This window comes from Oncorhynchus kisutch, linkage group LG1, assembly GCF_002021735.2.
Source record: "Oncorhynchus kisutch isolate 150728-3 linkage group LG1, Okis_V2, whole genome shotgun sequence".
NCBI classification, from domain to species: Eukaryota; Metazoa; Chordata; class Actinopteri; order Salmoniformes; family Salmonidae; genus Oncorhynchus; species Oncorhynchus kisutch.
Genome location: NC_034174.2, coordinates 13,698,158 through 13,816,475, shown reverse-complemented (window position 1 = coordinate 13,816,475; position 118,318 = coordinate 13,698,158). Strand labels below are relative to the sequence as shown.

Sequence of the window (118,318 nt, the reverse complement as noted above, 5' to 3'; positions counted from 1 at the left end):
GCACCGTCATAGGATGCCTCCTTTCCAACAAGTCAGTTGGTCAAATGTCTGCCCTGCTAGAGCTGCACCGGTCAACTGTAAGTGCTGTTAGTGTGAAGTGGAAATGCCTAGGAGCAACAACGGCTCAGCTGTGAAGTGGTATGCCACACAAGTGCACAGAACAGGACCGCGGAGGGCTGAAGCGCAAAAATTAATCTGTCCTCAGTTGCAACACTCATTACCAAGTTCCAAACTACCTCCGGAGCAACGTCAGCATAAGAACTGTTCGTTGGGAGCTTCATGAAATTTATTTCCATGGCCGAGCAGCCGCACACATGCCTAAGATTCCCATGCTCAATGCCAAGCGTCAGCTGGAGTGGTGTAAGCTCGCCACCATTGGACTCTGTAGCAGTGGAAACCCGTTCTCTGGATTGATGAGTCACTTCACCATCTGGCAATCCGACGGTCTAATCTGGGTTTGGCGAATGACAGGAGAACGCTACCTGCCCCAATGCAGTGCCAACTGTAAAGTTTGGTGTCGGAGGAATAATGGTCTGGGGCTGTTTTTCATAGATCGGGCTTGTCCCCTTAGTTCCAGTGAAGGGAAATCTGAATGCTACTGCATACAATTACATTCTAGACGATTCTCTGCTTCCAACTTTGTGGCAACATTTTGGGGAAGGCCCTTTCCTGTTTCAGCATGACAAGACCCCGTGCACAACGCAAGATCCATACAGAAGTGGTTTGTCGAGATCGGTGTGGAAGAACTTGACTGGCCTGCACAGAGCCCTGACCTCAACCCCATTGGGATTAATTGGAACGCCGACTGCAAGCCAGGCCTAATCTCCCAACATCAGTGCCTGACCACATTAATGCTCTTGTTACTGAATGGAAGCAAGTCCCTGCAGCAATGTTCCAACATCTAGTATAAAGCCTTCCCAGAAGAGTGGAGGCTGTTATAGCAGCAAAGGGGGGACCAACTCCATATTAATGCCCCTGATTTTGGAATGAGATGTTCGACGAGCAGTTGTCCACATACTTTTGGTTTTGGTCATGTAGTTTATGTCATAACAGCTGACATAATATGGTCATAACACCTGTTGTGACATATGTGTTATTTTATGGCTGGTTATGACACCTACATAAGTGTCAAAACCCATATTTATTCAAATGTGTTTTTTCCCTGTCAAGAAGTTTCCTTTCGTTTGAAAGTTAGTTTCTTAAGTCCTTTGTTGTGATGAATTATTTACAGTCATGTTTTTTTCATCATATTTGAACTAACTTGTAAAAAAGATACTTAATAACACTCAAGAATCATTATGACCATCATAATCATATAAACCAGATAGGCCTGTCATGTGCATGCCCTTATGTAAGTCATCAGTCAAAAAGAGGGTGTCTTGTCCTGCTCCTGAAATCTGTTCCTGCGTTCATCCCTGTCATCAGAAAGAGAGCATTGGGGTAGGTGCAAGTCTGACAGCAATGTGTGCCCAATTACAACAATATTTTAATATGGTCAATTTCAGAAAATGTTATATAACATAAACATGCTGTTGAAGAGTAGGCTATGGTGTAATGGAATGTTTTGCGTTGTGTGGTAGGTTTTGACACACTTATGTAGGTGTCATAACCAGCCACAAAATAACGCAATATATGGCACAACAGGTTCAAATATATGTGTCATGACAAGTTATGTCAGCTGTTATGACATATTATGACATGGTTATTATGACCGTTTCATAATGTGTTATGATGCTGGGTGTCCGGTAGTGTTACCGGTTTTCATTATTTTTTACCTGGCATTAGTGCGTAAACCTAAGCTTTGGGGTCACCTGTATGTTAAAACTTCATTTGTCAATAAATAAATGTTCAAGCGAAAAATGGGAACTGTACAGTACATTTAGTATATTTGCTGGTTGGGGTCGGGCATCAGATTTGACCATTATCACATATAGTCAGGCGGTTGCGGATGGGTGAACAGTCAACTGACCCCCACATCCCTAATGTTTGTCAAATACAGCTAATAGCTTTCTGCTATTAACTAGGTTAAATAGTCTAATTTCTTTTAGCTTTCTCAAGGGAGATCCATGAACATTTAAATAGGATAAAAACAGATCTGATTTGACCAAATGGACATGCTGATAAAATGAAAGCGTTCAATGTATTTTTTGTTTGACATTATTAGCATACATAACCTGGATCTACAACCGTGTGGGCCAACTGTGTGCAAACAATATTAACACCCACTAGAAAGAATTCATTCAAAATATACACTAACTCACTGGAACAGTTCACACGTGTTCTCTGAGGCCTCGCCCAGGACAATGCAAAAAGGCTTGAACATCCTGACTTCAGGTTGGACATTAAAATAATGACAGTACAGTGCTTCATAAAATGTAGCTGCTTCCTGAATATTAATGACAAAAGTTCTTCAGAATATTGGTCAAGTTGAAATCAGCTCTTTTCCAAAACAAGGTGCAGGGTCTGCTTGTAGCAGAGCAACACTATGCTGATGGGCCAAGCAAAGGAAAACAACATACAGTTAGATAGTAGAATATGCAGCTGTGGTAGGAATAGATTGCTTGGGCTTGTCTATACAAAGATACAGATTTGAGACATTTAGTGAGCAATGATGCATACAGTAGGTGCAAGTCCCAACAACAGTTATGTAAAACTCAATGACTGAAGTTAAGATTACTGACCTAAATACAACTTTACAAGCAGACAACGTACGACTACAGTAGCTCTGTACACAAAATTAACCCTTGAACTGAGGTTACAAGACATTGAATAAATAACGTTAAAAACAGCACACAAAGGAGTTTGTATACAGCAATGCTCCTCAGCCATCATATTCCTGCGTCAAAGAGGAAGACGGTACATGAACATGGCAGTGTTAGAGGATGAGACACATGGGGGATGTCTCAGAGTAGTGCCAGATGCTGAGCCACGTTGTGCTTGGAGAGGAGTGCAGTAAGAGGCCAGTTATTCAGGTCACCGAGATGCCAGAGGAGAGAGAGGGGTTCTGGTGTAACTGCCTCTGTCCAGGGGACGGGGAAATCCCTGTCAACATTTCAGTGTGTGATATCACACCTGCACCACTAAATTGACCCCCGGACTTGAATGTTTGTGTTAAAAAGGGCTCCCCTGTCCTCCATCCCAGATGTGATGTACCCTCCTTGTTCAGGCATTGTGATTATAAAGAGCTGGTGAGTCGGTATTAAGCCTGCAGGGTGGGAGGGGTAAGGCTGGAGCTACTGGGTCTTTCTAGATCACCTCCCTGTTGTTCCGAATTGCACAGCAGAGGACCATACTGAAGATCATACCAATGACCTGAGGAGAGAACAAAAAAATATAATTTGTCAACTATAAGCTTGTAATACAGTTTTCTGCAGATTTCTGGTAATATTTTGTAAATAATTATATAATGAGTTACCATATGTAACATAATGTAATTTGTGCCTGAGTGTCAGTAAGACTCTTACCATTACACCTGCAACACCAATCCCCACATATCCGATAATGTAGAGCTTTTCATTGAAAAAGTCCGTTATTGCATTCAGACAGTTCTGGAAACACACATAACATAATGTCACTTACAATACCTTTATTCACTTTTTCTTAATAAGAGAACATTAGGGTATCTTCATTAGCCTCTATAGAGCACACAATATCTCTGAAACCCATGATCTAAGCACAGCTATAGGTACTACTGTACTATAACTAGCCTATAAAACTAGATATTAATAATCTAATTTGAAATTAGGTCAAATAGATAACAGCCGGCCTAAAGTAATGGCTATCAGACAGTAAAGGAGACAAGAAGTGGAACTACGGTAAACCATGTTGTTTTCAATGGTGTTATACTGCCACCTAGAGGAATATATGATACTGCAGCAGGAGAGCGCAAAGAAGAGTTGTTTGTACCTTTAGGTCTTCATCAGGACACAGAGACGGGTTAGTCACGGAGTCCCCACAGCAATTCAGCTACAAATGGAAATAAAACAGAATATAACAAATAAATATAGCATATCAAAACATAGAAATGGACAACATTGACAATGTGACATGATCAATTAAGTACTTCATGAGAGCATAAAGAAAACAGTAGTTTAACTCACAACAGTGTGGTAAATTGCTGCTATTGCCGTCTGGTTGGCATTTTCAGAACCTTCTGAAATAGATTCACTGTAGAACTTTTGAACATCTTCAATGATCTAAAACATAGATTAAGGATGAATTAAAATTAGTCAGAGATTGCAGTATCAATAAATTGTCTTTCATTTAAGTTTAATATCAGAACATTGATTGGAGTGGATATACCTTGTCTTTGCTCATGAATCCAAACACACCTGCAGCAACTTCTGCACCAACGATTACAAGAAGGCAGGCAAAGAACTGCAAAACAGAGAGGGCAGTGACATATTAAGCCAATAAGGCCTGAGTACCACGACTAAGGGCTGTTCTAATGCACAATGCAATGCGGAGTGCCTGGATACAGCCCTTAGCCGTGGTATATTGGCCATATACCACAAACACCTGAGAAGCCTTATTGCTGCTATAAACTGGTTACCAACATAACTAAAGCAGTAGAAAGAAATGTCATACCCATGGTATACCGTCTGATATACCACGGCTGTCAGCCAATCAGCATTCAGGGCTCGAACCACCCAGTTCATTTTAATGCATAGCCCACCATACAGTATCCTGTACATATTGCCAGGAGTTTTCCCAGATCAGGACATATGGCTAGTAAAAACTCAGGGCCTACTGACAGTATACTCATAAGAGAAGCCCACCAGGCACACACTGGTGGAACCAATGTTGTTTTCACATCAGTTCAATGAAATTATGATGACCCAACATGGAATAGACATTGCATTGACGTCTGTGCCCAGTGGGAGGCTTGTGTTGACTCAAAATGGTTGGGTAGAGCTAAGATAAAATTGCATTCCACTGAACAGGTGCCTAAGGTAAAACTCCCACCAATTACCCACCGACGCAAGGAGACACTGTGACTCCTTCACAGCTCCACAGCAACCAAAGAATCCCACCAGCGTCATTCCCCCACCTGCACCAATCAGTATGTACACGGCTGAGGAGAGATAGACAGAGAGTGAGTGGGGGGGGTTCAGTGAATCAACAGATGGTGACAGCATTAACAAAGATTGTTGCACATGGACCAAACCGTGCAGCAACACAATCTAGATAACTGCAAACTGAAGTGTAGGAATATCCCGTATATAATACAGCTAACATGTTAACATTCTGAAGTGTAGGAATATCCCGTATATAATACAGCTAACATGTTAACATTCTGAAGTGTAGGAATATCCCGTATATAATACAGCTAACATGTTAACATTCTGAAGTGTAGGAATATCCCGTATATAATACAGCTAACATGTTAACATTCTGAAGTGTTCGATGTGGAAAATACAGGAGCTGAAAGGAGATGCAAAATCCTGACAATTGTGAAAAGTGTCATTAAAACAAGGTACTTTTCCACTTCAAAGTGCTAATTGCACATTATTCAAAGTGCCTCTCGGTTGATTGAATATATTTTGCATACCCTGAATATCTTGGTGTTGCTAAGGTAATCCAATGCACATCTTTGCTGAACTTGCAGCAGTACAACACAACACTCATTTTCAGAGGCATGTGGATGTCGTTAGCTGCTCCACCCCCGCTCACTACCAGCCCTGTGATGGCCCCCCTCCCTCACTACCAGCCCTATGATGTCCCCCCTCCCTCACTACCAGCACTGTGATGTCCTCCTCACAACACGCCCTTTGGTGCCCCCCCCCTCCCCACACACACACACCTCAATACCAGCCCTGTGATGCCCCGCCACACAACTCACTACCAGCCCTGTGGTGCGCACCCATACCCTTCACTACCAGCCCTGTGGTGCACCCCACACCCCTCACTACCAGCCCTGTGGTGCCCCCCAACCCTCACTACCAGCCCTGTGGTGCCCCCCCATACCTATTACTACCAGCCCTGTGGTGCGCCCCCCACCCCTCACTACCAGCCCGGGGGTGCCGCCCCCCATAACCCTCACTACCAGCCCTGTGGTGCCCTCCCACACCCCTCACTACCAGCCCTGTAGTGCCCTCCCACACCCCTCACTACCAGCCCTGTGGTTCCCCCCCCACACCCCTCAATACCAGCCCTGTGGTGCCCCCCCACACCCCCCACACCCCTCACTACCAGCCCTGTGGTGCCCTCCCACACCCCTCACTACCAGCCCTGTGGTCCCCCCCCCACACCCCTCACTACCAGCCCTGTGGTGCCCCCCCATACCTATTACTACCAGCCCTGTGGTGCCCCCCCCCCACCCCTCACTACCAGCCCGGTGGTGCCGCCCCCCATAACCCTCACTACCAGCCCTGTGGTGCCCTCCCATACTCCTAACTTCCAGCCCTGTGTTGCCTTCCTACACCTCTCATTACCAGCCCTGTGATAGGGTAGTAATGGTACACCAGGGCAGTCCCCATACTTCGTGTTCAGGGCTTAATCAATGACACAGGCAGGAACTGCTATGGCTGCCTAATTAAACCACATTGGGGCCGTGGTGCGCTAAGGTTGTTTTCATTGCTTAAGAACAATAGACAGGAGGTATGGCGAAACAGTCCGCTGTGGCTGCGCTGTGGTTGGGGGAGGAAACTGGGAACAAGAGGGCTGGCTGAGCTCAAAGCTTATCTCCTGCTTAGCAATGGAAAACACCATGAGACAAGACAGGTGCCTTGCTTTACACAAACAAAGCTAGCGACGTTGATAAGAGAGGCCTTCTCAACACATGTACAGCACTCATCCTTATCGATATCTGCCATATCTAAGCATTTGCACTTCTGTGTTGGCCCAGCATTGGTGGAGGATAGCAATGGGCAATGCAAATCTTTGAGAGTTCAGTGTGCAAATCTACAGTGTGTAGATTCAGTGTGCAAATCTACCATAGGCTTGTCTCAGCTTAGACAGACACAGAAGTGACAGAATGGAAAGTGAATCATCAGTAGAGAATGCTGCATATTGCCCCTCTATGGTATCTCTGTCTGTTCAGTCTGGTCTTGTCTCGTCGGGACAGCTGCAATAAGGCCTTTCTCTCTCCTATGGTTCTTATGCAGCCCAAGATAATATGCGTCTTGTGTTGCCAAGGCAATATGATAAAAGAATGATCAATCGTAGTGATTTTTTTGTTGTCGTTGCAACGTCTCCACATTAAATGTGAAATGAAATGGATAAGAACACATGGTTATGCATGTATTGTTGGCTACAACCAATACACTCTTAGAAGAAAATAAAGTGCTATCTAGAACCTAAAAGGGTTCTTTGGCTGTCTCCCTAAGAGAATGCTTTTTGGTTCCAGGTAGAAGCCAAAAGGGTTCTGTTCTACCTAGAACCAAAAAGGGTGTTCCTATGGGGATAGCCGAAGAACCCTTTTGGAACCCTTTTTTCTAAGAGCGTATTACGAAACTCAGAAGTTACCATGTTGGGTAAGAAGCTCTCTTTGTGCCACATGGTTTGGATGCCCAGGCAAGCGCTGGTATGACATTTGCATTGAAAGCCAAAATGAACTTGATAGTGTTATCATAACCAGCGACATTGCATACATCATCCCAAAGCTTGGGCATCTATCCAGATCTTCTTTTACTGCATTTAACTAGGATTAAATCAAGAAGTTGACACCAGATGTCAATATCACACTGTGCAATGAATGACGCACTGTTTGATGATATCATGACATTCTGGCTGATGGGAGTGGCGGTCACTAGGAGACTGTAGCCTCAGAGCACCCTGAGGACAGCAGCCGACTGGGTGAAGGCATGGTGAAGAGCTGATGAAGTGAAGTCACCATTTTAGGTCATGCTCTAAGTGGGAGTAACAAGAATAGGCTGCATTCTACTCATTTCCATGGTGGAGACCCATTGAGAGAGATGCTATTGTATGGAACACTGAACTGAAGTGTACTTAATACGGAACGTTGAGAGGCATTGTGTGAATGTTATTGTTATCGTTTTCATATAATGGACGCTCAGGAAAATGCCCCTCCAAGCACTTTCTCTTCAAAGAGCTCATGTGGGAAATATGTTTGTTGTTGCAAGAATAAACCTGTGATTATGTCCTAAAAGGGGATGATGACCCACAGGCAATTGAGTGCTGACTCTAATAGAATAAGCCATCAAAAAGTTAAGATTCCTGTCATAGCATATACACTGAGTGACATAGACTGACCAGGTGAATCCAGGTAAAAGCTGATGTCACCTGTTAAATCCACTTCAATCAGTGTAGATGAAGGGGAGGAGACAGGTTAAAGAAGGATTTTTAAACATTGAGACATGGATTGTGTACACTAACGTTCAAAAGTTTGGGGTCACTTAGAAATGGCATTTTTTGTCCATTAAAATAACATCAAATTGATCAGAAATACAGTGTAGACATTGTTAATGTTGTAAATTACTATTGTAGCTGGAAATGGGATGCTGGCCTTCTAGGCAGAGTTCCTCTGTCCAGTGTCTGTGTTCTTTTGCCCATCTTAGTCTGAGATACTACTTTTTCTTTGCAACTCTGCCTAGAAGGCCAGCATCCCAGAGTCGCTTCTTCACTGTTGACGTTGAGACTGGTGTTTTGAGCCTGTAATCGAACCCACAAATGTTGATGCGCCAGATACTCAACTAGTCTAAAGAAGGACAGTTTTATTGCTTCTTTAATCAGCAAAACAGTTTTCAGCTGTGCTAATGTAATTGCAAAAGGGTTTTCTAATGATTAATTATCATTTTCAAATTATATGCCATTGGAAAACAGGAGTGATGGTTGCTCATAATGGGCCTCTGTACGCCTATGTAGATATTCCATACAAAATCTGCCGTTTCCAGCTACAATAGTAATTTACAACATGAACAATGTCTCCACTGTATTTCTGATCAATTTGATGTTATTTTAATGGACAAAAAATATATTTTCTTTAAAAACAAGGACATTTCTAAGTGACCCCAAACTTTTGAACGGTAGTGTACTGTATGTGTGCCATTCAGAGGGTGAATGGGCAAGACAAACGATTTAAGTGCCTTTGTAGGTGCCAGGCGTACTGGTTTGAGTGTGTCAAGAATCACAACGCTGCTGGGTTTTTCACACAACAGTTTCCCATGTGTATCAAGAATGGTCCACCACCCAAAGGACATCCAGCCAACTTGACAACTGTGGGAAGCATTGGAGTCAACATGTGTTGTGAAACGCTTGACACCTTGTTGAGTCCATGCCGACGAACAGAGGCTGTTCTGAGGGCAAAAGGGGGTGCAAACTTTATATCAGGAAGGTGTTCTTAATGTTTTATACACTCAGTGTATGTTCCTGTGAGATTAAAACAGGACCAGGTTGATGGGAAATGCTTCAACAAACACAAAGATAGCCACGCATTAAATACTGTACTTCAAACGTATTCCTACCCTAGTGAACATTGTAGGTAGCTGGGCTGTGTTCTGTACAAGGAAATGTAAGGACATTTTTTGAAAACCTTTTTTGAAACAGAGGAGATGTTAGCATTTTGCTATGGTTATGTTATGCCATACTAAACACGAGACAGGTAACTAATTCCAGTAGAACCGTTGGAAGGGTGTTCAGCTGATCTTGGCACCTGGTCTCACTGTGAACTGGACTCACCCATGAAGAAGGTCTCAGGCGCTTCCTCTCCAGCCAGGAGCTGGACTGTCTCTGGGTCAAACCTCAGCCATAATCCCACTGCCAACACAAATGAGCCACACAGCTGGGGTGCAGAAAAGGAGAGATGAAGCATAAACATACACCAATATTCACTGTATAACATTTAGTGGAAATAAATAAATACATGTATTCATTAATCATCAACATTGTTATACATTCCTTTTTTAAATGTCATCATGAACCATTAAACCTGTATTAGAGCATGATGTTGCATACTATAGATGAGATTCAGACTGACTGGTGTATATTAACAATAACATTGTCTGGAGTTGACCTTGAGAACAGATCAGGACAGCACTGATCCCCATGACAGCCTTACCAGATACACAGTGGTATTCCATCCGTGTGCTGCCTGGCCTTACATAGAGGCTGAGCAGATACTCTTGGGCAGACTCTTCAATAAAACATTGTACTCAGAAAAAAAAAAACTGTCAAAAATGGCTGTTTTCATTAAAAGGAACAGCCATTACGAAAATAATTGACTTCACAACTAACCACAGCCCTTGTGTGTCCTCTGTGTCCCATTAAAAATACATACACCATAACCAGTTGTTTTCAACCGTTACTGCACATAGTGGAAATCTAATGGTATTATGTTGTAATAAAAAAGTAACACATGCTAACTAGTCCGCTTTTAACCTCTGGGGCCTTTGGCCTTCAGAGCACCATGTAGAGAGGCAGCCAAAGCAGACACGGCCCCAAGACGCTGACCTAAGGTCAGTGTTACATTTTAAACCCCTAATGGGGATGCATAAGCAGAGGGATAGGCAGAGGGTAAACTAAGCCTACATCTGTGCCTACAGCTAAAACCTAGACAGGGCAGAGCAGCCCGTGGTGTCTCAGCCTCAAGCTGTGTCCACTACCACCCTGCCCTCTTTGGCTTTCTCCTCACCACTATGACCCTGCCCTCTTTGGCTTTCTCCTCACCACTATGACCCTGCCCTCTTTGGCTTTCTCCTCACCACTATGACCCCGCCCTCTTTGGCTTTCTCCTCACCACTATGACCCCGCTCTCATTGGCTCAGCTCACAACGCTGCTGCTTTTGTCTCATAACTGGGCACAAAGGGCTGCTGTCTGACGAAGTGACACCACTCTGGGGACGACCAATTGTCTTACCGTGGGCAGAGAGCTCTAGATCGTAAAGTCGGGAATAGAGATACTCTAATATCCCTAATATTACGTATATCATCAAGAACAATGTATTTGTATTTCAGTTTCAGAAATGTGACACATTGGTCAAAAATTTTACTTTTAGAAAGCAATATGAAAACAGGTTAAAAACTTCATATATGAACACATATCTTAGCAATGTGACAACAATTGATATATGTTATCTGATAGCATTGTTCCCCTATTCTTCGGGTAAAGGCCTAAAAGTCCATTAGCAAATTGGCATGGAAACCCGACGTTTCGGGCAGAAATTAGCGTTTCCTCTCATAACCTCTACAAGCCAGAATGTTGAATAAAATAATATTTTAACCTACTGTACAGGTTGTCCATACAGTTGGTCCTTTTGGCCGGTAAGAATGTGAGACAATATATCCTACGTTTTTTAAAGCGCTGGCAATGCGTTCAGATTTCTGTCACCTGCAGCATGCACAGAACCATGTAAACACGTGCATGTGCTCGGCAAGTATGCATGCGTCTTGTTCATGCATTTGATCTTTCTTTGCTTTATCTTGGCCAGGTCGCAGTTGTAAATGAGAACATGTTCTCAGCTGGCCTACCTGGTTAAATAAAGGTGAAATAAAAAAATACAAATAATGCATTTTAAGAATTTATCTGCATTGTATGTTTGATAGCTAGCTAGCCAGCTTTAGAGGAATGATTCCATAAATGTTTCAAATTCGCTGCTAATAGTCTTAGTCGATTTTCACCCACGGCCACAAATTGAGGGAAACAAAAAAATGTTTTCCCATTGACCCCCAACTTCATAGCTAATTCTATGTTATACAGAAATAACAAATGTGCCGAAAAGCTGCTGTTCAACCAGGTCGAAAATCCCGACCTGCGGTTCACAATGCTCCTACATAGGGAAATAGGGCCTGCGGTTCACAATGCTCCTACATAGGGAAATAGGGCCTGCGGTTCACAATGCTCCTACATAGGGAAATAGGGCCTGCGGTTCACAATGCTCCTACATAGGGAAATAGGGCCTGCGGTTCACAATGCTCCTACATAGGGAAATAGGGCCTGCGGTTCACAATGCTCCTACATAGGGAAATAGGGCCTGCGGTTCACAATGCTCCTACATAGGGAAATAGGGCCTGCGGTTCACAATGCTCCTACATAGGGAAATAGGGCCTGCGGTTCACAATGCTCCTACATAGGGAAATAGGGCCTGCGGTTCACAATGCTCCTACATAGGGAAATAGGGCCTGCGGTTCACAATGCTCCTACATAGGGAAATAGGGCCTGCGGTTCACAATGCTCCTACATAGGGAAATAGGGCCTGCGGTTCACAATGCTCCTACATAGGGAAATAGGGCCTGCGAGAAGAGCCGTGGAGCTTCAGGCTATTCAGAGTGGGATAGTGGGAAATGTGGTGACTCGGTGTCCAAGTAGGACACACGTAGCTATGAGTGTGGAAAACATTTCACCACAGGTAAGACATTTCACTTGTTTAGTATTGTCCATTTGTAAATCCACTCACTACTTGTAGCTGTATAGTCCGTTTGCTTGTGTTGATGGTCTTGACTAGCTTAATGTTCCGGTCGGTAGCTAGCTAACACTCACTCACGTGACTGCTAGCACCATCATGAAAAGGGGCATTAGGGAAGCCCTATCGTATTACGTTTAAGTAGTGAGAACGCCTGAGAGCAGGCACTGTTGATAGTTATCTTTAGAAATGTTGGACTTTTCTTGAATGTAGTTTTGTAATTGACTAAAACAAGCAGACAAGAAAGCAGACAACAAGAAAATTGTGTTTGAAAAAGGTCATGTGGTTGTTTCCCCACTGGCGGGTAGGGCCGCAACTTTCTATCTAATACCGACTGGGACTACAGTGGTTCTTCCTTTAAAAGTTGTGTCGTACTGCAGCACAGCTTGCGGGCAGCCGCAGAATTCTATGGCATGTGTATGTGTGTGTATGTGACAAATAACATTTTATTTTATTTGTTATTTTAGTGCCAGCCATTGTTGCCATTAATGCTAGTTAGTGCAAGTTTGACCACCCGAGGGCATCTTTGAGAAGCATTGACTGTTTTTAATATTGCTGAACTAGAGAATTTAAAACCTTTGTTTTGTAAGATCATAGTATATGGGATTCCATTCAAAAAATGCAGTCCATCCACAGCCATACACTGGCTGAAATCAGTTGATGATAGGACTTAGACAAGTTGTAAATGCAACAAGTACTGATATTGTATTATATAATAGCACTCACAGCTTTCCAATGAAACAAAACATGGAGAAATGTATGGTCTGTTTACATATTTTAGGCTATCTATCGGAAAATTGGTATAAAACCCGTGGAAACTATTTTAATATTGTAAGTTGACAATAATTATATTACACAATTTCTGATATATCACATGCCTTACTTTTATTTTGCTACATAAGAAAAATCAAGATTATGTCTCTACTGCCATTCATTCCAATTAGACAGGTTTGGATGTCTCCCTGACCAATATGGCTGCCTTTTCCACACCATTCTGGAACTGAGGTTTTATGACATATCCCATCTAGTTATTTAATAGGATCTCTATTATCATAGATAGCTATGTTGGAAATATAGAAACAAACTGCAGTTCTGCAACAAATTCATAGGCCTATGCTATGTTTGACTCACATCAGGGAATAACAGTTTCTACAGCAACATAGTGAGACTGTATAAAGCCTCATTATTGTTATGTAATTTTCTTGTAACTTTTTTGATACACACACACACATATATATATTTTTTACTTTAGTTTATTTAGTAAATATTTTCTCAACTCTATTTCTTGAATGTCATTGTTGGTTAAGGGCTTGTTAAGTATGCATTTCACGGTAAAGTTTACACCTGTTTTATTCGGTGACAAATACGATTTGATTTGAAAATGTAATTTGAACATACTTTTTGCAGACATATAATAGTTGTTAACATAGTTAATTCACACATTTTGTTGACATTATACATGAAATTCAGATGGTTCAATGTGCCACATCATGGTTAAATAAGGATGAGAATAGAAAGAGAGTGTGTGTACAGTACTTGTGTGTATGTGTGAGGAAGTCCTATCTCATCCGTCAGAATACGACTACTATTGGTAACAACATACGTGGAAAAAAGAAACGAGTTATATTGATAAAAATCAGATAACATTGCAGAGACAGATCTAAAACGAAATGAAGTTTCCCCCCAGACCTAGATAAGAATATAAATGAATCGGTTTCAACCAGCGTGAGAGATTCACTTGCTGCAAAATGCATCCACAATCACGATCAATTATGCACACATGCAACCTTGTTTATGATTGAATAACTGTATATTAATTTATCAATAGTAGGACCAACACTTACCCATAATATGAAGTTGAAAACGAAAAGGAGATATTTCACGCATTTCATCCCACCTTGCACTTTACTCATGATTCTAGAGGCTTTTTTAGTCCTAGATCCTAATACAAGATCAAGAAGAGAGTGAGACTTTGTTAAAAAATGTGGGTTGGAAATAACTGGACATCAACCATACAACCCGCGCTGCAGTCTCAAAATGATTGCAGGAGCCAAAGATTTTTAAGGAAACCAAGATAGACCAGAACTTGTAATTTCCAATAACAACAAATGAGTCAGAGTGGGCAGAACAAGCAAGGCGGTGGGCAGAGCCAAGACGCGCTAGAAATATCCTATTGGCGCGTTCTAGTTAACATCTGTATATTTCCTTTACGGAACGCCTAAACAACTCGATTTTTACAAACTTTTGCAAATGGTGAAGTCTACAAAACTTAGTCCGTTCCGTTCATAACAGATTCTAGTTTTGGGAACAGAAATTGTATTGAGATTAAATGTTTAATTGATGAAAAGATTTGCAAAATGTCGGCCAAAATCCATATCGTTCCAACTTCTCCCACAGCCCGCCAGTGTGCTTCCCCACACTACCATATTTGGTAGTGAGTGGAACCGCACACCGGATGCTTCACATTTATACATCCAGTGAAATATCTGTCTCATTGTTATATCTGTAGAGGAATTTTACGCTAGTTGTCGGACTGCCCATTTTCTGTCATTGACTCGTGAGTGTAGAGATTAATTAGATAGCTGGGTTAGCTGACAACGTCACGAAAAGGATATGGACACTTTAATGGGGTAATAATCTCTTGTTGTGATTATGGATGACCAGGGGCCTGTTGCACAAAACTAGGATAAGGGATTAAGCCAGGATATCTTGGTGATCCTGGCTCAATTGATCCGTAATCCGGTTGCACTAAAGATGGATAGGGGGCAGGAGGATATGTTATGGTATAAATTACCATGGAGATTTATTCTGTGGAGCTATCCTGCTCCAGACCAGGCTAAATTCCAGGATCTATTTAATCTCATCCCTAATGTCAGTCAGCAGTCACCACAAATGGAAACCAATAGTTATTTCACTGCTCACTATACATTGTTATCACATATAACTAGACCCACTGTTATTATTTAAACGTTTGTGATCATTAATTTCAATGATTTTGGATAAAAAATGATTTTTAGATGATGTTGCTATCATTAGATAATTTACAGTTTCCCATAGACTATAAGGCTATATATAAAATGATAGAATATTAGGGCCACAGAGGGGAAAAAAACACAAGTCATAATATTGTAACCAGTTGTTTTAAAGGACAGTTGTTAAAATGACAGATGTGGGGCATTTCGTGAAATCGTACTTCAGTATGGTTTCATAAACAAAGACATGCTGATGTGCCAGAATATTAAGTATCACATTGTCATAAGTATCAAAACTGTAAAAACAATATGTAGCTTTTCTACAGAAAGAACCAGCCTCATAAATGTATGACTTTATCCTTTTTCTTCAGTGTGGCCCTAGTACTCTGTCATATAAACAAATACACATTCCATATGAATATAAAAACACAATGTGTAACATTATGTTCCTTTATTGAATAAGGACAAAACAAAGCAGGTAAACCATCAGCTCCTTTCGAAACTGAAGTCAGTGACTCTACAAGATGGAAAGCACAGAATCCAAGCATATTATGCAAAATGATACATACACATTCAAAGGTCTGTATATAACACACCCTGCATGTCTGCACACTAAAATAAATGCAGGACAAATCCATACACATCAACTGAACAGACAAATGAATGGATGCAGTAGCCTCCCTGCAGCCTTGTATTACACACAGTATACCGCACAAACATCATAAGAGGCCAAATTCGTCAAAAAACGAACCCCCCAAAAAAAACAAATTCCTCTGCCACCGCAGGACATATTTAACCAAAATTGAAAGCACACATACTAACTAAAATAATTCAACACATATTGGTCCCTCAGCAGCCGACCACTGTCGTCATCAGGGAAGATTGCCGGATTGTCCCAGTCCATGGCTGGTGGCACTCTGGGGGCCCTCTCCTTCCTCAGGCAGGCCACATTGTGGAGGACAGCACAAGCCACAGTAATATCACATGCCCTAACAGGGCTGACCCTTAATTTGTGAAGGCAGTGAAAGCGTGCCTTCAGGAGGCCAAAGGTCATTTCAACTCTGGCCCTGGTCCTGGCATGGGCATGGTTGTAGGCCTGCTGTGCTTCCTGGGAGTCTGTGAAAGGTGTCAGGAGAAAAGGCTGGCAGCCATACCCCCTGTCTCCCAGCAACACACCAGAGAATTCACCTGTCAACACAAAATCTCATCATTACTACCTCATAAACACAGTGATATTCTTGACACAGCCATGATGGTTATAAATAGGGGTTGTGTGGCTTACCTTGTGATAGGCACTGATAGATTTCAGAGGCCCGAAAGATTCTGTAGTCATGGACTGAGCCAGGCCATTTTGCCACAACATTGCTGATCACACAGTCAGCATTGCAGACCATCTGAAATCATAAGATGAGGAATATTACACCAATCAATGCACATCACTGGCAATGCAGAGTGTTCGTCAATGGACAATATCAAAAAATTTATCATAGCTTTATACAGTGTGATGGAGTTACTTTACACAATTTCACTCATATCTGCAGTGCATTTCAATAAAAAACGAACCGTTTCATAATTACAGTACAACTGCATTTTTGGAGATGTGAATTAAATATTTGAATTGTAATTGTGATGTTTCAGCGGAGCGGTGAGTGTGTAATTGTGCACTACTTACGCATTCAGGCGGTCTGCAATACTTTGCCACGCTTTTTCTCTTTGCTTTATCACTGTGGCGGTGTTGCCTTTCTTCTTAATTATATCTTTTACCTCCTCGTATGCCTCCATGAGGATTTGTGCTTCCGACGGGGAAAAGTACGCGGCTCTAGTTGCCATGGTAAATCAGTTAATCTGTGGCGGGGTCTATTTGAGTGAGCCGTGAGCGCGCACCTATCCAGGATTGGTTTCACCTGGTTTAATGAATCCGTGTCTGCTCATCCTGGCTTGGTCTTTGTGCAACCAATTAAGCCTGGACGCACATGTTTTGGCTTCATTGAGCTCAGCTGAGTCATTTATCCCGGATGTCTTAATTCTACTTTTGTGCAACAGGCCCCAGGTAGCTAGCTATCAACAATGACATAAGCCTGGACGCACATGTTTTGGCTTCATTGAGCTCAGCTGAGTCATTTATCCCGGATGTCTTAATTCTACTTTTGTGCAACAGGCCCCAGGTAGCTAGCTATCAACAATGACATGAAACTGCCATGTGGGGAATCGTAATTGACTCGTCTCAGCTAGTTTAATCTTGCTATTTATACAATGTCTTGTTTTGAGGTGTTTTGACAGATTTGTATGGCAAAAAAATCTGCAGCTAGCTACCAACAACTGCAAGCTGTATTTGAGCGACAACAAGTGCTCATTGTGTAAATGTATATATGTTTCCAATAAACATTGGAGAAAAAATATAGTTTATATTTTGTCAACAATCTAAACCGGTTTTATTGCTAAACAACCAATCCCACTACTACACCACAGTGGACGTGTATAATACCCATAAAACCTAGCGACAAACACAGAAATGGTTCCAATCGTTTTTTTTTTCTTCACCATTCATTTTTCCATTAGGGATTTTAGAGCCACTTCAAACAAGGCTTGTGTTTCATGTAGGCTTTCCCCAGCGTGACGTTTTGATAACTGTAAATCTCTCCTGGACAAGGTGACTTTTATCAATATATTCGGCTCTATTTACTCTAATTCGAAAATGCTAATTAGCATAAATGTAGACATGCAAGATCCCTGCATGTCATCTCTAGCTGACACCTTTGTTTTACCAGATTCTCTGCTCCTTCAGCCGGTGGAGGTCTATATTTAATCCCTTAGAATTACTGCCAACTATATGAACAAGGTGATATTTCAATTCTTGGTGTCAGAATGCACTGCTTTATTTAAAAAAATTCAGAACTAACTTGTTGACATGTTCTGTTGCAGATTCAAAGCCAGATGAACTCTTTGCAGAATGTATCCATAATCATGCATTAATAAGCATATTTATTTGACAAGAATGCACCTAATCACCCATCAATCACGTCAAACACTTGAACTCCAACAATTACATTGTTTTAAAGAAATCACAACAGTAACCAATGCATACATACTGTATGTATTTTATACATCAAATATAAACATCTAATTTGAAGTAAACAATACATTATTTATTCATCAATGCCACAAACATGGGACATTGAAGAGCACCATATTAACTATTATTACTATCTGAGAGCGCAGAGATTTGTCTACTTTTCCTTTTCAGGAATTAGACCAGCAGAAATAATACAATGTAAAACAGCATATAGTGATTTTTGGTGGGTGAGTTACAAAAGGAGAAACTACTGGATGTGTGAAGTAGATTTAATATAAAATGCTAGGTCAACTCCTGCAGAATGAGAAACAACAGACTCAAAACAAGGAAGCCATGCCTAAACACAGCTATATCAACAGTCTTCTGGTCAATGTAACAGGTCCATGTTGCTGATGTCAATTGTGAGCAGCACCTTTAACACTGCATTCAGTCTGAACCCCAGAATAAGAGGAGTACAGCATTACACAGGTGAAAAAAGGTAGCAAAAACAGTCCACCACAACACTTTTAAACGTGTTGCTAGATGTTATATCAGGAGAAGAACAAGTGAAGGTAGCTGGATTTGGAAAATGGGTGAAGGTGTCAAGTTGAGGGTTCATGGAGCATAAAAGGCAAAGTGTGGAATGAGGGGTAACTAGAGGGATGGTTGGCCACGGAATGAACATTAAAAGGTGTGCTGGTGTGCTTCTGCATCCATTAGGTCATTTAGGTCATCACAAATACCCTAGCCCATGTCCAGTCAAACTCGGGGTCTCAGCGTGTGTCCCTCGATGTCATTCCATCTCGGTTGCAGCGTTCAAATTGTGGTCATCATGTGTCTGTGAATCACAACATTAAAGATGAGTGATCACAGTATTTCCACAAATTGAGCCATAGACAATACAACTTAAGCAATGAGGACAGCATTTGGTTGATAACGTGGTGGTTTAATTAAACTGTGTCTACTGTGTGTGAATGATGGAAGAATCTTACCCCAGCTGTAGGTCCAGTTGAGTGTGTGTGGTCACTTAGGCCTGCAGTACACCAGTACACCACAGTACTGGGACAATTGGAGACTTGGTTTGTCTTCGGGTCTGCATCTGTAAAGGTCAAGTTCAAAATGGAGGTAGTTAACAGTCTATGCCTTAGATTGAATTCAAAGTTGACACAAATGATGAACTAAGCAATACGATGCAACAAACTACAACACATATGAACCACACAGGCCAGAACAATTGCATACAGTACCAGTCAAAAGTTTGTACACACCTACTCATTCAAGGATTTTTCTTTAAAAAAACAAAAACAATTATACATTGTAGAATAGTATTGAAGACATCAAAACTATTAAATATCATTCATGGAATCATTTTATAACTCAAAAAAGTGTTAACTCCAAATATATTTTATATTTGAGATTCTTCAAAGTAGCCACCCTTTGCCTTGATGACAGATTTGCACACTCATGGAATTCTCTCAACCAGCTTCCTGGAATGCATTTAATTTAACAGTTAATTGTTCATTGTTAATTGATGGAATTTCTTTCCTTAAGGCGTTTGAGCCTATCAGTTGTGTTGTCACAAGGTAGGGTTTGGTATACAGAAGTTAGCCCTATTTGGTACAATTTTATGTCCATATTATGGCAAGAACAGCTCAAATAAGCAAAGAGAAATGACAGTCCATCATTACCTTAAGACATGAAGGTCAGGTAATCCAGAAAATTGCAAGAATAAACAAAAAAGTTTATTCAAATGCAGTTGCAAAAACCATCAAGCGCTATGATGAAACTGGCTCTCATGAGGATCGCCACAGGAAAGGAAGACCCAGAGTTACACGAGTAAAGGTGTGTTTACAAGTTTATCAACATTCAAAGCAGAATTACTTTCCCATTGTTCCTCAAATACAGTGTATGGTTTTGTCTCAACTTTTATCCAAAAAACTGAAATTCAAATTTAGCTTCATAAGACCAAATGCAGGTGGTGAGTCATATTTACCATCTCTTGGCTTCCACACATTGCCTACAAGCATTTTTTTTAAGTATAATAAATCCATGTAATCTAGGCATCACCTTCACAATAAATACATTATTTATTTTTGACGGGTCTAAAGAATAGTATAATCTGAGTTGTCCTGATGTGGCTACACTAGTTTATTTAGCAGACAAGACTTGCTTATAATTCCGTGGCATTTTTTTATAGTATGAAGAATGCAACTGAACAAAGCTGAATAAAATATACATATTTTTGCAAAATTATTTGAGGGAGTGCGCACATGCAGCTATTGTGTGTGTTGGGCAGTTTACAAAGAAATAGGTACTCCTTCATTTAGTTATTAATGTAACTTTAGTTGTTCTACAAACGTTGGGCTATATGTTTTTATTTTGAATACATTATAAGGCTGCATGATGAGTCTCTAATTTGAAAGTCTCTGCTTTGAAAAATGTCACTTGAAAGACATGAGCTCTGATTAGTTTTTTTGCACAGGCTGTACACACTCCAATAGTCTCTCATTCACAATTTGACAAGCACTTGATAATGCCTCGAATTTCACGGCGGCATCCCCTTTGTGGCCATAATGCACCCTAAAGAAATCCATGCCTTTTGCTGCCCAGGGTGCTGCGTTGTGCCCTTCTCCCTGAGTGTGCTGGGCAATCCGAAGCGCCTCACTCACATGGCTCTCGGTCACGTGATCGGGTCTTTCACAGGCTACAAGTGAAGACAGACACATCGGGGACGCAACTGCGAGCGTCCGTATCCAATTCCGAGGTGCATATTGAAGATATTGGAAGAACTGTCCATATTTACTTTTTGTCAGCCAACAAGTTGAGTAGGCCTAACTAACAGTAAAAGCACTAGCCTATGTCAATCTACTATCCCCCATAGTACAAAAGTCAACCTATTACGTGCAATAAATGAATATTCCAAACATGGTCTGGGACAGTTGTGGGATGCAATAAATCCTAAATTAATACAACCACTAGCATCAAAAAAATATTTTTACGCAATGTGGCTGATGCAACAGATCAGAACGTTTAGCTTAAAATGTTGATAAACTAGTATTAAACTAGCTATTTCTTCACATTTATGAGCGCAGCAGTGCACACATGTGTGCCAAAAGTAGGCTATAAGGGTGAATGTTCCATTAGCGGGAAAACACCATTATCAAAAGTGACCACAAATGCGATTATGCATGTAATGCTTTTTTTTATAAAGGTGCATTTTTATTGTGAAAATTGTCCCCCAAAAATTGTCATCCCCAGACACAGACACTGGACAGAGGAACTCCATAATACTTTTTTTCCAATCTTCCTTTGTCCTGTGTCTGTGTTCTTTTGCCCATCTTAATCTTTTATTTTTATTGGCCAGTCTGAGACATGGCTTTTTCTTTGCAACTCTGCCTAGAAGGCCAGCATCCCGGAGTCACCTCTTCACTGTTGACGTTGAGACAGGTGTTTTGCAGGTTTTTGCCTGTAATCGAACCCACAAATGTTGACGCTCCAGATACTCAACTAGTCTAAAGGCCAGTTTTATTGCTTCTTTATTATTCAGAACAACAGTTTTCAGCTGTGCTAACATAATTGCAAAAGGGTTTTCTAATGATCAATTAGCCTTTTAAAATGATAAACTTGGATTAGCAAACACAACGTGCCATTGGAAAACAGGAGTGATGGTTGCTGATAATGGGTCTCTGTACGCCTATGTAGATATTCCATACAAAATCTGCCGTTTCCAGCTACAATAGTCATTTACAACATTAACAATGTTTACACAGCATTTCTGATAAATTTGATATTATTTTAATGGACAAAAAATGTGCTTTTCTTTCAAAAACAAGGACATTTCTAAGTGACCCCAAACTTTTGAACGGTAGTGTAAGCTGAGCACTTGTTGGCTAAATATCAAAGTCTGTTTATTATGGAAATAGCCCTGTGGGATCTTTGTTATGCCCAGAACACCATCATGACCACGCCTTGTAAGTCACTCAGGATTCCACTATGACGTTGCTCATCAATCATTTCATGAGAAAAATATTTGTACACAAGTCTGTTGAAAAAGTTCAGATACATCATATAACATTATATTGGTGGTATTGAATTTCCAGCAAATATATGTTTGTAAAATACACTATGCTAGCACATGATTCAGAGACGATAGTTGAAAAGCAAATATCATTGTTTCATTGAGCCAAATGAAAGGAATATTAGTTTGATTCATTTTTACAGTTTTCTTTTCATTGTTAGAGTAGCAGAGCACCATTTTTTAAAACTTGTATTTACTCTTGTCTATTGGCAGGGAAGGAGGTAGGGCATTAGTTGTGGCAGTGAAGGTCACAGCGATCTCTGCTCATTTTGTTTTGACTCAATTGGCTGTTTATTGGCTGAGGAGAGAAACAGCGACCTCTGCTGGCTCTCGGTCTGAATGGCTTCTCTATCCAAATACATCCTGTGGATCAAACAACGTAAACATTTTATTTCTCTCTGGTTAAGGATATGACAATAACTGAAGCATTTATATTGGGTCATCAGCCTACATCAGGGTAAAATCACTGTTTTACTAAATGTTTTTGAATTCGTTTTTGTTATGTTTCCCAGCTAGGAATAGTAAATCACTGGCAAGGAAATCATGGTTTACCATTACTGCTCTTAGAGGAGTTTGTCGTTGTATTTTACATGTCCTTTCTCCATGACCAGAATGGTACTGCTGTCTAAGTATAGGCACTGTACCCCAAACGGACTGTTTTCTCCTGTCCTCTACCACCCGCCCTCTTTGGCTTGTCTCACAACGCCACTGCTTTGGTCTCTTAACTAGGCACAAAGGGCTGCTGTCTGACAGAGTGACACCACTCTGGGGATGACCAATTATCTTAGAGGGCAGAGGGAGAGTTCTAGAGTTCTACACTCGGGAACAGAGCTAAAGTACTGTAACATCCATCACATTTATATATATTGGTTTATGTTTTATTGTATAATCAAGAACTATGTGTTTCAGAAATGTGGCACATTTGTAAACAATTATTAGAAAACAATATGAAAACAGGTAAAAAACATATGATATGAACACTTCTTAGCAATGTGACAACAATTGTTAGTAGACTGCTGACAGCCTTGTGCCCTAATTCTGTGGGTAAAAGGCCTAAATGTGTGCTGAGTCTGACAACATGGCTATAAGCAAATGTAACCTTGATATTACCGAGAATGAGCAGAGCCTATTGCCATCCATTCTAAAATAACAATAAACAGCTTTAAGATGTGGCCAAAACAGACAAAACTCAAGACACATTTCCAGAAAAAAAAAGTCACATTGCATCACAATTCCAAATAGTTTGAGGGAGGGGGATTGGAAATGTAGTGGGACATCATAGCTACAGTACATGACCAAAAGCATGTGGACTGCTAGTCAAACATCTCATTCCAAAATCATGGGCATTTAATATTGAGTTGGTCCCCCCCTTTATGCTATAACAGCCTCCACTCTTCTGGGAAGGCTTTCCACTAGATGTTGGAACGTTGCTTGGGCACTTGCTTCCATTTAGCCACAAGCATTAGTAAGGTCGGGCACTGATGTTTGGCGATTAGGTCTGGCTTGCAGTTGGCTTTCCAATTCATCCCAATAGGGGATCGATGGGGTTGAGGTCAGGGCTCTGTGCAGGCCAGTCCAAGTTCTTCCACACCAATCTTGCAAACCATTTCTGTATGGACCTGTATGCACAGGGGAATTGTCATACTGAAACAGGAAAGGGCCCTTCCCAAACTTTTGCCACAAAGTTGGAAGCACAGAATTGTCTAGAATGTCATTGTATGCTGTAGCGTTAAGATTTCCCTTCACTGAAACTAAGGGGCCTAGCTCGAACCATGAAAAACAGCCCCAGACCATTATTCCTCCTTCACCAAACTTTAGAGTTGGCACTATGCATTGGGGTAGGTAGCATTGTCCTGGCATCCACCAAACCCAGATTAGTCCGTCAGACTGCCAGATGGTGAAGCATGATTCATCACTCCAGAGAACGCATTTCCACTGCTCCAGAATCCAATGATGGTGAGCTTTACACCACTCCAGCTGACGCTTAGCATTGCGCATGTTGATCTTAGGCTTGTGTTGGGCTACTCGCCCATGGAATAATCTGTTTATTATGGAAATAGTCCCGTGGGATCTTTGTTATGCCCAGAACACCATCATGACCACGCCTTGTAAGTCACTCAGGATTCCACTATGTTGTACACAAGTTTGTTGACCAAGTTCTGATACATCGGACAGCGTTATATTGGTGGTATTGAATTTCCACTAAATATATGATTTTAAAACACAGTAGCCTATGCTAGCACTTGATTAGAGAAAATAGGTTAAAATGACATATAGTTTCACTCATCCAAATGAAGGTATTAACTTATTTTATTTATTTTTTACCTCTGATTTTCGTTTCATTGTTAGAATAGCAGAGGACCTTTTTAATCTCGTATTACTCTTGTCCATTGGCAGGGAAAGAGGTAGGGCATTAGTTGTGGCAGCGACGGTCACAGCGATCGACTCATTTTGTATTTTATTGGCTGAGGAAAGGTAAACATCGACCTCTGCTGGCTCTCTTTCAGAATGGCTTTTCTATCAAAATACAGCCTGTGGATCAAACAACTTCAACATTTTATTTCTCTCTGGTTAAGGACATGACCAAGAACTGAAGCATTTATATTGGGTCATCAGTCTACATCAGGGTAAAATCACTGTTTCACATATGGTTTTGTTTTCCAGCTAGGAATAGTAAATGGTTATCAAGTGTAACTAGCTGGCAAATAAATCATGGCATAGAGATTGTTGGTTTAACATTACTAGTCTGAGAGGAGCTTGTCTTTACCTGTCCTTTCTTCATGACCAGAATGGTACCCTGTCTATGGCAGTATGAATGTGATTGGCGATGGTCAATGTTGTGATGTCTTTGAGCTGTAGAGAGATTGTTGATCATCATGAAGAACACTAGAGGGCAGTATTGATCTGTGGCTTACGCTCCACTATTGAATGTTGGCAAACCTTGTTTCAGGGGTTTACTCTTCTTCAGCTTTAAAACATCCCTTAAAAGATCAGCCTTCTAAAAATCAGAGTGAAATGGAAATGCATTTGAGTGTGTCACTTAGGTTTGGTCAACAAAAACGCCACCTCTATTTCCTCTGGAATTAACAGAACAAGCCCTCACTGAAAATGACAGAGAAACAGTTGTGTAACAGTAATGGGAGGAAAATGGTGGCCTGCTCTTACATTTCTGCCTTTAGGACTGAAAGTATTCTGTTTAATGTTACTGTGACTTCTGTAAACTCTCAGACTGTAGATCAGTGTTATTCTGTCCTGGTCCCAGAGACCCACATGGTATGCATGTGTTTGTTTCAGCCAAGAATTACACTTGATTCAACTAATCAATGGCTTCATTATGAGTTGCATACATTGAACCAGTTGTTCTAGCACATGGGCTGGAACAAAAGTGCAATTTCAAGTTGAATTTTCCAACAGAAAGATTAGAAAATACGTACAGATGTAGGATCTTAATCTATTCAGTCTTTTGTTGCTGAGAATTTTCCTACACAGCAGGAAATGCAAACATGTAGTTCATTTTTGAGGGTTAAAAAGGCTTCTAACGTTTGGAATTTCCACTTGAATTGCCCTAATGAAAAATGTATCAACACCTGCAAAAATGTTCATTGTTTATAATCCACATAACAATTTACATGTATTTTCCGTGTGTAGGAAACTTGCTCAAATGAAGATCCTACATCTGTATACACGCTGAAGTATCTTTTTTAAACTTTAATTTACAATACATACATTACAACAAGTCACACCATGTGGGTCTTTTTAGGTTTAGGGTTGAAGACAAGCGCTGTAGCTCCACAGATGTGACCTCATTACCCTGTGGTTACCCTGACCTGCTCATCCCTTGGGTCACAGCCAGGAGGTGGATGCATTGCTGGCTGTCCAGCTCAGTGTTTGGGCTGTGGAGATGCTCCATTCAGCCAGGAGGATATTCCAATCCCTTGATTTATCCCAGATGTAGCCAGGACTGCTGGACCACGTTAAAGGTGTCTGAGGGACAGTAGAGTTGTTTGGGTTGAGTTTCCCAAACGCATCGGTCTGTTTCAGTTATGGGTGAAATAAGATAAATAGATTGTCATGGCCATGGGAGAAATAAAAGTGCTACAGAGCTTTCGGGAAACTTTTCAATGATCATGAACATGGCACATCTTCTAAAATAAAAATTGAAATAGACCAAAAAGTGGAAAAACTGTGTTCTGGAGTAAATTTCCCGAAAGCCTCGTAGCCAACATGGCACTTTAGGTATTCTCTTCAAGTTATTTCTCTCCATGACGCAAACGGACTGAGGCTTTCAGGAAAGTCAGCCCATGGAGAGAAATAAAGCATCACGTTAGCTACGAAGCTTTCGGGAAACCTACTCTAGGACACATTTTTTCCACAGGGACTTTTTATTTTAGATATGCCTGGTTCATCCAAGTTGAAATGGAGATTCTTGGGAAAAAATTGAATTTTTTTTTCTTCCTGAAATAACAAAGTGAAATCTCAGCAGGCATGAGCCAAAGGCTGACCAAAGCACATCAAAATAATGCCATATGTTTCTATTCATCCACGTTCTCATGGAGCAGGATTTTGTGTCGTTTAGAAAACCTCTAAGTATAGTGACTTGTATTGACATTACAGTACTGTCTCCTAGCCTACCTGTTATTTGTCCTTCTGTCGGTCTGACTGTTGCTCATTAGTCCCTGTGACGGACACCACACCCACCACCCAGACAATAACGCCACACAGATGCAGTGCATGTACTGAGGTGTTTAATAAATAACAACAACAACAACTAATAAACAAATGGTTGGTTTATATACATGCAGTCCTCAATCAATAATTAACTGTGAGCTGAGGGCTGGGGTGGGGCAGAGAGTGTCAGAGTCCTCCAGTTGGGTGGGGCAGAGAGTGTCAGAGTCCTCCAGTTGGGTGGGGGTGGGGGGGTTTGAACTGCAGTACTCCAGTGGGGTGGGGGGGTTGGAACTGCAGTACTCCAGTGGGATGGGGGTGGGGGGGTTTGAACTGCAGTACTCCAGTGGGGTGGGGGGGTTTGAACTGCAGTACTCCAGTGGGGTGGGGGGGTTGGAACTGCAGTACTCCAGTGGGGTGGGGGGGTTGGAACTGCAGTACTCCAGTGGGGTGGGGGGGGTTGGAACTGCAGTACTCCAGTGGGGTGGGGGGGTTGGAACTGCAGTACTCCAGTGGGGTGGGGGGGTTGGAACTGCAGTACTCCAGTGGGGTGGGGGGGTTGGAACTGCAGTACTCCAGTGGGGTGGGGGGGTTGGAACTGCAGTACTCCAGTGGGGTGGGGGGATTGGAGCTGCAGTACTCCAGTGGGGTGGGGGGGGTTGGAACTGCAGTACTCCAGTGGGGTGGGGGGATTGGAGCTGCAGTACTCCAGTGGGGTGGGGGGGGGTTGGAACTGCAGTACTCCAGTGGGGTGGTGTGGGGTAACAGTAACCATGTGGTCCTGTCGGTCAGTACTGCAGTGACAACAGGACCAGTGATTACAGTACGGTCACTGTCGCCAGGACTTTCGGCTGAGCACACACACACAGGCCACGTCGATGCGGATCAGTCTCCAGGCCACCAGGTCCTTAAAGGAAGTCAGCGCCCGCACGAAGGTGTGCGAGTTGGTGCAGTAGGAGTTCCAGTGTCGCCCGTCGATGCCCAGGCAGCCAGAGCTGCCCGCCCGGGCGCCACGGCACGTGGTCTCAAAGAAGTACTGCTTTTTCTTGACGTTGTTAATGTTGACGTCAGGGAGCACCTCCACTTCATTGCCAGATATATCTGTGGCCTTGGTCTTGTTGCCCACCCAGTTGCTGACACTCTCACACACAGAGTACACCCCCCGGTGCTGTGGCTGACCTACCATGCGCCTTGCCCTGCTGGCCCCGGACCCCTGGCGTCCTGTGGGCTCTTTGTCGGGCGGCTGTGCACTGAAGAGAACGCGGGGCGAGCGGTAGCGTCGCTTGGTGAAGAGTTTGGGGTCCACGGTGGGGGCAGAGTTAGGGGTCCTGTTAGGGGTAGGGCCCTGCTGCTGAACGGAGGCCATGGGGCAGAAGTCCCCTCCCATGGTGCACACGGCCTGGGCACTGACCACGAGGATCAAGACCAGCATGGACGACCTCATGGACACACACACCTGGCGGGATCAAACACACAGAGACGTCAACATTAGGGATCAAACACACCGAGACGTCAACATTAGGGATCAAACACACACAATCACCAACATTAGGGATCAAACACACAGAGACGTCAACATTAGGCATCAAACACAGATGTCAACATTAGGGATCAAATTCACACACACACACACACGTCAACATCAGGGAACAAATACACACACACACACACACACACACACAGACGTCAACATTATGGATCAAATACACACACACACACATCAACAATAATGATCAAATACACACACACACACACACACAGACGTCAACATTAATTATCAAATATACACACACACGTAAATATCAGGGATCAAATACCCACACAGACGTCAACATTAGGGATCAAATACACACACACACACAGACGTCAACATTAGGGATCAAATACACACACACACAGACAAACACACACGTCAACAATAATGATCAAATACACACACACACACAGACGTCAACATTAATTATCAAATACACACACACACGTAAATATCAGGGATCAAATACACACAGACATCAACATTAGGGAAAAAAGACACACACACACAGACGTCAACATTAGGGATCAAATACACACACAAACAGACAAACACACACGTCAACAATAATGATCAAATACACACACACACACAGACGTCAACATTAATTATCAAATACACACACACACGTAAATATCAGGGATCAAATACACACAGACATCAACATTAGGGAAAAAAGACACACACACACAGACGTCAACATTAGGGATCAAATACACACACACACACACACACACACACACACAGACGTCAACATTAGGGATCAAATACACACACACACACACAGACACAGACACCAACATCAGGGATCAAATACACACACACACACACACACACACACACACACACACGTCAACATTAGGGAACAAATACACACACAAACAGACACACACACACACCGACGTCAACAATAATGATCAAATACACACACACACACACACACAGACGTCAACATTAATTATCAAATACACACACACGTAAATATCAGGGATCAAATACACACACACACAGACGTCAACATTAGGGATCAAATACACACACACACAGACGTCAACATTAGGGATCAAATACACACACACACACAGACACCAACATCAGGGATCAAATACACACACACACGTCAACATTAGGGAACAAATACACACACAAACAGACACACACACACACAGACGTCAACATTAATTATCAAATACACACACACACACACACACACACACACGTAAATATCAGGGATCAAATACACACACACACACACACAGACGTCAACATTAGGGAAAAAAGACACACACACACACAGACGTCAACATTAGGGATCAAATACACACACACACACACAGACGTCAACATCAGGGATCAAATACACACACACACACAGACACCAACATCAGGGATCAAATACACACACACACACACACACACACACACACACACGTCAACATTAGGGAACAAATACACACACAAACAGACACACACACACAGACGTCAACAATAATGATCAAATACACACACACACACACACACACACACGTAAACATCAGGGATCAAATACACACACAGACGTCAACATTAGGGAACAAACACACACACACACACAAACAGACGTCAATATGAATGATCAAATACACACACACTCACACATATCAACATTTTGGATCAAATACTAACACACACTCACACACACAGAGAGACGTCAACATTTTGTATCAAATACACACACACACACACACAAACAAACAGACGTGAACATTAATGATCAAATAAACACACACACACACACACACACACACACACACACACACACAAACATCAGGGTTCAAATAAACACACACACTCTCACAGATGTCAACATTAGGGATCAAATTCACACACACACGTAAACATCAGGGATCAAAAACACACACACATAGACGTCAACATTAGGGAACAAATACACACACACACACACACACACAAATGCATACACACACACACGTCAACATTAGGGAACAAACACACACACACCAACATTAGGGATCAAATACACACACACACCAACTTACGGAACAAATACACAACACAGACGTCAACATTAGACATCAAAAATACACATACACACACAGACGTCAACATTTGTGCTCAAATGCACACGCAGACGTCAAAATTAGGGATCAAATATACACACACACACACACACACACGTAAACATCAGGGATCAAATACACACACACACACACACACACACACACACACACACACACACACGTAAACATCAGGGATCAAATACACACACACATACACGCAGACGTCAAAATTAGGGATCAAATACACACACACATGTAAACATCAGGGATCAAATACACACACAGACGTCAACATCAGGGATCAAATACACACACAGACGTCAACCTTAGGGATCAAATACACACACACACGTCAACATTAGGGATTAAATACACACACACACACGTCAACATTTTGGATCAAATACACACACACACACACACACATTCACAGAGACGTCAACATTTTGTATCAAATACACACACACGTAAACATCAGGGTTCAAATACACACATATACACATCCAAAAACACACACACACACTCACCTCGACGTCAACATTAGGGATCACACACACACACACGTAAACATCAGGGATCAAATACACACACACACATACAGACGCCAACATTAGGGATGAAATAAATACACACGTCAATATTAATGATCAAATCCACACACACACACACACACACTCACACGTCAACATTAGGGACCAAATACACACACACACACACATACACACAAACAGATGTCAACATTAATGATCAAATTCACACAAACATCAACATTAGGGAACAAATACACACAGACGTCAACATTAGGGATCAAATACACACACACACACACACACACACACAGACGTCAACATTAGGGATCAAATACACACACTCACTCACACACATACACACACAGACGTCAACATTAGGGCTCAAATGCACACACTCACTCACACACACACAGACGTCAACATTAGGGATCAAATACACAGACACACACGTAAACATCAGGGATCAAATACACACACACACACACAGACGTCAACATTAGGGATCAAATACACACACACACACACACACAGACATCAACATTAGGGATCAAATACACACACACACACACACACACACACGTAAACATCAGGGATCAAATACACACACGTCAACATTAGGGAACAAATACACACACACACACACACACACACACACACACACACACACACACACACACACACGTAAACATCAGGGATCAAATACACACACACACACGTCAACATTAGGGATTAAATACACACACACACACACACAAACAGACGTCAATATGAATGATCAAATGCACACACACACTCACACGTCAAAATTTTGGATCAAATACTAACACACTCACACAGAGACATCAACATCAGGGGTCAAATACACACACACACACACACAGAGACGTCAACATTTTGTATCAAATACACACACACACAAACAGACGTCAACATTAATGATCAAATAAACACACACACAAGTAAACATCAGGGTTCAAAGACACACATACACACACGTCAACATTTGGGATCAAATACACACATCCACAAACACACACACTCACCCCGATGTCAACATTAGGGATCACACACACAGACACACACATACAGATGCCAACATTAGGGATGAAATAAATACACAAGTCAATATTAATGATCAAATCCACACACACACACACACACACGTAAACATCAGGGATCAAATACACACACACACACACACACACACACACACACACACACAGACGTGAAAATTAGGGTTCAAATACACACACACACACACACACACACACACACACACACAAACAGACATGAGGGATCAAATACACACAAACACCAACATTAGGGATCAAATACACACATGTCAACATTAGGGGTCAAATAAACACACACACACACGTCAACATTAGGGAAAAAATACACACACACAAATACAGACACATCAACAGTAGGGATATGCGTTTTTGAGCAGTGATGTTTTGAGGCTGTTGCTGGGCAACACGGACTTTCAACTCCCTCCAAAGATTTTCTATGGGGTTGAGATCTGGAGACTGGCTAGGCAACTCCAGGACCTTGAAATGCTTCTTACGAAGCCACTCCTTCGTTGCCCGGGCGGTGTGTTTGGGATCATTGTCATGCTGAAAGACCCAGTCAAGTTTCATCTTCAATGCCCTTGCTGATGGAAGGAGGTTTTCACTCAAAATCTCACAATACATGGCCCCATTCATTCTTTCCTTTACACGGATCAGTCGTCCTGGTCCCTTTGCAGAAAAACAGCCCCAAAGGATGATGTTTCCACCCCCATGCTTCACAGTAGGTATGGTGTTCTTTGGATGCAACTCAGCATTCTTTGTCCTCGACGAGTTGAGTTTTTACCAAAAAGTTATATTTTGGTTTCATCTGACCATATGACATTCTCCCAATCTTCTTCTAGATCATCCAAATGCTCTCTAGCAAACTTCAGACGGGCCTGGAAATGTACTGGCTTAAGCAGGGGGACACGTCTGGCACTGCAGGATTTGAGTCCCTGGCGGCGTAGTGTGTTACTGATGGTAGGCTTTGTTACTTTGGTCCCATTCACTAGGTCCCCCCATGTGGTTCTGGAATTTTGCTCACCGTTCTTGTGATCATTTTGACCCCACGGGGTGAGATCTTGCGTGGAGCCCCAGATCGAGGGAGATTATCAGTGGTCTTGTATGTTTTCCATTTCCTAATAATTGCTCCCACAGTTGATTTCTTCAAACCAAGCTGCTTACCTATTACAGATTCAGTCTTCCCAGCCTGGTGCAGGTCTACAATTTTGTTTCTGGTGTCCTTTGACAGCTCTTTGGTCTTGGCCATAGTGGAGTTTGGAGTGTGACTGTTTGAGGTTGTGGACAGGTGTCTTTTATACTGATAACAAGTTCAAACAGGTGCTATTAATACAGGTAACGAGTGGAGGACAGAGGAGCCTCTTAAAGAAGAAGTTACAGGTCTGTGAGAGCCAGAAATCTTGCTTGTTTGTAGGTGACCGAATACTTATTTTCCACCATAATTTGCAAATAAATTCATAAAAAATCCTACTATGTGATTTTCAGGATTTTTTTTCTTCTCATTTTGTCTGTCATAGAATGTACCTATGATGAAAATTACAGGCCTCTCTCATCTTTTTCAGTGGGAGAACATGCACAATTGGTGGCTGACTAAATACTTTTTTGCCCCACTGTATACACACACACACATAAGCTCACACACACACACATAAGTCAACATTAGGGATCAAATACACACACACACACACACACACACACACACAAGTCAACATTTGGGATCAAATACACACACACACACACAGACATCAACATTAGTGATCAAATACACACACACGCAGACGTCAACATTAGGTATCAAGTGTACACACACACTTCAGCATCAAATACACACACACACACACACACACACGCTCACACACAGACATCAACATTAGTGATCAAATATACACACACGTGTACACACAAACACACACAATGACGAACACACACGCACACAGACGTCAACATTAGAGATCAAATACACACACACACACAAACACACATGCACACAGATGTCAACATTAGGGATCAAATTCACACACACACACGCACACAGATGTCAACATTAGGGATCTAATACACACACACACACAGACTTCAACATTTGGGATCAAATCCGGTTCAAGTCCTCTCGACACTTACTGACATCTGAGAACCTAAAGGCTGGAAACTTGGATTTTACTTCTTTGGAGATTAGAATATAGCAGACTGGTTTCAAAATAGGAGAGAAACTCTGTCCTATTCATCCATGGAGAAAGGTAGCTTGAGGAATATGATGTGGGCTCAGTGTGATGGCTCAGGCCGAGTGTGATGGCTGTATCATACATTGATTCAGAGATACAACAGCTGTGTGGTTGTCTGCTTACTGGTAATCACAGCTCACTCCCTGTGTTTTCCCCGTACTGTGCAGATAGAAAACATGTTTACTCTTGCGGCGGCATTGAACGTGTCATTAGTGTGTGGTACTTTATCTCTAACTCTACACCAGGAGGTTTTATAGTGACCACCTGACCAGGGAAAATACTCTGACCTGGGAAAAAATACTCTGACCTGGGAAAAATACTCTGACCAGGTGAACCTTTTTTTGAGATTGTCACTCGCACAGAGATCTTAATTGAGTTTTGCATGTCACTTCTCTCATGAGAAGTTTTTTGAAAATAAAGTTATTCAAATTTGAATTGGTTTGAAGATATGAGAACACCCATCTTGCTTTGCTCACCTGTGCCGTGTTTCTTCCCCAGGAATTGTGGCCCCAGGTCGGGGCGGGCTCCTAGAGCACGTGTTCAGAGCGGACTGCCATCCAGGCTCCTGCCATCAGGCCTGTCTTTCTAGCTCTCTGTGGCCCCCAGCTCGGCCCTGGCCCCTGCCGAGGGAGAGAGAGATGAAGGCATGTGACCAAAGCACATCATTTGACAAGCTCACTTCGATAGTCCTACCAAAACTAGGTGAATATTAGTTTTAATCCTCAGCTTCATCTTTCACTTCATGCACCTTGGTTGGAAAGCGAGGTAGAGATTTAGTATTATTTTCCTTCTGCGCTGTAGTGTCATACACAGGGTTGGTAAAGCAGTCCAGCAAGCCACTCTAAACACAGGAAAGGCCAGAGTGTTATAATGACACCGTTACATACATACACCTGTGGGTTTTATGGTACGGTGTTGGACCGGTGGGTTTTATGGTACGGTGTTGGACCGGTGGGTTTTATGGTACGGTGTTGGACCGGTGGGTTTTATGGTACGGTGTTGGACCGGTGGGTTTTATGGTACGGTGTTGGGACCGGTGGGTTTTATGGTACGGTGTTGGACCTGTGGGTTTTATGGTACGGTGTTGGACCTGTGGGTTTTATGGTACGGTGTTGGACCTGTGGGTTTTATTGTACGGTGTTGGACCGGTGGGTTTTATGGTACGGTGTTGGACCTGTGGGTTTTATGATACGGTGTTGGACCTGTGGGTTTTATGGTACGGTGTTGGACCTGTGGGTTTTATTGTACGGTGTTGGACCTGTGGGTTTTATGGTACGGTGTTGGACCTGTGGGTTTTATGGTACGGTGTTGGACCGGTGGGTTTTATGGTACGGTGTTGGACCGGTGGGTTTTATGGTACGGTGTTGGACCTGTGGGTTTTATGGTACGGTGTTGGACCTGTGGGTTTTATGGTACGGTGTTGGACCTGTGGGTTTTATGGTACGGTGTTGGACCTGTGGGTTTTATTGTACGGTGTTGGACCTGTGGGTTTTATGGTACGGTGTTGGACCTGTGGGTTTTATGGTACGGTGTTGGACCTGTGGGTTTTATGGTACGGTGTTGGACCTGTGGGTTTTATGGTACGGTGTTGGACCTGTGGGATTTATGGTACGGTGTTGGACCTGTGGGTTTTATGGTACGGGGTTGGACCTGTGGGTTTGATTGTACAGTGTGGAATCCACAGGTTTATAGAAAACAGTAAATAGGTTTCCTTGGAACCACAGTGAGACATAACAGCACATATTCCCCACGTGCTGAGGTGGTATACTGTCTGTATTAGTGTTTCCCATCTGAAAACTGGGAACTAGATTTGGGTCTTGGAGTCTTAGAGTATTAAACTCAATGACTATGCCACAGCCATTTTCTCAGATCTGTGAGCATAACACTCAACCCTCCCTCGGTGTTGCTCCCGTAGGAATCTCCAATACATTCCAGGGCTCATCTAAATGAGACCTTTGTCTCGGTATGACTGGTAAAATAAATACATTGCAGTGTAATCCCTCTACCCCCCCTTTCCTAGAGGCAGTATTGTAAGGATGGTGCAGAGCCATGTGGGCAGAGAGAGAGAGAGCTAGTTACACACCACACAGCTCCTCTCCAACAACACCTTGTTACTGTCACACAGTCTAACTGCCACTAGAAATAAACCATACAGAACACACACTCATCCCTATAGAACACACATGCTCATCCCTATAGAACACACATGCTCATCCCTATAGAACACACATGCTCATCCCTATAGAACACACATGCTCATCCCTATAGAACACACATGCTCATCCCTATAGAACACACATGCTCATCCCTATAGAACACACATGCTCATCCCTATAGAACACACATACTCATCCCTATAGAACACACATACTCATCCCTATAGAACACACACACTCATCCCTATAGAACACAGAACACAGAACACACATACTCATCCCTATAGAACACACAGGCACACAACAGTTACAGTAGACACACCACACCAGACAGTAGTTCTCCTGAGGTTAGACACATGTACGGTATGTATGGATGAAGAGGCAAAGCATTTAGCAGAGATGGTTGTAATATCTTCCCAGAGAATATCTACAGAATACAGCTTTGTGCTGCGAGTTCATCAGCATAGTCACGGTCAGAAAGGAGACACAAGTAATGCAGATTGTCAGTGCAGCATCAGCTCAATAGCCTTGAACCTTGAAAGATTTCTATCCTACTTTACTGTATACACTGAGTGGACAAAACATTAAAAACAACTTCCTGATACACCCCCTTTTGCCCTCAGAACAGCCTCTGTTCGTCGGGCATGGACTCTACAAGGTGTCGGAAGCATTCCATAGGGATGCTGGCCTTTGTTGACTCCAATGCTTCCCACAGTTGTGTCAAGTTGGCTGGATGTCCTTTGGGTGGTGGACCATTCTTGATACACACGGGAAACTTTTGAGCCTGAAAAACCCAGCAGCGGTGCGATTCTTGCCACTAACTGGTGCACATGGCAGCTACTACCATACCCCGTTCAAAGGCACTTAAATCTTTTGTCTTGCCCAGTTGAATGACACACATACACAATCCATGTCTCAACTGTCTTGAGGCTTAAAAATCCTTCTTTATCCTGTGTTCTCCCCTTCATCTACATTGATTTGAAGTGAATTTAACAAGTGACATCAATAAGGAATCTGGATTCACCTGGTCAGTCTATGTCATGGAAAGAGCAGGTGTTCTTAATGTTTTGTACACTCAGTGTATAATAGCCATGTTTGTCTTTCTCACAGGGGAAGACACATTTTGCCAAACTAATATGGAAATCTTAATGAAAGATTCTGCTACACCCTTCTTGTTTTCAGTTGCATAACATTCCCTGAATCTTTGAGACCATGTAGTAAAGTTACACCATGACCAGAATACTGTTGAAGACTCTGTGGAAGGCACCATGGTTCTTAATCTGTATGCTGAATATGCATGCATGCAACGATAAAAATGCATTTTTTGCTGTGTCACTGTAGAGGAATTACACCCAGTCATTGATGTGGTTTGTTAGTTCAGAATAGCGCAGCCCACCCACAACCACTGACCTACAACTCATTAGCTCTAATGGAGTCAGTCCATTTAATGAATTCTGTCTGGCATGACTGACAACCAGACCCTGGTGACAAAGACAATCCACCATCTGCAGCTCGGGAAACAACCCCCCCCCTCCCCCTTCCCTGAAAACGTTTGCTTCATTCATATGGTAAAAGTCACACAGTGCCTCTGGTAACCTGAGCCTGTCTGCCCAGCTCCCATTCAGAGCCGACGGGAGTAGAGTGAGCTGTGGCCCCGATGTCTTTATCTGAGGGCCACCTCTGGGCTTTGAATGACGTGGTGCACAGTGCGTTGCTGTGCTCATTCTTGCGGAACTGCTCACAGCAGAGCCTGACATACGTACACTCTTAGAAAAAAAGATCATATCTAGAACCTAAAAGGGTTCTTCGGCTGTCCCCATAGGAGAATCCTTTGAAGAACCCTTTTTGGTTCCAGGTAGAACCCCTTAAAAAGAGTTTTACCTCCTATGGGGATAGCCGACTAACCCTTTTTTCTAAGATTGTAGCAGGGCTGTTTGGGGACGAGCACGAAGAACCATATGGATACTGGGAATAGTCTTTACCCTGATGACCCAGAGTAAGTTTAACGTTTTAAAGTAAGTGAGCATAATATATTGAGGGTCAGTCAGTTCTAGTACCATATTTACAATGTGCAGGGATACTGGCTCGATAGATGTAGGCACTGTATTTATAGGGGTAAGGTGACTAGTATCAGGATATATGATAAAACTAGTAGCAGCAGCGTATATGATGATTGTATGTGAGTGGGTGTGTGTAGTGTCAGTATAAATGTGTGTGAGTGTCGGTGTGCGAGTGCGAGTGCGTGTGTAGGGCCCTGTAAGTGAGTGAGTGTGTAGGGCCCTGTGAGTGAGTGAGTGTGTAGGGCCCTGTGAGTGAGTGCGTGTGTAGGGCCCTGTGAGTGAGTGCGTGTGTAGGGCCCTGTGAGTGAGTGCGTGTGTAGGGCCCTGTGAGTGAGTGCGTGTGTAGGGCCCTGTGAGTGAGTGCGTGTGTAGGGCCCTGTGAGTGAGTGCGTGTGTAGGGCCCTGTGAGTGAGTGCGTGTGTAGGGCCCTGTGAGTGAGTGCGTGTGTAGGGCCCTGTGAGTGAGTGCGTGTGTAAGGCCCTGTGAGTGAGTGCGTGTGTAGGGCCCTGTGAGTGAGTGAGTGTGTAGAGCCCTGTGAGTGAGTGCGTGTGTAGGGCCCTGTGAGTGAGTGCGTGTGTAGGGCCCTGTGAGTGAGTGCGTGTGTAGGGCCCTGTGAGTGAGTGCGTGTGTAGGGCCCTGTGAGTGAGTGCGTGTGTAGGGCCCTGTGAGTGCGTGTGTAGGGCCCTGTGAGTGAGTGCGTGTGTAGGGCCCTGTGAGTGAGTGCGTGTGTAGGGCCCTGTGAGTGCGTGTGTAGGGCCCTGTGAGTGTGCACAGAGTGTAAAAATAAAATACAAGTGTAGCTAAGATAGTCCGTGTAGCCATTCTGTTAGCTATTTACTGTAGTTATCATAGTTAGGGGCTCCAGAGTGGCACCGCGGTCTAAGGCACTGTATCTCAGTGCTAGAGGCGTCATTACAGACCCTGATTCGATTCCAGGCTGTATCACAACCGGCCGTGATTGGGAGTCCCATAGGGTGGCGCACAATTGGCCCAGCATCATTCGGGTTTGGGTTTGGCTGGGGTAGGCCATCATTGTGAGGGGTAGGCCATCATTGTGAGGGGTAGGCCATCATTGTGAGGGGTAGGCCATCATTGTGAGGGGTAGGCCATCATTGTGAGGGGTAGGCCATCATTGTGAGGGGTAGGCCATCATTGTGAGGGGTAGGCCATCATTGTGAGGGGTAGGCCATCATTGTAAATAAGAATTTGTTCCTAACTGACTTGCCTAGTTAAATAAAGGTGAAATAGTTTCATGCTGTTTGAGACTGATGACTGTTCTCTTCTTTTATTCGATTTTTTCCCAAAGTGACTGACCAAGAGATACTGTATATTGCAATGCTTCATAAAGGTTTGGCAGATGCTAGACAAAATATGTTTTATCCTAATCAGTTAATCTGTCTGTGATAATGGTTTCAACACAACATTCCAGGGGTGTGATCATTCATTTCTGATTTCTCCCCTCCTGATACTCCTATTGGGGAAACTAGACTTTCCTGGAGAACTGAACCTACTGTAAAGTATGTTACACCCTGCTTGAAAGATGTCTGTCTCAGTGACAACAAAGCCAGTGTCAGACAAAATACACACACACACACACACACACACAGGGCCGGCACTTGTCTTTTGGGGGCCCTAGGTGAGAATTGCACCCATTTTGCCGTGGGGTGAAGGGTTTTTAAAGTACATTTCCTGCAATTCTACACATTTTACCATGACCTATGCCATGTGAAGGATTGAGTGAGATTGACTAACTAAATCAATGCCCTGCGTGCCCGGTCGGTAATCGGCCATGATTACTACATGTTTAGATAGCTGGCAAGACTAATTTACCAATCCCAAAAATTGTTAGGTGACATGGCTAATTGAGAGACTGACATAACAAGAGAAACTGCTGATTCACAACCAAATGTCAAACATGCATCTTGTGTATTCTATTATAACTCTCAACTAGCAGCCTGGGGCCCTAAGCGACAGCTTATGCCTGGAGCTGGCACTACACACACACACACACGCACACATGTCACACACACACACACACACACACACACACACACGCACACACACACACACACGTCACACACACGTCACACACACACACACACACGTCACACACGTCACACACAAAACACCAGGTGACACTGTAGGAGGGGAGATTATGAATTGGTGTGAGAGAATGATCGCTGTAACCTCATCAGTCTTCACTGGTGGGTCAAATATTCCATTGGCCAATGCCACTTAATGCAATAACTGTGTCAGGTGTTTTCTCACCACACTACCTGACCAGGAATGAAGCTGGGTCGTAGTGATACACTACAACTAGGATTCTAACAAAACTAAGCAAGTCAGTTAAGAACAAATTCTTATTTTCAATGCCGGCTTAGGAACAGTGGGTTAACTGCCTTGTTCAGGGGCAGAACGACAGATTTGTACCTTGTCAGCTCGGGGATTCGAACTTGCAACCTTTCGGTTACAACGTTCTAACCACTAGGCTACCCTGCCGCCCCAGTAAATCTCAATTAGGTGTCCGCTCTGAAGATGGTTTGGTGGGATGACACTGGTCTATTAGAACCTGAGATACATTTGCATGTCTTTAAGGCCCAGTGCAGTCAAAAACATGAGTTTCAGTGTTTTATATATACTATAAGTATGTGGACACCACTTCAAGTTAGTGGATTCGGCTATTTCAGTCACACCTGTTACTGACAGGTGTATACAATTCAGCACACAACCATCCAATCTAAAATAGACAAACATTGGCAGTAGAATGGCCTTACCGAAGAGCTCAGTGACTTTAAACGTGGCACCGTCATAGGATGCCACCTTTCCAACACATTGGTCAAATATCTGCCATTCTAGAGCTGCCCAGTCAACTGTAAGTGCTGTTATTGTGAAGTGGAAACGTCTACGAGCAACAACAGCTAGGCGCGAAGTGTTAGGCCACACAAGCTCAACGGATGGGACCGCAGAGTGCTGAAGTGCGTAAAAAATCATCTGTCCTCGATTGGCTGGAGTGGTGTAAAGCTCACCGCCATTGGACTCTGGAGCAGTTGAAATGCATTCTCTGGAGTGATGAATCATGCCTCACAATCTGGCAGTCCAAGGGACAAATCTGTATACATACTTTTGGTCATGTAGTGTATATATTTCCACACTGAGGTTGGAATAATACTGTGAAAATTATGACAATGCCTGTTGGAAAAGAGCTGTTTGAAAAGACCACGTGAAATTTCAGCCTGTTTTGATAGGATGGAGTTTTGGCCTGCCTGGTGACCTCAAACAGGCGGTAAATTAGTTAATAAACCAACAAGAGAGTTCCAAACCTCTGCCAATAACAGCTATTTTTCAACCATCACAGTAAGGTATTTAATTGTTACCCAGAAATGATTTTATATTGAGAAAGAAATGGCTACATTGAACGTTAAGGCCTGCCAGGCTTGGCTTTAGACGCAGACAGGGACATAGTCATCTGAGTTACTGTCATTACATCATTACAATACGTTTTGGCACATTACTTTAACTTGACCCTGATTATACAAGGAGAAGTAAACAAATACTTTCACTGAATCGGAGAAAGGAATAATGAGGAATTACCATTGGCACAACCCAAACCAAAACTAAAGCCGTTTTGAAATTGTAGGATGACGAATCGAGACCCCTGCCTGTGTATTTCTCAATGTGTGTAAAAGTCATAATTATTTCAGCCTTACAGATTTAGGAGATTAATTGAAGACAGTTTGCTACAGCAGGAAATGTATCCTACAGCAACAGGAAATGTATCCTACAGCAACAGGAAATGTGAATGATTTTTTTTGTAGGGGTTGATTTAAATTTATTTAATCTTTATTTAACCAGGCAGGCTAGTTGAGAACAAGTTCTCATTTGCAACTGTGACCTGGCCAAGATAAAGCATAGCAATTCGACGCATACAACAACAGAGTTAGACATGAAATAAACAAAAACATACAGCCAATAATACAGTAGAAAAAAAGAAAACAAAAAGTCTATATACAGTGAGTGCAAATGAGGTAAGATAAGGGAGTTAGGGCAATAAACAGGCCATGGTGGCGAAGTTAATACAATACAGCAATCAAAAACTGGAATGGTAGATGTGCAGAAGATGAATGTGCAAGTAGAGATACTGGGGTGCAAAGGAGCAAGATAAATAAGTAAATACAGTATGGGGATGAGGTAGATACAGTGCCTTGCGAAAGTATTCGGCCCCCTTGAACTTTGACCTTTTGCCACATTTCAGGCTTCAAACATAAAGATATAAAACTGTATTTTTTTGTGAAGAATCAACAACAAGTGGGACAGAATCATGAAGTGGAACGACATTTATTGGATATTTCAAACTTTTTTAACAAATCAAAAACTGAAAAATTGGGCGTGCAAAATGATTCAGCCCCCTTAAGTTAATACTTTGTAGCGCCACCTTTTGCTGCGATTACAGCTGTAAGTCGCTTGGGGTATGTCTCTATCAGTTTTGCACATCGAGAGACTGAAATTTTTTCCCATTCCTCCTTGCAAAACAGCTCGAGCTCAGTGAGGTTGGATGGAGAGCATTTGTTCAAAGGGGCCGAATACTTTCGCAAGGCAATGTAGATGGGCTGTTTACAGGTGCAGTGATCTGTGAGCTGCTCTCACAGCTGGTGCTTAAAGCTAGTGAGGAGGTAAGAGTCTACAGCTTCAGTGATTTTTGCAGTTTGTTCCAGTCATTGGCAGCAGAGAACTGGAAGGAAAGGCGACCAAAGGAGGAATTGGCTTTGGGGGTGACCAGTGAGATATACCTGCTGGAGCGTGTGCTACGAGTGGGTGCTGCTATGGTGACCAGTGAGCTGAGATAAGGCGGGGCTTTACCTAGCAGAGACAACCTGTAGCCAGTGGGTTTGGCGACAAGTATGAAGCGAGGCCCAACCAACGAGAGCGTACAGGTCGCAGTGGTGGGTAGTGTATGGGGATTTGGTGACAAAATTGATGGCACTGTGATAGACTGCATCCAGTTTGTTGAGTAGAGTGTTGGAGGCTATTTTATAGATGACATCGCCGAAGTCGAGGATCAGTAGGGTGGTCAGTTTTACGAGGGTATGTTTGGCAGCATGAGTGAAGGATGCTTTGTTGCGATATATTCAATTCTAGATTTCATTTTGGATTGGAGATGCTTAATGTATGTCTGGAAGGAGAGTTTACAGTCTAACCAGACACCTAGGTATTTGTGGATGTCCACGTATTCTAAGTCAGAGCCGTCCAGAGTGGTGATGCTGGACTGGCGGGCAGGTGCGGGCAGTGATCGATTGAATAGCATGCATTTAGTTTTACTTGCATTTAAGAGCAGTTGGAGGCCACTGAAGGAGAGTTGTATGGCATTGAAGCTCGTCTGGAGGTTAGTTAACACAGTGTCCAAAGAGGGGCCAGAAGTATACAGAATGGTGTCATCTGTGTAGAGGTGGATCAGAGAATCACCAGCAGCAAGAGCGACATCATTGATGTATACAGAGAAGAGAGTCGGCCCGAGAATTGAACCCTGTGGCACCCCCATAGAGACCGCCAGAGGTCCGGACAACAGGCCCTGATATGTTTTAAAGTGAGAATTCCAAACTTTAGAATACTTTTTTAAACCTTGAATACATTCCAAGTCAGAATTTCCTGCTGTGCAGGAAAATTCTCAGCAAAAAAAAGAGTGCTCAAATTAAGATCGTACATCTGTATGACTAAACGGGATTCTGTTTTCTCCATTGTGAAGCCAAACCCTGGACAAGAACGCAGAAGAACTGACTGCGTCAGGCAGGAGAACAAAATGAAAGTCCTGGGGAGAATCTCAATTCGATTTTCTTGATTCCTGGCGTCCTCCCCTCTGTCCTCTCCTTGCTCTTTTCAAAAAGATCAAAGGTAATTGAGGAGAGGAAACGTGGGAACAAATGCTCTTGTATGAAATGACTCTCCTTCTCTAGTGCGTCATATGACAACCGCAAATTACGTTTACAGGAGGTGGAATCCCAAAATACACGTGCTTAGTGGTAAAAAATAAATGTAGCTAGTTGTGCAAGACATTTTACAGAGAAAATAAGTATATGGTTTTTAATAAATGTTTGCATGCTTTTCTCATCCAAGAAAACAGCAGCCGTTTCAAAGGGAGTGTGGGAGATTTTAAAACTCTTCCAAGATCGGATACACCTGAGCAATCGGGGATAGGAGCAAACTCCTCCGTTCACCTATTTAACGAATTGACACTCCAGTTGGTGACCAGTTATTGGTTTCCGAGTCATGAAGGAGAGGGGGATGGAGGAGAAGACAGGACAGACGTTTGCCCTATTGAGAATTTACCAGATTTCACCAACAAGTAGAACATGCTCCTTGATCATTATTCTTTTGTTGTCTGTGGCTCAAAAATCAATCAACCATTCAGACAATAGTTTATCATGTGACATCAACATCCTGGACTTCCTGACAGGCTGCCTCCAGGTGGTGAGGGTAGGCAACAACACATCTGCCACATTGGGGCGGCAGGTAGCCTAGTGGTCAGAGCGTTGGACTAGTAACCGAAAGGGATCGAATCCCTGAGCTGACAAGGTAAAAAAAATCTGTCGTTCTGCCCCTGAACAAGGCAGTTAACCCACTGTTCCTAGGACATCATTGAAAATAAGAATTTGTTCTTAACTGACTTGCCTAGTTAAATAAAGGTATAAAATAAAATTGACCTTCAACACAGGGGCGCCTCAGGGGACCGTGCTTAGTCCCCCCTGTTCTCCCTGTATACCCACAACAGTGTGGCCATGCAGGACTCCAACACCATCATTCAGTTTGCTGACGACACGACTGTAGTAGGCCTGATCACCAACTATCAGAGACCTGTCAGTGCCAGGACGACAACCTCTCCCTCAATGTCAGCAAGACAATGGAGCTGATTGTGGACTGCAGGAAACGGAGGGGCGAGCACGGCTCCATCCACATTGACGGGGCTGGGGTGGAGCAGGTTGAGAGCTTCAAGTTCCTCAGTGTCCACATCACTAAGGATCTATCATGGTCCACACACCCCAACACAGTTTTGAAGAGGGCACAGCAATGCCTCTTTCTTCTGAAAAGGCTGAAAAGATTTGGCGTGGGCCCTCAGATCCTCAAAGTTCTATAGCTGCACCATTGAGAGCATCTTGACTGGCTGCATCACTGCTTGGTATAGCAACTGCTTAGCATCCGGGTGCAAAGTGCTACAGATGGTAGTGCAGTACAACAGTGCAACACTGGGTCCAAGCTCCCTGCTATCCAGGACCTCTATACCAGCAGATGTCAGAGGAAGACCATAAACATTTTCAAAGACTCCAGCCACCCTAGTCACAGACTGTTCTCTCTGCTACCGCACAGCAAGCGGTACTGATGCACCAAGTCTGGAACCAACAGGACCCTGAACAGCTTCTTCCCCCCCAAACCATAAGACTGCTAAATAGTTAGTACAGGTAACTATATATGGTTAACTTTTTAACTATCTGCATTGACCCTTTTTGCACTCACTTTTTTGACTCACTGCTGCTACTGTTTATTACCTCGTACCCCTGCACATGGACTCGGTTCTGGTACCCTGTGTATATAGCCAAGCCATCGTTACTCATTGTGTATTTATTATTACATGTTTCACTTTTCTCTATTTTCTTTCTCTCTGCATTGTTGGGAAGGGCCCTTAAGTGAGCATTTCACTGTTGGTCTACACCTGTTGTTTACGAAGCATGTGACGAATACAATGATATTTTATTTGACATGTGGAAGAGAATTCTAAATTCCTATTGTTGTGGGTGTGCTGCTGCTCCTACTGTGCTGCTTTTAAAACAAGGTAATATATTTTGTTTACATTTTTATTTATCCTACCATAACTCACACAAGTAATAAGACAGAAACATAAGTATGACGTACAATTTAAATACAATGATGTTTGCTTGCCGTTTATTCTAGACAAATGCATTTCCACGAGCAATGATATGGATGAATTTCAACCATGAATGGTATGTTATCATAAACGGCTTCACCTTTTAACAAGGACTGAAGCAAAACGGCTCATCTCAACTGAAGCCCTGATTTGGAAAACTGTTTTTCTACCTGCTCCAGCTTGTCCAGGAGTTGGGAAATTGAGTTGACTTTCCTTTGCCCTCTGGTGATTTATTGAGTCTGAACATTCTAAGAACGATAATAGCATGCAATTGAAGCATACCCTTCACCATTTTCTTGACAACCGTCTTGTTTTATCTAGTTGGGGCGAAAGGCACGATAACTCTGTGGGAAATCATCTTAAATATGACAATTCCAGAGAGGGAAATTGACAGGATGTTTTGATTCAGTGCAGATGTGTGAGAGTGGAGGAAGGAGAATAGCGTCTGGGCCTGCTGCAGGCCAAAGAGGACCTGTAGTAATCAGCTGCAGGACAGCTCTGTGTTCCAGCACACTGGCTCTGGCTGTTGTCTTGTGGAAGTGGGCTGTAGTCCAATGCATCTGCTGATCTCACAGATTGAGCCATTATTTACTATTCCATTCAGAATACCAAGAAACCAAAATCAACAAATGGGATTGTGAAGACCTGAAGATCATGTGCAGAGTGTCTGTTTAGAAATGTCTCTAGAAAGAGCAGGTTTAGAACTGTCTCAGACAGTAAAACAGGCCTGCATTTTGCTGTCTACTGCAAGACAGTTGTGATGTCTGCAATAAAATAAAAGTTTGATGAAATCTATCATTTGGTAGACCTAAGAAAACAGGCATCAGAATAAACACCTGTATCTTTCCTTCTGCCATTTGTCCTTAGATGTTTTCGTGTTGAAAACACAATTCAGCAATAAAGAAACATGAATGTTCAAGCAGGAGTGTACCAGAAACTTGTATGGAACTGGTGTTTGACTAGGACAGTTTCATTAGTCACTGATGGCTGTGTTTGGTCTCTGTGCCGGGATGGAACACAGCTGACCCCTGTCTCCGTACACACTGTCACTTTATACACATTAGCCTCCCTGGAACACAGCTGTCAACAAGAGGACAACCAATAACTACAACCATAATAATACTGAGCAAAACACATGCAAGGCTTTGTTTTTCTGCTTTAAGTTATATGTTTACATCAGTAACTAGATGGTTAAGATTAGTACAGATCTTTCCATCTCCCATCCCCCTGGCATCATCATGCCTTCCTCTCCTGTCCCTATGCCTAGGTAGGAAAGGCAACTCTCTAGCACATTGCTCTGCTCAACTAAAACAAATAGTAACACATTTTGTCAACATGAATTTAGTTGGTAGATGTACTTCAGTTTAACCAAATGGAAAGAGTCTTCGCATAAATAAAATGTCTCTCATATCATTCCACTGAATGATGTCAATGAAGTAAATAAGGCAGAGAGCATCCTGTATCTCACAGCCAATACTGTAGTGTATTTTAAAGTGTATATCTTGGACCAATGGCAGCCATGAGGCCACTTTAGACCCATTCAAGTCCAGCTAGGTCACAATGTTTTGCTTTGAAATTATGACTGTTCCATCTGTTTACACCTTTGTTTCCTCTGTGGCTTGAATTGGCAGTCAGTCGGCGGCTTCAAAGAGTCTGTCCCAGATTGCATGTTGCTTTACGACTGCGAGCCGTGTCAGGAGGAAAGCATTGTTTGTTATGGTCTCCCTCTCGCTCCCAGAGTTGCAGAATGTGTTAAAAGGTATTGCTCTAGTTTAAAGGTTAGTCATGAGTGGCTGAACAAACCAGTGTGACCTTCAGTACCTACACGCTGCCTCCAAGTGGCCTTCACACGTTTCCGGTTCTCGGGAAAAGATCACTTTAGTGAGGTGCAATGGACCGAGCAAACCTGGCCCTGTTGTTTCTTTCAGATTATCTGAGCAGATGTTCAGATTTACATTATGACCCACTGTATACAAATGTCTGCGGTTCCTCTAAATATTGAAATTAGATCCAACGTTTAGATACATAAGTCTAGTTGTGCGGAACATCAGAGATGATTGCCCCTCTGCAAGTAAAATAAACGTAAAGCTTGTGATGTAAAACATTTGGACTGGCAGGTGCTATTTTACATGCACTGATGCTCTTGTTCTAAAACCTGGGCTCATGGTTCCACGTGAAGGTGTTACCTGCAGTTGCTGTTTTTACTAAAGTGTAAAGCGTATCCATGAGTCTGACTAGTATGGGAAAAGCTGCTAACAGACTAAGAAACTTCTTCCCCTCCAACTGCCATGATATTGGCCGTGTCAGAAATCTGTCTTGCCTACTTACTAAAACTGAATACTGTGTACTAATCGTACTACATACTATTTAGAACTTACTGTGTAGTAAAAATGTATGGACTAAGCAACACATAACACACCAGGCTCACTGATACTGAGAATGCATGATCTCATGTGCCATTGCCTTGTTCCTGCCATTCATTCATTCATTTGGCAAGGCGCTTCCCCTTATCTGATTATCAGTTGACAAACATACAAGGACCTGAAAAGACGATGCTCTTCCTCATTAGCATGCAGCAAATTCGTAATATTATGAAATTGCACATACAATAAATCACTATTTTTGCATACTCAAACGTCCTACTACTTAAGACCCACGGGTATTTGGACACGGACAATAATCTTGACATGTTCAACCAAAAATGCACAAATTTGTCATAAGAAATGTTTGCCTTGGGACAGAGCAACAAAATACTGACTACCTGAGACAGTAAATATACATTTAGAGTGTAAGTAGAGAACCATGTAATTGTGGTATAATCAGCTTTGAATTCATGTGCAGCAGTGGGAGTTCAACAAATCATTGCTTTCCCATCTACCCTTTGTTGATCGTTATTAAATGAGCTAGTCCATCAAGTGTGTCTTATCGCCTATAAAAACACTCAATTTTCAATTTTACAGGTCATAGCCAGTCCAGGAGAGAGTGTAGAGGTTAGGTACATAGTCTAAGACTCAAATCACTCTGCACTACCTCAAGAGGCATAACCGTTTAGAGTGATATTATCCAATGAGTTATATCATCTGTCCACTTCCATTTGAAGTGGAAAGTTGGACTGTGTTTATCCCCTGGCTGACCTCCATTTTGCCTATTAACTTGTCCAATGTTATTGTACTGTTACAATCCAATGTTATTTCTTCCATGAGGATTTCAAAAATGTGGTCTACACAAATTGCACAGTAGACCTATTGGTAACTGCCAAAATAAAGGAAAACCCAGCATAAAATGTATTTTAATAGGGCGTTGTGCCACCACGGGTCACCAAAACAGCTTCAATGCGCCTTGGCATAGATTCTACAATTGTCTGGAACTATATTGGATGGATGCGATAAATTCCATATTTTTTTGGTTTCGTTGACAGTGGTGGAAAACGCTGTCTCAGGCGCTGCTCCAGAATCTCCCAATTGGATTGAGATCTGATGACTGAGGCACACATACACACACCCTTTAAACCCCTTACATGCTGACCAGACCGGACATGCCGCGTGTTATTCAATAAGTGCACCCACACTGCTCTCGCGCGCGTCTACGACGCCAAGGGCTAAAATAGAAGTCGTTCCTATTTCTGACGCAGATCGCGCTGAAAGTCATCCCCTCATTGGTTATACCCATGTGGGTGATTGAAAGACGAACTTTGTTGCCGGGTGTCATGGTAATACAATGAAAGTTTAGATGCGATCACCATATAAGTAAAAAAATGCAAAACCCTGGAAGGAGGAGAGATGACTAGAAACGATTCGGTTGGCCGTTTTATGTGTGGATTAATTGTCGGAGTAGAGGTCCTTGTGCATTTCAGGTAAAATAACAACTCAATGTTTATATCCCAGGACAAATTAGCTAGCAACAGCAAGCTAGCTAAATAGCACCCGGTTTGGGTTCTGTGTTATGCTCATTTGAGACCCCTCTTTCAAAGTCACTGAGATCTCTACTTCTAGACATGGTAGCCAAAATAACTGGCCACTGGGCATTTTTATACATGACGCTAAGCATGATGGTGTTAATTACTTAACTCGGTAACCACACCTGTGTGGAAGTAACTGCTTTCGATATACCTTGTATCGCTCATTTACTCGTGTTTCCTTTATTTTGGTTGTTACCTGTATATGTATGACTATATCCATTTATGTCTAAGTATATTCATTTGTAGATCTATCTTACCTGTTCATGAGGGATTGAGGCCTATAGCAGTAAGCAGGACATGGCTTGACTTTTGAGGTATGAAAATGTCTGAAAAGCATTTTTTTTGTGAACTAACAGGTTATTTCTAGTGTATCCTGCCTTGTTTGAACTATCTGTTAAATTGGAATGGGCTAAACTGCTCTGGCACATAATATGTGAAAGCAAACTAATACAGACCGTATGTGTTTATGGCTCTCATCAACCCAAATGCAACACATATTGGGTCCTGCTTACAAACCTCTTTCCTGTCATGTTCTTGACTTAGACTGTCTTTCTCTTTTTTATTTCCATAATTGCAAATGTTGGTGCTTCTATAACTGCACGTAGTGGCTCTATGCAGGGTCATAACACAAGTTATTCCAGTGATTTACTCTGCTAGAAGATCTGTGTAAAAAAGGCTATAGTGTGGCCAGGCATTCCAGTGCTATAGATATTTTTATTTGAAGGTGGTCTTTGAGGGGTGAAATTAAATGTGTTTTTCATAATATGGTTTAATCAGTTCATTCTTGTTCGGCAGCAATGACTTCAATTCAACCTAAACTAAAGTTAAACAAATGTGACATTTGCCATCTGTGAACTATTCTACGGGTGTTATTAAACATCCAATTGAATCACCTCTCCATAAGGAGTGAATTTGCTATATAAATACGATCTTATATTCACTTTTGATTGAAAACGCCTCATGTTCTGAAACCTATGAGTGGGGAGATGTTGTGTCTGGGAGTCCAGGCCACCAGCTACCTGTGGGACAGATTGTTTGGCAGATGAACCAGGGCCGTGAGGTCAAACAGCTGGGTGTGAGAAGAACCCTCCCTGGACCATAGCTCTGTATAGATATGTATAGATGTGTAGCTCTGTATAGATGTGTAGCTCTGTATAGATGTGTAGCTCTGTATAGATGTGTAGCTCTGTCTAGATGTGTAGCTCTGTCTAGATGTGTAGCTCTGTATAGATTAGAGGTTGACTGATTATGATTTTTCAACACAGATACTGATAATTGGAGGACCAAAAAAGCCGATACCGATTAATCGGACGATTAAAATAAATAAATAAATGTGTAAATAAATTTGTAATAATGACAATTACAACAATACTGAATTAACACTTATTTTAACTAAATATAATACATCAATAAAATCAATTTATCCTCAAGTAGATAATGAAACATGTTCAATTTGGTTTAAATAATGCAAAAACAAAGTGTCGGAGAAGAAAGTAAAAGTGCAATATGTGCTATGTAAGAAAGCTAACGTTTCAGTTCCTTGCTCAGAACATGAGAACATATGAAAGCTGGTGGTTCCTTTTAACACGAGTCTTCAATATTCCCAAGTAAGAAGTTTTTGGTTGTAGTTATTATAGGACTATTTCCCTCTATACCATTTGTATTTCATTAACCTTTGACTATTGGATGTTCTTATAGGCACTTTAGTATTGCCAGCGTAACAGTATAGCTTTCTTCCCTCTCCTCGCTCCTCCCTGGGCTTGAACCAGCAACACAACAGCCACCACATCGAAGCAGCGTTACCCACGCAGAGCAAGGGAAACAACCACCCCAAGGTTCAGAGCGAGTGAAGTTTGAAACGCTATTAGCGTGCGCTAACTAGCCAGCCATTTCACTTCGGTCACACCAGCCTCATCTCGGGAGTTGATAGATTTGAAGTCATAAACAGCGCAATAATTGACACAAGGAAGAGCTGCTGGCAAAACGCACTAAAGTGCTGTTTGAATTCATGTTTACGCGCCTTCTTCTGCCTACCAAAGTCAGATACTTAGATACTTGTATGCTCAGTGCAACAATATGCTAGATAATTGTTAGATAATATATCTAGTAATATCTAGTAATATCATCAACCATGTGTAGTTAATCAATCATAATCACTAGTTGTTTTTTATAAGATAAGTTTAATGCTAGCTAGCAACTTACCTTGGCTTACTGCATTTGCCCCTGCCCCTGAACAATTTTTTTATTTTACCTTTATTTAACTAGGCAAGTCAGTTAAGAACAAATTCTTATTTTCAATGACGCCCTAAGAACAGTGGGTTAACTGCCTGTTCAGGGGCAGAATGACACCTTGTCAACTCGGGGATTTGAACTTGCAACCTTCCGGTTACTAGTCCAACGCTCTAACCACTAGGCTACCCTGCCGCCCAAGGCAGTTAACCCACCGTTCCTAGGCCGTCATTGAAAATAAGAATGTGTTCTTTATTGACTTTCCTAGTTAAATAAAGGTGTAAAAAAAAAAAATGGGCAAGTGAAAACCTTGTGAAGACTTACAGAAAACGTTTGACCTCTGTCATTGCCAACAAAGGGTATATAACAAAGTATTGAGGTAAACTTTTGTTATTGACCAAATACTTATTTTCCACCATAATTTGCAAATAAATTCATAAAAAATCCTACAATGTGATTTTCTGGATTTCTTTTTCTCATTTTGTCTGTCATAGTTGAAGTGTACCTATGATGAAAATTACAGGCCTCTCATCTTTTTAAGTGGGAGAACTTGCACAACTGGTGGCTGACTAAATACTTTTTTGCCCCACTTTAGCTCTGTGTAACGTGGAATAGATGTGTAGCTCTGAATAGATGCGTAGCTCTGTATAGATGTGTAGCTCCGTATAGATGTGTAGCTCCGTATAGATGTGTAGCTCCGTATAGATGTGTAGCTCCGTATAGATGTGTAGCTCCGTATAGATGTGTAGCTCCGTATAGATGTGTAGCTCCGTATAGATGTGTAGCTCCGTATAGATGTGTAGCTCCGTATAGATGTGTAGCTCCGTATGGATGTGTAGCTCCGTATAGATGTGTAGCTCTCTATAGATGTGTAGCTCTCTATAGATGTGTAGCTCTGTATAGATGTGTAGCTCTCTATAGATGTGTAGCTCTCTATAGATGTGTAGCTCTGTATAGATGTGTAGCTCTGTATAGATGTGTAGTGCTGTGTAGATGTGTAGCGCTGTGTAGATGTGTAGCGCTGTGTAGATGTGTAGCGCTGTGTAGAAATGTAGCTCTCTGTCGATCTTTAGCTCTGTATCAATGTATAGATATGTAGCTCTGTGTAGAAATGCAGCTCTACGTAGCTCTGTATAAATATGTTGCTCTGTATAGATGCGTAGCTCTGTATAGATGTGTAGTGCTGTGTAGATATGTAGCTCTGTGTCGATGTGTAGCTCTTTAGTTCTGCATACCAGATAAGGAATGACAGAAGAGGAGTAAAGATGTCAGGCTACCATTAAGGCCATCTTCAGCACAATAAATTGCTTATGTTTCAACTTGTAGATAACATCTCAGGCAAATCATAACAGGATAGACGTACAATATCACCAAACTGAAATAGAACACACGTCACTTCATCGCAGATATGTATCTGGATGTAAATATTGTGATAAGAATGTTACAGGTATAATATAACATAATACAGTTTTCACTATAAAACATTGTGTTTTCTAGGATTTTCACTTCCTGGTTCCATTGTGCTTTCTAGGATTTTTACTTCCTGGTTTCATTCTGTTTTCTAGGAATACGGATCACAGAGCATTTAGACACCACTGTACCTGTTTGTATGCATTAGGTTAAGGTGTTTCCTTAAAAGAGTTACAACTCAAGGAAACCATTAGGATGTCATAAATCCAGTCGTTAATTTATATTTATTATTGGTTAGAAAAATCAATGCTCAGTCCCAGGAATGCAAATTTCATTTTTGTTGGGCTGCTCTAAGGCCACATACGTCTCCCCTGTGCACTCTCCTGTCTGTTCTTCTACTAGTAATCCTGGGGATCAACCAGAGAAAAGCCCGGGGGCTTTGGTCTGAACCATGAAACCCCTCCGGCAGGCAGGGAAGGATTATCTTTCCCTAGGGACCTGTTTTCATCCCTTCAAACTGCCAACTCTGAGAGACATGTCAGGTGGAGTTAAGCACTGTAAAACACCTTCTCTAAGAACAAACCACACACAATATCTCAGGATCAGAGACTCAGAAAGGAGTGGATGAATGGCAGTTGGTCTGGAAAACGGTTGTGCTTAAGCCACATAAGAACTTGTTTGTGCAGGTCAGATTTGGGAGTATGATTTGTGCAGACCCCAAGAGCGGAATTTTAGGGAGTATTTTTCCATTATTAGCACAAGTTCTGTGTTTGCAGAGATGATGATGCTTTACTTCGAATAATACTCTCTGGTGTGATGCACTGCACACAGTTCTTCTAGTTCTGGTAAAATGAAGTGTGTTGCCTGCTGCATAGTTGAAGCCCACCCATTACAAATATCCAGAAATGTATCTCTGTTTATTTGGAATGCAGTAAACACCAGGTGGAAAGAGGTCAAAATCATTAGCAAAACATTTATACTGCTTGGTATCCTAAAGCCATTAGCAAAAGCCCCAAGTGTTTCCCAGGAAGTTTGAGTACTGTGGAGATGAACATTTTAGTGCAGCTGCTCTCCTGCTTCCTGCAGCCTCACAGTCTTCACCAATAAGGAAGCACAATTCCCCTTTCAAAACACAGGAGAAAGCCCCTCAGATTTATCTCAAATTGCATTTTTAATTGACAATGAAATGAAACACAGGCTGCCTCTTGCTAGTCAAGAGACTCTGAGGTATGTTGTGGTGAACTGTCATTACCTGTTCTAATTAAGTATGTAGTGTAGCTATCCACTGGATGGCTCTGAATGCACTGTCATGCAGTCAAAGCTAATAACCACTTTTGGATCTTTTTATTTTTACCTAACCTTTATTTTATCAGGCAGTCATAAGTGTATATTTTATCAGGAAACTAACAGGTTGTTGGCTGTTCAGTATTTCATGTTTCACCCCTGGTGTTATGTTAAATTATTTTGCTTATTTGAACAATTTATTTTTGGATAGAAACTCTGAAACATGACCTTGTCTGAGGTCTCGGACTCGACAATAGTTGCTATCCATCGGAGGTTGGCCAAAATTCTGGGGTGGGGCTTAGCGAAGGGTAAATTCCATTTGTAGTTTGGCTCCCTCTCACTCATAGACGACTAACTTGACAGCTCTTTGAAGGGGAGCGAACATGGGCCTTGGGGACATACCTCAGTGTATCCGGAGAGGAAGAGGCAAAGCAAGAGTGCTTACTCTGCCCAAAATCTGTCCACCAAAATAAGACATTGGAGTTAAACGAGAGTCAAAAAATGTAATTTCTAATTTGCTACGTGAGGCTTATTTGATCAAATACACGTTTCGTAATGGTTAGGTTGTTATGAATGCGATTGTATGTGGATGCACGTGGCATTTCAGCAATTTTTTATTTATTTTTTAAACTTAATATCGGAGTTGTGACTGTTGTTCAAGCAGGTTGATGTTTATTGTCATGGAGGCAGAACTGAGCGGTTTCTGCTAGATGGGCCAGCTGCAAAGTCAAAATTGGCTATATCGTAAAAATTATGGAAACAAAATTGTAATTTTTGCTCTTAAATTAAGGTTAGGGTTAGGCATTAGGGTTAGCAGTGTCGTGTCTTTACTATCATTAACTGAAGACTTTTTATCAAAGATTCTCTGTAATTAAGTATTACGTGATTAGACTGATTAATCATGTAACCGTAATTACTAGGAAGTCGGGGCACCAAGGAAAAATATTCAGATTACAAAGTTATAATTTACTAAAATAACTTTTCAGATATTTTATCTGATCAATTAGTCTTCTAATTAATTAATTATTTACTTTACCTCACGTTAGTCTCATTCCAAACGGCACAAACCCAGTCTTCACTATGAGTCATCCATACATCAATTGTCTTAAATCATTTATTTATTACTAACTAAGTAATTCACAGAAATGCAAAAACAAACAAGGTAAATGTGGTTACATGAAATGATAGGAGAATGTGCCCTAGTGGGCTAAACCGGCATGGCGGCTTGTTTGACAAAAGGGGAAGTGGGGGTCTACTAAGGGGCGGCAGCGTAGCCTAGTGGTTAGAGCGTCGGACTAGTAACCGGAAGGTTGCGAGTTCAATCCCCCGAGCTGACAAGGTACAAATCTGTCGTTCTGCCCCTGAACAGGCAGTTAACCCACTGTTCCCAGGCCGTCATTGAAAATAAGAATTTGTTCTTAACTGACTTGCCTGGTTAAATAAAGGTTAAATAAATAAAAAAAATAATAATAAAAAAAGAAGTCACTACAGAGTACAGAGTACACTACAGTAGTTTATGTGTCGGGGGGCTGGGGTCAGTTTGTTATATCTGGAGTACTTCTCCTGTCCTATTCGGTGTCCTGTGTGAATCTAAGTGTGCATTCTCTCCTTCTCTCTTTCTTTCTCTCTCTCGGAGGACCTGAGCCCTAGGACCATGCCCCAGGACTACCTGACATGATGACTCCTTGCTGTCCCCAGTCCACCTGGCCATGCTGCTGTTCCAGTTTCAACTGACCTGAGCCCTAGGACCATGCCCCAGGACTACCTGACATGATGACTCCTTGCTGTCCCCAGTCTACCTGGCCATGCTGCTGCTCCAGTTTCAACTTCCACCTGACTGTGCTGCTGCTCTAGTTTCAACTGTTCTGCCTTATTATTATTCGACCATGCTGGTCATTTATGAACATTGAACATCTTGACCATGTTCTGTTATAATCTCCACCCGGCACAGCCAGAAGAGGACTGGCCACCCCACATAGCCTGGTTCCTCTCTAGGTTTCTTCCTAGGTATTGGCCTTTCTAGGGAGTTTTTCCTAGCCACCGTGCTTCTCCACCTGCATTGCTTGCTGTTTGGGGTTTTAGGCTGGGTTTCTGTACAGCACTTTGAGATATCAGCTGATGTACGAAGGGCTATATAAATAAATTTGAATTGAATTTGAATTGATAATGATAACAATTGAAATGCTAATCCTTTGCACATGAACGCTTACTCATTCGGGAACAATTGCAATCATTATATATATTTACGCTCAGTGTACTGTCTTAATCGCTGTTGAAAAGTAAAAAAAAATTGTAGAATTGTCCGTCTCTCTCCCTCTCGCTCTCGGTTGTGGTTAGAGGGGATTGTTCAGTGACATTCGTTATACGATGGATGTTTCGGCGGTTGTCGTTCTTCGCGTTCAATGATACCGAATTCCTAGCTGCAGACCAGTAATTAATATCAAAGACTTGTTCTTATTCTGTCGGTATCGATAGTCTAAGAGTTTAACCACGTGGTATGGTTAAAAGATTCAGCAATGGTCTACAACCTTTGTCCTCCTAATGGAGAAAAACATGGGCTGCAACCTTTAGCCATCTCGTAATTGAGGTAAGCTCGGTCTGCTGATAATTTCTCAAAGTTGGGTTTTATTCGGAATGGCAGAAAAGGGGCAGTCCCAGGAGGCCTGACCCTAACTGGGCTCAGGGGCGGTCCTCTGATTTAGTTCAAATCAAAAGGGAATTGTATTTTTCTTCATTAAACAGTCCAAAGTCATATTACACAATTATACAAACAGTATCATACTCACTCATTCATCTTATACAACAATTAGATGTAAACCTCATACCTGAGGCTATTATATAAACAGCGTTATGGTAATGTGGCCACACCATCTCCCATGAGCTTCCCCAGTTGTGACAAACGGACTAGTTCGTAGCTGGATTCTTCACCGATCTTTTATACTTTCTCCGGAACATGAAATTTGTTCGTACCTCAAGTTCTGTGAGGTGGAAGAAATTCCTTTGTTCTCCATGAAAAACTACTCTCTCTATACTGTGTGTCCATGAGGAGATTCTCGGGAATTTACGACATCTCTCTGACCACAGCAACCTAGTTGAAGAAGGAAAGGGGGAGGCAGGGAGAGGGGGGTGAGCTTGCTATACCCAAAGAGGCCAACGTCATGACAGCAGCGTGGTTAGGGTTAGGCATGATGGTTAGCAGCATGGTTAAGGTTAGGTTTGAATCAGATTTTATGACTTTGCGGCTGTGCCAGCTAGTGACCATTCTGCAGAGCTGTCTCCAGGGCAATAGATGCCAACTTAGATTGTTCACTTAAGTGCCCTCTCATTAAATGGTCACACCTGATTTCTCCTCCCGCTTGCCTTCCATCTTTGAGGACATGTATTTGCATTGTTAGAGCGGTTACTCGACTATTGTGTGTGTATATACAGTGCATTCGGAAAGTATTCAGACCCTTTGACTTTTTCCACATTTTGTTATGTTACAGCCTTGGATTACATTTTTTTCCCCTCAATCATCACACAATACCCCATAATGACAAAGCATTTTTGCAAATGTATACAATATTTTTGGGGGAATTATCACATTTACATAAGTACTCTTTACTCAGTACTTTGTTGAAGCACCTTTGTCAGCGATTACTGCCTTGAGTCTTCATGGGTATGATGCTACAAACTTGGCACACCTGTATTTGGGGAGTTTCTCCCATTCTTCTCTGCAGATCCTGAGCGCTATGGAGCAGGTTTCATCAAGGATCTCTCTGTACTTTGCTCCGTTAATCTTTCCCTCGATCCTGACTAGTCTCCCAGTCCCTGCCGCTGAAAAACATCCCCACAGCATGATGCTGCCACCACCATGCTTCATCATAAGGATGGTGCCAGGTTTCCTCCAGACATGAAGCTTGGCATTCAGGCCAAAGACTTCAATCTTGGTTTCATCAGACCAGATCAGATCTTGTTTCTCATGGTCAAAGTCCTTTAGGGGCCTTTTGGCAAACTCCAAGCGGGCTGTCATGTGCCTTTTACTGAGGAGTGGCTTCCGTCTGGCCACTCTACAATAAAGACTTGATTTGTGAAGCGCTGCAGAGATGGTTGTCTTTCTGGAATGTTCTCCCAAATTACAGACAATTCCTTCAACCTCATGGCTTGTTTTTTTGCTTTGACATTTACTGTCAACTGTGGGACCTTAGAGGCAGATGTGGGCCTTTCCAAATCATGTCCAATCAATTGAATTTATAACAGGTGGACTCGAAGTTGTAGAAACATCTCAAGGATGATCAATGGAAACAGGATGCACCTGAGCTCTATTTCGCGTCTCATAGTAAAGGGTCTGTATACTTACATAAATAAGATGTTTTTTTCTTTTAATTTGCTATATGTAAATGTGAAAAAAATTGATATTATGGAATTTTGTGTGGAGAGAGAGAGAGAGAGAGAGAGAGAAGGAGAGAGAGAGAGGTAACCTGAGGCTAGGCTATGAGCTAATACTCTCCCTGAGGAAACAGATCAGATGGAAGCTGCCCATTCAACCACGGGCTTCCATCTCTACCTCCTGTCTACTGAGCCCTCAACCAGGCACCCTGCTTAAAGCCAGTTTGGGATTGAAATGCCGGAGTGGCTAGGTGGAAAACATGTATTTAAACATAACATTTTTTTAATGGTATCCTCAACCAGTCACTTCAGAGAGACCAGACCACTGAGATGGAATGTTAAAGCTTGCAAGCAAGTACCATAATAAAATGTCATAAGTTGATATGGAATGAATTTAGAGCCTTTAGTACACAGTTGGCGAAGAAGGTATTTGACTAATTACAAGAACTATAACAATATTTTAAAGAGTTCAACAGTATACTCTTCTGTTCAGCAATGTTGTTTTTCTATACAGTATATAAAGCTTAGTCATATAATTTCCTACCCTTTCTTTTGACACAAGGGATGAGTAAGTATGCTTCCCAATGTGGCTTCACAAAACAACAGCAGAGTGGGTGAACTTAAGAGTGTAAAGTCTCCTACCTCTGCAACGGCTCCTCTCCCCTCTTCACAAATGGATGTCGCAACCAATACTAAGCTATATTCCAGTGTATGAGTTATTCCACAGGTTTATCTTCATAAGTCAGGTCTCCTTCTCATTGAGGGAAGACAATCCACTCAGGCTCTTGCACTTGTTTGAAAATCGATTGTTCTGAAAAGTCAGTGGAGTCCTAGAGCTCCTTTCAGCTGGGGAGAATGCTACAGGTCCTAGTGCCTGGAGCTCCTTTCAGCTGGGCAGAATGCTACAGGTCCTAGTGCCTGGAGCTCCTTTCAGCTGAGAATGCTACAGGTCCTAGTGCCTGGAGCTCCTTTCAGCTGGGCAGAATGCTACAGGTCCTAGTGCCTGGAGCTCCTTTCAGCTGGGGTGAATGCTACAGGTCCTAGTGCCTGGAGCTCCTTTCAGCTGGGCAGAATGCTACAGGTCCTAGTGCCTGGAGCTCCTTTCAGCTGGGCAGAATGCTACAGATCCTAGTGCCTGGAGCTCCTTTCAGCTGGGCAGAATGCTACAGGTCCTAGTGCCTGGAGCTCCTTTCAGCTGGGGTGAATGCTACAGGTCCTAGTGCCTGGAGCTCCTTTCAGCTGGGCTGAATGCTACAGGTCCTAGTGCCTGGAGCTCCTTTCAGCTGGGCAGAATGCTACAGGTCCTAGTGCCTGGAGCTCCTTTCAGCTGGGCAGAATGCTACAGGTCCTAGTGCTTGGAGCTCCCTTTCAGCTGGGGTGAATGCTACAGGTCCTAGTGCCTGGAGCTCCTTTCAGCTGGGGTGAATGCTACAGGTCCTAGTGCTTGGAGCTCCTTTCAGCTGGGGAGAATGCTACAGGTCCTAGTGCTTGGAGCTCCTTTCAGCTGGGGAGAATGCTACAGGTCCTAGTGCCTGGAGCTCCTTTCAGCTGGGGAGAATGCTGCAGGTCCTAGTGCCTGGAGCTCCTTTCAGCTGGGGAGAATGCTACAGGTCCTAGTGCCTGCTCCTGTCCCGCCACTGTATCTCTTTTATGATCAATGCTGTGTAGGCAATCACCTGTAAACCTTCTTACAACACAGCATTCACTGAACAGAACGATCCAATGTTTTGCAAGGAATAGTAATATTAGTGTGTACATGCTAATCTACAGTACCTTGCTTAGCTCCCTGTACCTTCCTAGAGGTTAAAGAGGCTGGAATTGAAAGGGGACCATTTGACAAGTCAAGTAATTGGGTTAAGATTTGATGAATTGCTATTACGCCCGGTCACCTTAAGCAACCAGCAGCCTCTCTGGCTCTTTGTCTGTTTTTATTTTCATCCAATGGGTTTTGAGAAAGCGGTGAGGACGCGAAGATTCCAAGGAATTGATTGCATTTGAGATTCTTCAATTTTGAAAGGAATTGAAATAACCATGGAAGTTGATTGAGCAAAGACGGGGACAACAGCAATTACTGGCATTCCACACGTGCCTCCACTAGCCAGCCACAAAGCCTATGCAGCAGAAGGCTCATCACTCTGTCCCATTCCAGTATGGTAGTCATATTAATAATGAATATCATGGGTTGGCAAGTTGCGGAATTAGGTATTTTCTTCCTAATTGTGTAATTTGGTTTTGGAATGTTTCCTCTTTTCATGGTTATCAGTGGTAAGCAATTAGCAGCAAGCCAGAAAATGTGTCAAACTATTTACATTGGATGGCCTCTAGATGTGACTGTAATTCAGTGGAGGCTGCTGAGGGGAGGACGGCTCATAATAATGGCTTGAACGGAGCGAATGGAATGGCATCAAACCCATGGAAATCATGTGTTTGATGTATTTGATACCATTCCACTTATTCTGCGTCAGCCATTACCATGAGCCTGTCCTTCCCATTGAAGGTGCCACCAACCTCCTGGAAAAGGTATACATATGATTGTTTTCAGTCAATGTTGAAGAAAGCATCAAAGATCATGTTTTGACCTGCACTCACGCACAATAACCAGCCAAGTTCAGACTTTGTACATTTCTATGTCAAACTTCATAAACTGTTATTTGGGTTTCTGTGCCATTTCATGGTCATCACAGCATTCTATTTCCACAACAGATTATTAATTAGATCATCTTTACAGAGTTCTTTGTATAATCCAGCTTGTTTCCAAGGGTTTATGGGTAACTTGAACACTTTCCTGTAGAACAACTAATACCTACAGGGCAAACGGAATGCTGTAACTGTCAGACATTCAGTGTCTCTGCCTTATCCAGTTACCACAATACTTCCTATCGTTCCATGGCTTTGGATTGGTGGTCGAGGAGGAGCAACCTGTCTTTAATCACTGTCAAACAACCTGTAGAGAATTTATTATGTACATTTGCAACAGGTTTCCTCAAAATTATGCAGGTGTTTGTATTTTCACCCTAAAGTAGTAACTAGTTCCCAAGGCCTGAAATTGCTTTGCGGTGACATAGTTGTCAGCAGTCCTACTTATCGAGGGATATTGTTACCGTGGTGAAGTAGTGGGATAAGCACTTCAATATGAGGTGGGCAAGTCAACGTGGTGTTAATGGCAATTTAATAGATTACAAATGTAGTGTGGAGGAGAAGAGTGAATACTTAAAACAATCCAGGTGGTAGAAAAATATTTCTCTCTCTCTGTCTCTCTGTCTCTCTCTCTCTCTCTGTCTCTGTCTCTGTCTCTGTCTCTTTCTCTGTCTCTTTCTCTGTCTCTGTCCCTGTCTCTGTCTCTGTCTCGGTCTCTCTCTCTCTCTCTCTCTCTCTCTCTCTCTCTCTCTGTCTCTCTCTGTCTCTCTCTCTCTCTCTGTCTCTCTCTGTCTCTCTCTCTCTCTCTCTCTCTCTCTCTCTCTCTCTCTCTCTCTGTCTCTCTCTCTCTCTCTCTGTCTCTGTCTCTGTCTCTGTCTCTGTCTCTGTCTCTGTCTCTGTCTCTGTCTCTGTCTCTGTCTCTGTCTCTGTCTCTGTCTCTCTCTCTCTCTCTCTCTCTCTCTCTCTCTCTCTCTCTCTCTCTCTCTCTCTCTCTGTCTCTCTCTCTCTCTCTCAATTCAATGTACGTTGAATTCTGTATGCAGAGTCTCAATTTGGTGTTTGTCCCATTTTGTGAAGTCTTGTTTGGTGAGCGGACCCCAGACCTCACAACCGTAAAGGGCAATGGGCTCTATGACTGATTCAAGTATTTTTAGCCAGATCCTAATTGGTATGTTGAAATTTATGTTCCTTTTGATGGCATAGAATGCCATTCTTGCCGTGTCTCTCAGATCGTTCACAGCTTTGTGGAAGTTCCCTGTGGCGCTGATGTTTAGGCCAAGGTATGTATAGTTTTTTGTGTGCTCTTTGTGGGCAACAGTGTCTAGATGGAATTTGTATTTGTGGTCCTGGAGACTGTACCTTTTTTGGAACACCATTATTTTGGTCTTACTGAGATTTACTGTCAGGGCCCAGGTCTGACAGAATCGGTGCAGAAGATCTAGGTGCTGCTGTAGGCCCTCCTTGGTTGGTGACAGAAGCACCAGATCATCAGCAAACAGTAGACATTTGACTTCGGAATCTAGTAGGGTGAGGCCGGGTGCTGCAGACTTTTCTAGTGCCCGCGCCAATTCGTTGATATATATGTTGAAGAGGGTGGGGGCTTAAGCTACATCCGTGTCTCACCCCACGACCCTGTGTGAAGAAATGTGTGTGTTTTTTGCCAATTTTAACCGCACACTTGTTGTTTGTGTAGATGGATTTTATAATGTCGTATGTTTTACCCCCAACACCACTCCCCATCAATTTGTATAGCAGACCATTATGCCAAATTGAGTCGAAGTCTTTTTTGAAATCAACAAAGCATGAGAAGACTTTGCCTTCATTTTGGTTTGTTTGGTTGTCAATTAGGGTGTGCAGGGTGAATACATGGTCTGTTGTACGGTAATTTGGTAAAAAGCCAATTTGACATTTGCTCAGTACATTGTTTTCATTGAGGAAATTTATGAGTCTGCTGTTAATGATAATGCAGAGGATTTTCCCAAGGTTACTGTTGACGCATATTCCACGGTGGTTATTGGGGTCAAATTTGTCTCCACTTTTGTGGATTGGGTGATCAGTCCTTGGTTCCAAATATTGGGGAAGATGCCAGAGCTAAGGATGATGTTAAAGATTTTTAGGATAGCCAATTGGAATTTGTTGTCTGTATATTTGATCATTTCATTAAGGATACCATCAACACCACAAAAAATCAATAATAGTCTACTGGTCTTCCAGCAATGCAAGCTCTCCGAATTTGGCCACAATCCTTTTTGGATTGGAGGGTTTTTATTTTGTCCTGTAACTCCTTCAAGGTAATTGGAGAATCCAGTGGGTTCTGGTTGTCTTTAATAGTTGATTCTAAGATTTGTATTTGATCATGTATATGTTTTTGCTCTTTATTCTTTGTTATAGAGCCAAAAAGATTGGAGAAGTGGTTTACCCATACATCTCCATTTTTGGATAGATAATTCTTCGTGTTGTTGTTTGTTTTCCAATTTTCCCAGAAGTGGTTAGAGTCTATGGATTCTTCAATTACATTGAGCTGATTTCTGATGTGCTGTTCCTTCTTTTTCCGTAGTGTATTTCTGTATTGTTTTAGTGATTCACCATAGTGAAGGCGTAGACTCAGGTTTTCCGGGTCTCTATGTTTTTGGTTGGACAGGTTTCTCAATTTCTTTCTTAGATTTTTGTATTCTTCATCAAACCATTTGTCAGTGTTGTTCATTTTCTTCGGTTTTCTATTTGAGATTTTTAGATTTGATAGGGAAGCTGAGAGGTCAAATATACTGTTAAGATGTTCTACTGCCAAGTTTACACCTTCACTATTACAGTGGAACGTTTTACCCAGGAAATTGTCTAAAAGGGATTGAATTTGTTGTTGCCTAATTGTTTTTTGGTAGGTTTCCAAAACTGCATTCCTTCCATCTATAACATTTCTTAATGTTGCTCAGTTCCTTTAGCTTTGATGCCTCATGATTGAGTATTGCTCTGTTCAAGTAGACTGTGATTTTGCTGTGGTCTGATAGGGGTGCCAATGTGCTGACTGTGAATGCTCTGAGAGACTCTGGGTTGAGGTCAGTGATAAAGTAGTCTACAGTACTACTGCCAAGAGATGAGCTATAGGTGTACCTACCATAGGAGTCCCCTTGAAGCCTACCATTGACTATGTACATACCCAGCGTGCGACAGAGCTGCAGGAGTTGTGACCCGTTTTTGTTGGTTATGTTGTCATAGTTGTTCCTAGGTGGGCATATGTGGGAGGGAATGCTGTCACCTGCAGGCAGGTGTTTGTCCCCCTGTGTGCTGAGGGTGTCAGGTTCTTGTCCGGTTCTGGCATTTAGGTCACCACAGACTAGTACATGTCCCTGGGCCTGGAAATGATAGATTTCCCCCTCCAGGATGGAGAAGCTGTCTTCATTAAAGTATAGGGATTCTATTGGGGGGATATAAGTAGCACACAGGAGGACATTTTTCTCTGTTAAGATAATTCCCTTTTGAATTTCTAGCCAAATGTTCCTGTTTTGATTCATTTAATGGAGTGAGTTAGGTCTGCTCTATACCATATTAGCATACCCCCTGAGTCCCTTCCCTGTTTCACACCTGGTAGTTTGGTGGATGGGACTACCAGCTCTCTGTAACCTAGAGGGCAACCAGTGGGTCCGTCTCCTCTATACCAGGTTTCTTGCAGGATAACAATGTCTGTATTACCGATTTCTTTGGTGATGTCCGGGTTCCTGCTATTTAGGCCAAAGGCAGATGACCTCAGGCCTTGGATATTCCAGGATGATATAGTGAAGGCTTTTTGTTCCATAAAGTGTCCAATGTTGTTGGTCGTGGTTTGGCCTCAGGCCAGTAAGTGTGAGCAGAGCCTGCTGAGCATCTGGTACATGCCATTGGCTTGGGCGAGTGTAAGAGTGGGGGTTGGGCCTGTTTGCCCGCTCACTACCTGGACGTATGTGTGACTTCCATGTTGAGGCCCTCTTTGCGGGGGTGGGGTGCATGGGGTGGGCAGGAGTGGCATAGGTCTGATCTGAGGGGGCCTAAATGGGGTGTGGGCATGGTTGATGTGGGTGGGCATTGATTGGTTGGGGTGGGGGTGTGGATGTGTCTAGGGGTGCTGTGGTCTGGATGTAAGTCCTCTTGACGTGGGTCCTCTATGTGTAGGTCCAGGGGGGGGGTCCTGCAGGTCTTGGAGGGTGTCTCGCTGGTCTGGGTGGGGTGTCTATTGATCTGTTGCTCCTGTGTGAAGTGTTGGGGATACGTTTGAGAGCGATGTCCTTTAAAGTCCGGGCAAAGGTGGGCACTGCTGCCTTGTAGAGGTGGCCCTGGTCATAGAGGCTGTTCAAGTCCAGGGTGGAGTGGTGGGCCAGGAAAACATTTGGTTTTGAGGCACAGTCACAGGAAATACTTGCGTTTACCCGCTGTATTGTGGCAGGGTGGAAGTCTTTTCGTGGCAAGGTCTAGGGCGCGCTGGGTGTTTGGACACCAGAGTTTAGACACACTGTGTTTGGGGAAAATATTTTTTTCTTCTATATATTTCCCATTTGAGTCCATAAGGAGTACAATCTGTGTCTTGTGTTTGTCCTCAGTGGGTGTGTGTGTGGGGGGGGTGCTCAGAGGGAGTGAGAGCCGCTGGGCTTGGGGTTCTTCATTTGTCTGTTCTGCTGTGATGTCGACTCTATGATCAGGGTCTGGTGTGGACTGTTCTGCTGTGGTGTCGAGACTTTTGTCGGGTGCTGAGGTGGGCTGTTCTGCTGGCTTCTCTGTGGGGGTGGCCACCTCTCTAGTGTGTTGTTCTCTGTCACACGCCATCCCCCTCAACCTCTACTCCGTCCCCCTCACGCTCTCCTCCATCCCCCTCAACCTCTCCTCCAGCAGTCTGACCCTCTCCTCTAGTGCTCTGTCCTGCTCCTGCTCTTTCTCCTGTTGTAGTTGTCTCACCACTGTCCAGAGTGCAGATATGTCTCTCTCCACCTCCAGCACTCCGTGTCTGGTTAAGGGGGTGTTGTTGTGCTGGACTGTTGTCTGGGTCTGTGCTGACTGGAGTGTAATCACCTGCTGTTCCAGCTCCACCTGCCTTACATCCAGCCGGGTGAATTTATCCTTCATTTCAATGAGGGAGTAGTAATCTGTGCTGGGAGGTTGACTGTGCGCTGGGGTTTGCTCGTCTGTGGGGTTATATAGTGAAGAGGTCTGGTCTGACCCGCTTGGGGTGGGGGTATCTTTATCAAGGGAGAGCTTCTCCTGCTGGGCTAATTCTTTAATTTGGTGAAAGTCCAGCTGAAACTGTTTGGGCTTACCCTGTATCATTACTGTTCCGGACTTATAGAGGTTAATATTAGCTGAATCAGAGTCCTCGTTGTCAATTATCCTGAGTTTCCACCCCTCGTTAACCCCCCTCTCTTAACAAAGGGGTAGTGTGCTAATATAGCTCTGTGCCATGCCAGCTGATGGTTTGTGTGGAAGATAAGGTTGCTGATGTTCCCATTTTTGTAATAGTCAGCAAAAAGTGTCTCTTGATTTTCCATAAGGAGATTAAGTTTGTAATCTTTTCTTGCCTTATCATTCTTTACATACACAGGGTACTGTATTTTAATTACCTCTGAACAGCGGGAGGGAGCTTCTAAGGCCTCTCCATTTGGTTGGATTGGACTGTTTGACTCTCCTGCCAATGTTGGGCTTTGACACCTCTCACTTGACATGTCAGTGCTAGTTGAAGCTATATCAAGCTTGGCAGAATTATGTTAGCATTCAGTCCTTATAAAGTAATGTTGTGTATTTTTCTTCTTGGCTTTTGGAAATAGTTTCAGACTAAACATTACTCACTCAGTTCCAGGTTGGGTGGTGTTTTCAGGTTTCTGTTGTTTTCCAGAGAATTTGCTGTATAGAATAATAATCCTTGGTAGTTGTGAACCTTCCAGGTGATTCCGACATTCCGTCCAAAATCAGGTTGTAGGTTTTGAGTTTTGAGTTTTGATTTGAAGTGAGGGTTATATTGTAAAGGGTAGCATCCTGTACGTGTTCCTGACCAAAAAGTTTATCTAACTCTGAAATCTATCTTTTTTTTATGCTGAAAAATGCAGGAGCTCATCTGATCGTGACCTCTGCTCTGCTCTCTCTCTCTCTCTCTCTCTCTCTGTCTCTGTCTCTCTGTCTCTGTCTCTGTCTCTCTCTCTGTCTGTCTCTGTCTCTCTCTCTGTCTGTCTCTGTCTCTCTCTCTCTCTCTCTCTCTCTCTCTCTTTCTCTCTGTGTGTTTCTACATGTTTTGCACATTGTCTTTCTCCTGACCCTTGATAATGTAATAATCACAGAGGGTTCCCCCGTAACTCTAACATTTGCAATTTAATTAGCTCAAAAATGCCCAGAATCAAACGATGCGGTTACTGGAGTCTCTAAAAACCCTTTCATCCTTTTGTGGTTACCATTCTGAACTTTTCCTTCTGACATTGCCAGCTGTTTCTTCTCTTGCCATCTCTGCCCAGCTTAAAAGAGCTGAATCTACATCAACTACAGTAGTAATAATCAGAATCACATGACAGGAAGAAAAGTTACAGCATGTTTACATGTTACCATCCAAATACTGCATTGTGGCTTGGATTGAACGGAGCCCCTCTGTAAGCCAGTGTAAACTGCAGTCCTGAGGCTGAGGCCAGTCTCCATGGCACCAGTGGTGTCTGCCACTCCAGAACTCTATGTGAGGGATCTGACCCCCCTTTCTCTACAGACAGCAGACACTACTTCCTGCTTTAACAATGGGGGGCTTTGGACCTCCTGCTGTTCTCCTGTAAAACACATTTAGAGGAACTCAGCCATGCAGCTTACATTCTCATGCTGTTCATCACATGGCCCTTGAACATCTTTAGACACGGTAAGGGGATGACAGTAACCGGAAAGGAAACATAACTCACACTACAGCGGATTCTGAGGACAGCCTGGTTTTCATCAATGTCAGATCAGTCCAAGTGGGACCAATGTATCCTGCCTACTACAGTACAGCTAAGGGTACTTTCCTGACAGTTTTCATGTATTATGTAAAGTTATACTAGACGCAATAAGTTTGAAGTTACTATTGGAGTTGGCATTAATTAAGAGTCACTGTTTGCCATGTGGGGTGTCTCTCTGTATACTACTGTACATGTAATAAGATACCACTCCGCTTACACCGTGGTGACTGCCTTGATTTGCTTGTCTGGCAAGAATAAGTACAACCAGACCAAGGATACGATGGAAAAGATCTGTTTACATTCTGTTAAGGAGTCTAACGGACTATCATACCTAACAAAATGATGTGCTCATTTCAGGGACTAGAGGATAACAACATATTTATATATATGTTTATTATATGACATAACATATTATTTATATAATGTGAGAGTTGGATGATCTGCTCTTGGAAGAAAATGTGTCATATATATTTAATTACTTTTATATTTTTTGGGGGGTGGATCAGCTTAATATTGCGGAAAGAATGTTGTTTCCAATGTAATTGTCTGAATCATTTCCAATCCCCCAAATTTCTTGAGTAAATATGTATATATATCCATACACGCATGCATACATACAGTGGGGCAAAAAAGTATTTAGTCAGCCACCAATTGTGCAAATTCTCCCACTTAAAAAGATGAGAGAGGCCTGTCATTTTCATCATTTTGTCAACTATGACAGACAAAATGAGAAAACAAATCCAGAAAATCACATTGTAGGATTTTTTATGAATTTATTTGTAAATTATGGTGGAAAGTTGAAGTGTACCTATGATGAAAATTGCAGGCCTCTCTCATCTTTTTAAGTGGGAGAACTTGCACAATTGGTGGCTGACTAAATACTTTTTTGCCCCACTGTATACACATATATACATACACATACCTATGTAGACATACATACTTTTTTTTAAAGAATATACCTTTATTATTATTCCCAGCAAACCCTACCACCGATCCCCCAATTGGAGTAAACTAATAAACACTTCTGCTTTTACCTTCAATCCATACATCTTATACACATTTTACAGACACAGTCTACTTTACAATAGTTCTCTCTCGTTTGTTCTTAGTCCTTCCTCTATTTCTGATGTCCATCCAGTTTGATTTCTATTTGTAACTGTGCTATTTCACAAAAGTTCTGAACCTAAATACATTTTACAGATCCTGTATGTTTTACATTGTTTATCATGTTATTAGTCCCACCCTTCAGCTCCATTCAACCTCTCCCATCTATCTCTCAACATCATCCATTTTGGATTTCTATTTGCCATATATTTTTCAACTGTGCTGTGACGCTTCACAAAATAATTGAACTTTACTATTCTCATAGCTTCTACAGATCATAAATTAAAAATAAACATTTTTGCTCAAATAATTATTATATTATTGATTGATTGACTATGGCTTTTCAAATCACCCAGTATTGCTATCTGTAGCGTTAGTTCTGGGCAAATGTTGCAATTCTTCAGCCAACTACTTCTATACTTGATATACAGTAAGTTGTACAACAATAACCCAAGTGTGATAGTGAAATGTGAACTAAAGGAAGAGTGAAATATATCACAGCCTCTGTGGTATTTATTATACAGTAGCTTCCAGTGGGAATGTGTGTAGGGGAGTTAGGGAAGGCTGTGTGTAGGGGAGTTAGGGACGGCTGTGTGTAGGGGAGTTAGGGACGGCTGTGTGTAGGGGAGTTAGGGACGGCTGTGTGTAGGGGAGTTAGGGAAGGCTGTGTGTAGGGGAGTTAGGGAAGGCTGTGTGTAGGGGAGTTAGGGAAGGCTGTGTGTAGGGGAGTTAGGGAAGGCTGTGTGTAGGGGAGTTAGGGAAGGCTGTGTGTAGGGGAGTTAGGGAAGGCTGTGTGTAGGGGAGTTAGGGAAGGCTGTGTGTAGGGGAGTTAGGGACGGCTGTGTGTAGGGGAGTTAGGGAAGGCTGTGTGTAGGGGAGTTAGGGAAGGCTGTGTGTAGGGGAGTTAGGGAAGGCTGTGTGTAGGGGAGTTAGGGAAGGCTGTGAGTAGGGGAGTTAGGGAAGGTTGTGTGTAGGGGAGTTAGGGAAGGCTGTGTGTAGGGGAGTTAGGGAAGGCTGTGTGTAGGGGAGTTAGGGAAGGCTGTGAGTAGGGGAGTTAGGGAAGGTTGTGTGTAGGGGAGTTAGGGAAGGCTGTGTGTAGGAGAGTTAGGGAAGGCTGTGTGTAGGAGAGTTAGGGAAGGCTGTGTGTAGGAGAGTTAGGGAAGGCTGTGTGTAGGAGAGTTAGGGAAGGCTGTGTGTAGGAGAGTTAGGGAAGGCTGTGTGTAGGAGAGTTAGGGAAGGCTGTGTGTAGGAGAGTTAGGGAAGGCTGTGTGTAGGAGCGTTAGGGAAGGCTGTGTGTAGGAGAGTTAGGGACGGCTGTGTGTAGGGGAGTTAGGGACGGCTGTGTGTAGGGGAGTTAGGGACGGCTGTGTGTAGGGGAGTTAGGGAAGGCTGTGTGTAGGGGAGTTAGGGAAGGCTGTGTGTAGGGGAGTTAGGGAAGGCTGTGTGTAGGGGAGTTAGGGAAGGCTGTGTGTAGGAGAGTTAGGGAAGGCTGTGTGTAGGAGAGTTAGGGAAGGCTGTGTGTAGGAGCGTTAGGGAAGGCTGTGTGTAGGGGAGTTAGGGAAGGCTGTGTGTAGGGGAGTTAGGGAAGGCTGTGTGTAGGGGAGTTAGGGAAGGCTGTGTGTAGGGGAGTTAGGGAAGGCTGTGTGTAGGGGAGTTAGGGAAGGCTGTGTGTAGGGGAGTTAGGGAAGGCTGTGTGTAGGGGAGTTAGGGAAGGCTGTGAGTAGGGGAGTTAGGGAAGGTTGTGTGTAGGGGAGTTAGGGAAGGCTGTGTGTAGGGGAGTTAGGGAAGGCTGTGTGTAGGGGAGTTAGGGAAGGCTGTGAGTAGGGGAGTTAGGGAGGTTGTGTGTAGGGGAGTTAGGGAAGGCTGTGTGTAGGAGAGTTAGGGAAGGCTGTGTGTAGGAGAGTTAGGGAAGGCTGTGTGTAGGAGAGTTAGGGAAGGCTGTGTGTAGGAGAGTTAGGGAAGGCTGTGTGTAGGAGAGTTAGGGAAGGCTGTGTGTAGGAGAGTTAGGGAAGGCTGTGTGTAGGAGAGTTAGGGAAGGCTGTGTGTAGGAGCGTTAGGGAAGGCTGTGTGTAGGAGAGTTAGGGACGGCTGTGTGTAGGGGAGTTAGGGACGGCTGTGTGTAGGGGAGTTAGGGACGGCTGTGTGTAGGGGAGTTAGGGAAGGCTGTGTGTAGGGGAGTTAGGGAAGGCTGTGTGTAGGGGAGTTAGGGAAGGCTGTGTGTAGGGGAGTTAGGGAAGGCTGTGTGTAGGAGAGTTAGGGAAGGCTGTGTGTAGGAGAGTTAGGGAAGGCTGTGTGTAGGAGCGTTAGGGAAGGCTGTGTGTAGGAGAGTTAGGGACGGCTGTGTGTAGGGGAGTTAGGGACGGCTGTGTGTAGGGGAGTTAGGGACGGCTGTGTGTAGGGGAGTTAGGGAAGGCTGTGTGTAGGGGAGTTAGGGAAGGCTGTGTGTAGGGGAGTTAGGGAAGGCTGTGTGTAGGGGAGTTAGGGAAGGCTGTGTGTAGGGGAGTTAGGGAAGGCTGTGTGTAGGGGAGTTAGGGAAGGCTGTGTGTAGGGGAGTTAGGGAAGGCTGTGTGTAGGGGAGTTAGGGACGGCTGTGTGTAGGGGAGTTAGGGACGGCTGTGTGTAGGGGAGTTAGGGAAGGCTGTGTGTAGGGGAGTTAGGGAAGGCTGTGTGTAGGGGAGTTAGGGAAGGCTGTGTGTAGGGGAGTTAGGGAAGGCTGTGTGTAGGGGAGTTAGGGAAGGCTGTGTGTAGGGGAGTTAGGGAAGGCTGTGTGTAGGGGAGTTAGGGAAGGCTGTGTGTAGGGGAGTTAGGGAAGGCTGTGTGTAGGGGAGTTAGGGAAGGCTGTGTGTAGGGGAGTTAGGGACGGCTGTGTGTAGGGGAGTTAGGGAAGGCTGTGTGTAGGGGAGTTAGGGAAGGCTGTGTGTAGGGGAGTTAGGGAAGGCTGTGTGTAGGGGAGTTAGGGAAGGCTGTGAGTAGGGGAGTTAGGGAAGGTTGTGTGTAGGGGAGTTAGGGAAGGCTGTGTGTAGGGGAGTTAGGGAAGGCTGTGTGTAGGGGAGTTAGGGAAGGCTGTGTGTAGGGGAGTTAGGGACGGCTGTGTGTAGGGGAGTTAGGGAAGGCTGTGTGTAGGGGAGTTAGGGAAGGCTGTGTGTAGGGGAGTTAGGGAAGGCTGTGTGTAGGGGAGTTAGGGAAGGCTGTGAGTAGGGGAGTTAGGGAAGGTTGTGTGTAGGGGAGTTAGGGAAGGCTGTGTGTAGGAGAGTTAGGGAAGGCTGTGTGTAGGAGAGTTAGGGAAGGCTGTGTGTAGGAGAGTTAGGGAAGGCTGTGTGTAGGAGAGTTAGGGAAGGCTGTGTGTAGGAGAGTTAGGGAAGGCTGTGTGTAGGAGAGTTAGGGAAGGCTGTGTGTAGGAGAGTTAGGGAAGGCTGTGTGTAGGAGCGTTAGGGAAGGCTGTGTGTAGGAGAGTTAGGGAAGGCTGTGTGTAGGAGAGTTAGGGAAGGCTGTGTGTAGGAGAGTTAGGGAAGGCTGTGTGTAGGGGAGTTAGGGAAGGCTGTGTGTAGGGGAGATAGGGAAGGCTGTGTGTAGGGGAGTTAGGGAAGGCTGTGTGGGGGAGTTAGGGGAAGCTGTGTGACGTAGTTAGGGAAGGCTGTGTGGGGTAGTTAGGGAAGGCTGTGTGGGGTAGTTAGGGAAGGCTGTGTGGTGAAGTTAGGGGAAGCTGTGTAGGGGAGTTAGGGAAGGCTGAGTTAGGGAAGGCTGTGTAGGGGAGTTAGGGAAAGCTGTGTAGAGGAGTTAGGGAAGGCTGTGTGGTGGAGTTAGGGGAAGCTGTGTGGGCTAGTTAGGGAAGGCTGAGTTAGGGAAGGCTGTGTGGCGGAGTTAGGGAAGGCTGTGTGGTGGAGTTAGGGAAGGCTGTGTGGGGGAGTTAGGGAAGGCTGTGTGGTGGAGTTAGGGAAGGCTGTGTAGGGGTACTTAGGGAAGGCTGTTTAGGGGAGTTAGGGAAGGCTGTGTAGGGGAGTTAGGGAAGGCTATGTGGGGTAGTTAGGGAAGGCTGTGTGGTGGAGTTAGGGAAGGCTGTGTAGGGAAGTTAGCGGAAGCTGTGTTGGGTAGTTAGGGGAATCTGGGTGGGGTAGTTAGGGAAGGTTGTGTGCGGTAGTTAGGGAAGGCTGTGTGGGGTAGTTAGGGAAGGCTGTGTGGGGTAGTTAGGGAAGGCTGTTTAGGGGAGTTAGGGAAGGCTGTGTAGGGGAGTTAGGGAAGGCTGTGTAGGGGAGTTAGGGAAGGCTGTGTAGGGGAGTTAGGGAAGGCTGTGTAGGGGAGTTAGGGAAGGCTGTGTAGGGGAGTTAGGGAAGGCTGTGTAGGATAGTTAGGGAAGGCTGTGTAGGCGAGTTAGGGAAGGCTGTGTAGGGGAGTTAGGGAAGGCTGTGTAGGGGAGTTAGGGAAGGCTGTGTGGGGGACTTAGGGAAGGCTGTGTAGGGGAGTTAGGGAAGGCTGTGTAGGGGAGTTAGGGAAGACTGTGTAGGGGAGTTAAGTAAGGCTGTGTGGGGGATTTAGGAAATGCTGTGTAGTGGAGTTAGGGAAGGCTGTGTAGGGTAGTTAGGGGAAGCTGTGTAGGGTAGTTAAGGGAATCTGCGTGGGGTAGTTAAGGAAGGCTGTGTAGGGTAGTTAGGGGAAGCTGTGTGAGGTAGTTAGGGAAGGCTGTGTGAGGGAGTTAGGGAAGGCTGTGTAGGGGAGTTAGGGAAGGCTGTGTAGGGGAGTTAGGGGAAGCTGTGTAGGGTAGTTAAGGGAAGCTGTGTAGTGGAGTTAAGGGAAGGCTGTGTAGGGTAGTTAGGGGAAGCTGTGTGAGGTAGTTAGGGAAGGCTGTGTGGGGTAGTTAAGGAAGGCTGTGTGAGGGAGTTAGGGAAGGCTGTGTAGGGGAGTTAGGGAAGACTGTGTAGGGGAGTTAGGGAAGGCTGTGTAGGGCAGTTAGGGAAGGCTGTGTGGTGAGGTTAGGGGAAGCTGTGTAGGGGAGTTAGGCAAGGCTGTGTGGTGAAGTTAGGGGAAGCTGTGTAGGGGAGTTAGGGAAGGCTGAGTTAGGGAAGGCTGTGTAGGGGAGTTAGGGAAGGCTGTGTAGGGAAGTTAGCGGAAGCTGTGTTGGGTAGTTAGGGGAATCTGGGTGGGGTAGTTAGGGAAGGTTGTGTGCGGTAGTTAGGGAAGGCTGTGTGGGGTAGTTAGGGAAGGCTGTGTGGGGTAGTTAGGGAAGGCTGTTTAGGGGAGTTAGGGAAGGCTGTGTAGGGGAGTTAGGGAAGGCTGTGTAGGGGAGTTAGGGAAGGCTGTGTAGGGGAGTTAGGGAAGGCTGTGTAGGCGAGTTAGGGAAGGCTGTGTAGGGGAGTTAGGGAAGGCTGTGTGGGGGACTTAGGGAAGGCTGTGTAGGGGAGTTAGGGAAGGCTGTGTAGGGGAGTTAGGGAAGACTGTGTAGGGGAGTTAAGTAAGGCTGTGTGGGGGATTTAGGAAATGCTGTGTAGCGGAGTTAGGGAAGGCTGTGTAGGGTAGTTAGGGGAAGCTGTGTAGGGTAGTTAAGGGAAGCTGTGTAGTGGAGTTAAGGGAAGGCTGTGTAGGGTAGTTAGGGGAAGCTGTGTGAGGTAGTTAGGGAAGGCTGTGTGGGGTAGTTAAGGAAGGCTGTGTAGGGTAGTTAGGGGAAGCTGTGTGAGGTAGTTAGGGAAGGCTGTGTGAGGGAGTTAGGGAAGGCTGTGTAGGGGAGTTAGGGAAGGCTGTGTAGGGGAGTTAGGGGAAGCTGTGTAGGGTAGTTAAGGGAAGCTGTGTAGTGGAGTTAAGGGAAGGCTGTGTAGGGTAGTTAGGGGAAGCTGTGTGAGGTAGTTAGGGAAGGCTGTGTGGGGTAGTTAAGGAAGGCTGTGTAGGGGAGTTAGGGAAGGCTGTGTAGGGGAGTTAGGGAAGACTGTGTAGGGGAGTTAAGTAAGGCTGTGTGGGGGATTTAGGAAATGCTGTGTAGCGGAGTTAGGGAAGGCTGTGTAGGGTAGTTAGGGGAAGCTGTGTAGGGTAGTTAAGGGAAGCTGTGTAGTGGAGTTAAGGGAAGGCTGTGTAGGGTAGTTAGGGGAAGCTGTGTGAGGTAGTTAGGGAAGGCTGTGTGGGGTAGTTAAGGAAGGCTGTGTAGGGTAGTTAGGGGAAGCTGTGTGAGGTAGTTAGGGAAGGCTGTGTGAGGGAGTTAGGGAAGGCTGTGTAGGGGAGTTAGGGAAGGCTGTGTAGGGGAGTTAGGGAAGGCTGTGTAGGGCAGTTAGGGAAGGCTGTGTGGTGAGGTTAGGGGAAGCTGTGTAGGGGAGTTAGGCAAGGCTGTGTGGTGAAGTTAGGGGAAGCTGTGTAGGGGAGTTAGGGAAGGCTGAGTTAGGGAAGGCTGTGTAGGGGAGTTAGGGAAAGCTGTGTAGAGGAGTTAGGGAAGGCTGTGTGGTGGAGTTAGGGGAAGCTGTGTAGGGGAGTTAGGGAAGGCTGTGTAGGGTAGTTAATGAAGGCTGTGTAGGGGAGTTAGGGAAGGCTGTGTAGGGGAGTTAGGGAAGGCTGTGTAGGGGAGTTAGGGAAGGCTGTGTAGGGGAGTTAGGGAAGGCTGTGTAGGGGAGTTAGGGAAGGCTGTGTAGGGTAGTTAGGGAAGGCTGTGTAGGGGAGTTAGGGAAGGCTGTGTAGGGGAGTTAGGGAAGGCTGTGTAGGGGAGTTAGGGAAGGCTGTGTAGGGGAGTTAGCGGAAGCTGTGTGGGGTAGTTAGGGGAATCTGTGTGGGGTAGGTAGGGAAGGCTGTGTGGTAGTTAGGGAAGGCTGTGTAGGCGAGTTAGGGAAGGCTGTGTAGGGGAGTTAGGGAAGGCTGTGTAGGGGAGTTAGGGAAGGCTGTGTGGGGGACTTAGGGAAGGCTGTGTAGGGGAGTTAGGGAAGGCTGTGTAGGGGAGTTAGGGAAGACTGTGTAGGGGAGTTAAATAAGGCTGTGTGGGGGATTTAGGAAATGCTGTGTAGTGGAGTTAGGGAAGGCTGTGTAGGGTAGTTAGGGGAAGCTGTGTAGGGTAGTTAAGGGAAGCTGTGTAGTGGAGTTAAGGGAAGGCTGTGTAGGGTAGTTAGGGGAAGCTGTGTGAGGTAGTTAGGGAAGGCTGTGTGGGGTAGTTAAGGAAGGCTGTGTAGGGTAGTTAGGGGAAGCTGTGTGAGGTAGTTAGGGAAGGCTGTGTGAGGGAGTTAGGGAAGGCTGTGTAGGGGAGTTAGGGAAGGCTGTGTAGGGGAGTTAGGGAAGGCTGTGTAGGGGCAGTTAGGGAAGGCTGTGTGGTGAGGTTAGGGGAAGCTGTGTAGGGGAGTTAGGCAAGGCTGTGTGGTGAAGTTAGGGGAAGCTGTGTAGGGGAGTTAGGGAAGGCTGAGTTAGGGAAGGCTGTGTAGGGGAGTTAGGGAAGGCTGTGTAGGGAAGTTAGCGGAAGCTGTGTCGGGTAGTTAGGGGAATCTGGGTGGGGTAGTTAGGGAAGGTTGTGTGCGGGTAGTTAGGGAAGGCTGTGTGGGGTAGTTAGGGAAGGCTGTGTGGGGTAGTTAGGGAAGGCTGTTTAGGGGAGTTAGGGAAGGCTGTGTAGGGGAGTTAGGGAAGGCTGTGTAGGGGAGTTAGGGAAGGCTGTGTAGGGGAGTTAGGGAAGGCTGTGTAGGGGAGTTAGGGAAGGCTGTGTAGGGGAGTTAGGGAAGGCTGTGTAGGATAGTTAGGGAAGGCTGTGTAGGCGAGTTAGGGAAGGCTGTGTAGGGGAGTTAGGGAAGGCTGTGTAGGGGAGTTAGGGAAGGCTGTGTGGGGGGACTTAGGGAAGGCTGTGTAGGGGAGTTAGGGAAGGCTGTGTAGGGGAGTTAGGGAAGACTGTGTAGGGGAGTTAAGTAAGGCTGTGTGGGGGATTTAGGAAATGCTGTGTAGTGGAGTTAGGGAAGGCTGTGTAGGGTAGTTAGGGGAAGCTGTGTAGGGTAGTTAAGGGAAGCTGTGTAGTGGAGTTAAGGGAAGGCTGTGTAGGGTAGTTAGGGGAAGCTGTGTGAGGTAGTTAGGGAAGGCTGTGTGGGGTAGTTAAGGAAGGCTGTGTAGGGTAGTTAGGGGAAGCTGTGTGAGGTAGTTAGGGAAGGCTGTGTGAGGGAGTTAGGGAAGGCTGTGTAGGGAGTTAGGGAAGGCTGTGTAGGGGAGTTAGGGAAGGCTGTGTAGGGCAGTTAGGGAAGGCTGTGTGGTGAGGTTAGGGGAAGCTGTGTAGGGGAGTTAGGCAAGGCTGTGTGGTGAAGTTAGGGGAAGCTGTGTAGGGGAGTTAGGGAAGGCTGAGTTAGGGAAGGCTGTGTAGGGGAGTTAGGGAAAGCTGTGTAGAGGAGTTAGGGAAGGCTGTGTGGTGGAGTTAGGGGAAGCTGTGTAGGGGAGTTAGGGAAGGCTGTGTAGGGTAGTTAATGAAGGCTGTGTAGGGAGTTAGGGAAGGCTGTGTAGGGGAGTTAGGGAAGGCTGTGTAGGGTAGTTAATGAAGGCTGTGTAGGGGAGTTAGGGAAGGCTGTGTAGGGGAGTTAGGGAAGGCTGTGTAGGGGAGTTAGGGAAGGCTGTGTAGGGGAGTTAGGGAAGGCTGTGTAGGGGAGTTAGGGAAGGCTGTGTAGGGTAGTTAGGGAAGGCTGTGTAGGGGAGTTAGGGAAGGCTGTGTTAGGGGAGTTAGGGAAGCTGTGTAGGGGAGTTAGGGAAGGCTGTGTAGGGGAGTTAGCGGAAGCTGTGTGGGGTAGTTAGGGGAATCTGTGTGGGGTAGGTAGGGAAGGCTGTGTGGTAGTTAGGGAAGGCTGTGTGGGGTACTTAGGGAAGGCTGTGTGGGGTACTTAGGGAAGGCTGTTTAGGGGAGTTAAGGAAGCTGTGTGGGGGAGTTAGGGAAGGCTGTGTAGGGGAGTTAGGGAAGGCTGTGTAGGGGAGTTAGGGAAGACTGTGTAGGGGAGTTAGGGAAGGCTGTGTAGGGGAGTTAGGGAAAGCTGTGTAGAGGAGTTAGGGAAGGCTGTGTGGTGGAGTTAGGGGAAGCTGTGTGGGCTAGTTAGGGGAAGCTGTGTGGGCTAGTTAGGGAAGGCTGTGTGTAGGGGAGTTAGGGAAGGCTGTGTGTAGGGGAGTTAGGGAAGACTGTGTGTAGGGGAGTTAGGGAAGGCTGTGTGGGGGAGTTAGGGAAGGCTGTGTGGGGGAGTTAGGGAAGGCTGTGTGGGGGAGTTAGGGAAGGCTGTGTGGGGGAGTCAGGGGGAGCTGTGTGACGTAGTTAGGGGAAGCTGTGTGACGTAGTTAGGGGAAGCTGTGTGGGGGAGTTAGGGAAGGCTGTGTGGTGGAGTTAGGGAAGGCTGTGTGGGGTAGTTAGGGAAGGCTGTGTGGGGTAGTTAGGGAAGGCTGTGTGGGGTAGTTAGGCTGAAGGGAAGGCTGTGTGGGGTAGTTAGGGAAGGCTGTGTGGGGTAGTTAGGGAAGGCTGTGTGGGGTAGTTAGGAAAGGCTGTGTGGTGGAGTTGGGGAAGGCTGTGTGGGGTAGTTAGGGAAGGCTCTGTAGAGGAGGTAGGAAAGGCTGTGTGGTGGAGTTAGGGGAAGCTGTGTAGGGGAGTTAGGGGAAGCTGTGTGGGGTAGTTAGGGAAGGCTGTGTAGTAGAGTTAGGGAAGGCTGTGTAGGGGAGTTAGGGAAGGCTGTGTAGGGGAGTTAGGGAAGGCTGTGTGGGATAGTTAGGCTGAAGGGAAGGCTGTGTGGGGTAGTTAGGGAAGGCTGTGTGGGGTAGTTAGGGAAGGCTCTGTAGAGGAGTTAGGGAAGGCTGTGTGGGGTAGTTGGGGAGGGCTCTGTAGAGGAGTTAGGAAAGGCTGTGTAGTGGAGTTAGGGGAAGCTGTGTAGGGGAGTTAGGGAAGGCTGAGTTAGGGAAGGCTGTGTAGGGGAGTTAGGGAAGGCTGTGTAGGGGAGTTAGGGAAGGCTCTGTAGAGGAGTTAGGAAAGGCTGTGTGGTGGAGTTAGGGGAAGCTGTGTAGGGGAGTTAGGGAAGGCTGTGTGGGGTAGTTAGGGAAGGCTCTGTAGAGGAGTTAGGAAAGGCTGTGTGGTGGAGTTAGGGGAAGCTGTGTAGGGGAGTTAGGGAAGGCTGAGTTAGGGAAGGCTGTGTAGGGGATTTAGGGAAGGCTGTGTAGGGGAGTTAGGGAAGGCTGTGTAGGGGAGTTAGGGAAAGCTGTGTAGAGGAGTTAGGGAAGGCTGTGTGGTGGAGTTAGGGGAAGCTGTGTGGGCTAGTTAGGGAAGGCTGTGTGGTGGAGTTAGGGAAGGCTGTGTGGTGGAGTTAGGGGAAGCTGTGTAGGGGAGTTAGGGAAGGCTGAGTTAGGGAAGGCTGTGTAGGGGATTTAGGGAAGGCTGTGTAGGGGAGTTAGGGAAGGCTGTGTAGGGGAGTTAGGGAAAGCTGTGTAGAGGAGTTAGGGAAGGCTGTGTGGTGGAGTTAGGGGAAGCTGTGTGGGCTAGTTAGGGAAGGCTGTGTGGTGGAGTTAGGGAAGGCTGTGTGGTGGAGTTAGGGAAGGCTGTGTAGGGGAGTTAGCAGAAGCTGTGTTGGGTAGTTAGGGGAAGCTGTGTGGGGTAGTTAGGGAAGGCTGTGTAGGGGAGTTAGGGGAGGCTGTGTGGGGGAGTTAGGGGCGGCTGTGTGGGGGAGTTAGGGGAGGCTTTGTGAGGGAATTGGGGGAAGCTGTGTGAGGGAGTTAGGGGAGGCTGTGTGGGGGAGTCAGGGGAAGCTGTGTGACGTAGTTAGGGGAAGCTGTGTGACGTAGTTAGGGGAGGCTTTGTGGGGGAGTTAGGGGCGGCTGTGTGGGGGAGTTAGGGGAGGCTTTGTGAGGGAATTGGGGGAAGCTGTGTGAGGGAGTTAGGGGAGGCTGTGTGGGGGAGTCAGGGGAAGCTGTGTGACGTAGTTAGGGGAAGCTGTGTGACGTAGTTAGGGGAAGCTGTGTGGGGGAGTTAGGGAAGGCTGTGTGGTGGAGTTAGGGAAGGCTGTGTGGGGTAGTTAGGGAAGGCTGTGTGGGGTAGTTAGGGAAGGCTGTGTGGGGTAGTTAGGGAAGGCTGTGTGGGGTAGTTAGGAAAGGTTGTGTGGTGGAGTTGGGGAAGGCTGTGTGGGGTAGTTAGGGAAGGCTCTGTAGAGGAGTTAGGAAAGGCTGTGTGGTGGAGTTAGGGGAAGCTGTGTAGGGGAGTTAGGGAAGGCTGAGTTAGGGAAGGCTGTGTAGGGGAGTTAGGGAAGGCTGTGTAGGGGAGTTAGGGAAGGCTGTGTGGGGTAGTTAGGGAAGGCTGTGTGGGGTAGTTAGGGAAGGCTCTGTAGAGGCGTTAGGAAAGGCTGTGTGGTGGAGTTAGGGGAAGCTGTGTAGGGGAGTTAGGGAAGGCTGAGTTAGGGAAGGCTGTGTAGGGGATTTAGGGAAGGCTGTGTAGGGGAGTTAGGGAAGGCTGTGTAGGGGAGTTAGTGAAAGCTGTGTAGAGGAGTTAGGGAAGGCTGTGTGGTGGAGTTAGGGGAAGCTGTGTGGGCTAGTTAGGGAAGGCTGTGTGGTGGAGTTAGGGAAGGCTGTGTGGTGGAGTTAGGGGAAGCTGTGTAGGGGAGTTAGGGAAGGCTGAGTTAGGGAAGGCTGTGTAGGGGATTTAGGGAAGGCTGTGTAGGGGAGTTAGGGAAGGCTGTGTAGGGGAGTTAGGGAAAGCTGTGTAGAGGAGTTAGGGAAGGCTGTGTGGTGGAGTTAGGGGAAGCTGTGTGGGCTAGTTAGGGAAGGCTGTGTGGTGGAGTTAGGGAAGGCTGTGTGGTGGAGTTAGGGAAGGCTGTGTAGGGGAGTTAGCAGAAGCTGTGTTGGGTAGTTAGGGGAAGCTGTGTGGGGTAGTTAGGAAAGGCTGTGTAGGGGAGTTAGGGGAGGCTGTGTGGGGGAGTTAGGGGCGGCTGTGTGGGGGAGTTAGGGGAGGCTTTGTGAGGGAATTGGGGAAGGCTGTGTAGGGGAGTTAGGGAAGACTGTGTAGGGGAGTTAAGTAAGGCTGTGTGGGGGATTTAGGAAATGCTGTGTAGTGGAGTTAGGGAAGGCTGTGTAGGGTAGTTAGGGGAAGCTGTGTAGGGTAGTTAAGGGAATCTGCGTGGGGTAGTTAAGGAAGGCTGTGTAGGGTAGTTAGGGGAAGCTGTGTGAGGTAGTTAGGGAAGGCTGTGTGAGGGAGTTAGGGAAGGCTGTGTAGGGGAGTTAGGGAAGGCTGTGTAGGGGAGTTAGGGAAGGCTGTGTAGGGCAGTTAGGGAAGGCTGTGTGGTGAGGTTAGGGGAAGCTGTGTAGGGGAGTTAGGCAAGGCTGTGTGGTGAAGTTAGGGGAAGCTGTGTAGGGGAGTTAGGGAAGGCTGAGTTAGGGAAGGCTGTGTAGGGGAGTTAGGGAAGGCTGTGTAGGGAAGTTAGCGGAAGCTGTGTTGGGTAGTTAGGGGAATCTGGGTGGGGTAGTTAGGGAAGGTTGTGTGCGGTAGTTAGGGAAGGCTGTGTGGGGTAGTTAGGGAAGGCTGTGTGGGGTAGTTAGGGAAGGCTGTTTAGGGGAGTTAGGGAAGGCTGTGTAGGGGAGTTAGGGAAGGCTGTGTAGGGGAGTTAGGGAAGGCTGTGTAGGGGAGTTAGGGAAGGCTGTGTAGGCGAGTTAGGGAAGGCTGTGTAGGGGAGTTAGGGAAGGCTGTGTGGGGGACTTAGGGAAGGCTGTGTAGGGGAGTTAGGGAAGGCTGTGTAGGGGAGTTAGGGAAGACTGTGTAGGGGAGTTAAGTAAGGCTGTGTGGGGGATTTAGGAAATGCTGTGTAGCGGAGTTAGGGAAGGCTGTGTAGGGTAGTTAGGGGAAGCTGTGTAGGGTAGTTAAGGGAAGCTGTGTAGTGGAGTTAAGGGAAGGCTGTGTAGGGTAGTTAGGGGAAGCTGTGTGAGGTAGTTAGGGAAGGCTGTGTGGGGTAGTTAAGGAAGGCTGTGTAGGGTAGTTAGGGGAAGCTGTGTGAGGTAGTTAGGGAAGGCTGTGTGAGGGAGTTAGGGAAGGCTGTGTAGGGGAGTTAGGGAAGGCTGTGTAGGGGAGTTAGGGGAAGCTGTGTAGGGTAGTTAAGGGAAGCTGTGTAGTGGAGTTAAGGGAAGGCTGTGTAGGGTAGTTAGGGGAAGCTGTGTGAGGTAGTTAGGGAAGGCTGTGTGGGGTAGTTAAGGAAGGCTGTGTAGGGGAGTTAGGGAAGGCTGTGTAGGGGAGTTAGGGAAGACTGTGTAGGGGAGTTAAGTAAGGCTGTGTGGGGGATTTAGGAAATGCTGTGTAGCGGAGTTAGGGAAGGCTGTGTAGGGTAGTTAGGGGAAGCTGTGTAGGGTAGTTAAGGGAAGCTGTGTAGTGGAGTTAAGGGAAGGCTGTGTAGGGTAGTTAGGGGAAGCTGTGTGAGGTAGTTAGGGAAGGCTGTGTGGGGTAGTTAAGGAAGGCTGTGTAGGGTAGTTAGGGGAAGCTGTGTGAGGTAGTTAGGGAAGGCTGTGTGAGGGAGTTAGGGAAGGCTGTGTAGGGGAGTTAGGGAAGGCTGTGTAGGGGAGTTAGGGAAGGCTGTGTAGGGCAGTTAGGGAAGGCTGTGTGGTGAGGTTAGGGGAAGCTGTGTAGGGGAGTTAGGCAAGGCTGTGTGGTGAAGTTAGGGGAAGCTGTGTAGGGGAGTTAGGGAAGGCTGAGTTAGGGAAGGCTGTGTAGGGGAGTTAGGGAAAGCTGTGTAGAGGAGTTAGGGAAGGCTGTGTGGTGGAGTTAGGGGAAGCTGTGTAGGGGAGTTAGGGAAGGCTGTGTAGGGTAGTTAATGAAGGCTGTGTAGGGGAGTTAGGGAAGGCTGTGTAGGGGAGTTAGGGAAGGCTGTGTAGGGGAGTTAGGGAAGGCTGTGTAGGGGAGTTAGGGAAGGCTGTGTAGGGGAGTTAGGGAAGGCTGTGTAGGGTAGTTAGGGAAGGCTGTGTAGGGGAGTTAGGGAAGGCTGTGTAGGGGAGTTAGGGAAGGCTGTGTAGGGGAGTTAGGGAAGGCTGTGTAGGGGAGTTAGCGGAAGCTGTGTGGGGTAGTTAGGGGAATCTGTGTGGGGTAGGTAGGGAAGGCTGTGTGGTAGTTAGGGAAGGCTGTGTAGGCGAGTTAGGGAAGGCTGTGTAGGGGAGTTAGGGAAGGCTGTGTAGGGGAGTTAGGGAAGGCTGTGTGGGGGACTTAGGGAAGGCTGTGTAGGGGAGTTAGGGAAGGCTGTGTAGGGGAGTTAGGGAAGACTGTGTAGGGGAGTTAAATAAGGCTGTGTGGGGGATTTAGGAAATGCTGTGTAGTGGAGTTAGGGAAGGCTGTGTAGGGTAGTTAGGGGAAGCTGTGTAGGGTAGTTAAGGGAAGCTGTGTAGTGGAGTTAAGGGAAGGCTGTGTAGGGTAGTTAGGGGAAGCTGTGTGAGGTAGTTAGGGAAGGCTGTGTGGGGTAGTTAAGGAAGGCTGTGTAGGGTAGTTAGGGGAAGCTGTGTGAGGTAGTTAGGGAAGGCTGTGTGAGGGAGTTAGGGAAGGCTGTGTAGGGGAGTTAGGGAAGGCTGTGTAGGGGAGTTAGGGAAGGCTGTGTAGGGCAGTTAGGGAAGGCTGTGTGGTGAGGTTAGGGGAAGCTGTGTAGGGGAGTTAGGCAAGGCTGTGTGGTGAAGTTAGGGGAAGCTGTGTAGGGGAGTTAGGGAAGGCTGAGTTAGGGAAGGCTGTGTAGGGGAGTTAGGGAAGGCTGTGTAGGGAAGTTAGCGGAAGCTGTGTCGGGTAGTTAGGGGAATCTGGGTGGGGTAGTTAGGGAAGGTTGTGTGCGGTAGTTAGGGAAGGCTGTGTGGGGGTAGTTAGGGAAGGCTGTGTGGGGTAGTTAGGGAAGGCTGTTTAGGGGAGTTAGGGAAGGCTGTGTAGGGGAGTTAGGGAAGGCTGTGTAGGGGAGTTAGGGAAGGCTGTGTAGGGGAGTTAGGGAAGGCTGTGTAGGGGAGTTAGGGAAGGCTGTGTAGGGGAGTTAGGGAAGGCTGTGTAGGATAGTTAGGGAAGGCTGTGTAGGCGAGTTAGGGAAGGCTGTGTAGGGGAGTTAGGGAAGGCTGTGTAGGGGAGTTAGGGAAGGCTGTGTGGGGGACTTAGGGAAGGCTGTGTAGGGGAGTTAGGGAAGGCTGTGTAGGGGAGTTAGGGAAGACTGTGTAGGGGAGTTAAGTAAGGCTGTGTGGGGGATTTAGGAAATGCTGTGTAGTGGAGTTAGGGAAGGCTGTGTAGGGTAGTTAGGGGAAGCTGTGTAGGGTAGTTAAGGGAAGCTGTGTAGTGGAGTTAAGGGAAGGCTGTGTAGGGTAGTTAGGGGAAGCTGTGTGAGGTAGTTAGGGAAGGCTGTGTGGGGTAGTTAAGGAAGGCTGTGTAGGGTAGTTAGGGGAAGCTGTGTGAGGTAGTTAGGGAAGGCTGTGTGAGGGAGTTAGGGAAGGCTGTGTAGGGGAGTTAGGGAAGGCTGTGTAGGGGAGTTAGGGAAGGCTGTGTAGGGCAGTTAGGGAAGGCTGTGTGGTGAGGTTAGGGGAAGCTGTGTAGGGGAGTTAGGCAAGGCTGTGTGGTGAAGTTAGGGGAAGCTGTGTAGGGGAGTTAGGGAAGGCTGAGTTAGGGAAGGCTGTGTAGGGGAGTTAGGGAAAGCTGTGTAGAGGAGTTAGGGAAGGCTGTGTGGTGGAGTTAGGGGAAGCTGTGTAGGGGAGTTAGGGAAGGCTGTGTAGGGTAGTTAATGAAGGCTGTGTAGGGGAGTTAGGGAAGGCTGTGTAGGGGAGTTAGGGAAGGCTGTGTAGGGTAGTTAATGAAGGCTGTGTAGGGGAGTTAGGGAAGGCTGTGTAGGGGAGTTAGGGAAGGCTGTGTAGGGGAGTTAGGGAAGGCTGTGTAGGGGAGTTAGGGAAGGCTGTGTAGGGGAGTTAGGGAAGGCTGTGTAGGGTAGTTAGGGAAGGCTGTGTAGGGGAGTTAGGGAAGGCTGTGTAGGGGAGTTAGGGAAGGCTGTGTAGGGGAGTTAGGGAAGGCTGTGTAGGGGAGTTAGCGGAAGCTGTGTGGGGGTAGTTAGGGGAATCTGTGTGGGGTAGGTAGGGAAGGCTGTGTGGTAGTTAGGGAATCCTGTGTGGGGTACTTAGGGAAGGCTGTGTGGGGGTACTTAGGGAAGGCTGTTTAGGGGAGTTAAGGAAGGCTGTGTGGGGGAGTTAGGGAAGGCTGTGTAGGGGAGTTAGGGAAGGCTGTGTAGGGGAGTTAGGGAAGACTGTGTAGGGGAGTTAGGGAAGGCTGTGTAGGGGAGTTAGGGAAAGCTGTGTAGAGGAGTTAGGGAAGGCTGTGTGGTGGAGTTAGGGGAAGCTGTGTGGGCTAGTTAGGGGAAGCTGTGTGGGGCTAGTTAGGGAAGGCTGTGTGTAGGGGAGTTAGGGAAGGCTGTGTGTAGGGGAGTTAGGGAAGACTGTGTGTAGGGGAGTTAGGGAAGGCTGTGTGGGGGAGTTAGGGAAGGCTGTGTGGGGGAGTTAGGGAAGGCTGTGTGGGGGAGTTAGGGAAGGCTGTGTGGGGGAGTCAGGGGGAGCTGTGTGACGTAGTTAGGGGAAGCTGTGTGACGTAGTTAGGGGAAGCTGTGTGGGGGAGTTAGGGAAGGCTGTGTGGTGGAGTTAGGGAAGGCTGTGTGGGGTAGTTAGGGAAGGCTGTGTGGGGTAGTTAGGGAAGGCTGTGTGGGGTAGTTAGTGAAGGCTGTGTGGGGTAGTTAGGGAAGGCTGTGTGGGGTAGTTAGGAAAGGCTGTGTGGTGGAGTTGGGGAAGGCTGTGTGGGGTAGTTAGGGAAGGCTCTGTAGAGGAGGTAGGAAAGGCTGTGTGGTGGAGTTAGGGGAAGCTGTGTAGGGGAGTTAGGGAAGGCTGAGTTAGGGGAAGCTGTGTGGGGTAGTTAGGGAAGGCTGTGTAGTAGAGTTAGGGAAGGCTGTGTAGGGGAGTTAGGGAAGGCTGTGTAGGGGAGTTAGGGAAGGCTGTGTGGGATAGTTAGGCTGAAGGGAAGGCTGTGTGGGGTAGTTAGGGAAGGCTGTGTGGGGTAGTTAGGGAAGGCTCTGTAGAGGAGTTAGGGAAGGCTGTGTGGGGTAGTTGGGGAGGGCTCTGTAGAGGAGTTAGGAAAGGCTGTGTAGTGGAGTTAGGGGAAGCTGTGTAGGGGAGTTAGGGAAGGCTGAGTTAGGGAAGGCTGTGTAGGGGAGTTAGGGAAGGCTGTGTAGGGGAGTTAGGGAAGGCTCTGTAGAGGAGTTAGGAAAGGCTGTGTGGTGGAGTTAGGGGAAGCTGTGTAGGGGAGTTAGGGAAGGCTGTGTGGGGTAGTTAGGGAAGGCTCTGTAGAGGAGTTAGGAAAGGCTGTGTGGTGGAGTTAGGGGAAGCTGTGTAGGGGAGTTAGGGAAGGCTGAGTTAGGGAAGGCTGTGTAGGGGATTTAGGGAAGGCTGTGTAGGGGAGTTAGGGAAGGCTGTGTAGGGGAGTTAGGGAAAGCTGTGTAGAGGAGTTAGGGAAGGCTGTGTGGTGGAGTTAGGGGAAGCTGTGTGGGCTAGTTAGGGAAGGCTGTGTGGTGGAGTTAGGGAAGGCTGTGTGGTGGAGTTAGGGGAAGCTGTGTAGGGGAGTTAGGGAAGGCTGAGTTAGGGAAGGCTGTGTAGGGGATTTAGGGAAGGCTGTGTAGGGGAGTTAGGGAAGGCTGTGTAGGGGAGTTAGGGAAAGCTGTGTAGAGGAGTTAGGGAAGGCTGTGTGGTGGAGTTAGGGGAAGCTGTGTGGGCTAGTTAGGGAAGGCTGTGTGGTGGAGTTAGGGAAGGCTGTGTGGTGGAGTTAGGGAAGGCTGTGTAGGGGAGTTAGCAGAAGCTGTGTTGGGTAGTTAGGGGAAGCTGTGTGGGGTAGTTAGGGAAGGCTGTGTAGGGGAGTTAGGGGAGGCTGTGTGGGGGAGTTAGGGGCGGCTGTGTGGGGGAGTTAGGGGAGGCTTTGTGAGGGAATTGGGGGAAGCTGTGTGAGGGAGTTAGGGGAGGCTGTGTGGGGGAGTCAGGGGAAGCTGTGTGACGTAGTTAGGGGAAGCTGTGTGACGTAGTTAGGGGAGGCTTTGTGGGGGAGTTAGGGGCGGCTGTGTGGGGGAGTTAGGGGAGGCTTTGTGAGGGAATTGGGGGAAGCTGTGTGAGGGAGTTAGGGGAGGCTGTGTGGGGGAGTCAGGGGAAGCTGTGTGACGTAGTTAGGGGAAGCTGTGTGACGTAGTTAGGGGAAGCTGTGTGGGGGAGTTAGGGAAGGCTGTGTGGTGGAGTTAGGGAAGGCTGTGTGGGGTAGTTAGGGAAGGCTGTGTGGGGTAGTTAGGGAAGGCTGTGTGGGGTAGTTAGGGAGGCTGTGTGGGGTAGTTAGGAAAGGTTGTGTGGTGGAGTTGGGGAAGGCTGTGTGGGGTAGTTAGGGAAGGCTCTGTAGAGGAGTTAGGAAAGGCTGTGTGGTGGAGTTAGGGGAAGCTGTGTAGGGGAGTTAGGGAAGGCTGAGTTAGGGAAGGCTGTGTAGGGGAGTTAGGGAAGGCTGTGTAGGGGAGTTAGGGAAGGCTGTGTGGGGTAGTTAGGGAAGGCTGTGTGGGGTAGTTAGGGAAGGCTCTGTAGAGGCGTTAGGAAAGGCTGTGTGGTGGAGTTAGGGGAAGCTGTGTAGGGGAGTTAGGGAAGGCTGAGTTAGGGAAGGCTGTGTAGGGGATTTAGGGAAGGCTGTGTAGGGGAGTTAGGGAAGGCTGTGTAGGGGAGTTAGGGAAAGCTGTGTAGAGGAGTTAGGGAAGGCTGTGTGGTGGAGTTAGGGGAAGCTGTGTGGGCTAGTTAGGGAAGGCTGTGTGGTGGAGTTAGGGAAGGCTGTGTGGTGGAGTTAGGGGAAGCTGTGTAGGGGAGTTAGGGAAGGCTGAGTTAGGGAAGGCTGTGTAGGGGATTTAGGGAAGGCTGTGTAGGGGAGTTAGGGAAGGCTGTGTAGGGGAGTTAGGGAAAGCTGTGTAGAGGAGTTAGGGAAGGCTGTGTGGTGGAGTTAGGGGAAGCTGTGTGGGCTAGTTAGGGAAGGCTGTGTGGTGGAGTTAGGGAAGGCTGTGTGGTGGAGTTAGGGAAGGCTGTGTAGGGGAGTTAGCAGAAGCTGTGTTGGGTAGTTAGGGGAAGCTGTGTGGGGTAGTTAGGAAAGGCTGTGTAGGGGAGTTAGGGGAGGCTGTGTGGGGGAGTTAGGGGCGGCTGTGTGGGGGAGTTAGGGGAGGCTTTGTGAGGGAATTGGGGGAAGCTGTGTGAGGGAGTTAGGGGAGGCTGTGTGGGGGAGTCAGGGGAAGCTGTGTGACGTAGTTAGGGGAAGCTGTGTGACGTAGTTAGGGGAGGCTTTGTGGGGGAGTTAGGGGCGGCTGTGTGGGGGAGTTAGGGGAGGCTTTGTGAGGGAATTGGGGGAAGCTGTGTGAGGGAGTTAGGGGAGGCTGTGTGGGGGAGTCAGGGGAAGCTGTGTGACGTAGTTAGGGGAAGCTGTGTGACGTAGTTAGGGGAAGCTGTGTGGGGGAGTTAGGGAAGGCTGTGTGGTGGAGTTAGGGAAGGCTGTGTGGGGTAGTTAGGGAAGGCTGTGTGGGGTAGTTAGGGAAGGCTGTGTGGGGTAGTTAGGGAAGGCTGTGTGGGGTAGTTAGGGAAGGCTGTGTGGGGTAGTTAGGAAAGGTTGTGTGGTGGAGTTGGGGAAGGCTGTGTGGGGTAGTTAGGGAAGGCTCTGTAGAGGAGTTAGGAAAGGCTGTGTGGTGGAGTTAGGGGAAGCTGTGTAGGGGAGTTAGGGAAGGCTGAGTTAGGGAAGGCTGTGTAGGGGAGTTAGGGAAGGCTGTGTAGGGGAGTTAGGGAAGGCTGTGTGGGGTAGTTAGGGAAGGCTGTGTGGGGTAGTTAGGGAAGGCTCTGTAGAGGCGTTAGGAAAGGCTGTGTGGGTGGAGTTAGGGGAAGCTGTGTAGGGGAGTTAGGGAAGGCTGAGTTAGGGAAGGCTGTGTAGGGGATTTAGGGAAGGCTGTGTAGGGGAGTTAGGGAAGGCTGTGTAGGGGAGTTAGGGAAAGCTGTGTAGAGGAGTTAGGGAAGGCTGTGTGGTGGAGTTAGGGGAAGCTGTGTGGGCTAGTTAGGGAAGGCTGTGTGGTGGAGTTAGGGAAGGCTGTGTGTTGGAGTTAGGGAAGGCTGTGTAGGGGAGTTAGCAGAAGCTGTGTTGGGTAGTTAGGGGAAGCTGTGTGGGGTAGTTAGGGAAGGCTGTGTAGGGGAGTTAGGGGAGGCTGTGTGGGGGAGTTAGGGGCGGCTGTGTGGGGGAGTTAGGGGAGGCTTTGTGAGGGAATTGGGGGAAGCTGTGTGAGGGAGTTAGGGGAGGCTGTGTGGGGGAGTCAGGGGAAGCTGTGTGACGTAGTTAGGGGAAGCTGTGTGACGTAGTTAGGGGAGGCTGTGTGGGGGAGTTAGGGGGCGGCTGTGTGGGGAGTTAGGGGAGGCTTTGTGAGGGAATTGGGGGAAGCTGTGTGAGGGAGTTAGGGGAGGCTGTGTGGGGGAGTCAGGGGAAGCTGTGTGACGTAGTTAGGGGAAGCTGTGTGACGTAGTTAGGGGAAGCTGTGTGGGGGAGTTAGGGAAGGCTGTGTGGTGGAGTTAGGGAAGGCTGTGTGGGGTAGTTAGGGAAGGCTGTGTGGGGTAGTTAGGGAAGGCTGTGTGGGGTAGTTAGGGAAGGCTGTGTGGGGTAGTTAGGAAAGGCTGTGTGGTGGAGTTGGAGAAGGCTGTGTGGGGTAGTTAGGGAAGGCTCTGTAGAGGAGTTAGGAAAGGCTGTGTGGTGGAGTTAGGGGAAGCTGTGTAGGGGAGTTAGGGAAGGCTGAGTTAGGGGAAGCTGTGTGGGGTAGTTAGGGAAGGCTGTGTAGTAGAGTTAGGGAAGGCTTTGTAGGGGAGTTAGGGAAGGCTGTGTGGGATAGTTAGGCTGAAGGGAAGGCTGTGTGGGGTAGTTAGGGAAGGCTGTGTGGGGTAGTTAGGGAAGGCTCTGTAGAGGAGTTAGGGAAGGCTGTGTGGGGTAGTTAGGGAGGGCTCTGTAGAGGAGTTAGGAAAGTCTGTGTAGTGGAGTTAGGGGAAGCTGTGTAGGGGAGTTAGGGAAGGCTGAGTTAGGGAAGGCTGTGTAGGGGAGTTAGGGAAGGCTGTGTAGGGGAGTTAGGGAAGGCTGTGTGGGGTAGTTAGGGAAGGCTGTGTGGGGTAGTTAGGGAAGGCTCTGTAGAGGAGTTAGGAAAGGCTGTGTGGTGGAGTTAGGGAAGCTGTGTAGGGGAGTTAGGGAAGGCTGAGTTAGGGAAGGCTGTGTAGGGGATTTAGGGAAGGCTGTGTAGGGGAGTTAGGGAAGGCTGTGTAGGGGAGTTAGGGAAAGCTGTGTAGAGGAGTTAGGGAAGGCTGTGTGGTGGAGTTAGGGGAAGCTGTGTGGGCTAGTTAGGGAAGGCTGAGTTAGGGAAGGCTGTGTGGTGGAGTTAGGGAAGGCTGTGTGGTGGAGTTAGGGAAGGCTGTGTAGGGGAGTTAGCAGAAGCTGTGTTGGGTAGTTAGGGGAAGCTGTGTGGGGTAGTTAGGGAAGGCTGTGTAGGGGAGTTGGGGGAGGCTGTGTGGGGGAGTTAGGGGCGGCTGTGTGGGGGAGTTAGGGGAGGCTTTGTGAGGGAATTGGGGGAAGCTGTGTGAGGGAGTTAGGGGAGGCTGTGGGGGGGGATAGGGGAGGCTGTGTGGGGAGATGGGGGAGGCTGTGTGGGGGAGTCTGGAAGAAGAGGAAACGGTCTTTCTCCATTTGCAGCCACCAGTCAGAGTGTAAGAAGGGGGAGTCTTTGGGAGCAGAAAGCAGAGTCATCTAGGATGTTTAAAACATTAGAATTCCTCTGTGGGGAGTTAGGGTAAGGGTTGGACCCTCCAGGCCTCCTCTTCTCTGGCTGTGGGGTTTCAGGCTTAGACCCTCAAAACCTCAGAATTGAGAGAGTCAGAATTGCACCAGGTCTTTTCTCCTCTGGCTATGGGAAGTCAGGGTTAGGGATGGGCCCTCCAGGCTTCCTCTCCTCTGGCTGTGGGGAGTCAGGCTTGCACACTCCAGGCCTCCTCTCCACTGGCTGTAGGGTGTCAGGCTTGGACCCTCCAGGCCTCCTCTCGTCTGGCTTTGGGGAGTTAGAATTGGACCCTCCAGGCCTCCATATCACTGAATGTGGGGAGTCAGGCTTGGACCCTCCAGGTGTCCTCTCCTCTGGTTTTGGCAAGTTAGGAGTAGGCTTGTACCCCCCAGGCCGCCTCTCCTCTGACAGTGGGGAGTTAGGCCTGCACCCTCCAGGTGTCCTCTCCTCTGGTTTTGGGGAGTTAGGCCTGAACCCTCCAGGCGTCTTCTCTGACTGTGGTGAGTCAGGCATGGACCCTCCAATCCTCCTCTCCTCTGGCTGTAGGGAGTCATGCTTGAACCCTCCAGGCGTCTTCTCTGACTGTGGGGAGTTAGGCTGTGGTGAGTCATGCTTGCACCCTCCAGGCATCTTCTCTGACTGTGGGGAGTTAGGCTGTGGTGAGTCAGGCTTGGACCCTCCAGGCATCTTCTCTGACTGTGGGGAGTTAGGCTGTGGTGAGTCAGGCTTGGACCCTCCAGGCGTCTTCTCTGACTGTGGGGAGTTAGGCTGTGGTGAGTCAGGCTTGGACCCTCCAGGTGTCTTCTCTGACTGTGGGGAGTTAGGCTGTGGTGAGTCAGGCTTGAACCCTCCAGGCGTCTTCTCTGACTGTGGGGAGTTAGGCTGTGGTGAATCAGGTTTGGACCCTCCAGGCGTCTTCTCTGACTGTGGGGAGTTTGGCTGTGGTGAGTCAGGCTTGGACCCTCCAGGCGTCTTCTCTGACTGTGGGGAGTTAGGCTGTGGTGAGTCAGGCTTGGACCCTCCAGGCGTCTTCTCTGACTGTGGGGAGTTAGGCTGTGGTGAGTCAGGCTTGGACCCTCCAGGCGTCTTCTCTGACTGTGGGGAGTTAGGCTGTGGTGAGTCAGGCTTGGACCCTCCAGGCGTCTTCTCTGACTGTGGGGAGTTAGGCTGTGGTGAGTCAGGCTTAGACCCTCCAGGCGTCTTCTCTGACTGTGGGGAGTTAGGCTGTGGTGAGTCAGGCTTGGACCCTCCAGGCGTCTTTCTGACTGTTGGGAGTTAGGCTGTGGTGAGTCAGGCTTGGACCCTCCAGGCGTCTCCTCTGACTGTGGGGAGTTAGGCTGTGGTGAGTCAGGCTTGGACCCTCCAGGCGTCTTCTCTGACTGTGGGGAGTTAGGCTGTGGTGAGTCAGGCTTGAACCCTCCAGGCGTCTTCTCTGACTGTGGGGAGTTAGGCTGTGGTGAGTCAGGCTTGGACCCTCCAGGCGTCTTCTCTGACTGTGGGGAGTTAGGCTGTGGTGAGTCAGGCTTAGACCCTCCAGGCGTCTTCTCTGACTGTGGGGAGTTAGGCTGTGGTGAGTCAGGCTTGGACCCTCCAGGCGTCTTCTCTGACTGTGGGGAGTTAGGCTGTGGTGAGTCAGGCTTGGACCCTCCAGGCGTCTTCTCTTACTGTGGGGAGTTAGGCTGTGGTGAATCAGGCTTGGACCCTCCAGGCGTCTTCTCTGACTGTGGGGAGTTAGGCTGTGGTGAGTCAGGCTTGGACCCTCCAGGCGTCTTCTCTGACTGTGGGGAGTTAGGCTGTGGTGAGTCAGGCTTGCACCCTCCAGGCGTCTTCTCTGACTGTGGGGAGTTAGGCTGTGGTGAGTCAGGCTTGGACCCTCCAGGCGTCTGCTCTGACTGTGGGGAGTTAGGCTGTGGTGAATCAGGCTTGGACCCTCCAGGCGTCTTCTCTGACTGTGGGGAGTTAGGCTGTGGTGAGTCAGGCTTAGACCCTCCAGGCGTCTTCTCTGACTGTGGGGAGTTAGGCTGTGGTGAGTCAGGCTTAGACCCTCCAGGCGTCTTCTCTGACTGTGGGGAGTTAGGCTGTGGTGAGTCAGGCTTGGACCCTCCAGGCGTCTTCTCTGACTGTGGGGAGTTAGGCTGTGGTGAGTCAGGCTTGGACCCTCCAGGCGTCTTTCTGACTGTTGGGAGTTAGGCTGTGGTGAGTCAGGCTTGGACCCTCCAGGCGTCTCCTCTGACTGTGGGGAGTTAGGCTGTGGTTAGTCAGGCTTGGACCCTCCAGGCGTCTTCTCTGACTGTGGGGAGTTAGGCTGTGGTGAGTCAGGCTTGCACCCTCCAGGCGTCTTCTCTGACTGTGGGGAGTTAGGCTGTGGTGAGTCAGGCTTGAACCCTCCAGGCGTCTTCTCTGACTGTGGGGAGTTAGGCTGTGGTGAGTCAGGCTTGGACCCTCCAGGCGTCTTCTCTGACTGTGGGGAGTTAGGCTGTGGTGAGTCAGGCTTAGACCCTCCAGGCGTCTTCTCTGACTGTGGGGAGTTAGGCTGTGGTGAGTCAGGCTTGGACCCTCCAGGCGTCTTCTCTGACTGTGGGGAGTTAGGCTGTGGTGAGTCAGGCTTGGACCCTCCAGGCGTCTTCTCTTCCTGTGGGGAGTTAGGCTGTGGTGAATCAGGCTTGGACCCTCCAGGCGTCTTCTCTGACTGTGGGGAGTTAGGCTGTGGTGAGTCAGGCTTGGACCCTCCAGGCGTCTTCTCTGACTGTGGGGAGTTAGGCTGTGGTGAGTCAGGCTTGGACCCTCCAGGCGTCTGCTCTGACTGTGGGGAGTTAGGCTGTGGTGAATCAGGCTTGGACCCTCCAGGCGTCTTCTCTGACTGTAGGGAGTTAGGCTGTGGTGAGTCAGGACTTTAGACCCTCCAGGCGTCTTCTCTGACTGTGGGGAGTTAGGCTGTGGTGAATCAGGCTTGGACCCTCCAGGCGTCTTCTCTGACTGTGGGGAGTTAGGCTGTGGTGAGTCAGGACTTTAGACCCTCCAGGCCTCCTCTCCTCTGGCTTTGGGAAGTTAGGGGTAGAGTTTTACCCTCCAGGCCTCCTCTCCTCTGGCTTTGGGAAGTTAGGGGTAGAGTTTTACCCTCCAGGCCTCCTCTCCTCTGGCTTTGGGAAGTTAGGGGTAGAGTTTTACCCTCCAGGCCTCCTCTCCTTTAGCTGTGGGGAAGTTTGGCTAGGCATGCCCACATCTGGGCCCCATTAGCCACATCAGATCAGAACTGGTGCTGGAAAAGACACCTGACTGGACCTGAACAGGACATTTGAGTTTACATTAATTCTATAAAACATTACACTTTAATTACCCGAGAAATAAAGAAGAAAAATAAATGAATGCAGTGAGATGAAGACTCCCCACAGCCAGAGGAGAGGAGGCCCAGAGGTTCTTGATTTTCCTGATCAACAACCGGCACCATGACAACCCTTCCTTGGTGTTGGATATGGGGGTTCTGGAATTGATCCCCTGTGAGTTGAACCCTGACCCCACACTTACGTCAACTCACTCAGCAGCCAGTCCTATAAAACCAGGGATGGAGATGAAGGCAATGGTGGATGCTGATTGGAACACGTTCAGGCCTAGTCTATAGAGCATTGCACAGACGCAAGCACCCCCCCCCCCCCCCCCCCCCCACACACACACACTAATACACACCACCTATACCCAGGGACGAGCCTTGGGTTTTGTTGGATAGATAGCCTTTCAGTGTGGATGCTGGGGCCCAGAGTGCTGGGTGCTACAATGCTGGTATTGTCTGACAAAAGGAAGGAACAGTGGGTTAACTGCCTTGTTCAGGGGCAGAATGACAGACTTTTACCTCAGCTCGGTGACTCAATCTTGTAACCATTCGGTTACTAGTCCAACGCTCTAACCTCCTGCCACCCCCTTAAAGATTTGAATTTCCAAAATCTCACCACTCTACGCACATTTTTATCACACAACCGCCTGGTTTAAATTTTGGACTTCAAGCAAGGTTTCACAGATCCCGATGAGCTTCAATTCGATTAGTGTCAGCACCAGATAAATGGCCAAAGATTCTGGTCTATTGACCCCACTGGTCGTCGTCCAGAGATTGCTTCAACTGATTATTACCGCTCACTAGTAAGTATTTTGTCCAAACCTATTATGTTTCGATGAGTATTCAGTGCAGTGTGGTGAAAGAGTAATGTATGTTCAGTCAACATCATTCAAAACAGCATCCTGTTCAACGTCCAGCTTCACTGTACATCTAATATATCTAAGTACATACTGCAGCTAAGTGTATCTGACGATTGAAAGATCCATTGTGTCTTCTTCTAGAGGGTTGTTTGTAGAAGATCTTGTTCCTGTTTGGTCTATGGAAGGTTATGCTCCGTTCTCTTTGGAGCCTGCAGTGTGTTGACAGATGAGGTCACATGAGGCACGGTTGTCAAAAGACTAGACTGTGCTAATTATGATGACAACTGTTATCCAGACAAATGTATCCGCTTTGTAAATATTTATCATCATTTTTCCTTTAAGTAAGCAGTGGTTGATAACATAGGATCTTATCTTGTTGGAAACCGTATACCTTATATTGATATCACAATATATGATGTTGATGGAATTTATTTACAGTAATAAAAGCCAATGGGGCAGCAGGGTAGCCTAGTGATTAGAGCGTTGGATTTGTAACCGGAAGGTTGCAAGTTCAAATCCCAGAGCTGACAAGGTACAAATCTGTCGTTCTGCCCCTGAACAGGCAGTTAACCCACTGTTCCTAGGCCGTCTTTGAAAATAAGAATTTGTTCTTAATTAACTGACTTGCCTAGTTAAATAAAGGTTAAAAAAAGTTAACAAAAAAATGCATTAAGTATGATCCCATAGTCAAATGACGCAAATGTTCAACCATTCTTTGAAACACTTAGTGATATGCCCACCAAGGATTCACTGCTACAATACGGCATTGTAAGACAGAGTGACACACACTATGTCACTGGGGGTTTGGCTGGACTCCCACTAACTCTTCCCTGAGTGGCTTAGTCTTTGCCAAGGTACTTCTCCAAGTGCTAGTGTATATTAATACATCCACTGTTCTATACTACTGAAATACCACACAGTATAGGCCTGATACATTAATTACTGTATATAACTTAAAATAGCATACATTATACTAATACATGCATTACTGTATGCTACTGAAATACTACACAGTATACTATTACATTCACTACTGTATATAGCTGAAATACCATACATTATATTAATACATTAATTTACATTTTAGCAGACACCCTTATCAATTAGTGCAGTCATCTTAATATAACTTGGTGGGCAACCACATATCACAGTCATAGGAAGTACATTGGGCTAATTAAGAACTGTCCTCCCGAAGGAGTGGGAAGGCCAAATGACCAGAGGTGGCAGAATGGCGTGTTGGGGTCAGGGTGTAGGGTTTGAGCATAGTCTGAAGGTAGGGAGGGGCAGTTCCTCTTGCTCCGTAAGCAAGCACCAGGGTCTTATAGTGGAAGCGAGCTTCAACTGGAAGACAGTGGGGCGCGCAGAGGAGCGGGGATGCTTGAAGAGCAGGTGGCCTGCAAAAATCTGGATGAATTGCATAAATTATTCTGGATACGTCTTTACTGTATACTACTAACGTACCATACATTATACTAATACATTCATTACTGTATACTACTGAAATACTATACAGTATACTAATAATTTCATTACTGTATACTACTGAAATACCATACATTATACTAATACATTCATTACTTTATACTACTGAAGTACCATACATTATACTAATACATGCATTACTTTATACTACTGAAATACCATACAGTATACTAATACATTCATTACTGTATACTACTGAAATACTATACATTAAACTAATAGATTCATTACTGTATACTACTGAAATACTATATATTATAGTAATACATGCATTACTGTATACTACTGAAATACCATAAAGTATACTAATACATTAATTTCTGTATACTACTGAAATACCATACATTATACTAATGCATTCATTATTCTATACTACTTAAATAATATACATTCTACTAATACATTCATTACTGTATACTACTGAAATACCATACAGTATTCTAATACATTCACTACTTTCTATTACTGAAATACACACCCCTCAAAGCTCACTTATGCCTAAACTAGCTTACCTCAGTTGTCTTATCTAATCACAACCAAGCTGGAAACCATTTGTAAACTAGCTTACCTCAGTTGTCTTATCTAATCACAACCAAGCTGGAAACCATTCTTTACATGGAGGAGAGAGTTTGGGCGTAAGAGAAAGGAAAAGAGGCAGTCTAAAGAACAAAGGCCAAAGTCTTCTCTTTTCAAAGGACTAAACTCCCTATCCTGCACCCATCAATCGATAAATTGGGCCTTGAAATTAGATCTGTGTGAAAGGCGAGACGGGCCACCCTGTCTAGGGGCCTGAGAGGGCTGGCCCCTGGGGTGGGTACCTATTGTACCCCCGGCATAGGGCATTGAGGCTCACGCAGCCCCCCCCATCCTCCCCTACCAAGAGGATCAGGTGACCCTCCAGCACCTTTGAAATCGGGTACGTGATCAAACACCCCGCCATCACAAACTCCACCACAGCCCCCTCCAGTGAAATCCAGGCCAGTTTACTGACATTGATGGGTTGGTTGCTTGGATCATTGGAGGGAATTTCCGTTCTTATCCAAATTTACTGGCTTTAGGAAAAGCATACTAAGTTTGAGTCCATTTGAAAAATGTAAAAAGGTTTTACTTGTAAATGAATGAAAGTATTCAGGTAACTGTGTTTTCCTGAAGTGGTTTAACTCCCATTACATAAAGAACAAAGTGTCATGGGGCAGTGGGAAGGAGATGAGTGTTTTCTCCTAACCATATGGATGGTATAGGTTCCTGATGTTATCTCTAGAGTACCGTCCTTTCTCTCTTTCTATCTGTCTTCTTACACCCCCACCAGTTTTCTGCTCCTCTTCTTGTTCATTGTTCTGTCGTGCCTGTTGGGAGATTGGAAGGGAAAATTCTTCATTCCTCTGTAATTAGTCCTTTTCTTCCAACACTGCCAGGGGTCAGCAAGCTCCAAGCACAGGGACATAACGTTGTTTAGATATCTGAGCCAAAATATGGTCTCTCTCTCTGGCTGTCTCTCTCTCTCGCTGTCTCTCGCTGTCTCTCTCTCTCTCGCTGTCTCTCGCTGTCTCTCTCTCTCTCTCTCTCTCTCTCTCGCTGTCTCTCTCTCTCTCTCTCTTGCTCTCTCTCTCTCTCTCTCTCTCTTGCTCTCTCTCTCTCTCTCTTGCTCTCTCTCTCTCTCTCGCTCTCGCTCTCTCTCTCTCTCTCTTGCTCTCTCTCTCTCTCTCTCGCTCTCTCATCCAATCAGCCAGTGGGTGCTAAGAAGACATTCTTGTAACATGCTTCATTGAGCACTTCAGATTCACAGACAAGCCATTACTTTTCCATTACCCGTTTACATTCCAACACTGTTTTCATCTTTATGCTCTGAGTGACAAATTGCACAATTTATAAATCCAACAGTACTGAATATCTCAGTGTCTCAGGACTGCCCTGGGATACATACTGTACATGGGATCTAAGGAATGGCCCCAGCTCAACCTGATCTTTGAAAGAGAACTCTGCTAAAACCAAAATTGCTTACTTTGCTTTCACTAATCCTGTTCATGTCAATGCCTTGCCAGGGCCCGTTCCTACGACCGTCATTGTATTTTGTGTTTCTAGGTTTCTAGGTGTTTTCAAATGAACACATTCCACAGATTATCATAATTTTGAAAGGTTTTGTGCTAGTTTGTGTAATTGTAGGTTATGGTGACACAATCTAAGACAATAAAATGGATGATAATTATGTATGGAGTTGTCTTTCCGTAGCTTATTTACACATATCAACATGATTAGAGAGGTTTCCTGCAGAGGAATTTGGAATTATAATATAATTTCAAGCTGTGTAATTCAGAAATAACTAAATAAAAACAAACAAGTGCAGTATGTCTTTTCTCTACAGTAACAATGCATGAACAAACTAACACCATGGTCCTTATACAACATCTCCAACTGTGTGACATATAATTGTGCTTTATTGTAACGACTGTTGGTGGAAGACGGTGAGGACCAAGGTGCAGCGTGGTAAGTGTTAATCTTGTTTATTTAACTTAACACTGAATAATCAAAACAACCGAAACAGTTCTGTCTGGTGCAGACACAAAAACACAAAGAAACTACCCACAAAACTCAGGTGGGGAAAGGCTACCTATGTATGGTTCTCAATCAGAGACAACGATAGACAGCTGCCTTTGATTGAGAACCACACCGCCAAACAACAAAGAAATACAAAACATAGAAAATGAACATTGAATGCTCACCCTAGTCACACCCTGGCCTAACCAAAATAGAGAATAAAAGCCTCTCTATGGCCAGGGCGTGACATTTATATATAAGTCAACTTTTGTTTCATCTGTCCACAGAATATTTAGCCAGTAACGTTGTGGAACATCTAGGTGCTCTTTTGCAAATTTCTGTCATGCAGAAATGTATTTTTTTTGTACAGCAGTGGCTTCTTCCCGTGGTGTCCTCCCATGAACAACATTCTTGTTTAGTGTTTGACGTATCGTAGACTCGTCAACAGAGATGCTATTGTGTTCCAGAGATTTCTATAAGTCTTTAGCTGATGCTCTAGGATTCTTCTTAACCTCATTGAGCATTCTGCGCTCTGCTCTCTCCTAGGATGAGTAGCAACAGTGCTGAACTTTCTCCATTTATAGACAATTTGTCTTACCGTGGACGGATGAACATCAAGGCTTTTAGAGATACTTTTGTAACCCTTTCCAGCTTTATGCAAGTCAGCAATTCTTAATCGTAGGTCTTCTGAGATCTCTTTTGTTCGAGGCATGGTCCACATCAGGCAATGCTTCTTGTGAATAGTAAACTCAAATTTTCTGAGAGTTTTTTATAGGGCAGGAAATCTCTAACCAACATCTACAATCTCATCTCATTGTTTGGACTCCAGGTTAGCTGACTCCTAACTCCAATTAGCTTTAGAAGAAGTCATTAGCCTAGGAGTTCACATATTTTCCCCAACCAACACTGTGAATGTTTCAATGATGTATTCAATATAGACAAGAAACATACACTAATTTGTGTGTTATTAGTTTATTTCTTCGGGATTGGTGTCCCTTCCACGGGATGGCTGAGCTAACGTAGGCTAATGCAAATAGCATTAGGTTGTAAGTAACAAGAACATTTCCCAAGACATAGACATATCTGATATTGGCAGAAAGCTTAAATTCTTGTTAATCTAACTGCACTGTCCAATTTACAGTAGCTATTACAGTGAAAGATTACAATCCTATTGTTTGAGTAGAGTGCACACTTTTGAACATGATTAGTTATTAATAAACAAATGAGGCACATTTGGGCAGTCTTGATACAACATTTTCAACAGAAATGCAATGGTTCATTGGATCAGTCTAACACTTTGCCCATACACTGATTCCATCTAGTGGCCAAAATCTAAATTGGTCCTGGGCTGGAATAATACATTATGGCCTTTCTCTTTATTTCAAAGATGATGATACAAAAAAATACAAAATAACGGTTATTTTTTTCTTTGTATTATCTTTAACCATTGTGTTATATTCTACTACATTCCTTTCACATTTCCATGAACTTCAAAGTGTTTCCTTTCAAATGGTTCCAAGAATATCCATATCCTTGCTTCAGGGCCTGAGCTACAGGCAGTTAGATTTGGTTATGTCATTTTAGGCTAAATTTGAAAAAAAGGGGCTAATCCTTAATTCAGCACAGTTTGTGTGTCTATTGTTAGATGAAGATCTGATCAAATTGTATGACCAATTCATGCAGAAATCCAGGTAATTCCAAAGGGTTCACATACTTTGTCTTGCCACTGTACATATAACTGTGTGACATACATTTCACTCTGAATGGGTAAAAGTAGACCCTCATAGATCACCCCTAACCTCACCTTTAGTTTAAACTGTTACATGTGTCCTGTCGCCCAAGGCTAACTCCTCCGGTTGCTCAGTTCTAAGGTTACAATGTTGACCTCCATAATCTGCGCACTAGTTGTTAGGGCAGCCTGAAAAAAACAGTCAAATAAGCAATGATAACAAATCCAATATTAGTATGCTCTTAGCTGTCATATTCAATAAATCTCAATTTAAATATCTATTTCAGTCAAGCAGTGCTGCAATTGAATGTTTTTCAAATTGCCACAAGCTGGTTTATTGTCAGGTTGTTCTTGGATTTGGATGACCCTGGATGGATGAGTTTGGTAACATGTTGGCCCTGGATGGGTGAGTAACCCTTGGCAGAATACTTTCCTTTGCTGCCTCCTTGTGGTGTACACGGGAATAGACTTTGGAATAAGCAAAGTCAAGTACAGGGAGGTTGCCATCATGTTTATAATCTTCTCTAAACAGACTTTCCGTCAGATTTGGTCACGGGTTATCAAGTCATGATTTACGTAAAACATGTCTGTCAAGAGCCACCCCTCTTCTAAAGTACCATGCATGTAAACTTTGATATCTACCATAACAAATTAAATAGAAAAGATCGGTACGTCATTGATTTGGAATTGATCATTTATAGCCTAATGGTGAGTTTAAACTTGCCACATGGAGGCAATAAAAGCACTATTAGATCATATCCCTCTGACACAGCACATCATAAAATACTGAACCGTAATGATTTCAGTTGAAGGGAAAATGACCACTGCTACTTTCTGACAGTGTATTCCGTTTAGGTTATTATGTGTTTGCTTACATACAGTAGAGTATACTATCAAGTCATGTGGCATCGCATCACAAGGATGTAGCAAAACTACTGGTAATTTACTGAAGTTACCGGAATCTTTGGCAATTTATGGTAGCCTAATTAATGAAAAAACAGCATCTAATTAACAATGGCAATATTTTCAATTAACTATGCAAATCGTATCCAATTATTAACTTTTTTTTACAACTGCCACCGATTTGGTGCCAAAACATTTACAACAAAGACATAGTAAAATAAATAAGTGTGATTTTATTTTTTTTAAATTTAATTATGGTATTCACTAAGTTGATGGTTTATATTTAGGATCATGTTTACAGATTGGTAATTCTTTTTTAAATCATGTTATTTGATTATTCTATATATTTAATTATTTTATATATTTCACATGTGAAAAGGCCAAATAGATGGACAGAGACAATTACAGGCACCTGTGATAATCTGAAGTACCCCAAAAGGCCACTAGATGTCATCTGATTACAAAAAAATATATCTTGAAAGTTACCAAAATGTTAGCTTGCTTGTAAAATTCACAACTTTCCTGTAATATACCCTCTGCTCCTAAAGAGGATCGAGGGAATGTTAACAAAATATCTCGGACATTGTTTTTTATTTATAGAAAAATAAGAACACTATTTCATAAAAAATATCAACAATGTATTCTCATTTAATTATTTCTTATAAGGGGATTTGGATAATAACATCCTGTTTTTGCTAAATATTCTCTAAGGGCAGTGAAAGGGAAGGTTGCCTTTCTGAAGGCTTGTTAAAGGGATACTTTCAGATTTTGGCCATTTATCTACTTCCTCAGAGTCAGATGAACTCATGGATACCATTTTGATGTGTCTGTGTCCAGTATGAGGGAAGTTATAGGTAGTTTTGCGAGCCAATGCTCTCCAAAAGATTGACAAACAACTGACACAATGAAACAAATAGTTTGCACGAATTAGCTGGAGTCAGTGGTAATAGTGGAGAGAGACGTTCCTATAGCATGTCTTCACCACACACCCCTCCCCTTGATCTAGTCTCTACATGTAAAATTATGCTTGAGACACATTTCCTCACACATACACAGTAACCTCCATTTGGTGAATGTAGATTGGCAGAGAAAATAAAGGAACAGCATAACACTTTGCTCCGAGGCAGATGAACACTTTGCCCTAAACACTGTCCACTAACCTTTTGATGACACAGGGGCACGAACTTCCCCGCATGGGCCTTTGTTGAAGCAGGTAAGGGGACATTTTCTCCCGAACAGTGGACACTGTGGTTGTCTCCATACCCCCAGTAGTGACACAACTTCCATGCCCCACCGAGGAACATTTTGCGGTGCAGCCCGGGGAACGGGTCAGAGCACACCCTCTCCTCTCCTGGTTCCATGGAGAGGTCATAATCAGTATCAGTCAATGTTGGGATGAAAACCTCACACACCCCATCACAGGGTGCCCCCCATAGGAACAGCAGAGGAGCAAGAAGGAGACAGTTTGGCCTCCAACACAGCATCCGCACCAGGGCCCGACTGATAAACTTGAGTTTGAACCTAAACCAATCAGTGTTGATAACTAGTGCTAGCCCCCTCGTGGAGCCGGGTATGGCTAGTGCTAGTTATCAACTTATTTCAAAATGCACGCAGAGACATAAAATTCTGTGCTGTCGGTGACGTTTAATTTAACATGTTTTTTTTGTGAGCATGGCCTTGTTTTTATTACAGCATATTGAATGACAGCCATTCATATTCCATTCACCCAGCTCAGTGTAACATTGATAGGTTTAGGCTACTACATGATCCTCTAATTTTCCATATACCCATCATGAGGTTGCTACAAACTAGCCTATGAATGAAAGTTTTAACAATGTAGGTGCAAAGGTTGAGATACATTTTAGTTATCAAGGTGACAGACATTGACACATTTAATACTTTCTTGCTTAATCTTGCCTGCATCTAGCTGATCTAGGGTGTAATCATTAGTCTAACAGTTGCAAATGATAGTTTCTATTGGATGAATTCAGGTATGTTTATCCCCGTTTTGTTACATCTGTTTCTGTTTAAGAAACGTTTTTCAACAGAATCGGCAGAATGAGTACACCCCAGATCACACGCAAACACAATTCACTTTCAAAGCATCCATATACAAACAGCATGATCCTTTTGATCGTTGGATAATTCCTTCTCGCATCTGAACGCTCTCCTCCGCTCAACTTTTCCCTTCTCTTGTGGACTTCAGTGCACAACACATCAGCTGTCTGTGACCAGGCAAATAAACCCTATCCAAGCTAAACCTTCATATCATAACCGCTAAATGCTACACACAGCCTACATCATTGTCACCATATTAGCTAACGTCAAGTCAACATAGCTACTAGAACTAGTAAACCCATTACAATCATGCAGTACAGTGTACAGTTAGCAAGCATTTTAGCAGTTACACCAGCAGGCCCGGGGGCAATAAATGTATTAAACCAAAAGCTTACCTTGACTTGGAAGAGTTCCAGTTTTAGCTGCATTTGCTAGCTAAGTAGGTGAAAGTTTAGAAAATGAAATATAGCTCTCTCTCTCGCTATCCTGCTTCTTATTAATTCTTGAAGAAATTAATTTGTTCAAAACTGTTCACCTGGTGTCTTTGTTTCTCTTTGAGTCAACTACTCACCACATTTTTGCACTGCACGTCAGCTAGCTGTAGCTTATCCGTTCAGTACTAGATTAATGGGTGGACAACATGTCAGTTGTTGCTGCAAAAGCTCTGATAGGTTGGAGGACGTCCTCCAGACGTTGTCATAATTACTGTGTAAGTCTATGGAAGGGGGTAAGAACCCTGATTCTCCTAGGTTTTGTATTGAAGTCAGTGTACCCAGAGGAGGACAGAAACTAGCCGGCTACGCCATGGTGCTACCCTACAGAGTGCTGTTGCGTTTAGTTTATTTGCACAAATAGAAAGACAGTTTGTAACAGTAAATTAACAATATGTGCAGGAGGGGGAAAAAGCCCAAAAAGTCATAAATGGTCATACATCACACAGATTTAGCAGTGTTGACAAACAAACAAAGGATAAAATAAAAACTAGACTCAAAAGGATAAAGGAATAGAACATCTAATCAGAAAGTCAAGCTACTGGTGTAGAACTGTGATGGACAGTACGTGCCTTTCAAAAACTAAAATCAACAATGACAGGAGTAGCTTTGCAAAACCAGGCGGGAATGATTTCCAGATCATAGAGCCTCTATAGGTCATTGAGAATTGAGAATAGGTTGTTCTTGAGTATGGGTGACGAAGCTGTTTACTGTTTCTTGTTGAGTAGTTATGGAATTTATATGTGGCAGTAAAATAGTTTTTTAATAAAGAGGGTAGTAAAAGTGCAGTAAATAAAGTGCGGTAAATAAATTGAGCATCTTGAAAATAATGTGTTTGATAAATATTCAGGAGTCGTACTTTTTTGAAAGTGGTGCTGAATGGTCTCTACAAATGGCAGGTGATATTGTTCTTACAGAGCGTTTCTGCAGATGGATTGATAGTAGTTTGGTGTGTGCTGGTCCATATAATGTTACAGTAACGGATGAATGGGAAGATCATTGTCTAATAGAGACAGAGGAAAAGTACTTTTGTTTAAGGGATATCTAATTTTGTATCCCCGTATTTTTGGCGATCTTAGAGGTTGTCTTTATGTGTGCTTTCCATGACAATGCATCATCAATCAGAACACCAAGAAAGCGGGTTGTACAGGCATGATCAACAGGAACAGTGCATTCAGAAAGTATTCAGACCCCTTCACTTTTTCCACATTTGTTACATTACAGCCTTATTCTAAAATGGATTAAATACATATTTTTGTCATCAATCTACACACATTACCCCATAATGAAATGTGCAAACAGGTTTTTAGAAATTAAAAATAAAGAACAGAAATACTTTTTTTATGTAATTATTAGACCGTTTGCTATGAGACTCTAAAAGCTCAACTGCATCCTGTTTCCATTGATCAACCCAGAGATGTTTCTTCAACTTGATTGGAGTCCACCTGTGGTAAATTCAATTGCTTGGACATGATTTGGAAAGGCACACATCTGTCTATATAAATCAAAATCAAATCAAATTTATTTATATAGCCCTTCGTACATCAGCTGATATCTCAAAGTGCTGTACAGAAACCCAGCCTAAAACCCCAAACAGCAAGCAATGCAGGTGGAGAAGCACGGTGGCTAGGAAAAACTCCCTAGAAAGGCCAATACCTAGGAAGAAACCTAGAGAGGAACCAGGCTATGTGGGGTGGCCAGTCCTCTTCTGGCTGTGCCGGGTGGAGATTATAACAGAACATGGTCAAGATGTTCAATGTTCATAAATGACCAGCATGGTCGAATAATAATAAGGCAGAACAGTTGAAACTAGAGCAGCAGCACAGTCAGGTGGAAGTTGAAACTGGAGCAGCAGCATGGCCAGGTAGACTGGGGACAGCAAGGAGTCATCATGTCAGGTAGTCCTGGGGCATGGTCCTAGGGCTCAGGTCAGTTGAAACTGGAACAGCAGCATGGCCAGGTGGACTGGGGACAGCAAGGAGTCATCATGTCAGGTAGTCCTGGGGCATGGTCCTAGGGCTCAGGTCCTCCGAGAGAGAGAAAGAAAGAGAGAAGGAGAGAATTAGAGAACGCACACTTAGATTCACACAGGACACCGAATAGGACAGGAGAAGTACTCCAGATATAACAAACTGACCCCAGCCCCCCGACACATAAACTACTGCAGCATAAATACTGGAGGCTGAGACAGGAGGGGTCAGGAGACACTGTGGCCCCATCCGAGGACACCCCCGGACAGGGCCAAACAGGAAGGATATAACCTAATATAAGGTCTCACAGTTGACAGTGCATGTCAGAGCAAAAACCATGCCATGAGGTCGAAGGAATTTCAAATTTGCTAGATTGGGACAGATTCATGAATTAGAGTGGACTTTCATCAGCCACAGGAATTGTGTCTGCTAAAGTAGGCACTATGTCTGCTAAAGTAGGCACTATGTCTGCTAAAGTAGGCACTATGTCTGCTAAAGTAGGCACTATGTCTGCTAAAGTAGGCTCTATGTCTGCTAAAGTACGCACTATGTCTGCTAAAGTAGGCACTATGTCTGCTAAAGTAGGCACTATGTCTGCTAAAGTAGGCACTATTTCTGTGAAAACAGATTAAACTTGTCCCCAATATTTTTTTGGTTCAGAAGTACGTGATCCGTCAACTAGAACTTCATTGGGGAGGGATTTGTTTTTCATCCTTTTATTGAGGATTTCATTGATCGTGCCCCATAGTGCTCTCATATTGTTCTTATGATTTGAGAGTTCACTGTCATAGTATAACTTTTTTGGTTGTTTTAATCATTTGATTGACACTGAACTGTCCGAATCTGTAGTTAATGTAACGGATGTGAAACGGCTAGCTAGTTAGCGGTGGTGCGAGCTAAATAGTGTTTCAATCGGTGAAGTCACTTGCTCTGAGACCTTGAAGTAGTGGTTCCCCTTGCTCTGCAAGGGCCGCGGCTTTTGTGGAGTGATGGGTAACGATGCTTCGTGGGTGACTGTTGTTGATGTGTGCAGAGGGTCCCTGGTTTGCGTCCGGGTATGAGCGAGGGGACGGTCTAAAGTTATACTGTTACATTAGGATTATATTTTTTAAAGGGGTCCAAATTGAAGATGTATTTAAAATGCACTGGTGAAAACACTGAGATGTGCAGGACATACTACCGACTACATTGCAGCTTATGTTTCATGCATAATCTCCCATGAGATACAGCTGCATGATACTCCAAACATTTAGGACACCTTCCTAATATTGAGTTGCACCACCTTTTCCCCTCAGAATTTGCCTAAATTCGTGGACTCTACAATGTGTTGAAAGCGTTCCACAGGGATGCTGGCCAGTGTTGACTCCAATGCTTCTCACAGTTGTGTCAAGTTGGCTGGATGTCCTTTGGGTGGTGGGACAATTCTTGATTCACATGGGAAACTTGAGCGTGAAACCCCACTAGCCATTCAGTTCTAGACACCAACCGGTGCGCCTTGCACCTACTACCATACCTCGTTCAAAGGCACTTTTATCTTTTGTCTTGCCCATTCACCCTCTGAATGGCACACACACACAATCCATGTCTCAATTGCCTCAAGGCTTAAAAATCCTCCATACCTTCATTTCATTTGTAAAGTTACTTTACTCATGTGGCCATCTTTTTTTAGTCTCCTCATCAATTCAGCAATCGCTCCATTCATCTTTACAGGACAGTGCAGGTAGGTAGTGAACTGATCTCTGTTTTTCTTCATGAGAAAGAAAGAAGAAAAGTGTGGGAAAAAAGGTGTGTGAAGGCAACTGTACAAATGGAACTGTTTTCTCTGTCACGTGTCACGGAAGGTTTTCTTCGGTCCTCCTGAGACACAGCTAAGTATCTGGGATGTTTTCGCTAGGAACCAAACTGAACCAAATGGCCGAACCAGGGAGGGACCAACCTGAATTTGTTTTTGTAGCAAAATATTTTCAGATGCAAAAACGTGTTGCTATGGTGTTCACCAATGAATACACCCTATGGCTGCACCCATGTGCTGCATTCAGCTTAATAATATGAATGCAGAGTAACAACACGTGTTGCTCTAGTCACTCCAGTCTAAATTCGCATTTAATACTTTTACCTTCTAACTTAGTGACATTATTTGTAGATTGTGCCATTCTATACTATAAAGCCCACCAATTTTTTTTATTTAACCTTTATTTAACCAGGTAGGCTAGTTGAGAACAAGTTCTCATTTGCAACTGCAACTGCAACTGCGACCTGAGGAATGAGGAATGATGAACAGTCAGGTCTACTTCTTCACCATTTATTTCATCGACCCTTTTCTATGAACATCACTAATACATTATGGTAGAATTCAAACAGTGTCAGGGTATTCATCTCCTTTGATTGGTTGCGTGTTTGGACATGGGATGCTAGCATCCTGTAATCTGCTCAGATTCTCTGATGTCCCTGTTCTGCCATATATCACTGCACATTCTGCAGCCCAGGAGCAAAATAATCATTTCCCAGTGATGGCCCAGAATATTTATACCCCTGTCCCCATCTCGGCTGACATTGTTCTCCTTTTCATAAATCATTGAGCTAAGGCAATTGCACACAGGCATACTGACCTGAATGAGATCTCTTCTCTTCATTGTGTTAGATGCACTGACTGTGGACCAATCGCTTAGTATTTGTTTGTGTTTAGGGGGTTGGCACAGAGGGGGGAATTCCGACCTGAGTTAAACACGGTAAATGGAACATAATTCCACTTTTTATGCACTTTTCTCTCGATGTGTATTCGGATCTTAAACTTAAGCATGAGAATAGCATGCTATTCACCCATTATTTGTTTAGGGTGGAGATCAAATAAATGAAGGTGTGTCTACAGATACACCGTATTCTGACCTTGACTTAATTCCCTAATAATTCCACCACTGTCATGTGCTTCCTCTGTAAATGCTGTAATGTGGTTGTTACTGAGGATCATAAGTAAATGTTGATAATACTTTTAAAAAGACATGTAGGGAGTTTTTCCTAGCCACCGTGCTTCTACACCTGCATTGCTTGCTGTTTGGGGTTTTAGGCTGCGTTTCTGTACAGCCCTTTGAGATATCAGCTGATGTACGAAGGGCTATATAAATGCATTTGATTTGATTTGATATTAAATCGTTATGGCGCGAAGCGCAGATCAAGCCATAACAGTTTGAACCAAAGGCATGGTGCAATACTTGGTCATGTCATCACACAGCTCCATGGCCAGTGCAGGCAATAGATGAGGGTATAGCCTACTATTGTACACTATTATCCCTGTTATAATTCTATATACACTAATCATCCAACATTACCATGGGATGAAGAACTGAATCGGGCAATTTTCAGATTGAAATAAACCACTGTTTTCTCTCTTTCGTAATGGCTCTCTCTCTTTCGTAATGGCTCTCTCTCTTTCGTAATGGCTCTCTCTCTTTCGTAATGGCTCTCTCTCTTTCGTAATGGCTCTCTCTCTTTAGTAATGGCTCTCTCTCTTTAGTAATGGCTCTCTCTCTTTAGTAATGGCTCTCTCTCTTTCGTAATGGCTCTCTATCTTTCATAATGGCTCTCTCTCTTTCGTAATGGCTCTCTCTCTTTCGTAATGGCTCTCTCTCTTTCGTAATGGCTCTCTCTCTTTCGTAATGGCTCTCTCTCTTTCGTAATGGCTCTCTATCTTTCATAATGGCTCTCTCTCTTTAGTAATGGCTCTCTCTCTTTCGTAATGGCTCTCTCTCTTTAGTAATGGCTCTCTCTCTTTAGTAATGGCTCTCTCTCTTTCGTAATGGCTCTCTCTCTTTAGTAATGGCTCTCTCTCTTTAGTAATGGCTCTCTCTCTTTAGTAATGGCTCTCTCTCTTTCGTAATGGCTCTCTCTCTTTCGTAATGGCTCTCTCTCTTTAGTAATGGCTCTCTCTCTTTAGTAATGGCTCTCTCTCTTTCGTAATGGCTCTCTCTCTTTCGTAATGGCTCTCTCTCTTTAGTAATGGCTCTCTCTCTTTCGTAATGGCTCTCTCTCTTTCGTAATGGCTCTCTCTCTTTAGTAATGGCTCTCTCTCTTTCGTAATGGCTCTCTCTCTTTCGTAATGGCTCTCTCTCTTTAGTAATGGCTCTCTCTCTTTAGTAATGGCTCTCTCTCTTTCGTAATGGCTCTCTCTCTTTCGTAATGGCTCTCTCTCTTTCGTAATGGCTCTCTCTCTTTAGTAATGGCTCTCTCTCTTTAGTAATGGCTCTCTCTCTTTAGTAATGGCTCTCTCTCTTTAGTAATGGCTCTCTCTCTTTCGTAATGGCTCTCTCTCTTTCATAATGGCTCTCTCTCTTTCGTAATGGCTCTCTCTCTTTCGTAATGGCTCTCTCTCTTTCGTAATGGCTCTCTCTCTTTCGTAATGGCTCTCTCTCTTTCGTAATGGCTCTCCAAAGCTGTTTTTTTATGATTCATAAATACAGTTGAAGTTGGAAGTTTACATAGAACTAGTCATTACAACTAGTTTTCAACCACTCCACAAATTTCTTGAAAACAGACTATAGTTCTGGCAAGTCAGTTAGGACATCTACTTTGTGCATGACACAAGTCATTATTCCTACAATTCTTTACAGACAGTTTATTTGACTTATAATTCACTGTATGACAATTCCAGTGGGTCAGAAGCTTACATACACTAAGTTGACTGTGCCTTTAAACATCTTGGAAAATTCCAGAAAATGATGTTACTGCTTTAGAAGCTTCTAAAGCCTAATTGATTAATTAGACTAATAGAATAATTGACATCATTTGAGTCAGTTGGAGGTGTACCTGTGGATGTACTTCAAGGCCTACCTTCAAACTCAGTGCCTCTTTGCTTGACATCATGGGAAAATCAAAAGAAATCAGCCAAGACATCAGAAAAAAACTGTAGACCTCCACAAGTCAGTTTCATCCCTGGGAGCAATTTCCAAACACCTGAAGGTATCACGTTACCCTGTACAAACAATAGTATGCAAGTATACACACCATGGGACCACGCAGCCGTCATACCGCTTAGGATGGAGACACATTCTGTCTCCTAGAGATGAACATACTTTGGTGTGAAAAGTGCAAATCAATCCCAGAACAACAGCAAAAGACCTTGTGAAGATTCTGGAGAGCACAGGTACAAAAGTATCTATATCCACAGTAAAACGAGTCCTATATCGACTTAACCTGAAAGGCCTCTCAGCAAGGAAGAAGCCACTGCTCCAAAACCGCCATAAAAAAAGCCAGACTACAGTTTGCAACTACACATGGGGACAAAGATCGTACTTTTTGGAGAAATGTCCTCTGGTCTGATGAAAGAAAAATAGAACTGTTTGGCCATAATGACCATCGTTATGTTTGGAGGAAAAAGGGGGAGGCTTGCAACCGTGAAGCACGGGGGTGGCAGCATCATGTTATGGGGGTGCTTTGCTGCAGGAGGGACTGGTGCACTTCACAAAATAGATGGCATCATGAGGGAAGAAAATTATGTGGATATATTGCAGCAACATCTCAAGACATCAGTTGTTAAAGCTTGGTTGCAAATGGGTCTTCCAAATGGACAATGACCCCAAGCATAATTCCAAAGTTGTAGCAAAATGGCTTAAGGATAACAAAGTCAAGGTATTGGAGTGGCCATCACAAAGCCCTGACCTTAATCCTATAGAAACTTTGTGGGGAGAACTGAAAAAGCACGTGAGAGCAAGAAGGCCTACAAACCTGACTCAGTTACACCAGCTCTGTCAGGAGGAATGCGTCAAAATTCACCCAACTTATTGTGGGAAGCTTGTGGAAGGCTACCCAAAACATTTGACCCAAGTTATACAATTTAAAGGCAATGCTACCAAATACTAATTGAGTGTATGTGAACTTCTGACCCACTGGGAATGTGATGAAAGAAATAAAAGCTGAAATAAATCATTCTCTCCACTATTATTCTGATATTTCACATTCTTAAATTAAAGTGGTAATCCTAACTGACCTAAAACAGGGAATTTTTGTCAGGAATATTCAAAAACCGAGTTTAAATGTTTTTGGCTAAGGTGTATGTACTTTGCTAAACCAAAACAATCTACAAGCTCAGAATTTTTTAAAATCTGACAATTGGTGGTGAAACTGAGACGAATATGTTGATATTTAGATGGCTTTCTTACATTGATCCCTAATATTCTGAACCTGTTCTCTCAAAATATTCTACTTCAGGGCTCTCCAACCCTGTTCCTGGAGAGCTACCCTCCTGTAGGTTATCAATCCAACCCCAGTTGTAACTAACCTCATTCAGCTTATCAACCAGCTAATTATTAGAATCGGGTGCGGTAGATTAGGGTTAGAGCGAAAACCTACAGGACTGTCTTTCTCCAGGAACAGGGTTGGAGAGTCCTGTTCTCAAATCAAATCAAATCAAATGTTATTTGTCACATACATATGGTTAGCAGATGTTAATGCGAGTGTAGCGAAATGCTTGTGCTTCTAGTTCCGACAATGCAGTAATAACCAACAAGTAATCTAGCTAACAATTCCAAAACTACTACCTTATAGACACAAGTGTAAGGGGATAAAGAATATGTACATAAAGATATATGAGTGAGTGATGGTACAGAGCGGCATAGGCAAGATACAGTAGATGGTATTGAGTGCAGTATATACATATGAGATGATTATGTAAACAAAGTGGCATAGTTAAAGTGGCTAGTGATACATGTATTACATAAAGATGCAGTAGATGATATAGAGTACAGTATATACATATACATATGAGATGAATAATGTAGGGTATGTAAACATTATATTAGGTAGCATTGTTAAAAGTGGCTAGTGATATATTTTACATTTCCCATCAATTCCCATTATTAAAGTGGCTGGAGTTGAGTCAGTGTGTTGGCAGCAGCCACTCAATGTTAGTGGTGGCTGTTTAACAGTCTGATGGCCTTGAGATAGAAGCTGTTTTTCAGTCTCTCGGTCCCAGCTTTGATGCACCTGTACTGACCTCGCCTTCTGGATGATAGCGGGGTGAACAGGCAGTGGCTCGGGTGGTTGTTGTCCTTGATGATCTTTATGGCCTTCCTGTGACATCGGGTGGTGTAGGTGTCCTGGAGGGCAGGTAGTTTGCCCCCGGTGATGCGTTGTGCAGACCTCACTACCCTCTGGAGAGCCTTACGGTGGTGGGCGGAGCAGTTGCCATACCAGGCGGTGATACAGCCCGACAGGATGCTCTCGATTGTGCATCTGTAGAAGTTTGTGAGTGCTTTTGGTGACAAGCCGAATTTCTTCAGCCTCCATTTTATGTTCTAGTGCTGTAAGTCTGCCAACACAATCCAAACAATCCAAACTAAGAGGTACAATGTATTTAAGGGGATGGCTTAATGTACCGAAAACACAACTAAATGAAAACCCCACAAGAATCTCTGTTGGCCAGCAAGTGGGAGGGTTTTTATGAAATGTATTCAGTGTGCAAGGTAGCCACACTTGCATAGCGTGTTACACGACTGAATAGGGTAAGTCTGAATACCAAATAATGAGAAGTGAGTAGGAAAGGCGTAAATTCCTAAGTCTGAATCGGCCCCATAGAGAACAATTTTGAAAATGATGTGTGGCATATTTGACCTGGTTAGCTAATGGCTGGAATATATGTCAGCGTTTGTGACTGAATTAGATTGTCATGTTTGTTTATATTTTTGTTCCATTTCTCCCTAAAATAAGCCTAGAAAGACCATGTGAGGCAAGTTCATGTGAGGCATGACTGAGGTCTAGGGCACTGAGTGTTTCCTAATCAGGCCACCAGCAGTACCCATGGGGCGATGACTCTGCATGTTTAATCTCACAGGCCTTGGTTGAATGACTTGGCCAGTCCCCATGCAGGAAAGCCAGGATTCCCCCTTCACTGTCAACAAAATCTGCCTCCCTAACACCGTCTGAAGGGCTTATCCGCTCCTCGTCCCAAATCAGAGGACTAACTATCTTTTTTTGACAACATGGAGTCTCCTTCAGTCATCCACATCTGCCAGTGAGGCTGAAGTTCACCCCCATGCAAGTGTTCCCACTTCCCAGTCACAAACAGCTGGTCAACTGTACTCATTCTGCCATGGAAAATATCCTGTTTACCAATGAGTGTTTTATGTTATCGTGCTTTCAGATGTATTCCTTATCTTATAAAACAATGACGTGATTTAATTCAATACTTTGTTTAGCCAGTTTAGGTATTGAGAATATGATGGATAGACATGATCTAAATCAATTCTCTATTTATTTTATACTTTGAAATCTTTCATCCTCATGTCTGTGTCCTAATGACATTAAACATGACATTTAACAGGGAGTCAAGTTACATGTACACACATTATGTCTAATGGTCTGGTTTAAGACATTTCCTTTTTCATTAAACTGATGCTGTTCAATAACCTTTTCAGAGTTCCTGGGTGGCGGTGACGGAAAGAACGATGTGTTCTCTGCTGGGAAACTGGTGCTAATGTCACGTTCATCGTATGAAGGAGACCAAGGCGCAGCGTGGTATGCGTACATTCTCTTTATTAAAAGAATGAACACCGAACAAAATAACCGTGAAGCTATACAATCGAGTGCTGACAGGCAACTACACATAGTCAAGATCCCACACCAGAAAGTGAGGGAAAAGGCCTGCCTAAATATGATCCCCAATCAGAGACAACGATAAACAGCTGTCTCTGATTGGGAACCATATCAGGCCAACATAGACATACAAAACCCCTAGACATGTAAAAAAAACCTAGACATACAAAAACCTAGAGTACCCACCCTAGTCACACCCTGACCTAACCAAAATATATAGAAAACAGAGATATCTAAGGTCAGGGCGTGACAGCTAATTCCAAAATGGCAGTCTATTCCCTTTATAGTGCACTTCTTTTGACTAGGGCTCTTATCCTAAGTTGTGCACTATATAGGGAATATGGTTCCATATGGGACGTACCCTAAGCCTCTGAATCTAACATTCTCTCACTGTAAATATGAAGGGGTTAAAGTATAAATAATGAATGTCCTCACTTCACTGACTCCCCTAATATTATTATTAGATTCAGATCATATAATATCCCTGTTAAATATACAGTAGTATGTTATTAGGTGTAATTTTTACAACCAGAATGCAGCCATGATTTGAAATGATTAATTTAGAGCACTATTTATTTCCTAATTTCGCACAGTAATCGTAAGTGTATGTGGAGTCCTAGATTTCTCTAAAATGGAGCCCTACCGTCAGTCAAAATAATAATAATGCTTCTTAATGGTTGTTCAAAGGCTCTCAAAAAATGAGTCCGGCCTCTACATCTGAAATACTCCCAACTGGAAAGAATTCAACAAGATTTGAAAAATGTAGTGCTATATCTACTTAAAATGAACACTTGATTACGTCAATCAGTTATACTCATATCATAAACATTAGCCGATGCCAATAGCAACAGCAAGTCTTACTGTAATCCGACACATAATGAACATGACATTACAAGACTAAATACTTTACAATTTACATACATTTAAAATCATTAACATGTAGTGTGTGTGCATCTATCAGTTACACATATATGTCAGTACTTAGAGTACATACATTGGCAAGATTAGCAAATTTAGGCATAACATGTACAAACGCTGACACTACACATCCAAGTATATCTGACCAACTGATGAAAGACAAGCATTGTAATTTTGAATTCCGTAAAGTAAATGTGGAAGAGGTGAAAAATTACTTTTGTCTATCAACAATGACAAGCAACCAGGTTCTGGCAACTTGGATGGAAAATTACTGAGGATAATAAGGAACGATATTGTCACTCCTATTTGCCATATCTTCAATTTAAGCCTACTAGAAAGTGTGTGCCCTCAGACCGGGAGGGAAGCCAAATGTATTCCCCTACCTGAGAATATTAAAGCCCCCTTTACTGGCTCAAATAGCCGATCAGTCAGCTTGTTACCAACCCTTAGTAAACTTTTGGAAAAAATAGTGTTTGACCAGATACAATGTTATTTTACAGTAAACAAACAGACTTCCAGCACACCAATAGGGAAGGACATTCAACAAGCACAGCACGTACACAAATGATGATTGGCTGAGAGAAATGAATGATAAAAAGATTGTGGGGGCTGTTTTGTTAGACTTCCGTGCTGCTTTTGACATTATCGATCATAGTATGTTGCTGGAAAAGTGTATGTGTTGTGGCTTTACACCCCCTGCTATATTGTGGATAAAGAGTTACCTGTCTAACAGAACACAGAGGGTGTTCTTTAATGGAAGCTTATCCAACAAAGTAGAATCAGGAATTCTCCGGGCAGCTGTCTAGGCCCCTTACTTTTTTCAATCTTTACTAACGATATGCCACAGGCTTTGAGTAAAGACACGTTAGCTACCACAGCGACTGATATGACAGCAACACTTGACAAAGTGCTGCAGTTAGTTTCAGAATGGGTGGCAAGTAATAAGTTAGTCCTAAATATTTCAAAAACTAAAAGCATTGTATTTGGGACAAATAATATACTAAACCTTATACCTCAACTAAATGTTGTAATGAATAATGTGAAAATTGAGCAAGTTGAGGAGACCAAACTGCTTGGAGTAACCCTGAATTGTAAACTGTCATGGTAAAAACATATTGATACAACA

General features: G+C 44.7%; 3 protein-coding genes and 1 long non-coding RNA gene across 4 annotated transcripts; 1 reads left to right on the top strand and 3 right to left on the bottom strand.

The window, feature by feature from the left end:
- Positions 1–1,466: 1,466 nt before the first annotated feature.
- Positions 1,467–14,776, bottom strand: LOC109865417 (CD9 antigen-like). The gene is made up of 8 exons (XM_020453619.2): positions 14,204–14,776; positions 9,640–9,742; positions 4,977–5,074; positions 4,303–4,377; positions 4,101–4,196; positions 3,907–3,966; positions 3,465–3,548; positions 1,467–3,312 (listed from the first exon to the last, which is right to left on the bottom strand). The coding sequence occupies exons 1-8, from the start codon at positions 14,270–14,272 to the stop codon at positions 3,247–3,249; spliced, it is 651 nt and encodes a 216-aa protein (XP_020309208.1). The 5' UTR covers positions 14,273–14,776; the 3' UTR covers positions 1,467–3,246.
- Positions 14,777–17,858: 3,082 nt separating this feature from the next.
- On the top strand, positions 17,859–18,703 carry LOC109865477 (uncharacterized). Its single transcript, XR_002251574.2, has 3 exons — positions 17,859–17,981; positions 18,100–18,170; positions 18,254–18,703. It is a non-coding gene; the product is annotated as an uncharacterized LOC109865477 (long non-coding RNA).
- A 9,089-nt stretch (positions 18,704–27,792) lies between these two features.
- Positions 27,793–60,791, bottom strand: LOC109865528 (nerve growth factor-like). Its single transcript, XM_031833534.1, has 3 exons — positions 60,562–60,791; positions 35,019–35,162; positions 27,793–28,582 (listed from the first exon to the last, which is right to left on the bottom strand). Exon 3 carries the CDS (start codon positions 28,568–28,570, stop codon positions 27,956–27,958), a length of 615 nt encoding a protein of 204 aa, XP_031689394.1. The 5' UTR covers positions 28,571–28,582; positions 35,019–35,162; positions 60,562–60,791; the 3' UTR covers positions 27,793–27,955.
- A 31,670-nt stretch (positions 60,792–92,461) lies between these two features.
- LOC116375843 (basic proline-rich protein-like) lies at positions 92,462–104,533 on the bottom strand. Its single transcript, XM_031833789.1, has 4 exons — positions 104,333–104,533; positions 94,627–95,195; positions 94,001–94,507; positions 92,462–93,596 (listed from the first exon to the last, which is right to left on the bottom strand). Exons 1-4 carry the CDS (start codon positions 104,531–104,533, stop codon positions 92,462–92,464), a joined length of 2,412 nt encoding a protein of 803 aa, XP_031689649.1.
- Positions 104,534–118,318: the final 13,785 nt, after the last annotated feature.

What these genes read in the sequence shown, in the direction of transcription:
- LOC109865417 (XM_020453619.2), bottom strand. Translation starts at nt 14,272, where the DNA reads ATGAGTAAAGTGCAAGGTGGGATGAAATGCGTGAAATATCTCCTTTTC. An exon ending in TTTTCAACTTCATATTATGG is followed by an intron (nt 9,743 to 14,203) that starts GTAAGTGTTGGT and finishes TCTGCACCCCAG; the next exon opens with CTGTGTGGCTCATTTGTGTT. An exon ending in GATTCATGAGCAAAGACAAG is followed by an intron (nt 4,197 to 4,302) that starts GTATATCCACTC and finishes TCTATGTTTTAG; the next exon opens with ATCATTGAAGATGTTCAAAA.
- LOC109865528 (XM_031833534.1), bottom strand. Translation starts at nt 28,570, where the DNA reads ATGAGGTCGTCCATGCTGGTCTTGATCCTCGTGGTCAGTGCCCAGGCC.
- LOC116375843 (XM_031833789.1), bottom strand. Translation starts at nt 104,533, where the DNA reads ATGGAACCAGGAGAGGAGAGGGTGTGCTCTGACCCGTTCCCCGGGCTG. An exon ending in CCACAGCCTAACTCCCCACA is followed by an intron (nt 94,508 to 94,626) that starts GTCAGAGAAGAC and finishes CCCAACAGTCAG; the next exon opens with AAAGACGCCTGGAGGGTCCA. An exon ending in CCACAGCCTAACTCCCCACA is followed by an intron (nt 93,597 to 94,000) that starts GTAAGAGAAGAC and finishes CCCAACAGTCAG; the next exon opens with AAAGACGCCTGGAGGGTCCA.